Source organism: Xyrauchen texanus, chromosome 25 (genome assembly GCF_025860055.1).
Source record: "Xyrauchen texanus isolate HMW12.3.18 chromosome 25, RBS_HiC_50CHRs, whole genome shotgun sequence".
Lineage (NCBI taxonomy): Eukaryota > Metazoa > Chordata > Actinopteri > Cypriniformes > Catostomidae > Xyrauchen > Xyrauchen texanus.
The window spans coordinates 10,361,199-10,505,377 of NC_068300.1; the positions used below are offsets into that span (position 1 = coordinate 10,361,199).

Consider the following 144,179-nt stretch of genomic DNA (forward strand, 5'->3'; position numbering starts at 1 on the left):
CCAAAAGATCTGTGCTGAATGCAAATTGCACGCTGCAATTCTTCATCTTGTGGTTCAATTCCAGGTGCCAGGTATTAGAGTACTAGTAAAAGTATTACTAGTCTAGTACATCATCTCTCCACCACTATGATCCAGGCACCCAAATTGGCTCTTTACAATGGCGAATGTGCGCTCCACAACACTGGGCCTCTGGATATGTGGCCGGTTAAAATGTTCTTCTCCATTATTTTATCATTGTTTGATAAAGTACTGTTGCCAAGCTTGCTAGAAAATGTGCACAAATGTCTCTATTAAACAAAATTATGTTTACCACCTGCTTTCCATGGGCATCAATAGCACAACGTTAATGTTTGAGGCAAATAGTGCCAACATTTGTGAATAAGTCACAATATATAATCAGCCTAATTAACAAAGAAAGTAGGTATTTTTCCGCTGAAAGAATGATAATAACGTAATAAAAATGGAAAATAAATATGATTTAAAAGATCAACATTTTTTTATTAAATTATAAATTAAATAAAAAGATTAGAAGTGATCTACCAGCTCAGACTGCACCTGGTTAAACTGGATTGTGGGTGGTTTATGAATACAATGCTGTTATTGCACTGAAATACAGTGTACACAATTGGTGCAACTGTTTAGTGTGTTCACCCATCTGTGAAGAAATTACCATATTCACAGACACTTCACTAAAAAAAACACAAAAAGCCAATACACAAACCAAAATGTAACCATAAAGAGTCTGACATTGCATTGAGCTTCCTGGATCTACGAAGAACGACAGCAGCAGAAATAGATGTGATATTGCACTGCAGAAGATGTCCACTCTCCAGATATCACTGTCACAAAAGCATTTCCCCCTTGGTCCTTTGACAACAGTTAATGAACATCTGGAATTATGATTCCATTTAGGTGCCTCCAATAAATGCTGAAGGGCTGGTTATGCGATGATGATAGGTTGTTGGACAGAAAAGGTGGCAGTCTTTGTTTGCTTTACAGAGGGAAAACCAAAAAGCCAGAAAAAGTGGAGTATTGCCATCCGCCTACCAGGTTACCCTTCTCCAGTTTCAGATAAACCTTGTCTTCTTTGTTCAGGTGGAGGAGAACCCCATTGGTGGCTGCCTCACGCGTGACATCTTTGTCGCCGGCAAAAGCAGAGATAACCGGTTTTCCATTTAGCATTAAATTCACCTGGAGCACAGAGAGAAAAACAATACAGACACCTCAGAAACAAAGCGAATGGCAAGACTTATTAAATACCATGAAAAATGATACATTCACTAATTTACTGCTATGATGGCATCAGTTTTTTATTGTTTGTATTATTCCTGCTATGCAGTATGTTTTCATATCCACCAACATGCAGTATATATCTACATTTATGAGATAAATAATAGAAACTTAATACATCACAATATCACAATTAAGTTCATATAGGGATGTATTGCACATAATTTCACTACTTTGGTTTAAGCAGATATTGTCATTTTTGTAATGTCCCCAGGTGCTATGCGTTCATTTAAAAAAATTAAAAACCTGCATTTTATTAAGATGTGTGTTTATTCATTTTTTCCTCTCTTTAATGGAAATGGTTGGAACAAAACCCATTTGTAACCAATTTATACTCTTTTTTATTTATTTATTTATAAGTCCTCAATCAGTGTAGGGTTAGTTACTCAAAAAAGTCAATTTTTATTACTTTATTTAATACTTATTACTTCTCTAAAATTGCATCCAGATAATTTAATGATTACTTAACTGAGAAAGCAATCACATTACTAATTACTTTACTTTTAAGTTACTTTTAAAATGTCTTTTCCGCTCTACAGATTCAAAATAATGTCTTTATATTCTCCTTCGTTGTGAAAGATGTTGCAGAAACGCAAACAGACATACACCTGAACTAATTCATTCATATTTTGAATGTATAATACATAAATCATTTTATTTTAGGAATGTGTGACCCAGGTAATGTACTTAAAAGTAATTACTTAATGAAAGTCAGTAATTGTAATCGGATTACAAAAAATGTTAAAAGTAATGTTTCTCAACCCCCCATTAAAAAAGTAATCATATTACAGTAACTATTTATTTTGTAATCAGATTACAACCAAAGCTAACCTCAACCAACTTTGAATCTTCCAACTTTCTTAAAGGAACAGGTTTTTGTTAATGATATCATCCCCCAGGAAGGTAAAAGAATACCTATTATTGACACCCTAATATCCCCTAACTAACTCTCAAACACTTGTCCTGTAAAGCATCCTATTCATTTAATTTATATTGTTTAAATAATCAAGTTATAATTAATAACATTTTAAGAGTCTGAGTTCGACCAGAGCATATTTTTGAGAGTTTGGTATACCGTTTTATAGAAATATTTTCTTAAATTAGGGTTTAACAAAATGAAGATACCACATAACAGGAATAACCCATTTCTGTTGTTTATTTGTTGTATAATCTTTGGTAACATTTTACTTATGTATTACAGTGTTACTGTAGTGTACTTATGTAGTGTACAGTTGCTTATGTATTACCTATTCATGATTAACCTTTAACACACATTATAACACATGAAGTTGGGTGTTTATCATGTGTTTAAATGCATTACACGATTATACTGCATGTTATAATGTATTATAGCTGGTTACAATAATTAATAAGAACATACAACTAACTATAAGGTTTATAATGAAGCATTATGAATGCATTATTATAAATTATAGATACATTTTAAGTTCATTATTTATACAGGCTTCAAGTAAATTGTTACCCAGTCTTTTAGATTGTCTGTCTGTGTGTTCACTGGGAAGCTCAAATATAACATTAAAATTAAAGGTGATTTAATATTTATTTTAATCTGTTTGTGTGAGAGATACATTTTGCTTACTTGTATAGTCTGGCTCTGGTACACTTTAATAACGTGGAAGTTGAAGCTGTATATTCCTTTCCGTGGGCACAGAAAGACAGATCCCAATATGAAATAGTTTTCTATGTTGACAAGAACCTGCAAAAAGGTATTTGAGAGGCATCAAAGCATAAAAGGGAAAAAGATTTCTGCAAATGTCATTACAATGAAACCCAACCAGACTGTACAATTATTTTTCTGCAAAATCTTTACACTTGTGATGCTACCAACTTGAAAAGGAAGACCTTGAAAAATACTAGTGACAGATTAGAGCAGGCAATTGGAACGAAATGTGCATGCACCCATGCAAACAATTGGGCTTTTCAACAATAGTTCTCTGCAGAAGGCAATAGAGTATTGAGGATTTCCTACCGTTGTCCTGAATATTCATTTACATGGTCATGCTGACCATATTTTCCCATGAAAACCAGGAAGAAAATTCATTCACATAAACATTGGTGAGTGCAGTTTGTATGGTTGCATTTTTGCTCTAAGATTACATTTTTAGATTTAGGGTTTGGGTTTGAGTTAGGGGATATATATGCATTCGTGTTGACTGTATTACATCATTTACAACAAAAAGAGAACACGCTTTTGGCACAACTAACAATGATTGGAATTTTGGTAAGCAAATTTCAACTGAAGAACTTTCAAACAACTGTTCCTAAAGTCTGTTTGTTTTTATGACTGTGTGTGTTCCCTGAGAACTGAACACATAACCTTTATTTTAGAACAAACGACTCGTATCCCTGAAACTCTGCCTGAGCAACCAATCTTCTTGGGCTTAGCAAAAACTAAAGCGGTCAAAACATTTTGTGGTAAGCCTGAACAAATTAAATCCAATGAAAGTTATATCTTTGATAAGTTGTCTTTGAAATATCTACTGTATATATATATATATATATATGTGTGTGTGTGTGTATATCCTCGTGTGACCCTGCATACACATGCGTGGACGATGTGTTTTGGCTTCGCTATACGAAACGCATAATTTAATTTCATTTAAAATGACTGATCTCAGTTCAGGATAATCTGTTCTTTCAGTAACGGGTTAAACTTTCGACGGACGGAGTCATGTAACAAAACAACATGGTGCCAATCACTGCGGTGTTTGTCTGTGGGAAAATTGACAACAAAACTACATCTGGTAAGAAACCTAATTAAGTTTTTACATTGAAACATGTTGGAGTCATAAGATTAGAGTCTCTAGATTCATCTGAATCCTATATTTACTGTGCAGTTTCACAATGAGAAAAAAAAATGCTTTCAGAGGCTTTATATGGAGTTAGGATGAAAATAAGGTGCATTTTGAACTTTTCTGAGACCAGTGCAGATAGACAGCACACTGGAGGTTAAGTAATTCACTAAATAGGGAGCAAGAGAGCATCATGTATCTTTCCTATGAAGCCAAGTGCATTCAATCACAACTTCCAATCAAAAATTCAGTTTCAAGCTGCAGATGATGTTAGAAACAATCGTATGGTATGTATGACAATGGTGACAGTACTTAGATTCAGAATTTATAATGTACAATTTTATTTGAACATTGGACGATGCTGCCCATTTCTTGTTTCAGAATGAATTACACTTGTTTCTTATTGGTGCAATGCTTCAGCACTGGTTAGCACTTGTTCATTTGACAGATCATTACAATTTTGTTGACAAAGTAAAAAAATGCATTGTAACATAAATGTCAAATCAAGTCAAATAGTTTGTATTTGTATCATTTTTTATTTGTGCTTTTCCAAACACAAAGTTTTCCAAAGCAGCTTTACAGAAAATCAGCTGTAGCGTCTCAAAAACATGAATAACTAACACGCCTGGAAACATAATAAACAATTATATATATACATTTTTTTACTTTCTATAGCTTGGTATTATTTAATATTTCACAACTTAGTCCCACTGTCCACATACATTTTTAGGAAATCTATTTGCTCTAGATTTATTTAATTATTTGTGCATTTTTATTAGATGCTACTAGTTACGAATTAAAAATGTTAATGTAAAATGCACACAGCAGTCACACTCTGGTCTCAGGAGGATATATATATGTATACATTCAACGGCCACTTTATTAGGAACACCTGTACATCTACATATTCATGTGATTATCTAATCAGCCAATCGTGTGGCAGCAGTGCATTGCATAAGATCGTGCATATATGGGTCAGGAGCTTCAGTTAATGTTCACATCAACCATTAGAAAAATGTGATCTCAGTGATTTGGACTGTGGTATGATTGATGGCGATAGATGGGCTGGTTTGAGTATTTCTGTAACTGCTGATCTCCTGTGATTTCATGCACAACAGTCTCGAGAGTGTAAAGAGAATGGTGCGAAAAACATCCTGCGAGCGGCAGTTCTGAGGGTGAAAAGGGCTTGTTAATGACAGAGGTCAGAGGAGAATGGCCTGACTGGTCCAAGATGACAGGAAGGAGACAGTAACCCAAATAAACACGTGTTACAACAGTGCTATGCAGAAAAGCATTTCTGAACATACAACATGTCGAACATTGAGGCGGATGGGCTACAGCAGCAGTAGACCCCTCAGGGCACCACTACTGTCAGAACAGGAAACTGAGGCTGCAGTGGGCACAGGCTCACCAAAACTGGACAATAGACGATTGGAAAAACATTGCATGGTCTGACAGCTCTAGATTTCTGATGAGGTACACAAATGGTAGGCCCACAGCAGCCTCAGTTTTCTGTTCTTGGCTGACAGAAGTTGAACCCGACGTGGTCTTCTCCTGTTGTAGCCCATTTGCCTCAAGTTTCAACATGTTGTGCATTCTGAGATGCTATTCTGCTCAACACAATTGTACAGAGTGGTTATCTGAGTTACCGTAGTCTTTCTACCAGTCTGGCCATTCTCTTTTGACCTCTCTCATCAAAAAGTAATTTCCATCCACAGAACTGCAGCACACTGGATGTTTTTTGCTTTTCGCACCATTCAGAGTAAATTCTAGAGACTGTTGTGTGTGAAAATCCCAGGAGATCAGCAGTTACAGAAATACTCAACCCAGCCTATCTGGCACCAACAATCATGCCACAGTTTCACTGTGTGAGTAAATTGCTGAGATCAAATTTCTTTCCCCATTCTGATGGTTGACTGAAGCTCCTGACCCATATCTGCATGATTTTATACATTACACTGCTGCCACACGATACATAAAATATAAATAGATATAAAGTGTAAATCAGTGTCAGAAATTAACCTTTTTATTAAGGGCCCATTTTCCCCCTTGGTATTGATTTTCTAGGGCATTTGTACCTTTCAAATGCACATTGTTCCTAACCACATAGAAACACACAGTATACACTGTATATATACAGTGTGTTTTTATGCGGTTAGGAAAAATATACATTTATACAGTACTGTGTAAAAGTTTTAGGTACTTGCATAGTGAGGATTTCTTCAAAAACAAAGCCATGACTAGTTTTCATTATTTCATCATATTAACATCATACAAAGTCCAGAAAACATAAAAAAGCTAAATCAATATTCTGTGTAACCACCTTTCCCTTTAAAACAGCACCAATTCTCCTAGGTACACCTGGACACAGTTGTTCTTTGATGTTGGCAGATAGGATGGTCCAAGCTTCTTGGAGAATTCACCACAGTTCTTCCATCTATGTCGGCTGTCTCAGTTGCTTCTGTCTTTTCATGTAATCTCACACTGACCCGATGTTCAGGGGGGTTCTGTGGGGGCTCCATGTTGTGCTATCCTATTTGTGAAAGGAATGATTGGCAGTCTAAATATATTTCCTATTGACACAGTGAAGCTGAAGATATAAATAACCATCTTAAGATAAATGTTTTTGTAAAATATCTCGTGTTCCTAAGACGTTTGCGCGGTACTGAATATACTACAGTATACTGTACACAGTTTACCCAGGTCCACTTGCATGCTACATGAAAACTTTTCCATTTTTGGCTAGACTATCCCTTTAAAAGATTTAATAGACAAAGACTAGCTGTGATATTGCACAAGGATTACTCAGCATCCCAAACACCAAGGACTTTGATGATCTACAAAGCTCTCGGTACTTTCACATCAGGGCACAATCTCTCTCTCTCTTGCCGTCCATGAGCTGTGAGTAACCTTTCCCTGTGGCATACCCAGACCGAGAGTCAGGTCAGGCTGGCTGCTTGGATGGTGTTGTGTGTGTCAAGGTATAGCAGAGCTCTGGGCCCGAGAGCAGCTGGCCAGTCTGTACTCTTTTTTTTACCTTATTTTTGACTTTTCCTGCAGCCAAAGCAATGAGAAAGGAATAATAACTCCTCAAGGGCAAACTCTACACAGCTTCCTGTTTACTGTACATCAGCAAGAAATGAGTTTAGCTTAACATATCCGGTAAAATCTCCTGCAATTAAATCACTCAAACATTTTAAATGTTTAATTATTAAACTTTCTATTAAACTGTTAAATTGTAATAATAACAAATAAACTAAATAAGCAGACATTTTCTGAAGAATCACTCCCATGAAGGCACCACAAATATTCAAAGCCTGCATCTAGCCCACATTTGTGTTCATAATTCAAAAATGACTCAAGGTTTACAAGGTTTAGGGTCAATCAGCTAGACACAAGCTTTGAGGGAGATTATCTATGAATAACGGCTTAAATTTAGTGCATGAGTCATATGGACCACGTTTATGGTGCTTTTTTGTACTTTATATACAGTGTATATGTGTGTGTATGTGTGAGAGTGTATATTCTCATGCGACCCCACAGGTACACATGCGTGTATGTTGTGTTTTAGCTTTTTTGTACGCAACACATCATTTAATTTAATTTAAACCAACTGATCTCAGTTCAGGAGACTCTGTGCTATCAGTTAAAGGGTTGATTTGTCATGTGAAAAATAACAACTTTCCTATGAAGCCATTCAGTTGAAGTGCATTCAATCCAAAATTCGTATCAAAAATTCAGTTTCAGGCTGCAGATGATGTTTGGACCACTCAACATGGTTGGCATACATGGGACAATGGTAATCAGCAGTTTGATCAGGTACTGATTACAAATTACATGACAAAAATGTAATCAGAAACTAAATCTCATAGGTTATGTTTTGGGGTAATATAATTGGATTACTTTTGGATTACTTCCAACCTAATTATATTTGATTTGATATCACGTGCATTTGAGTAGGATAACTTGTATCTTTTTCACATAAAAGTACAAAGAGAAAGAAACTGTATTCCATTCTTTGTTACAAACAAAAAGAATCTCATAAATAGTGCTCCTCATGACATTTTTAAAAAGTGCATTAAACATTACATGAATGAACATACAATAAACATTAAATCTAACAGCAATGACAGTGCATGGACAAAGTTTATAATTCAAAGCACTGAGACATCAAGCTCATTTTAAGTGCATGAAACAATAGCAGCATCACGAACATTAATGAACATAAAATGACAATAAAATGAGCTAAAATTAATGACCATAAAATCAACAGCAATGACGTTGCTAGGTATAACAGTGGTATCCTGATTGAGAATGAAAAATGCAAAATATTGAAAAAAAGACAATGATTAGGGTCATCAATAAATTATAAACAAATTACTGCCATTGCCTTCTTAATATGCAATCATGTAATCCATAAAAAGTAACTGTAGTCCAATTATGAACATTTAAAAATGTAGTTTAATCCAATTACAAGTACTTGATTTTGTAATCGGATTACGTAATCCAGATTACATATACTATGTTACTATCCAGCTCTGGTAATCAGTACATAGATTCAGAATTTATAATGTATAATTTTATTTTAACATGGTTGGCAGTGATTGGACGATGCTGGCCATTACTAGTATATGGCTTCAGAAGACTTGAAATATAGTGCATGAGTCATATGGACCACTTTTATGGTGCTTTTTTGTTAATTTTAGAGCATAACAGCTTCTGGTCACCATCTATTTTCATTGAATGGAAAAGAACAGCTCAGACATTCTGCAAAACATCTCATTTGGTGTTCTACAGAAGACATTAAGTCATACAGGTTTGGAACAACATGAGGGCGAGTAAATGATGACAGAATTTTCATTTTAAATTAATATGCATTTAATCATGAAATACAAACGAAAATCAAGTTGGCTTCATCTCCAGCATAATTTGTGACATTATTTCAAGGATCTTACTAACAAAATGTGTCATTTTCCACAGAGACGTACACCATGCGGCTTTATTTGATCTTACCCTCCTCGACAGCGCTTCCTCATTAATTATATCACATCCTTAAACCAAGGAAGCAGACTGAATAAAATCAGGTAGTGAGCTTGAGTGTCGCCAGTTTGTCTCCACATCCATGTGTGTAAAAACACATTCTTCACAGCACAGACTTACCATCTCTTAATCTAGTTCAAAATTCACACTAACTTGTGAACAGATGGAAGCTATTTGCAATACAACATTCCATAAATGTAGCACATGTTTGAATGTTTATTTAAATGCTTCAGAGTCATAAAGCTAAAAGAGCAACATGCACTGGGCTCCTACACAGTGATACATGAGAAAAAGATGGGAAAGAATGCAGCACAGACACACTATTGCATCACAAACCCAGCAAAAAATGAATTAAACAAAATATCTTTGCCCTTTACAGTTCTGACAGCTTGACTTATCACTAATGAATTAACAGTGCTATTTCATACCTGTGTATGTGGGGCTTATAGTGCAAACATTGGAATCATTTGTTTATGTGCTGTCAGCTTCAAGCAAACAGTTGTAAAAAGTTGCTATTTATTATTAATGGACAATTAGACAGTTTCTGTGTTACAGTGGGCCAGCTGAGAATATTTAATGACAAATTGCAAGACACATTTTTGTACTTTTGAACTTTTTTAACAATCAGTGCACACTTTAATCTGCATTATATTTAAAATAAGATGCTTGAATACTCCGATTGACCTATTAAAGGTTATTATTTTGAATGTTCTCCTGGTTCTTAAGCAAAGAGCGTGTTGGTGTGATTTTGAATCCAATAGCCAGCACAGACTTCAGAAATCAGTTTTTTATTATTATGTATTTATTTTACATTATTCTGTGAACTTGTGTTATGCATATGTTATTTGTAAAAGAATAATTGATCTATTCATGCATTACATTTAGATTTAGATTTACAATTTTTTTAAGGGATGCAAATGGATTTTGGCTGCCTTACTAATGCCAAATTAATGTTGCGCTTTATGCATATTGTACTTTGGATATTCCATAATATATTCCATGAGGGTTTCAAATAATTAGATGGTCTAAAAATGCCATATTTACGTTTATGTGGCAGCAAAACTAACTTCACACCATTCACGTTTTCAATAATACATGTAAATACAATAAATTACAAATGCAATAAAAATAGGAATGCTCCACATAATTATGACAGTCATTTTTAAATACACTTTAAGATGAACGTAACGTGAGACACAAACTATTCAACTTGTTCAACTTTTGCATGTAAAAACTATCCAAAATCTTAATAAAGCATGCAATATGCAATAATGTCCATAATATCCATATATCTACTAATTATATGAATTATGCAATTACACTGGAACATTAATATAAATTGTGAAACAAAACTGGTAGTCCAACTTGTATCATAGCCTAAAGGTTTCACAGGATTATGTGCAAGAAAAAAAACGTATAAATCATGAATCCTAATATACTGCTAACTGTACATCATACATACAATTTCCCTTATTTGGGCATGCAAATCAGCCTTACCCGGTCGAAATATATGATCCTCGTTTTGTTGCTCATATCCGAGGGTTCGTGGTTGTTGCTCCGCACCGCAGAGAAAGCCACTTTGGAGTTGGCGGCGCGCACGGAGATGCCGAGCGGCGAAGACGAGCTCTTCCAGTCGGCGGGGTTTGAGTCACACACCACCAGACATTTCCCCTCCAGGACGATGGGTTCCGTGTCATTCTGAGCCAAAGCGAGCTCCCACATGACGGTCACGCAGAGTAAAAGAGCCGCGCACTCGACACGCACATTATTAAAGCGCTTTATCAACACCATGATGAAAGATTTCCAACGTATTCAAAATCCAACCGACTCGTGTCCCGTCACTTCGCTTCTGCGTTCGAGTCGTTTACGCCAAACATCCGTCCGATTTACAAATCACTATAAATATTGCGCGTTGGTGGATGCGCCAATGTCATGTATATAGTCATTTTTTTCTGGGTATTAAACTTATTTTCCCGTGTTTTAGTGGTGCTAGGGTTTTTAAACTCCAGTAGATGTAGAGAGCTTTGGGGAAATGCAGGTTATCCGTAGGTTCCTGGCGACTCCGCGCGCAAAATCCGCTTAGTATGCGCCAGAGCGCACAGAGTTAAACGCAATACCAGCGCAATGACGTGCACCTCTTGTCCATGTTAGTTTTACAGACGCAAACGAAAAATAATAAACTTAATAAAACGACTCCTTTAAAGCAAGTGGAAATTCTTCAAAATAAGAGGGGCACTATGGGGCCGAGACACCCGTTACGATGCGTAACGTCAGAGGATTTTTCAATGTCTTACAGAGACTCAGCATACAAGGTTTTGGCATCAACATTTATTTGATTGTATTATATTGTCTGGTGCATAAGAAACACTAAAGGTTTGTTGGCTACTCATATTACTATTATTAGGACTAGGCTATTCCTTCATTAAATAATATGAATGTCATTTGATTGTCAGATTTGATCATTTATTTTTCACATATTCAGTGTTGGGTGTAATCCAATTTCAAAGTAATTAGTTACTATAATCGAATTACTTTTAGGCAAAAAAGTAGTGTAACACATTACATTTTAAATTATTGTAATCGGATTACAGTTACTAAATTACAATTCATTTAATTCTATTTTTCTCTCCCCTTTTCTCCCCAATTTGGAATGCACAATTCCCAATGCGCTCATGTTGGCTTAGTGACTCGCCTCAATCCGGGTGGCGGAGGACGAATCTCAGTTGTCTCCGCGTCTGAGATGTCAATCCGGGCATCTTATCACGTGACTTGTTGAGCGTGTTACCGCGGAGACATAGCGCATGTTGATGCTCACGCTATTCTTCGCGGCATCCACACACAACTCACCACGCACCCCACCGAGAATCAGAACCACACATTATAATGACCACGAGGAGGTTACTCCATGTGACTCCACCCTCCCTAGCAATCGGGACAATTCTGTTGCTTAGGAGACCTGACTGGAGTCACTCAGCATGCACTGGATTCGAACTTGTGACTCTAGGGTTGGTAGTTAGCTACCCAGGCCCCCAATTTAATTACTTTAAGTATATTATGTTTATTTCTAATATCTTATTTATGTGGATTACATTAACTATTGCCCCTTAATTGTGAAGGAGAAAAGTGAGGTGCTGGGTGAATGACTTGAGTGTAACAATGAACAAGGAAGAAAAATGAACATTATTTGGAATGTTGATGGGAAAAGTGTTTTAGAAAGTAACTTTGTAAGTAAATAAGTAATTATTAAAGTAATTTGACTACAATATTTTAGGGAAATAATTAGTAATTTGTTGTGGATTACTATTTTTAAGTAATTTACTCAACACTGTATATAATAATATGAAACCACGCCCCTAAACATTTGGGATCATAGCATCATCTCAAGACGTCCTATGTGATATACAAATTTACTTAATTAATGGTTTGTGTGATCTCATGTTTATTAACAAAAGTGTAAAGTTCGATGAAATGATGCAAATTTTTTGTCCTGATCTATTAAGTTATCCAAAATCACATAAAAAATGCAATTCACACAAAACAACATACTAAGATTAACATGTTTTAAATGTTTGAGTTCAAAGTCATTTTGATAATTTTTGGGGGGCTTAAAGCTGAAGTGTTAAAATACTTTCTCCTATTCCAGCTTAATATGCAGAGATACCATAAGTAAGCCATTCACAGGTAAATTTTTAAAAAATAGTTATGCAATGACTACTTATAAGCTTTAAAATTCAATTAATATATTGTGGCAAGGCAGAGGGCGGGGCCGGGTCGTGATCCTACACACCCGTCCTGTATTAGGCTAATCAAGCCTTCGAGAGGGATAAAGGTCGTCTGCAGAGGATCGTGCAGGAGAGAGAGAGATCGTTTACGGACATGTCCGTCATGTGTGTGTTTGTCTTTTGTTTCAGTTTATTATTAAAATATTATTTATGTTGAAAAGCCTCAAGCCTTATGTTCTCGCCTCCTCCTTTCCATTGACTACGTTACATATATATTAATATATAATGTATTATACGATACAATATGAAACAATATATTTTTGACCCATATACTATCTACTATATACATATATATAGGCCTATATATATATATATATATATATATATATATATATATATACAGGGCCATAGCTAATGGTGTGAAAGGTGGTAATGATTCTCGGGGCCCCTGGGTCCATTATTATTATTATTATTATTATTATTATTCGGGTGTAAAAAATATTGTATCATATTGTATCATGCAATACGATGCTCACCATACAATACCATATGTATCATATGATAGATAAACAAACACATTAAAGTGTATTTAAAGCAAGCATCACAATATTGAGAGCTGCGGATCAGTCTCCCCCCGGAGAGGAGGTGCAGAGTGCTCACAGGAAAACAGAGCAACATACTTACAGTACACATGCGAGAAGATCAATGGCAAAAGTAGATTGTACTGTAGGGGTATAGCTTGTCGAATTTGCCAAACAACAGTGTCATTTCCTGGTGCTACAGTACATCAAACATGTCGTTTTAGTTACGCCGACATCAGAGTACAAATAGGTGGGGCAGTAACAGCAGCAGTAAGTTCAACAGCCGCCTCTCCCAGCGTGACATGCACAGCAACACACTCACAAGTTATGAGTCATAACTATCAAAAAATAGCTTATTCAAAAAACTACCAACGTAAGAAACCTGTGATTACATAGACTTAGACTTATAATTATCTGCTTTTGTCTTCAAAATGTAAACAGCTTTGAGAGTAACACTTGCACACATGTTATAAGCCAGTAGTAATGCCGGTTACATACAAAGGGAAACTGGGGGAAGAGGGCAAAACAAATCATAAATAAATAAATAAATACTTGTGATGATCGGTTTTTGCTCAAGCCGCTAAATAATATTGCATTATGTACATATATTGTAGAGGTCAGGTTCCTCTCAAGTTTTTTTTAAAGAGTTTTTTCAAAATAAGGAGTTTTTTTCTTTGCTACCATCATTTCAGCTTGTTCACAAGGGGCTTTCAGGCAACTGGGCATGACTTTCTATAAAGCTGCTTTCAAACTCTGTGTATTATGAAAAGTGCTATTCAAATGTAAATGACTAATGTGTAGACAAACTTATTTTCTCAAGAAAAACATGAAAAATCTGACGTCATATGAGTTTTTCTCATTACAATCACCAAAATAAATGTGGTGCTGTTGTTACTTGAGCTCTGCTTTTTGCTGACAATGTCAGACACTTTTGAGGCATTTACTGTATAATTTAAGAGACATTTATGTCATATTTTATCGTTTTGTGTGGATATGCATCATATCGTATCGCAAAATTTGTATATAGTTACATGGCTAATATATATAATTATATATTTTCATATGCATTTTATAATATATTAATATATATTAAATATCATTATATCATTATATATATATATATATATATATATTGTATATTATTATTAAGTATATATTAAATATTATATTGTTAGCTTATAATGTATTCATAAATAAATTATTAATATGATATTATTAATACTAATAAATTTGTTCCCACCAAATAAAAGTTTTTTACATTTATAATTTAATATTTGTATATATGTTATTGTTCAGGTCAAATGGAGTAACCCTAAGATATTCATGATATATGTGCAAAATATATTTTACCTTAAAAATATTTAGAATTTTTTTTATTTTATGAATTATTAAGTTGTGTACACTGATGTGTATTAGAGGTGCAAGGGAAGTATTTTTATACCTTTTTTAAATTTTATACAATTTTAAAGTTAATAGATCATATTTAGTTTTGTAGAAAATGCTTTGAATGTTTGTTTAAATATTATTAAACTAATATGGACACAAAAAGATTACACCTCTATGAATTTGGCACATGTTATAAAATAGCTTTTTAAAAGATTTCGTATTTTTCTCACCAAAGACAACATTATTTGTCAATTAATCATATGTCAAACCCCTATTAGTCATGGGCCAAAATATTTGCAATGACAGCATAACCCAGGCTGTCCTCTTTAAGATACAAATTCATATTTTTTTCTCCCAGTTTGGAATGCCCAATTCTCACTACTTAGTAGGTCCTCGTGGTGGTGCGGTTACTCACCTCAATCCATGTGGTGGAGGACAAGTCTCAGTTGCCTCCGCTTCTGAGACAGTCAATCCGCGCATTTTATCACGTGGCTCATTGTGCATGACACTGTAGAGACTCACAGCATGTGGAGGCTCATGCTACTCTCTGTGATTCACGCACAACTTTCTTCACGCCCCATTGAGAGCAAGAACCACTAATCGCGACCACGAGGAGATTACCATGTGACTCTACCCTCCCTAGCAACTGGGCCAATTTGGTTGCTTAGGAGACCTGACTGGAGTCACTCAGCACGCCCTGGATTCAAACTCACGACTCCAGGGGTGGTAGACAGCGTTGATACTCGCTGAGCTACCCAGGCCCCAGACAAATTAATATTTTTAAGATACACTGGTATACTTATTAAAAACAATATACACGCCCACTGCGGAGGACAAACATGAATTACAGGTTACAGGAGAATACTGCCTACAAGACAAACTGAACGTGCAGCATAAATTAGTCTATCTTGGTTTTAAAAAAAATACAAAATTAAATGCTGAATAAAGTCATAAGAGGGACCAGCAAATCATACATAATATAATGGAGCTGTGAAGCATTTCAATATTTGGCTTAACAGTATGTCTTTGGTGCTCCCTAATGCATCTCAAGTTGGGGCCATGAATGTTATTTGCTCTAAGGTTTGACTTTAAATCATTGCACCTTTGTTGATGTGATAGCATCCTTTGTGTTCAGATGGTGGATATAAAAGATTATACATGAAATAAGTTCATCAGGACACAATAATTAAATGCGATATTATGCAATCAAGCCATTCCCTTTTTGCTATAGATCTTGCTAATAAACAGACCTTTTCAAGAGGACCTCGGAAGGAAGTTCAGAACCCCATGAAAAATGCATAATACATTTTGTACTCACCAAAACTCTTTGTTGATTTCAAGCACTCCAGAGGATGCATTGAATAAACTTCAGCTATGCGAGACTTTTCATTTAGGCAACTTCATAAGGATGGAATATTTGCAAGCACAAATTAACAGTTAACTCACTTGGGGGCATAATGAGTTGCTCAGGGAAACTAATGAATAAATGTGTGCTTTTACTCCTGTTACCTTTTATTATGTTTGCTCTTTTTTCTCTCTATACATCACAAATTCATATTTATTGTCTGAAAAAATTGAAGTACAGGAATGTAACTAATTTAGTTCCCTACAATTCCCAATAAGTGTGGGTCTTGCTTGATAGAACACAACATCTGGTGTGGCCATTCATATTTAAAAATTCATAAATGTTTGAACCTCACAGTCTAGGATCAAAGTCATTCACAATAAGACACTGGAGCATTGGGTAATATTTATCCTTGAAGTAACTCGTAATGAGATTGTAACTTCCTCACTGTTGATTACAGAAACGATAAGGGTGTTATTTGGTTGCATTGTATATTTAAAAACAGAACATGCTCAGTGAAAACTTTATGTTGTCATTGTTCTAATGTTTTTTATTTATCAGCACTTCCGCTTAGGATTTTTACATTTGCATTTACATTTATTCATTTTGCAGACAAAGCAAGTTACGATGCATTGGACCCTTGTGTTGTGTTCGTTTGTTCTAACACATTTTGTGTTCCCAGTCAAAAATGACTGTTCCACTAAGATTGTTAATACATCTCTCATATTGCATATTTTATCCCATATGAGATATTCCATTAGATATTTTTTGTCAAGTTCTTTTTTTTTTAGTCATGATGACAGGTTTTGTACATATTTAATTTTAAATGTATTTTTTTTTATTGATAGGATTAATTAAACTGAGCTTATAATGGGCTAGTAGGGGAAACTCCATGCAGAAAATGTTTGAATAATAATAATGATAAACAAACAAAAAAGGTGTCGTTTTAAAGCTTAGGATGTGAACCTTGCAATGCATAGCTGATCCTACCAAATCTTAAATAAATCTTTTTAATTTGCTGACAAATTAGAACTGTTTTGTTCTCATAATTTGCACATTTATTATCACAGCAATTATAATCAGAGTTGGTAAAACATAAAAAAAGATGATATATCCATGTGTTATATATCGTTGGAAAGTTCTTAATGAGTAAAATGCAAGGAGCAAATTTGTTTCACTCAGAGGCCAAACTGCAGTGAGTATTATGTCCACTGACACACATAAATATAATAAACAGGAGTGTCTTTTTGTCACGTTTTTCCTTATTACATCCTTAAACATACAGATAACATAGACAATGACATATGGTAACTTACAGCAGACTATCCTGATTCAAATGAGCCCAAACACAACATAATATGATGGAAAGGTGCTGCACAAAAGGGCGCTCAACACAGGTGTGTGTGTGTGTGTGTGTGTGTGTGTGTGTGTGTGTGTGTGTGTGTGTGTGTGTGTGTGTGTGTGTGAGCGTGTATTTATCACTTTGTGGGTACCAAATGTCCCCATAAGGATAGTAAAACCCGAAATTTTTGACCTTGTGGGGACATTTTGTCGGTCCCCATGAGGAAAACAGCTTATAAATCATACTAAATTATGTTTTTTGAAAATGTAAAAATGCAGAAAGTTTTCTGTGAGGGTTAGGTTTAGGGGTAGGGTTAGGTTTACGGGATAGAATATAAAGTTTGTACAGTATAAAAACCATTATGTCTATGGAAAGTCCCCATAAAACATGGAAACACAACATGTGTGTGTGTGTGTGTGTGTGTGTGTGTGTGTGTGTGTGTGTGTGTGTGTGTGTGTGTGTGTGTGTGTGTGTGTGTGTGTGTGTGTGTGTGTGTGTGTGTGTGTGTGTGTGTGCGCAAATGTCCAAGAACTTTGTGTGTGCAAACACACATCCACATACAGAATGTGCTCATCTAAAGGATTGGGATGCTCCTGAACACTTAATATTTCTGTATTTTGTAGTCTAATCCATTAATTTCCAATGACAAGTCACTTTAGACTGGGAACACCACAGGTGTAACAAGGTTAAATAAAGCCTATCAAATTTGAGGAAAATTACCTAAATAAAATTGTGTTCAGATGCCCTGTGTGAACAAAGTCATGGAATTTTATTCCAACTGGATACAATAAACTACAGTTTTCAGAAACAAAAAAGATTTAATCCTTCAGTTTTGACCATAACACAATACAAGGGTTAAGATCATAAAAAATACAATAATTCTGTGTTTTACATGGGAATCAAACCTATGACTTTTCCGTTACAAGCAGCATGCTTACCAAGTTGAGCCACAGGAACTGAGAAACCAAAATATTTAAAACAAAGACTTTATCTTCAGGAACTAAGAGTTTAAAGAGATAGTTCAGCCTAAAATTCAAATTATTTGTTGACCCTCATGTTGTTCCAAAACCCTTTAATATTGTTTTTTCCATTAAACACAAAAGGAGAACTTTAGAAGATTTGTAACACAGCTCTTTTCTGAGAGTTTTGACAGGCGGGAAAGATTATCAGTAAATAACGACTGAAATTTCAGTCTGTTATTTACACAAAGCAATCGGAAGCCAACCTGGTCTCATGATAAGTAGTAATAATAGTACAAGATGGCGGAATTGTAAGGAATCGTATACGAGTTGGCTCTTTTAAAAACGTATGACTTTTACTCCCATAGAGAAAAATAAACTAACCAATGAACAATATTATTGCGATTTGTCCTAAGTGTAACCATTAACCTAAACCTCACCATAAAGTGCAACCCTTTACCAAACCCTAAACCTAACCATGACTTTAATAGGAAAATATATTTTTTTGTACCATGGAAGAAAGAAAACATCAGAGTTTGGAATGAGACGAGAGAAGCGCATTATAAGTTATTGGCATTCATCAGTTATTTGTATTGCATAAATACATTTGGAATCAGTAAACAACTTTATTCACAGATGTTTCCTTTCTAAAAATAAAGTGTTGGATAGGAGGCTAGTTCAAATTTGATGCCTGTATTGCACTGATTTGAAATGTCATTTGTTGATTGGTTGATTGGATTGGACTTCATGGGAATAAAAGTCGTACCTTTTCGTACTAGTCAAGTCATACGATATCATACGATTTCAACATCTCGAACAAATTATTTCAAGTTGTCATATGACTACATAACGTTGAATAAAACATATGAGTCCTTTCTGGAGTAAACATAGAAAAGATTTTTCTCCATTTGTGTTCCATGGGGGAAACAAATCCAACAGAGTACGAATTGGGAACAACATGAAGGTGTTTAAATAATGACAACACTTTTCTTTTTGGAGTGAATTTTTCCATTAAATTCCAGAATTTACTTTTTCATCAGTCCGTATGAAGCCAGCAAAAACTAGACTGTAATGTAAACGATGACACAAGGAGTTAATATTTGATTAAGGCTATTGGATTTTGGATGGACCCGTCCTCCGGACAGCAGCCCGAGAGAGAAAGAATTGAGGTTTGAATGTATTTCTGGATGAGAGTAAGATAAATCAGCTGAACTTGAAGCACTGCAAATGAATCAAACCCCTGTGACCTACATGGTACCTGTCTTCTCGGCCAGGTAAGCGTGTCTGAGAGCGTGATGAAAAGGCCAGTTCATCCGACCCCATTGACACTGTTTGTGGAAAAAGAAAGAGAGACTTGAGGGACCGAATCAGAGCGAAGTTATAATACACTGGGTTGTGGAGAGATCAGCGCAAAAGTGCCAAACTCGTAAGCAAAGGACTTTGGAGTGCTGTGAAGAGGTGTTTATGTGAGGGTATAATTGTGTGCATGTGCATCCTTGCAGTTCACACAAAGTTTGGGCCTGCAAGGTTTGGGTGAAAAGGCTTCAAGGTGAACAAACCTCAGTAGAGCTAACATTGACTTTAAAATCCATCAAACAAAGCCCTGCACTCTTCCTGAAGTTCAAACAAACAGGCGTCACGAGGGGCATCCAAACAAACCTGGCAGTTAAGAGGGAAAGGTAAAAAAGGCTTCAGATTGGGCTTATAATGAAAAATGCCTCCCTTGCGCCTCAGGCTGTAGTTAAATAAATCGCTTATTGAATTGGAGTGTTTATTAGAAAGCAGAGATGACTGATTCTAGAACACATCTTTAAAAGGAAAAGTTCACCCAAAAATTAAAACGTTCTGTCATTATTTATGCACCCTCATGTCATTACAATCTTGTATGCTGTTATTATTTCTGTGGAACACACAATGAAAGAATCTTCACATAGCTCTTTTCCAAATAAACATAAATGGAGGTAAAACATGGCATGGAGGTAAATGACCTACTTAAATGTATTAAAATTGTATTGATGACTATTCACTTGTTTACAATTAAAAAAAATAAATGTATATAATATTGTACATAGGCTGTACAGTATATATATAAATCAGTCTACTACTCATTTACTGGTCAGTTATGGGTTGAGAAAATTATTCGGTTACAATGTACGTGTAGTTATATGTACATTCATTCAGCATTTAATTAAATAACTTTAATAAACTGCCCCCAAATAATGTCAAAGTTTACAGGAAGTGGTGTGTTATTTCAAAAATTTACTGTGATTGGCCCCTTGGTCACGTTTCAGAGTCACACGTTTCAATTCATGTTCTTGAAACGTGTGACTCTTCAAAAAAGATCAAGAGCGTTGTATAATACATCTGGGGCTTAAGCCCCGTTGCCTCCCCCTTGCAACACCTCTGAAACTCTTGTTAGTATGGACTACGTTTTGTATGAACTACTTAAATGGTAACATGGACTACTTTTTTGGTACAGTATTGATTAGTATGGACACATTTTATGGTAGTATGGACTACTTCTATTATGGACTACTTTTATAGTGGCATGGACTACATTGTAGTATGGACTACTATTATGGTAGAATGAACTACCTCATAGTAAGGACTACTTTCATGTTAGTATGGAATACTTTTAGTATGGACTACTTTTATGGTATAGTATTGATTAGTATGGACTAGTTTTATGGTAGCATGGACTACTTCTAGTATGGACTAGTTTAATGGTAGTATGGACTACTTATAGTATGGACTACTATTATGGCATAGTATTGATTAGTATGGACTAGGTTTACTTATAGTATGGACTACTTTTTTGGTACAGTATTGATTAGTATGGACTAGTTTTATGGTAGCATGGACTACTTCTAGTATGGACTAGTTTAATGGTAGTATGGACTACTTATAGTATGGACTACTATTATGGTAGTATGAACTACTCATAGTAAGGACTACTTTCATGTTAGTATGGAATACTTTTAGTATGGACTACTTTTATGGTATAGCATTGATTAGTATGGACTAGTTTTATGGTAGCATGGACTACTTCTAGTATGGACTAGTTTAATGGTAGTATGGACTACTTCTAGTATGGACTAGTTTAATGGTAGTATGGACTACTTATAGTATGGACTACTATTATGGTAGTATGAACCACTCATAGTAAGGACTACTTTCATGTTAGTATGGAATACTTTTAGTATGGACTACTTTTATGGTATAGCATTGATTAGTATAGACTAGTTTTATGGTAGCATGGACTACTTCTAGTATGGACTAGTTTAATGGTAGTATGGACTACTTATAGTATGGACTACTATTATGGCAGTATGAACTACTCATAGTAAGGACTAATTTCATGTTAGTATGGAATACTTTTAGTATGGACTACTTTTATGGTATAGTATTGATTAGTATGGACTAGTTTTATGGTAGCATGGACTACTTCTAGTATGGACTAGTTTAATGGTAGTATGGACTACTATTAGGGTAGTATGGACTACTTTCATGTTAGTATGGAATACTTTTAGTATGGACTACGTTTATGGTATAGTATTGATTAGTATGGACTAGTTTTGTGGTAGCATTGACTACTTCTAGTATGGACTAGTTTAATGGTAGTATGGACTACTTATAGTATGGACTACTATTATGGTAGTATGAACTACTCATAGTAAGGACTACTTTCATGTTAGTATGGAATACTTTTAGTATGGACTACTTTTATGGTATAGTATTGATTAGTATGGACTAGTTTTATGGTAGCATGGACTACTTCTAGTATGGACTAGTTTAATGGTAGTATGGACTACTTATAGTATGGACTACTATTAGGGTAGTATGGACTACTTTCATGTTAGTATGGAATACTTTTAGTATGGACTACGTTTATGGTATAGTATTGATTAGTATGGACTAGTTTTATGGTAGCATTGACTACTTCTAGTATGGACTAGTTTAATGGTAGTATGGACTACTAATAGTATGGACTACTATTATGGTAGTATGAACTACGCATAGTAAGGACTACTTTCATGTTAGTATGGAACACATTTAGTATGGACTACTTTTATGGTATAGTATTGATTAGTATGGACTAGTTTTATGGTAGCATGGACTACTTCTAGTACGGACTAGTTTAATGGTAGTATGGACTACTTATAGTATGGACTACTATTATGGCAGTATGAACGACTCATAGTGAGGACTACTTTCATGTTAGTATGGAATAATTTTAGTATGGACTACTTTTATGGTGTAGTATTGATTACTATGGACTACTTTTATGGTATTATGGACTATTTTTAGTATGGACAACTTGTATGGTAGTATGGACTAGTTTAATGGTAGTATGGACTACTTATAGTATGGACTACTATTATGGCAGTATGAACTACTCATAGTAAGGACTACTTTCATGTTAGTAGGGAATAATTTTAGTATGGACTACTTTTATGGTGTAGTATTGATTACTATGGACTACTTTTATGGTATTATGGACTATTTTTAGTATGGACAACTTGTATGGTAGTATGGACTACTTATAGAATGGACTACTTTTATGTTAGTGTGGATTACTTTTAGCATGGATTACTTTAATTGTATTATGGGCTACTTCTAGTATGGACCTCTAATATGGTAGTATGGGCTACTTTTAGTCTGGACTACTTTTATGGATGTATGAATTCTATTATGTACTACTTGTATGGTAGTATGGACTACTTTTAGTATGGACTACTTTTATGGTATATATTGATTAGTATGGACTACTTTTATGATAGTATAGACTGTTTTTAGTATGGACTACATTAATGGTATTATGGACTACTTTTAGTATAGACTATATGTAAGGTAGTATGAAATACTTACAGTATGGACTACTTTTATGTTAGTATGAACTAATTATAGTATGAACTATTTTATGATAGTATGCGCTACTTCCAGTATGGACCACTTTTATAGTAGTATGGACTACTCCTAGTATGGACTAATTTTATGGTATAGTATAAGTATGGACTACTTTTATTGTAGTATGGACTACTTTTAGTATGGACAACTTTTATGGAATAGTATTGATTAGTATGGACTACTTTTATGGTAGTATGGACTACTTTTATTATGATCTATTGTTATGGTAGTATGTATGGCCTACTTTTATGGCAGCATGGACTACTTTTATGGTAGTATGGACTATTAGTATGGACTACTTGTATGATGGTTTGTCCTTTTTGGAGCTTGACAACCATGTTTACCTTGAATAGACAAAAGTGGCATCAAATTATCTCCTTTAGAGTTTCACAAGAAAAAATAATAAGAGCATGCAGGTTTGGAACGACATGAGGGTGAGAAAATAACAGCAGAACTTTCATTTTTGGGTGCACTATTCTTTTAAGCCCAGCATTAGAAGGCAAATTAATTTAACCACCTCTATAAACAAATGTAAAAAAAAATCAATGAAACAAACAAATTAACCTTGCCGGCTCCAACAAAACAACTTGTTACACCCAACATGGGTTAAGCTGAGGGATTTGCGCTATAGATTTGAAATAGCATCAGCTCTTTGACAGCTGTGGTAGGTGCTAATAATCATTGCGATCACCTTATTACCCAGCACACAGCTGTATTTTGTGAGGTGGAGTCACCTTAACCCATCTCTGATGGGGTGATTGAATTACATCTGAAGGTAAAAGTGACTTTTTGGTCCCAATCTTGCCTGACTGTCCAGTCTGACAAGAGATTGGCAGCTTTCTTCTTTCACCCCCAGCAAGCACTCTGCAATGGAGGCCAAGAGAAATTGTTTAATCTGGGGTCTATACAATGGGGTCACGGCCGAGCACTTTGGCTGGAGTGATTTTTCTTCAACAGACTAAATTCATTTGTGCCATGCTGGTCAAGAGGGAAACAAATGCACTGGTGCATCTTCGGCTTTTATGTTTCATACACAGCTATGGAAGAACAGCGGTTTAGAACAAATCAGAGTAAAAGCAAACCTCTAAAGTTTGGAAGTTGCCATGGAAACTTTGGAATGAAGCGTCACCTAAATACTGTCAGGAATACTCTAATTGTATCTTTATTAACATACATTTAATTAATGATATATTGCACAATTGCAGATGGAAATTTCTTTATAGATTATAAATTGAAGTTCTTTGGAATATTAGCTTTACTTTAGCACTTTTTGAATAATATGTATTGCTAAAGTTGCAATGGAAATTATCTTTTTTTTTTAAAGTACTTACGGTAGTGAGATAGTGGACACAAAAATGAAAATTCTCTCATAATTTACTCATCCTCATGCCATCCCAGATGTGTATGACTTTCTTTCTTCTGCTGACCACAAACAAAGATTCTTCTGAAGATATGATTTAACCACTGTAGTCTCATGGATTACTTTTATGGTGTCTTTATGTGATTTTGGAGCTTCAAAAGGTCTAGTCACCATTCACTTGCATGGTATGAACTTAAAGAGCTTAGATATTCTTGGAGGAAAAAAGCCATACCTGGGATGGCATGAGAGTGAGTAAATGATGAAAGAATTTTCATTTTTTCGGTGAACTATCCCTTTAAATTATTTGAATAAATACAAATTTTATAAAATAAAATACTATATAAAAATATCAAATATTTGTATATTAAAACTGTCTTTTTTTATATTTACATAAAATATTACACCTATTTCACATTGAACTGAATAAACTTAAAGACAACAATAGCTAACTAGATTTTTTATTTTTGCATAGAAATATTTTGTTAGCACTAGCCTTTGTAAAACGCACCACCACAATGCATGGTTTGAACAATTTGTAAAGCTAAAGTTCTAATGAAAAACATATTTTTTAAATATACATGTCAAAATAGTCCATCTACAAAATCTTTATGCTATTCTGCTCCCTAGACATTACTCACGTCCCTCATTCAATGCAAATCTATAGTCCAACATATACGACTCTTCGCAACATGCCGCACGATTTGAGACATTCATCTCTGCACCAGTAGCAGTAACCCGTAGACTATGGGTTAGAGGTCTGTTCATATAGAAAGCTATAGTTATTCAAGATGCTTTCCTTACCAAGCAATACAAATCCAAACCCTGAAAATGTTTCACAAACTCTAACAAGATCAACACAAAAAACATGGTTTCATCACCTAAAGAAATATTTCAACAGATACCTTCATACAGCAAAATCTCATTTAAACAGGATTGTGTCTTGTGTGCAGAAATAATGACCAGCAGATCTGGATTCACAAACCACTCTTACTCTCACTCACACCAGCTGTAGAGAGTAAACAAGCCCACTTGGCTGCCCACTCTTAGTATGGCCCGCAGCCAGACATAAACCAGTTACATAAAAAACAAGGTTACATGGCAGCAACTGAGAATCTAGAAGATAAAAAGCTGATTTAAGATTTAGGGATTTAAAATAATGCAGTAAAAGCTCACAGACCCGTGTGTGATGCAGGTGGGGTAATTTAAGCTAACAGGCATAATCCCCTCACTGGAATAAGAATATATATAATTTTTTTCTAATATAAATCCAAACATGGCTTTATACAACAGAGTACAGATTGTTCAGAGCAAGAACGAAAAACAAATGCAGTGCAAAGCAGGACATGCATTTAGCGACAGATTTGTGATACTAGAGCACTCATGTTTTTAAGCATTATTTGGTTTAATTTAAAAAGTGTAAATTATAAATACTTTACATGCAAATGAAGGCATTAGAGGATGGATTAGACTTGTATAACAACAATTTGAATATAGCCTTTTTGGCATTAATAGATTTCTTTAATAAAACATACAATTATTTTTGCCTGTGCAGTCAAGTTCAAATATACAAGGGCACATCATACACTGTAAAAAGATACTTTATGCAGTTATTTCTACCTATTTCTGCCCAACATCATCCTTAAAAATGCAGTTAATTCAATCATTTTAAAGGAATTGCTCACCCAAATGAAAATTCTGCCATAATTCACTCACCCTCATGTCGATCCAAACCCACATGACTTTCTTTTTTATGCGGAACACAAGATGTTTTAAAGAACATCCTGTCTGGTCAATACAACGGCAGTGGATAGTGACTCACTTTAAAGCTTGAAAAAGGATCCAAAAGTGGCATAAAAGTAGCCTACTCCATGAGACTTGTGTGTCAAATTCCTAATATTCCAAGAAGGCATATGAGAAACAACTTTGCAAGCCATTTTTAACCTCCTGAGACCCGGGCGTGACTGCTGTGTGCGTTTTCCATTTCCCTTTTTGATTTTGTACTAGTAGCACCTAATAAACAAGCAATAATATGTAAACATGATAGGAAGCTGTTGTGTGTGACAGAAGCAAGTAATTGTCGTGTATTAGATGGAAATTATGTCCAGCGACGTCATTGGCTGTAGTGAAAGTCGTAGGAATTCAAACGAGTGCAGTTGCATGACATCATACGAATTACCAAATTTAGAAAAGTCGAACGAATCCTGATGATTTTGCCGTGAGAGTGTGTTGAAAAAAGTTATAGAGAAAATAGTTCTTCAAAAAATGCATATCCACATAAGTGGACAGTGGGACTGCGTTTTGAATTTTTAAATAATACCATACTATAAGCTATAGAAAGTTTTTCATCAAATAGTTTATTACATTTCCAGGAGTGTTGAGTATTAACATGCCAACTATGTTAAAATAAAATTATACATTATAAATTGTGAATCTTTGTACTGATTATCATTGTCCCATGTCTGCCAACCATGCTGAGTGGTCCAAATATCATCTGCAGCGAAACTGAACATTTGGTCAGATTTTAGGAGTGAATGCACTTAGCTGCATAGAGAGTTATTGGGGGCTCCCTTGCTAACTATTTAGTGAATGACTTAACCTCCAGTGTACTGTCTGTCTGCACTCATCTCAGAACAGTTCGAAAGTCACCTTACTTTTATCCTAATTTCATATAAAGCCTCTGAAAGCAACATTTTTCAGCTTTTGGATGAACCCATTGATTCTCAAAAGTGAAAATGCACAGTGAATATTGGAATTTATTTACTTATGTTAATTAATAGAACCGTATTGTACAGTGAAAACAAATAGAATATAACAAAATTTATACTAAAATGAATAAAATGACCCACAGATGTGTTAATGTTGAAAGCTAGTCAAAATATAAAACTTTGTAATTTTTTTTTCAAAGGGAATTATATCCCAAAACATCCTGCTTATCAGCGCACAAACTAGAGACACTACTCTTTACACCCAAACAGATTTCAATGGAAAAACTTGAATAGGTTTCTTGCACTTTTGTTGGCTTTGCGCCCGTAGAAGCGCTTCAAGGAAATCGACGCCATGCTATTGTGCCACGTGACTCGATGTGCCATAAGTTTAACCCTTAAATGACAGTCTAAAGTCTCGTGAACACTATTCAGTCAGTTTAATTTAAATTATGTGTTGTGTATAGCGAAGCAAAAATACATCATCCACAAAGGTCGCACAAAGGTAAACTATAAAGTATAAATAACTGAATAATTTGTTTTACGCAAGAGATTGCATTGTTTAGCTCTAAAAAATGCAAGTTCTTGCACGAATACGCATGCCACTGTGAACGAGCAACATACCTCACAAATTTCACTAATAAAGCCATGTGGGTTTGGAACAACATAAGGGTGAGTAAATAATGACAGAATTTCCATTTTTGTGCAAACTATTCCATCAGCGGCAGACAGACTTTGTTCAGTAGGTGTTCATTACAAACAGATTACAAGTCTTGAGCTTGTAAATCCATATTTTGCGAAGACATCCAGACTTCAAAAGAGATTTGTTTCTCCATTTTTTATTTGACTTCATTCTTTCTTTTCTGTGGGGATCCATTTAAAAAAAAGGGGACATTTGGATGTCCTGTGCTGCACCACCACTGTGGATCATTTCTGTATCAACCATTAAACACACGTGTCCTCAAGGCCACAGAGAGAGACATGGACGGCTTTCAGCTGGCTGTCAGAACCAGATCTTCCTCTTTCACACCAGAGAGGTTTGAATTCACACTACAAGATTGAAGCTCACCACCCTTTGCACATTTGAAGACTCTGACATTTGAAGACATCTGCCTTTTCACTGCTTAAAACAAACAACTGATAAATCAGCGCAGAATGCTAAACCAGCAAATTTCCAATGGAGTGTAGCAGCAGGGCATGAATGCAAGATTTTAGGATCCCATTTGAGGATGTGTTGATGTAGTATGCAACTGTCTGACCGGATGTGATGAATTCCAACCAAAACTATGGGCATGAAGAAAGAATAATAATAAAAAAATTGCTAAACTTTACATTGGACTTATGCTACTTTTGCAGACTGGATGGTAGGGCGGGGTATTTTCATACATATTAAATACGTTACCTCCCAGCTAATGCTTTTAATTATACAGGGTACCTTCTAACTAGGTACTGTACATTACAAAAATATTAATAAAAAATAATATATGATTAGTTTTTCATTTTGGTCACATTTTACCTTTTTTTAATGCAGTTATTTGTACTACATACAAGTATTTACATTAAATATGTCGAACTAGTGTTAAAACGGTACTGTCTCTTTAAGAACAGCATCTGTTCAGCGAGCGTCACAGAAATGTTTTGGCTGAGCGCATATTAACGAGAGTGGAATCGAATTGGTTCTATACCCCATTCGTTGTATGTGTGATTACATTTAAACGTTCAACTGACTGTAAAGAACAGAAATGATATTAAGAGTATTCATTGGGTTGTGTGGATCTCGTCTTTGGACACACATAAAATGGATGAGCAGTCTACACGTTGACTCAAAATATAGTGAAAGGATTTTGGTACTGAACTTCTTGTCCACTTTACTACTCAATCATGGTGAGCAAAATCAGAACATTTTCAAGCCAGTTGCTAATCGAAGTCAATTTTAGTGGCATAGTTTGAAATTTGGTCGTACATGCAAGTGATTTAGTTGCATTGTAGAGGGTTGTGCATAGAGTGAAAGATTCAAATGAAGATTGCGATGCATTGGAAAATGTATATTTTCACCCAGTCCTATTGGACGGATTATAAATAAATGAGTCAGGAACAAATATTTAAGTTGTTTATCACTTATATTTGAATATGTTCCCTCCATAATATTGTCTGTCATCGTCTTTTAACGCAGGTTAAATATTCTTGATGTCACGCTTCATGACGCAACTAGAACATCTCGTGTCTGTATGGGTAAAAAAGGCGGCTTTGCGAAGAAACTAAAAGAATATTATGACTGCCACTAGGGGGTCGAATTGCGACAGTGAATCCGAGCTGTTTGTTATGGCACTGGGTCAAATATCCACATGAAGCCAGCTTGCTAAGACTTTTAATCAAAGCAATCACCAGCACTGGGAAAGATCCAGACAAGGTTGATCTTGGTCTGTACAGTAGATGCTATATATATAGACAGTCAAAGTGCATTGAAACTGAAAGTGTACGAAATGCTTGAGAAAGCAGGTCCTGAACTCAGCATTCACACACACAAAAACGCTCTCCATGAGGCTATTATCCTGGGAAACAGGTCTCATTGTGAAAATTCAGCGTAGATTTTCTTGAAGTCATTGATAAATTGGCAAACCCATCCGAAAAGTTCTTGGGAGTCTTGATCCAAAGGCTCTCCGAATTTTATCTGTGAAAGAAAGTAATAAAATGGACATTTAAATGTCTGATTGCTTCAAAATGTTTAAAATTAGTCGCTTTATGAAGTACAGTAAATTGCTTTAATATAATGGCTGTCAATACTGTAAAAAAAAAATAAAAAAAAATAAATAAAGACAGACATCAAAATTAATTTTAATTTTGAAATACAACACAAACTTTCCACAACGTTATTTCAAATTTTAGGAAAAAAAAAATAATTTACATTTGAATCTATTGATTATGAGTAAATTATAGCATTCTGGAAAATGATGGCCCATTAAATGAAAATGTATTCATTAAATATAATGAAATGTATTGTATTTAATCCCTCTTGGAGGCTTAATTAGCCTGATAAGGGACCGTGTGTGCATAATCACGACCCGGCCCCACCCTCCGCCCTGTCACATGCATATTCATTAAATAGAAAATGCAGCAGTTCTATTAATTTTTTGGAATTCCATTTTAAATTCAAGTTCAAACTCTGCATCTCCTTTGCTGCCAGAATTCCATTCTGAATGGTGCACAACCCTGATACTCACAGAGATCCCGGAAAGCAATGTTTTATAAAAACTCAACTCAACTAAGATAAATAACCTATATAATGGACAAAATCCTGCTTTTTCATTTTCAATCACTCTCAAGTTTATCTCTTCCTCTGTCCCTCCATTCTCTCTCTCCTCAGGCAGCCCCAAGTTCCTTTTCTCAGTGTTTTTGCCAAAGGCTGAAAGTTTGTGCTGTAATTGTAAAAGTAAAGCAATTTTCATGGCTGGCAGAAAACTCACTCCTCACCCTGTCAAACTAACAATGAGCCAAACTTTCAAAATGAACCACCACTACTGTTTGAGATTATGGATAGCCCTGGAAAAAAACAGGGACAATTTGGCAATACACATTACAAATTCTAGATTCATCAAGTAAGCAGTGTATTTTTGGTCTCTGAAATGCAACCAGACTAGCCTTTAATCAACAAGGTACAAGGAAGCAATAACACTGGTTAACACTTTAACACTTATTAAACTTTGTTCATCAATTACACAGTTCTCACAGAAATGAGTCAAGTAAAATAGCACATACAACATGATGCAAAATGACATATACCATCAATTTGAGTCTTAAATATCAAATGTTTATACAGTAGTAGCTTTCCTAAATGAGTTTGTACTTTGCAAACTCTGTGATAGAAGTTATCGCATTGATTATCAGGACTGATTATTATCTATCAATAATTTGTATTTTGTATTAAATAGAGAGAAGCCACATTTTCTGCTTGTATTGAAAAAACTGAAATATAAAATAAACGTTATTTTAATAAATATTTATTATCTATAAATTGTTATAATTCATTATTATTATTTAACTGATAATCATAATTACAGCAGATAGGCTACAATTTCATTATATAAATATATAGTCTGCATGTGCTGCGCTCTTCTGAATGAATGTGTGAAGCCATTTATAAGCTAAAAACTCTGAATCATGAGCATCACGCAATCTTTCTGTGTTTCTGTGTGTGACAGATGATGACAGCACTCATTCACTGCACATATAGATCATGTTATTAATTAATTACAGTGCATCACAGCCTTTTTGTGGTTTAATAGCTCTCCACCAACATTCTGGCGCCCTATGGCTGCCATCGCATCATCCAGGTGGATGCTGCACACTGGTGGTGGGTGAGGAGAGTCCCCTGTTCACTGTGTAAAGTACTTTGAGTGTAGTGTCAGAAAAGCACTATATAAAATGTAACATTTATTCACTAATAATCACACTGAGCAATACAATGGACAGCTTATCCGGAGGTGAGTAACTACCATCAAATACAAACAAAAACTGAAAGGGCTTCAACTCCAAAATAAAAGCTTGATTTATCTAAATGTGTGAAATTAAGAAAAAAATGCGGGGAGAAAACAACCCCAGAAAGAAATATATTTGTCTACTACTGTACAGTAAAATGAAATATTCACTGTCATAATAATATATTATAATAATAATCTCACTGTAATGTTTAATATGTGTGTTCATGTATTTAATGTCTTTTATTTTGAAAAGTTGAGTTCCTGTTCATGTCATGTGGTTCCCTTGTCATGTGATTTCATGTTTCCCTTCATTTTCATGTGTCTTGTTTTCACTGGTTTATTGTTTCATTTGGTTGTTATCAGTTCTAGTTTGTAATTGTTTATTTGAAGTTTAATAGTCGTTATCTTGTATATAGTTCTGTCTGTTCATTGGTTAATTTGTTATTGTTTTACCCAATGTCTGTGTATTTTAAGCCCTCATGTTTGCATTGTTTCTTGTCTAGTGTTGTAAATGTAACGTTGTTGTTTTGTTCTAGTCAAGTCAAGTCCAGGCAAGTCTAGTTCAAGTTTATGTTTAGTTCTCGTTCATTGTTAGGGTTTTTGGATTTCACTTTTGTTTAATAAACTGCACTTGGGTTCGTCACTCCATCGTCAAAGTCTTCTTCATTATCTATGCCAACATCGTTACACTCACAAGCAAGAGAGTTTTTGTACTGAATATAATTTTTCATCAATGTTATCATTCATACTGTGATGCTCTGTAGTGCAACACTAGAATTAAAACTGAATTAAACTTTATAACATACAATTTTTCAAAACACTTTGAAATAAAGGCCTGTTTTCCATAGAAATTTGTATATTGTGATATTCTTTAATTTTATGGAAAAATAACGATATATCACAATATTGATTTTTGCTTGTAACGCTCACCCATAGTCAATGGCACAATGGAATTACAACACTATGGAAATAAGCCAAAACACAAAACAATAAAGCCAACACAATTAAAAAAGCCACAAAACAAAAATGTGACACAACACAACAGAAAAAAAAAAAACTGAATGTAAATAAGCAATGGCAAAATGCGAAAATGCACAAAAAGAGGAAAAAGCCACAAAACAACAGAAAAAACACAACACCACAGAATTAAAAATACATAATGCAGCATAAAAATAATCCATAAGACTCCAGTGGTTAAATCCATATTTTCAGAAGTGATATGATAGGTGTGAGTGAGAAACAGATTGATATCCAAGTTCCTTTTTTTACTATAAGTTCTCCTCCCAGCAAAAGACGAATGAGAAAGTAAAAGTGGAGATTGTTAGTAGACTTAAATATTGGTCTGTTTCTCACCCACACCTATCATATAGCTTCTGAAGACATGGATTAAACCACTGGAGTCATATGGATTACTTTTAAGCTGCCTTTATATGCAATTTGGAGCATCAAAACTTGCATTGTGAGGACCAACAGAACTGTAATATTCTTAAAATCTTTGTTTGTGTTCAGCAGACGAAAGAAAGTCATACATCTGGTGATCTATTCCAATAAAAGACAAAACAACGAAAAGACACAACACGACAGAATTAATTGAAACAAACATCCACGCAAACACTGTACCTCTAGTCACTTCATTTATTTGTTTCTCCTCAGTTTGGAATGCCCAATTCCCACTACTTAGTAGATCCTTGTGGTGGCATGGTTACTCTCCTCAATCCAGGTGGCGGAGGACAAGTCTCAGTTGCCTCTGCTTCTGAGACCATCAATCCACGCATCTTATCACATGGCTCGCTGTGCATGACACCGCGGAGACTCACAGCATGTGGAGGCTCATGCTACTCTCTGCGATCCATGCACAACTTATCACGCGCTCCATTGAGAGTGAGAACCCCTAATCGTGACCACGAGGAGGTTACACCATGTGACGCTAGCCTCCCTAGCAACCGGGCCAATTTGGTTGCTTAGGAGACCTGGCTGGAGTCACTCAGCACACCCTGGATTCGAAGGGGTGGTAGTCAGCATCAATACTCGCTGAGCTACCCAGGCCCCACTAGTCGCTTAATTAATCTTATTTTGTTGCCTTCTTGGCCAATGTAGACTTTAGGGGTTGGTACATTTTCTGTTCTCATAACATTTAGTTAACATTTTTCACTATAAACACAACATAAACATCATGAAGATTTGTCGCCATGCTCAATCCCTGATCATGTCCCTCACTGTGTGACAAAAAACAACAACTTTGTAACCTTGAGGAATGCATTCGGCTAAAATATATTCCCCTTCTCCCACAGTCCGCCTGGCACAGATAAGCAGTGAAAGGCCAATCACCACACAGCCGGAGTTTTCACCCCATCTGTCTCCTAGGGCAACACAGCAGAAGATATAGAAATAACAACTCAAAGATTACCAGTATGTCAGTGTAGAGCTTCCTCATCTCCTCACTCCTCTTCATCAGCTGTCTGAGATTGCTCTCATACTTCTCGATGGCCATCTTAAGCCAGAGATAAAGGAAGAGCAGGTGTTATAGGTGAGCTTTTTGTTCCCTGAGAGTTATCATAGGCATTCTTAGTGCTATAAACCTTAGAGGATGTGATCATGATACTTTACTTTGAGAAACAGCTTTTATAAAGTGAATGGGTGAATCTAACAGCAAGTGACAAGTTTCTGTGCTTTAGAGGATATAGACTAATGCCCTTGTGCTTTATGGAGGTGTTCTAAAATTATGTATTGCATAAGCATTATACACCAATAAGCCACAACATTAAAACCACCTACCTAATATTGTGTAGATCCACCTCTGTAGAGTGGAGGAGGGCAGGGCCAGGTTGGAACAACGCACGCCCAGTCCCCAAGTTGTTCCAGCTTGGCCACACCCTCCTCCGCTCTACACCCTCATACCGCCAAAACAGCACCAACCCGCATCTCAGAATAGCATTCAAATTTTTTCCTCATTCTGTGGTTGATGTTAACATTAACTGGAGCACCTGACCCGTATCTGCATGATTTTATGCACTCCACTGCTGCCACATGATTGGGTGATTGGATGATCGCATAGATGATTGTTTGTGCCAGATGGTCTGGTTTGAGTATTTCTGTAACTGCTGATCTCAGAATGCTATTCTGAGATGCGGGTTATTACTATTTTGGCGGCACCTTGGCGGCATATTGTGTAGGGGACCTTCACAATATGAGGCAGGTGGTTTTAATGTTGTGGCTGATCGGTGTACAGTATAGGTGGATAGAAAGCACAATATTATATGGTGAATTCACTAAAACAGTTTTCAGCAAAAACTGACATTTTATTCAAAAACCACCTGGAATACAGCTTAGGGGCCATTCACACTGAACACGTGTTTACATCACCGCTGTTTTTAAATAGTTTTCCAATGTAAACAAGTGCTACACGGACATTTTTGATGCTTTTTCAGCTAATCGTGCAGGAGCGGCAGTTTGTTAGACGGCATATCAAGTTAAAAAGAATTGTTAAAATGGGTCTCGAGTCACCTGAGTTCTGTTCTCCAGCTTGCGTGTCTAGCTTTTTTTTTTAAAGCAATAATGCATTCGGTTTGAACAGCCCCTCATCCAGATGCTAAATGGGGTTGAAATAGCTGTTCTCCATCTTTAAATGAAGTCATTGTCATTCAGTGCAATCATGCCTCCTTTCTATGCAAATTAGGCTTATTATAGAATTCCCCTTATTCACGAAAATCAGCACTATTTGCCTGATGCAATTATGGAAAGCAGGTAGTAAACAGAATTGTATTGAAAAGAGAAGCTCTCTAGAAGAAGCTTTCTTTTGCTGGTCTTTTCTTTATCTAGATTTTGGGACTGTCTGAAGTTTTACTAAGTTTCAAAGACAACTGATCATGGCTGGTTTCTAACTGGCCTTTTCTAACTGTTTGCTTCTTATTTTATTGATGTATTCTCATTTTTATTTTATTTTAGTAAACGGTCTGCACTTATATAGCACCTTTTTAACCTTAGCAGTATTCAAAGCACTTTACACTGTGATGCATTCACCCATTCACACACACACACACACATATTCACACACACCAATGACAGCAGAGCTGCCATGTAAGGCGCTAGCCTGCCATTGGGAGAAACTTGGGGTTCAGTGTCTTGCCCAAGGACACTTCAGCATGAAAGTCGTGTGGGCCGGGAATCAACCCTGCGATTAGTGGACAACCCACTCTACCACCTGAGCCACAGCCACCCTATTATTTGGTCCTATAATTTTTATCCTGTTTTTAATTAACTTGATTTGACATATATTCAAAAGACATATTTTTGTAAGTAATTCAATTAACCGATTTGCAATAAATGGTCAAAATACTAATAAATGGGTAAATAATCTATACATTACCTTCAAGTCTTTGAAGAATTTTGGGTGCTGACCGTTATTCCGTTTGTGTGCTTTCCTGTACTGTATGACCTTCTGAAACTCGTTCTTCACAACTGACAGGTGATAGAGGGAGAATATCTTTATTAGAAATTGCTTAATTTAAAATGGTCCCTCTACACTCTATGAATAATATTGTAAGACCTTTATGCATTAATGCTCAAGCAACAGGTTTGTATCTAACGCTATTAAAAATTAAATTGCATATTAAAAGTTGTGTGAAATGCTAAGAACACACACTAAAAACCCTTCTCAAAGGCCAGGGCTGATCTTCTCTCATCAAAAGTGCACAATCAAGCATCACTTTCTCATCACTGAGGTCTATAAACAGTTTGCTGCAGCATCATCGCAAATTGCATCAGATACAAAACGTACCGTCCACCTCTGCTGTCAGGCCTTTAACTGAGGCTGCAAGAAAAGCACAGAAACACACATTCAAAAGGCACTCAATAAAATCAGTCAGAAAAACATCTATTGAATGCTCTTTCAATAATTTTTTTTATTAGAGTACCCCCTGGAACAGTCTCGAATTCCGCAAGCTCAAGGAAAAAGGTGACCAAATGTGGTTCTTGTAACATGATCTGCTCCACTAGGGCATGCAGCAAGGTGAACTTCCGATTGTACCCACGCAGCTGACAGAGCTGGAGAAAAAAGGGGGATAATATGTGTGTTTAAGGAAAAACGTAAATGCTAAATGTGTCATTTTTTCGATGTTCAAGTACACTGTATTTACTTATCATTTAAGTTTATTTTTATTTTATTAATTTTTTTGCTAATTGCAAAATTTTTAAACAGAAATGTATGTGCAGCATAGTTCTAGCGGGAAGACTAGCAGCTGTACATCATCACACCATTAGTTGGGTAACTCCCAGCCAATCACATGTAAGCCGTTGCTTTATAAGTCTGCTCACATTCTATCACATTACTGTTTCAGTGTGCTAACACGGCAACCTCCACCACCCCACCACCACCAGTTGAGTCCCGTCCTGCATGGGTGTAGGCTCCTCGCCCCTGCCTCCTATCTCCGGCAGGATATGATGGTTCCGAGTACAACTTCTTCGGACCGCCAGACGGGGCCGACGCCAAAGAGACATTACTTTTCTGTTTTATATTCATCAAATAAATGTCATCTTAAATCTCACTCAAGTCTGACATTCTTCCTGATAGAAATAAATGGATTTTGTAAATAGTAATGGTATTATTTGAAATAGTGTTTGATGGCAGTTTCCCATAGAATGGCTGGACATTAATATGTTGAGTCACTAATACTACTTTGATCAAAAATAGCTAAAAGAAAAAAATGGTTAAACTGCTGCCAAAGTTTCTTGTTTCCGACCTCAAGACATGCTATGGTTATCACTGTCAACCATTGTGAATTTGGGAGTGACTCCTATTACGTACACACACCTAACCCTAATCACTCGCATATTTAAAGAAGTATAGGTCTCTGTAAAATAATAATGGCCATTTTCCAATCTGTGGTCGTTTTTAAACCGGGATGGGCATTTTTCAACTATCCAATAAAAGTAGGAATCTCAATGTAGTAATCAGTGGGCATTTCCAAACCAGGATAGGTTTTTCTCAACTATCCAGTGAAAGAAGGGAATCTCATTGTTGTAGGGCAAATCATGTACAGCGTTTGTAAAACGCCCATCCCAATTTGAAAATGTCCACTGATTGGGAAACACATTTTTGTTCTACAGAGAAACAAGTCTATATTTAAATGCGGTTGTTTCTCCCAAAATGCCGACAATATTCGATATGTACGGTACAGTTGGCCAGTCATAAATACAAAATAAAGCCTGACTGTCTATTGGAAACTTTACGACATTGCTGGCAGCAAAATCATTGCAAATTTTTATTCAATGTATCGTCCAGCCCAAGTACATGGCTATACAAATCACTATTGGTCACACATTCCCAATCAAATATCCCATCTAACTGGAGGATACTAAATGCAGAGGAGCAGGTAAACAAATATTTATCTTGTTTGTATGCGTTTGGTTTGCGCGCATTTGTGCAAGTTTATGCATACTCATGCATGCAGCAATCTTTGAATAACATTACCTTGCCCAAGGCCAAATAAAGAGATTGGTCTGAAAATTCAGCACCCATGTGCATATTGCCATCTAAAAATGGAAGCGGATAACGTCCTTTAACCGCAGTGCAGCTCTTTTGTTTACATGAGAAAAAACCGTTAACAATTCTCCACAAGGATCTCCTTGACATCTCTAAAGTGCTGCTCTCTCATTAACTGTACGGACACAATGCAAATGCTGTAGAGTATTGCAGCCTTGCATGAGTGTTTTTAAAGACTGAATTTGTACAGTGGGCTATAGGTGATAATGATACAGGAGTGCTCGTCTTGAGTCAGCCAAGTTCCTGTACATAATAAACATAGCTGCAAATTCAAAAAGGTTTCACACTTTCAAGTAGGTTGTGCATAATCGAAGTACTGTAGATTAATAATGTGCTAAACATAAAGGCTTTACTTAGATAGGCGTCAAAAGTTTCTTTGTTTATAGGCTAAGCAACAAAAACAACAACAACACACAAAAAATGCCATTATTGCAAACCTGAAACATACCACATAGACACAATTAAAATTTTAGGTGAGCTATTTCTTTAAGAATGATCATTTCTACTGCTCTCCAATTGAAGTGGTCTATAGAGAACAAGAGAGGGGAACGGTCAAGCTCTCTAGATGTGTTCTTCATGGTAATGTGGACATGGAGACACCAAGCCACTGCAACAATTTCAGCAGCCTATCATTTAAAACACAGGGGCTAAGAGCTTCCTTGTCTAATGTCTTGTCTATTGATAAGTGGCACCATTTGAAGAGTACCTAAAAAAAAAAGCACCCAACAATGCCATAACAAAACAGAATAGAACACAATGGTGTATTAATAAAAAATGGCTTATACATTTCAGTTATGGACACTTAAACATAAAAATAATCACCATTGCTCATAAATAATTCTTATAACATGCATAGATGAACCCTTGTCAATTAACACAGGTGAGTACAATTACCTCAGATAAATCGATCCAGATATTGTAATCAACTCTACATTTGTATTTAAAGAAACAGCCAGAGAGGAAACAGCATATTTAGAAAAACTGTCCCGTACAGTTTTACTCTACATTTTTGAAACAGCTCACTGTTTTCTTCATTCTCCCATGGAGAATTCCTTCTTCCATGAAGGCAGCACAGGTATAGTGCACTCAGACCCAGTACCACCACTCCCTATAAGCAGACTACGCAGTTTGCGTAGGGCACTAATTCCCTAGGGGGGCACCATATTACCCTAGGAGGGCACAAGAAAGTCCACCGGCTGCCCTTACTCGCACATTATACGTTATTCAAGGACCCGAAAACAGTTGTGGAACACAGATGATCGCTTCTAAAGAAATATGAAGGAAGTCATTGTGCATAGTAGGCAAGTGGTAGGTAAATCTTGCCACTGAGGGACCGAGCTTCCAGCACCCTGGCTACACAAATCAATACATATTACCACTGTCAATAATGACGAGGCAAACTGCTAAAATGCCAAAACAAATGTCTGCACTGTGACACTAATGAAATTGGCCACTGCGGCAAACGCATTTTGCAAACGTATATGGATAGCAATGGAAACTGCGCCAAATGTCTAAGGAAGCATAAATCAATAATTTTTAATCTCTCTATCACGCACAGATTGCTTCTCTTTCGTCCAGTACGGTGCCTCATAGTGACTCTAATCGCACTGAGAAATGCTGGTATCAGAGTTATACTGTGAGTAAAATCATTGCAATATATCAATATATGATTGTTTTTGTACCAGTGTTGGGGAAGCTACTTTGAAAATGTAGCTTCCCAAGCTATAAGCTACAAGCTATTCGAAACTGGTCTGTTTGGATAGAGTCGCAGACAGCAGGGAAAGAACAATGCCATGGTTCTCCATCAATTGATAAATTTCCAGCAGCCACACATGTCAATTTCAGACTGCTGAGGCACATTTAATAATCTCATGTGCAACACTTTAAGCCATACTCTCACTACACGATTGTCAGACTACCTGAAATGCTGTAATGCTCACATTACACAACAAGGTTTCTTATCATATGTCGTTGTCTTGTCTTAGCAACACTCATCCTATCGAACACAGCCGAGGAGCACTAATACAAGATTTTTGACCAAGACGCATCCCCGGCCAACAGCGTTAAAAAAAAAAATGCTCAAACAATTCACACAAGAAATGAGTGACCATGAGATTTTACCAGAAATAAATGGTTAGGATCAGCTCGATGTCCAAAAGTGATAACTGATTTTGTCAGAAAAGTGATAACTGACAATGTTTGAAAAGACACTGTGTCTGTTTTGGAAAAAATAAAAAGTTGGAGGTAAATAAAACAGCACAATGTAAAATAGAGTATGCAAACCATATATGTATGTGTTAAAAAAAAAACTTACTTTTTAGTTCATTACAATAAAACATAATTATGATCAAATAGAAGCTTGCCATTCTTCAACAGTACATAAAGATGCATGATAAGATGTGATTGGCTGGAGCAGTTTACTGTTTTCATTGCATCGTTCAATCTACAAGATTATGTGGAGATAATATCAAGCATGGTATGAAAATATCCCAGCATCTGTCACGGCTCAAGACTGGCTCAGATCACGACGCTGACCTGCTCATAATTGACGAGCATCACCGGCCAAAGTGACCACCGGCTTGACGGCGATCCAACGTTTTATTGCAGATCTCTGAAAACTAAAACAACAAAATCTGACCAATCATGTAGTGAGGGCTTGGCTCTATACACATAAATATGCTTCATAAGTGGTTCTGCGCTAACCATCACAGAACCACTTGTGCTAGTGATCTGTATCTCTGGAGCGTGCGCATCAACCCGGCTTCCCTCAATTTCGCAGCATAGACCACAAAACGTACGCAACCCGTTTGAATTATAGCAAGAATCTTTGAATTTAAAGCACTATTTTCAAATAAATAATGGTTGATATTAGGAAATAAACTGGATAATAAATATAAATAAATAGGCTCATCAAATTTTAAAAGGGGGAGAGAAAACTTCCTTTATCTTTATGAATAATAGAATGTCACTTAAAATGTCACCAATTCCTTAAAGGGTAACTAAACCCCTGCTCAGAGTCTGACGCCACCCACTAGCAATATTTGAAAAATGCTGGAAAAGTGGGCAGACCCCAGCGGGGATAGAGGGGACGAACCGCGCGGGGGGGCGTGCACCCGAGACCCATAGTGACGGATTAATTGACAGCTGCTGTCAGACTCTAAAATGGAGAGTGACTGGAGTGACGCAAGTAGCTTTGCCACGGAGCGGTCTTTTGAAGTCGAGGACTTTTTTCCCCCACCTTCACCTGAAGTGGAGGAGGGTGAATTGTCTGTGGACACAGGGCCGGAGCCATATCAATTCGAGCCGCTGGCTCAAACTGCGGTTTTAACTCCCGCATCGCGATCGGCATCCGACGATGCTAGCGAAGCAGCCGCGCAAGGGAGAATGGGGCCAGTGTCTAGCTCGTACCAAGGGCGTGGTGAGCTGGAACCTGCTTACATCAGCTCTCACCGCTTACGTCACGAAGTACCGCAAACAGCCAATAGGAAAATTCAACTGCAGTAGCCACCGTTCAACCTGAAGAGGGCAGCACTCAGACGTTTTTACACCATATATTGTAGAATTAAAACACTTTATACACAAATGTCAAAAAAATTACTTGAATCAATGACCAGTACTAATAAAGCCCCATGCTTACAGATCATTAACTAAAAAAAGCTGGTTTAGGGTTTAGTTACCCTTTAAAGAGACAGTTCCAGTTTTTAGCACATGTTGAACAAATCAATGTAAATACCTGTAAGTACTCTAGTACAAATTATGCAATTAAGCAATGAACATGTAACAAAATATAATATATGCAATATAATATCCCATTTAATTATTAAATACATTTATTTGTTCATTTTTAAAGAGCTAAAATGTGACCAAATGAAAAACTAATAAAATATTATTAGTAAAATTAATATTTTCATATTGTACCTGGTTAGAAGGTCCCCTGTATACTTAACAGCATTAGCTGGGAGAGAATTGATTTCATATGTAAGCAAAAGAGACATTATAACTTAAATCGAGAGCTTGTGAATCGGAATCGAATCGTGAAATCTGAATTAATACTCAGCCCACACTAGGAAAACTAGGAATCACCATATCTGATATAACTGAATTGAAATATATGGATAAACAGCAGAAATTACCTACATTTGCTTAAAAAAGATGGCAAAGTCCCTTGAAGGCTCTGCGAGGCTCAAGTGAATCAGTGAATCATTTATGTGAACTAGTTCATTTACATGAACCATCCGTAAGAGCCGATGCACTAAAAATTAATTGAAGCTACCAACACTAAATATGGGAATTGTTTATTTTAACTGATTCATTTACAGGATTTGTCCGAAATAACCAATTCACCTAAATGATATGGTTATCCTAGCGCTGCATGAGAAAGGACGGTTTAGGTGAGCTTGTTTGATTACTCCCACGGCTCTGTTGCTGTGAGACAAATGTAGCGTTTTAAGATGCTAATGCACTACTCGTTGGAAAATGGAGCTTGTTCATGGAAAAACTATACTATTGGCTAAATTGCTGAGTTACTTTTACGCTAATGAAACATTTTAAGTTAGTACCGTACTAACATAGCTACTTTTGGTTAACTACTCCCCAATGCTGGTCAGCACAGCTCAACAAAGTTTAGATTGTAGAAGGTTTGTTATGTCGTGTGCTGTGGTAAAGCCACGTTGAAGTATATAAAGTCATGTTATCAAAGGAGGAACAAGCATGACCAGTAGACTGACCAGGGGAGAAATGAAAACATTTGTCCTGCATGCGAATGAGAAGTTTGATTAGCCCTTGCTCTCCTCGCCATCCCCCAAAGGGCATTTGCTGGAAGTGTGGGTCTTACCTTAGTTAAGGAAGAGAGGCGAAATCCCTTGGCCCTCTCCTTGCCTGCATTCTGGTTGAGGTAATTGCCCACAGCGAGAAGGTACTCCAGCACGCTGACAAATGACTCACAACCCCACAGCTGCTGGCACATGTGGATCTTCTGGCTAATCAGCTGCAAGACAAACAGAGAGGCCAGAGAGTGTCATCTCCAACTAATCTAACAGCAAACTTTTCCTACCTCTCACTAAACAGCCATAGGCACTTAAGAGCAGCCGGATTTCTCAATGACTGTTGACATTGACAGCTCTTGTCAAGTGTACATCAGAGCCGACACAGGAAGTGTTGTAATTTATTATTTAAAGTTTGAAAGAGAGAGAAAGTTGAATGAGAACATACAGTTAAGGTTAAATTATTCATGTCAGATTGACATATCACAAGTCAAAAAGACACTTACTGGGGTTAAGATGATGGAAAATTATGCAACATGAAAACACATGGGTGGATGACCTTGTAATATTGTAATATAAGACATGTATATTATATCATTAACTGTTCTAACAGAGTCTTAATTTACATTTCTCATTACATTTACACATTTGTCAGACACTTTTATAAAATCAAAATTAGTATATTCAAGATAAACACTCAACGGTCACGTTATTAAGTGCACATGTACATCTATTTATTCATGCAATTATCTAATCAGCCAATTATATGGCAGTAGTGTAATATATAAAATCATGCAGATATGGATCAGGAGCTTTAGTCATCATCCATCACAATGGGGAAAGATCTCAGTGATTGTGGCATGATTGGAGCAAGACGAGCTGGGTTGAGAATTTCTGTAACTGCTGATTTCCTGGGATTTTCACACACAACAGTCTCTATAGTGTAAATGGTATAATGGTGCAAATAAAAAAAAATTCATTGTTGATGAAAGAGGTCAAAGGAGAATGGCCAGACTGGTTCGAGGAGATAGAAAGGCTACAGTAACTCAGATAATCACTCTGTATAATTGTAGAGAGCAGAATAGCATCTCAGAATGCTCAACATGTCGAAACTTGAGGCAAATGGGCTATAACAGCAGAAGACCAGGTCGGGTTCCACTTCTGTCAGCCAAGAACAGAAAACTGAGCTCTCTGTTTCCTGTTCTGACAGTAGTGGTGCCCTGAGGGGTCTTCTGCTGCTGTAGCCCATCCGCCTCAATGTTCGACATGTTGTATGTTCAGAAATGCTTTTCTGCATAGCACTGTTGTAACACGTGTTACGGGTTACTGTCAACTTCTTGTCAGCTTGGACCAGTATGGCCATTCTCCTCTGACCTCTGTCATTAACAAGCATTTTCGCCCACAGAACTGCCACTCGCTGGATGTTTTTCGCACCATTCTCTTTACACTCGAGACTGTTGTGTGTGAAAATCCCAGGCAGTTACAGAAATACTCAAACCAGCCCATCTGGCACCAACAATCATGCCACTGTCTAAATCACCGAGATCATATAAGTTGTGTTTCTTTCCGAAGTCAGTAAAAATAACAATTATAAATAGTCTCATTAAAAGCGGAAACCCCTTTAGACCCTCATGACTGTGTGGGTGAAGTTTTAAAAAAAAATATCACATATTTTGGCATTTATATGAAAAGGCATATTTTGTTCAGGTGAACTGGATTAAGCCCAAGACAAAGTTTGATATTAATTACTCAATTAAAAATGTTTTTTTAAATAAATATATTTGTGGTAAATTGTATATACACATTATATTTTTTAAATGTGCTTTGTGTTGTACTTGTGTTCAAAACTTTGTGTTGACCAACATGATATTCATTTAGGTTTTCTCATTTACATTTTTATTAATAATAGAAGTAACAAGTTGATGGTTCTCTTGTGGGCAAGCCCAAATGTTTTAGCAGAGATAAACCGGTTAGGTTGAGAGGAATAATCGAAAGGTATTGTAAGCTGTTGGAGTTAATTGCCAGAGCTGTTGCGGTATTATTTATTTTCCACTACTGCACTCAATTCTAGCTGACAGTTTATTGAACCCCCACACACACACACACACACACACACACACCTTGATCTGATGTCTACTATCTACAAGACAAAGCATTATGCAGCCTTCAACTCTTGTCAGAATTATCTTAATTACGAGATGAGTGCACATGAATGCCACCACAATGTTGTAATTTCTTGAAAATGTAGACAAAAAAAAATGAAGCCTTAACTTTCCAAGTTAATGTCAATTCACAAATTATGGTGGAAGCTAATTTGCATTTGTCATAATTATGTTTAAATGCATGTAATTGTTTTAATTTTGACTTCAAGGATGTAACCAAACATTCAAGATTGTAACGAAGGTCAAATGTTAGGAATGAATTCATTAATTCATCACTTTTCTGAATATTGGAGATTCCTCATCGTCTATGGTGGTCACGGCCCTATTTGACTGTACAATTAGTTTGTAGCCATTTTGTGCAATGTTGGTGAAGTGTGATAAAGCCTGCCAAAAAATATTTTTTTGTGGCTGTACGAGAATGATACAATTTTGTTGCATTATGCTTACAAAACTTCCTATCTTTGCCAGTCAGATATAAACAGAAATAAATCTGAAGTTCCCCCAATATGTCCATTAATTTCTAAACAAATCCACTTGAACGTGTTACACATCATAATTACAACTATGGGGCTTGTAAGTAGGAACTTCCAGAAGGACAGGAAGGCAAAGCAGTATTAGAACATATGCTCAGGTGCTTCCAACATAACCTTCACTTCATCCACCTTTGAGATCTCACTTTCATTTACACCTGGTGATTCACACTCTTAAAGCAAATTTAACTAAAGATAGCTGAGGTAATCAGGTCTCGGTAGGCAGCAACTTTGCAGAAACCCTCAGCTAAGCTTCTTTGCAACACTCAAAATTAGTATTCTGCTCAGAATTTTTATTTAGTTTGAGATGCTTTGGTTTATGAAATTAAGCCAATAAAGTTTTTGACTCTAAGACTGTATGACTGACTTTCTTCTATGGAGCACAAAAGGAAACAGTAGGACGAATGTTAGACTCTCAATGGTCAAGTTTGGGACAACATGATGATGTCAATGATGACAGAATCCCTTTAATAGAATTTGCTTAGTTATTCCAAACAAAGGCGAATTTGAAATGAGCTTTTTCGGCTTTCAGCCCAGTTTGTCCAGAATTTTCAGTTTCACCCAAGAATTTTCATTTCGGTACATCACTCACTTTCGCTCCCTGGAATTCCTCAGTTTGGCTGCCCTCATGTGTCCTTTGAATGTGAATGCTCCGTTTACTAAGAGCTCACAATGCCAAGACGAGTTAGCATTCGTCAGACAGCTCTGAGACAAAGCACAACACACCTAGATAGCCCTTGAGCGTACCCCACTTTAAGCCAGATCAATTTTCCACCCTAGCACCCAGCCTGTCAGTATGGTGGGTAAACCCACATTAATGTTACTTGTTTAAAAAGTCAACCATGTCAGACAATCCATTGGATTTAAAAGCAGCAGTGGAAACTGAAGCCTGGGTACTTTTAACTATAGAGGCCCTTTTTGTGGGATAAAACTAAAATCTTTGTCCAGTCACAAAACAGTATATATCTTAATATAAATGCTCCTAACTACAGTTTGACCGATGTTGGATTTGGCAGATTCCGAAAACTAAGGTGGTGGGAAAAGGCATGTAACCGATTAATCGGCCGATAGTTTTTACATTTGATTTAAAACAATTCTTAGACTTTCCTTACTTTGACAGGCACAGACACAGATGCTACAAGAGTAAAAAAATATATATAATTTTGATCAGATAAAAGATTTGGTGCATAATATGTGACTTTTAACTCTAAATAAGACCAAAATACACAAGGGATACTTATTTTGAAATGGAGACTTGGCTCCATTAAAATGCTCTATATTTAAATATTTAGCAAATTAAGTTTTTTATAGCCTATATATATTCACCATATGAAGAGTTTTGTATAAATGTATATATACTGTATTCCACCAGATGAGGTTTAATTAGGAATAAGGTTTATTATTATTCACGAGATATTAAGTTAGAGACACAAGTGCTGCCGGGGCACATTTTCATATACACTCATTTTATTTGCATGCCCTCGCTTCAATTTAGATTACTTGATTATCTATTCAAAATAGCTCCTGCCACAGAGGAACACTAAATAATCAAATAAAACAAGTGTAGATCAGTGTAGATTTTTGCCGATAACAGATCTGAGGAGTTCCAAAAGGCAACTATCAGCACCAATTAATCAGAAAAAACGATATATCGGTCTACCACTACTTGTTACCCTTATTGGGTGATTCTCACTAAACCTGTCTGTCTGTCTGTCTGTCTATCTATCCACACACACACACACGTTGTGTTTCCATGTTTTATGGGGACTTTCCATAGACATAATGGTTTTTATACTGTACAAACTTTATATTCTAACCCCTAAACCTAACCCTACCCCTAAACCTAACCCTCACAGAAAACTTTCTGCATTTTTACATTTTCAAAAAACATAATTTAGTATGATTTATATGCTGTTTTCGTCATGGGGACCGACAAAATGTCCCCACAAGGTCAAACATTTCGGGTTTTACTATCCTTATGGGGACATTTGGTCCCCACAAAGTGATAAATACACGCACGCACGCACACGCACGCACACGCACGCACACGCACGCACACGCACGCACGCACACACACACACATGTTGTGTTTCCATGTTTTATGGGGACTTTCCATAGACATAATGGTTTTTATACTGTACAAACTTTATATTCTATCCCCTAAACCTAACCCTACCCCTAAACCTCACAGAAAACTTTCTGCATTTTTACATTTTCAAAAAACATAATTTAGTATGATTTATAAGCTGTTTTCGTCATGGGGACCGACAAAATGTCCCCACAAGGTCAAAAATTTCGGGTTTTACTTTCCTTATGGGGACATTTGGTCCCCACAAAGTGATAAATACACGCACACACACACACACACACACACACACACACACACACACACACACACACACACACAGTACATTCAGAAATTATTCAGAGCCCTTTTTTCACATTTTGTTATGTTGCAGCCTTATGCTAAAATGCTTTAATTATTATTCACATCAGTCTATTTCACAAAACTGAAATATAATATTGACATAAGTATTCATACCCTTTGCTATGACACTTGAAAGTTTGCTCAGGTGCATCCCATTTCTCTGGATCATCTTTGCAATATTTCTACACTTTGATCCACCTGTGGCCAATACAATAGATTGTACATGATTTGGAAAGGCACACATCTGTCTATATAAGGTCTCACAGCTTAAAATGCATAACAGAGCAAAAACCAAGCCATGAGGTCAAAGGAACTGCCTGCAGAGATCAGAGACAGGATTGTGACTAGGCACAGATCTGGGAAGGCTACTAAACATGGGCTTTATGGTAGAGTGGCCTCTCCTCAATGCAAAAAGCCCACTTGGAAGGACTGTGAGAAACAAGATTCTTTGGTCTGATGAAACAAAGATTGAACTGTTTGGCCTGAATTCCAAGCGTCATGTCTGGAGGAAACCAGCTACCACTCATCACCTCATCAACAACAGGAGAATGACCATAAGCACACAGCCAAGACAATACAAGTGTGGCTTTGGGACAACTCTGTGAATGTCCTTGAGTGGCCCAGCCAGAGCTCGGATTTGAATCCAATCGAACATCTTTAGAGACCTGAAAATGGCTGTCCACCAATGGTTCCCATCCATCCTGACAGAGCTTGAGAGGATCTGCAGAGAAGTATGGAAGAAAATCCCCAAATCCAGGTGTGCAAAGCTTGTCACATCACACCAATAAAAATGTGAGGCTGTATATCTCTGCCAAAGGTGCTTCAAGTATTGAGTTAAGGGTCTGAATACTTATGTTAATGTGATATAAAAAAAAAAAAAATAAAAAAAAAAATCACATTTGAAAATCTATCAAAAAAGTTTTTTGCTTTAGCATTATGGGGTATGGAGTGTAGATTGATATGAAACGAATATTTAAATAATTTTAACATTAGGCTGCAACATAACAAAATGTGAAAGAAATGAAGGGGTCTGAATACTTTATGAATGCACAATATATATTACACATAGTACAGTTTCATTGAAGTCATTGGCAATTGCCTCTCACTCCATGATCGCTCAGATTACTACTCGACTACAGCTGGGAGATACAGGAAAATCATACCTGCTCAAGGTGCTAACCTACTGGTGTTTCTGCTTTGGGAGCACAATTCAGATGTAAACATTCAACATGGTGGCTACCGCGCAATACTCAGGGAAGGCCCTGCTCGGACAGCAATTTTTTACACAGAGAAAATTATCTTTAGCAATCTGACGAACACTTGCTTTTCTGTTCATCTCTGCTTGGGAGGCACGACAGATGCAGGTAATCGCTCAATCGTCTCTACATTTCTCGCTCTCAAACACATACAAGCACACACACATACACATCCTTCTTTCTCCAATAACTTGTTAGAAACAGCACAAGCCACCATTACTAGTTGTAAAGTTACGTTTTAAAATTAGCAATGGAGGATTGGGCGCATCTTTTGAACTAGCAGTGGCAAACCAGACGTAACACGCTAGTTGACTGTTACGCTCTCTCCTATGGTAAAAATGTTTGTTTTTTTTACCATAGGAGGTTTTTATCTCAGTATTGAAGATTTCTGCTCTGATGTTATGACGAGCTTCCCACCCCCGAAAAGCCGGTCGCGCCACTGAAGAAGCCAGTCCCTACGTGACTCAAAGTGATTATTAAATTGCAAAGGCTGCTATTTAATTAAATTAGTATGTACTCTGCTACAAAGTGAATTTGCGCACTGCTCACTGTCATCTGCTTCAAACAGAGTGCTCAATGCTTATGACAGTGATTCCTGAATGAACCAAGGAGGTTAAAAGTTACGTGCAGCTGACTTCGCACAACACTGTCTCCATACATTCACAAGTGCTCACATTTGCATTGCACCACTCATAGGATATAACTTGATTTTAATTTGTGTGCTGAATGCTTACGTAATGACATTTGTTGTCAGATGGTATCAGTTTTTGGTATAGGAGCATTTTTACAAGTATGAGTACCAGTACATGAGCATGGTATCGGACCCGATACCAATACCAGTATAGGTATCGGGACATCCCTAGTTAAAAGGCCTTCTCAAAAGTAGGCACCCACAAATTGACAGCACAGTTGCGTTCAGGTATGGGTCAGTTATTGTAAGGAATTCCTACTTTTTACAATCCATACAATTCCTGATGGATAAAGTTAACCGCCGGCCTACATTTTTTTTCTTGTTTTACTTGGAAATACAACACAATATGGAAGCAAAATGGGTTGCGAATGCTGTTTCATGTTGACATCGTTGAAACTAAATTTTGATTAGCTACATCAGGCTAAATGTAGCAAGCGCTGTCAAACAAAACTCTATTCGCAATAATAGAACTCAGAACTGCAGGTCCATTTCCGACCATATCAGCACACACTTGAGTACCACTTTCAGCGTCTTTATTTCAACTGAGCAGATCAAGGTACGCAAAACAGCGAAATCAGCTAAAATATCAGTCTCAGTCTAAAATATCAAAATCTCCTGAGGCGAAAACATAAGCCCTTTCTGTCACCTAAATGCTGAATCAAGTGTATTTTATATGTTGTAAAACACTGATAACCTCAGACAATTCCCCAACACTTCTTTTGCCTGATCTATAGACCTACAGCCTTAAACTGACATCCCCTCGACCACTAACTTTGGTAGTTCATCTGTTCGCACAGAGATTAATGTCACCTCTTTCGATCCCTTAAGAAGACTGTACATTCGTTCATTAGATAGATGTAAGGGCACCAAGTGAACTTCACATCAGAGAGGAATGCAGGTGGATTGAAAGTACAATAGGGATTTTAAGCTTTTTATTTTTTCTGGCTCACAGGTAGAAAAAGCCATCAGAGTGCTTTTTGGGCTACGTCTCCCCCTGTCCAGCACTACCTCTCTCTAACTAATAAATGACTTGAAGGACTTAAAGGAAATTTTCCATTAGAAACCCTTTCAGCCCACTCTAAGTGCTGATTCTTTGGAAACTGAGCCCCTGTGTATAAATGCATGATCCTTTTTTTTTTTTTTTCTAAAGTCCATTTCATTTATTTTTTCAAGTGCCTTCTGTCTTCCAAGATTATCTTTTGCATTAGTAAATTAGCTTTTTATTCTTTTTGTTTATTTTTTTCCACTCTATGCCTCAGGAGCCACCTTTGAGAAGCGTCAATACAAATTTCCTCGCGGCATACCAAGAGACTTGAGTTCACATGAGATTGTTTTTCCACAAACAAACTTTTCATTTTTCTTTTCTGTCAATCATAATCACTAGTGCAGTTCGGTGCTAACTGCAAAACAAATGCCACACAAATAATCTCTTACGCACACACAGATATGCAAATGAATGTGCACACACATATGCTGTTTATCATAATTTAAAAGACTTAATGGATGCATCTAAACAGCTTCTCTTTCTGGTATGATCTGAAATAAATGCATTCCATTTTAGGGAGCATATTCTAAATGTGGCATATATGTAAGTCATTTTGGAGTTCTGGAGTTAATTTTAGTTTTTTTTTTGACCATGTGTAAATTAGTTATTTTAGCACTCTGATAGTCTAATGCAGCAAACAAAACTATGAAAATAAAAAAAAGTTATTGTGGGCGACCAGAGTTCAAATCTGGCTTAAATATTTGCAATACTGGAAGGCCACTTGTCCACTCAGATTGAGGCAGAAACATACTCTACGCAAGTACATTACAGACGGTTCATACAGGGCGCGGCCAGAAGGGTAGCATGGGTGGCAGCTGGCACCCTAAAAATTAGCTTTGCCACCCCACTTGCCACCCCAACTCAGACCCGCTTGCATTCTGGAAACGGAGCGCAACACGCGTCCATGTCACGCGTGGTCCTTTACAACGCCCCCCCCCCCAGTCAGACGAAATTAATAGATATCACCCCTTACTCGACTCTTGCCACTACTTTGCCACCCCTTGAAAAAATCCTGGACATGCCCCTGAGTTCATAAACACACCATTGAACATAATTGGCCTAAATTCCACAGCAATCCATTTTGCAACTGAATTTGTCATTTTGTCCAAGATAGATTTATTATAAGAACTTTTCTAAGGATGCGTCAATATGTGTCAGATGGACACTTATAGAGCATCTCACTTTGTTTGTGTTGTGTCAGAAACACAGTGTTTTTAGGTCGCTGTCAAGTTAAACACTGTTTGAAACTTAGAAAATCACGTCCGACATCCCTGCACAGTTTTTGAATGCAAGAACGCCTGAGTGCGGTTTGTTCTCTGTGCAGCTGTGCATTGCCTACACAACTGAAGTTTCACTTACTGCCCCCTACTGAAAACAGGTAGTACTTCATTTTTAAATTGCTCCAATTGCAGTAATATTCCTTATTACAGTTAATTCTATAAATTATACAGGGAACCTTGCTACATTATGAAAAAAAATATTTTTATCAACAGAGCCTAATAATCATCCCAAATGTGAAGTTAAATTAAATGTAAAAGATCGATCTTGGGATTTCTAAGAATCTATATTGGGATTTTTCGAATGAAGATCACGATTAATCAGTATATACACGTGCGTGTGCATCAATTATACACACACACACACACACACACACACACACACACACACACAATACATTGGAGTGCAAACATTATCACATTTATCTCATTTATATTTAGTGTAAACAACCTTTGCAGAAAAGTTCAGAGAAAAAGAGAGTGAAAATGCATATAAAACAGAGGGAGGCAGACACAAGCATGAGACAAAGGTGCATATGAAGTGTTTGTAATGCGAGACTGACCGGTGTGAGGTCTTCCATACAAATGGGGAGTTCTCGTAACGTGAGCATTAGGTCCAGACAGCTGCTGAGGTTCGGGATGTTGCACATCTGAGGAACATATATTATAAGACAGTCTGCTTTACACAAGCTTTAAACAAACAGAAGTTGATACAGAAGTATGAATCTCATGACCCATGCATTGTGACATTTCCATGACAATTTAGCCCATTTTACCTTTAAGTTCATTACTTGAATGCACCTGAATATAGCACTTTTTAATGGTCCTAAAATATCCATCATTTTATTTAATAAAAATAGGCCTATAATTTAGTATTTTTGTCTTTTGGGGTGAATTTATGACCTGCTCTTAACTGTCACGAATGTAAGGCAATGAAGGCTGACGAAGGTTGAGGATCCAAATGCAGCTTACTTTATTCTTAACAAAAACACACAGGAAAACCCTCAGTGGGGAAATAAACATAAACATAAACATAAACATAAACATAGAACTCGGGCAGGGAACACAGAACAGACTAACAACATTCACAAACATTCAACAATAGACAAGGACTGAACCAAAAACCGGGGTATAAATACATGAACATGGGACAAAGGGGCCAATGAACAAACAGAACACAAACTAGATGACAGGGTGATTAACAGAAACAAAAGGCAAATTAACAAGGGCAGGTGAAAACAATGAACAGTGAACACGAGGGAAAACAAGACTGTGGAGCTACAAAAAGGGACAAAAGTGAAAACTATGGAATAACAAAGGGACAAAAATGGAAAACAAAGGGGCAACGGTAAAACAAGACAAGAGATTTTGTCAGACACATATTATGAGATTAAGTCAGACACATATTCAACAGGTGCTTAGGTTTTGCTTTAAACACAACAGATGGTGATGGTATTTACATTTCTTGTGTTTTACGTATTATGTATCTTAGATATTTGACGTATTTAAGTGACCACCACTGCTGGAACATATTTCAGTAAGAAATCATTATGCATGCCTCATGATGCAGCCATCTGCTAAATTATATTATAAAATCGTTTAATAATATATATATATATATATACACATTTGTATGCATTATGGTATTATTTGCTGTTCTGCCTTTTAATTTATGCTGATTTTAATAGAAAATACTTTGTAATTTTTACTGTTATACACAAAAATGTACTGTGTTGCAATTTGCATTATATAATGGGACTCACCAAACATATTGAGAAAAATAATTCGGAAAAAATAGGCTTCATTTATGCCTTTGATTTAATTTAATTTAATGCTCCATTATGTCAGTGAATTAAATAACTGTGTAATGCTAGTGGATTTACCTCCATCATGTACTGATCCACCACATGCAGATCAGTCACGTCTCCTTTATATGATTTATACATCTCAATGTCATCTGCCGTGGGCACGTACCTGATGAAGAAAAAAAGATGTCACAGCAGAGCAGTGTAATGCCTGCCCAGGGTCCCAAGGCCAGTGTGAGAGATTTTGGGGCCAGTTGACGGAACTGTTACTTGCCGTACCAGGTAATGCTTAGGTTTGATGATCATGTAAATGTGTACTTATTCCTTGCATGGGTAAAGAATTGATTTTCTATGTTATACCTGTTCATTGAACATTGTTATCATGACATTGTCTGATTTAAATATGTTATCAAACTGGCTAAATTAAAGTTTCCTAGCTGGCTTACCAGACTGATCACACTGTGAATTCAGCGTCAGCAGGTTGAAAGTTACTCAGTCTGTGCTTACTGTAATTCAAACTACTGCACCCAGTGGCCGAAGTGGGAAGTGTGTTGAACATATGGGCATTATTCAATACAGTGAAGAGGAATGCATATTTTATTAACTTAACCCAAACCCCAACCCTAAACCTAAACCTAACCGTCAGAGGTTTTGTGGAAATTGCGAGAATGACTTGTCATATTCTTGAAAGCATCTGTTAGATTTGGTTGAAATGTATAAATTATTTTAGGGATGTCCTGATACCATTTTTTTTTTTTTTGGAACGAATACGTGATACTTCCTTTTTGGTAATCGCTGATACCGAGTCTGATCTTTATAGTTTATAGTCCTAATATGTATTTCAAATAGCATCAAAATGGTATTTAAATACTGTAAATGAATTCACTCAAACGTTAATCATAATAAAATTGTTTCAAGTTCGTTGTCTGAGGAGGAGGAAGCGAGTGACCGGTTCAACAAACCACGTGAGCTTTCTTTGATTTATAACAGAAAGAACTTTTCAGCATAACAAAAAAAAAAAAACACTCTGAACACTCTGCTGCGTTTGTCTGACTTTCTCTCTGGCATCTGGCTCAATCTTAAATCCCTCTCACACCCTCACTGCTATAAGAAACAGGTGTTAGAGGTAATCACTGTCAGGTGATAATTCGTGCTGTTCTCATCTTCCGATCTCACTCTCCATTCACAAACCAGGGCTCAACCACGCCCACGCCACAACACACCCCCATCGCAGTCCCCCCAACCCCCCCATTTCTGGAAAGGACGTCTGTGGCTGCACCCCCGGTCTGTGGACCACCTCAAACTTAAACGGCTGAAGTGCCAGTTACCAACGGGTGATCCACACGTTGGTATCTTTCATGCCATGGAGCCATTGGAGTGGGGTGGGGTCAAAACAGAGGGTGAAAGCCCATCTCAGGTGGTAGTACCAAAGGGTGAAGACCACCCACTTAATGGCCAGACACTCCTGCTCAACGGTGCTGTATCTCGAAGAGAGCACCGGTCGGTCCTTCCCCTCAACCACCTGGGACAACACAGCTTCCAAAACCCTGTCCAACGCATCGGTCTGTGAAACAAAAGGAAGAGAAAAATCTGAATGTAACAATTGCCCAAAAGTGCAGCTCCTGTGCAAAAGCCTGTTGGCACGGCTCAATCCACTGGACCAAAGGTTTGGGTTGAGCAAAGCCAGAAGCCAGTGAACCGGTTTGGGAGGGGGAACTCCCTGTTTCTGGGGAGTGGGAACAGGACGGGAGGAAGGGAAGGGGAGAGAGAGAAAGAGAGAAGAGAGAGAGAGGATGACGAGGGCTCGCCGGCCCCCGGATAAGTCACCATATGATCCTCTGCCAGCTGTACGGTATCCAGCAATGCTGTGCGATGGTACTGGACCCAATCTACAGTTCCCCTTGGCAGATGAGCAGTGAACTGCTACAGTACCATCAGATCGATCACCACCTCGGCGTTGCACTCCTCCCCGGCCAGTACCCACTTTTGGCAGGCATCACATAGCAGCTGGGCATAGAAAAACGGGCGGTCAACCTTGACGAACGTGAGGGAGCGAAAACACTGGCGGTGTTGTTCTGGAGTGCGGCCGACCCATTGTAAGGTTGTAAGTCTTTTTCAGGTCCTCATTCTCCTGTCAGTTGTCAGCATGGAGTTGAAAAGCCATGAGCTGGGCTTCTCCTGACAGCAGCGGTAGCAGCCAAATTGCCCAATGGGCTTTTAGCCATCTGGAGGCAGTAGCAGTGTGTTCAAAGAGCCCCACGAGTGCCTCCAGGTCATCCTGGGGCCCAATTTTGTCCAACATGAGTTGGGATATGGTCATTTCTGCCTTTGGGGTCGCAACTGAGGACCCTTCCTGGATTACCAGGCTCCGCAATCCATTTGGGCCTGGATAAGCTCCTGGAAGCATTGCTCCTGGGCCACGAGGGCCTAATGGTGTTTCTGTTGCATGTCGGCAAGGACTCGGATGACTTTGCCCAGCGGTGAGGACTCCATGGCAGTACATCTTCCTCCAAGTTTCCCAGGTTTCGGGACCAGTAACAAGTCCGTTGTCTGAGAAGGAGGCAGCAGGGACCGGTTCAACATACCACGTGGGCTTAATATGATTTATAACAGAAATGGCTTTTCAGCACAAAAACACTCTGAACACTCTGCTGCGTGTGTCCGACTCTCTCTCCCCTCTCTTGCATCTGGCTTGCTCTTAAATCCTTCTAATACCCTCACTGCAATAAGAAACAGGTGTTAGAGGTAATCAATGAAATGTGATAATTTGTGCCATTCTCATTTCCTGATCTCATTCTCCATTCACAAACTGACACTCGACCACATAGTAGTAGTAGTATTACAGTGTATAATACATAACTATAAAGTAGTGATCTATTTCTGTCATACTTTTTCAATTGTGATTTTATTTTGGTGGAGATTTTATTTTGAAGTTTTTGTGTTGCTATGACATGTTGTGTTGCTAGAAGCTTCTCAATCTGTAAAAGCCGGTTGCTACATGACTGAAAGCGATTATTAAACCGCAAAAGGCTGCTATTTAATTAAATAAATATGTACTCTGGATGTGCCTTGCACTACAGAGTGAATTAGTTCTCTGCTCGCTATCATCTGTCACAAACAAAGCATGCAATGCTCATGATGGAGTTTTCCGTGTATGAGTCAAGGATCTCTGAAAGGAATGAGCACTTTGTGTCTTTTTATCTGCACACCGGCTCCGCACATTCACAAGCACTCACGATTGAAGCATGCAGCACATGCAAACTATACATTTGTCTTATTAATTCGCATAAATAATCTAACTAGGACATAACTTGATTGTAATTTGTGCTCTGGATGTTTACGTAATGACATTCATACGTCTGATGGTATCAGTTTTTGGTATAGGAGCATTTTTACGTGCGCATGTACAAGTACCAGTATTGGTAGCAGAACATCGCTAAACAATTTAGTAAAGTTTTGCATCATTTGGCAATGTAAAATGTGTGACGAGAAGGAGGGTGTGGTCGAGGCGTAACGATGGACGCCCGGCACTGAATCAGCCGGGAGAAGGATAAAAGAGGAGCCGGGATGCCAGTTCGAGAGAGAGCGAGAGAAGCACAAAGTTGTGTGTGTGCATCTGTTTTATGTTGTGTTTTGTTCATTTGTGTCATTAAACGCTTTGTGTTGACTGCTCAGCCAGTTCCCACCTCCTCCTTGCCCATGGTGTGAACCCATTACATTGTGCCGAAACATTTGAGGGTGGAGGGATGCGCTGTCAGAGAGCCCTCACCACTGATGGAGGTTTGTGATGCCGAGGAAGTATGGTCCAGTGGTACTGGAGTGGTTCAGCCAGAAGGCGGAGGAGCCTGCTGCCGTCCGCCAGGAGACGAAGGAGCTGCTGCAACCTGCTAGGAAGTGGAGGAGAAGCTGCTGGCCACCAGGGGGCTGAGGATCCACTGACATCTGCCAGAAGGTGGAGGAGCCTGCAGCCGTCCACCAGGAGGCAAGGTCCAGTGCCATCGCCCGGCGTCGCGGAGGACCGCTGCACAGCTGGCTGAGGACAAGTCGACAGCGTGTTCGAGGACCGGCGAGCCAGTTTTTTTTCCTCTCTCTCTTTCTCTCCTCTCTCTCCCTCTGTCTCTCCCATTCAGTCTTTCCCTCTCCCTCCTCTCATCCTTCTCAGATTCCCAGGAGGCGGGGAAGACCGGCCAGTGGAAGGTCTGAAAGGGCAACACCTCCCTCTCTGGAATGGTGGGTGGGGGGAGTAAGTCAGGCCGGAGGTTTCCCCGGCCTGAATCAGGTGTTGAGGGTATGTGACAAGGAGGGCGTGGCCAGGCTGTAATGATGGATTCAGCCCAATCAGCCAGGAGAGGGATAAAGGGGATCTGGAGACGCCAGTTTGAGAGAGAGAGAGAAAAGCATGAAACTGTGTGTGTGTGTGTGTGTGTGTGTGCGTGCGTGCGTGCGTGTGTGTGTTCGTCAGTTTTATGTTGTGTTTTGTTCATTTACACTGACTGCTCAGCCGGTTCCCACCTCCACCTAGTGTGAACCCGTTACAAATGTTTTATATCTAAAAGTGTATAGCTGTCACAGAGTTTGCTTTTTATGAGAAAGATCAAATAATATAATATAATATAATAAAAACATTTCTGACACAATATAGAAACAATGTTGGTGAAAATGTTGGCAGGGCAAATAGCAAAAAAAGCAATCAGAAAAAAGAACAGCTTCTTGTGTCCTGCTGTCCTAATTTATTTCTACATTGGTCCAAGCTCTTTCCTTTATAAAAGCTTTATAGATCCCCATTTTAAACATGCATGATTCTAAAAGGATGACACAGTTCCTTGTTTTTTTACATGTTGATTTCTCACCGAGCCAGTTTTCTCCTCTGCAATAGCCTCTTTTACTCCTTCTATCTCTCCACCTATTCCTCTGAGAGATGGGGATGCTACTCTGAATTCTAGTGGCCCTGGAACAGTGGTTGAATTAAAGCCAAGTTGCAGTCAACTTGTATAAAGTGGCCAGGTAGTAGATGCTTTAGTTGCATCCAGGTTAAATCTGGCTCACCTCCAAAATGGACCTGTGTTAAGGTCGTTTTAGTGTGTTTCAAATCCATACCACACTGACTATTTCATGAGTGCAAAGATGTTCCAATGGAGCACATACAGCCACCGTCCATTAATATTGCAGCTTCTTCTGGTAGCGTCTCAATTAAGATTGTATTCCAAAGCCCATGTGGTTACACTCATATTCGTGGTAGTTGGCTAAATAAATATAAATCTCTCAGTAGGTACATTGGAATATGTCTCCCACATGCAGGTCAGCCACTCGCAGTCATCTAAAGATGTTTCTTGCAGACAAATGTAGAGGAGAAAGCATTTTTCCGGCTTTCAAAGCAACATCCCTCTAGGCAACTCAATAGTTTCCTTTTCCTCAAAAAACAACTGATAAATGTTTCATAGACAGACTGTTCTTTTAAGGTGGCCTGGCATACTGTATGTTCTTTTACATTAGCATTGAAGAAAGGCTACGGCATGTTCCACGACATGAACTGCACTTCTGGTCTCAACGGTCTTCATTAGATCCGGCACTGGATTAATGCACAACACACAGACCCAACTTAGATCTTTCACATGTAATGTGGTACGTTGATCTGAAACACTCTATCTACATTTATATTTTATAAAGGGGTTGTTGACAAATAACATGGACTTTTTAACATCAAGAGGTATGTGAATGTAAAGGGGGAATTGTATATGTTTAGATACTGAACTGTCAGCATTTGTTTTAAAGGTTTTTATTATTTTTAATCACCTTTTTGCAGTTTACTTTGATCCTGACCAAACCCATCATTTATGGATGGGATGGGTGGGACATGACTCCACATTTAGCCATCGCCACATTTTTCATCACAATTTTATAATAGCTTTGCATCTAATACAGAAGAAACAGCTCTAGTTCTTGAGCAGAATATCCATTTCTGAATATCCACCTCAGTTGGTAGAGCGGGTCGGCCACAAATTGCAGGGTTGGTGGTTCAAATCCCGGCCCACATGACTCCACATGCCGAAGTGTCCTTGGGCAAGACACTAAACCCCAAGTTGCTCCCAATGGCAGGCTAGCACCTTGCATGGTAGCTCTGCTGTCATTGGTGTATGAATGTGTGTGTGAATGGGTGAATGAGTCACAGTGTGAAGCGCTTTGAATACCGTTAAGGTTAAAAAGGCGCCATATAAGTGCAGACCATTTACCATTTCATTCATGTGTCTTATAGCGGATGATAATTCAGTGCTTGAATGTGTTATTTTGAATAGTGAGGCATCGAAAAGTAAATTTTTTTGTCCGAAACAAAACTGAAAATTCTGGATACACTGGGTCAAAAACAGAAAAAAATTATTTGATTTAATTAAAGAAATTCTAAATGTTATATTACATTACAATATCATAAAATAATGTAATGAACTGGGTTTCTCTGTGACGGTGTAAATCATAGATCCTGTTTCCGCTGAGAAGTGCAAATTTGTTTCTCTTTTGGCCGAAAATTTAAAATGTCATAAAATGAGGGAGGCCGAAATTTCGGTGCATCCCTAATTTTTAATGTTATGATGAGTGCTCATTGCCGCTGTTATCAGTGATGTTTAGCGACAGCGGCAATGTTCTCTCATGCACACAACAAAAATTTTTATTATAGTGCGACATGGCAAAATCGTAAGAAATCATACGAGTTGGCTGGTTTGATTAATTCTGTAACTGCTGATCTCCTGGGATTTTCACACACAACAGTCTCTAGAATTTACTCTGAATGGTGCCAAAAATAAACAACATCCAGTGAGCAGCAGTTCTTTGGAAAGAAACGCCTTGTTGATGAGAGAGATAAACAGAGAATGGCCAGACTGGTTTGAACTGGTTGACAAAGTCTACCGTAAATCAGATAACTGCTCTGTACAATTGTGGTGAGAAGAATATCATGTCAGAATGCTGTTTTGAGATGTGGGTTGGTGCTTTTTTGGTGGCATGAGGGGGACCTACACCATATTAGGCAGATTAATGTTGTGGCTGATCGGTGTATGTTTGCATGCACTGTAAAAGCGGCTTTCTCTTCATTCCCATTTAAATGCGGCCCTGGTATTTTCCACAGCAACGTAATTTCCCTGTGACGCTTGTGTGAATAACAAACATGGCATCCTTGGAAGACTTTGCTATTTTATTCTCAGTTGCTTCACTTCATTTCCAGATATTCCAGAGTTGTTGCTGTGTTTTTTTCTTCTTAACTTTCTATATTTCTTCATTAGTTTCTCCAGGAGTAACTAAGTGATTCCTTGAGTGGTGTAAGGAAATCAGCATTCTTGTTACATGATGAGAGTCAAGTTTAACTCTGAACCCAAAACCCCTAATCTAAACCTAACCATAAAGTCTAACCACTTAAAGGAATATTTCACCCAAAAATGAAAATTCTCGCATTATTGACTCACCCTGATGCCATCCCTTTCTTTGACAGAACACAAATTGTGATTTTTAGAAGATAGAGCTCTGTCACATCTTTATAATGTAAGTACATGGTTCAAAACTCACATTAAAGGAATCCTTGCGACTCCAGTTGATCAATGAATGTCTTCTGAAGTGAATCAATATGTTTATGTAAGAGACAAATAGATAATTAAAATGTTTGTAACTTTAAATTGCTGCTTCCATCCAGGGATCTGATGCTGCTTGAAATGGCCGAAGTCTCGTGTAATGTTCATTCTTCTGTTGTAAATAAGTGCCGCTACTGAATTCTTGCATGTCACTCGACAGCTATGTGATGCATCAATTACTGGCAGGAAGCACTTCTTTTTAGGTTAATAACATTTTAATTATAGATTTATTTTTCATAAAAACATATCAGTTTGTTTCAGAATACATTCATTGATCGACTAGAGTCGTGTGGATTACTTTTATGCTGCCTAAATATGACATTTGGACCTTCAAAGTGCTCTCTTCCTTCTAAAAATCTTCATTTGTGTTCTGCTGAAGAAATACACTCTTACACATCTGGGATGGCATCAGGGTAAGTGAATGATGAGAGAATTTTCATTTCTGGGTGAACTATTCCTTTAACCAAACCCTAAACCTATCCATGTGCTTAATAGGAAAATAACTTTTGTCTACAAAGGAAGAAAGAAAGCATCGGGTTTGGAACCAGATGAGGGAAGCATGTTCCTGGTTGGAAATGTTGGATGTGAGGCTAGCTAAAAAATTATACCTGCATTGTATCGACTTGAAATTCTTTTTGTTTGTTTGTTGATTGATTGATTGATTGGTTGGTCTCTTTAAGAAGAGAAGTCGTACCTTTTCGATCATGTGAGTCGTAGGCAAGATTGTTTTAATTAAATATCAGCAAGCTGGGCATTTCTGGTCGACTAAAGACACTGGCCCAGACAAATCAACTTAAAACACATATACACTCCCACTTGTGATAATTCACCACTTAAGAAGAGAACATTTGGAAGGCTGCTTTGTCTTCCATGTAACTCCTTGTCTTACCTCCTGAGAGAGGCGATGTGCTCATCGGAGAGACCCCCCTCCTCTTCATTTATTATCAACAATTTGTCCTTCAGCTCTTTTGGATGCACAGGGAAACTTTTGAGGAAAATATCTGCAGGGACAATAAAGTCAGTCGATCACACAAACACACACTCACACACAAGTTCAGTCTTACTGAAAAGCTCTTAAAACCACCTCTCCTGACAGCAGGTCGTCTCCACCACTTGCTATGCAAAATTCCAATCGCATTTTGAAGACAAAATAGTCCTGTGCTTAATTACCTCTCTCCACACGAAGCTTGGAGGGCTTGATGCATGCTGATTTGCATTGTACAAAACCTGAATTTATGAAAATGTCATTTTGCCTAATAAACATGTGCTGTGCTAAAGTTGCCGGCAGAAATAAATGGCCAAAATAATGTAAGCGGTGCAACTGTGTGGGTGAATGGGATGACATGCTTACAACATCAACAGATTCATGTTTTGATTGAGTGGCACCAGGTTCAAGGGTACAATTACACTGTTCAAACATGCTAAAAATTGAACAAATTAGCTTAAACATATATGAGAGTGTCTCTTATGACTAATGCTATTCAATTTCAGTATTGAACCAAGTCAGAAAAGCATCTGCTTAAGAAAGCTTTTTGATTTCACCCATTCTTGTATAAAGCAATAGCAGTGCCATATCCTCACAATTATTGTAATACTGAGAAAACTGACATGCATGATCTTACACCAATTACGCTTAATAGGCCAACAACGTATAAGGCCATGTAAATGCCTCATACGGTTTTCCTTTATCAAGAGAAGGTCATAAATATTTTAAGTATAAAGCAATCAGCACAGGTCGATTTTTGCCCATTACACTGATGTCACACTTCACGGAAACACCTTTACTCAGATTAAAACTGACCAAAATGAATGAATATGATATGACGAAATACTGACTATTGTCAAAAGCCTAAAACTATGACTAAAATAAAAAACAGTGTAAACATTTACTGGATGCACAATATGGAATTTCTTGGCCGATCCAACAACCGACAATTCACAGCTCATTGTGGCCAATACCAATAACTAAAATTTTGACTTTTTGCATTTCAACTCTTTAAACTGGATCTGCTAGCTAATAATATTGAGATTTTCCCAGTTATCGGACAGTCATGTATCAGCCATCAATATATGGTGCATCCCTAGTTATTAGGATATTGGGGTGCATGTAATAATAACCGTAAGTCTTTAACTTTGGTGCATAATTTGTCCTGTGCCGTTTTATATGGACATTAATAATCCCTTATTTATTTATTTTTTGAGTAATCCCATAAATGTACATTTAAGGAGGGACAAGAGCATTATCTTGGGACCAGAATATCATAGAGACTTGGGGGTGGACTCTTTTGACTTGGACCGGTACATAACTACTACCCAATAACCACGGCATTAATTACTGTGTTAAGGTTGTTTCAAATTTAAAGGTAACTTAAAATGTTGCTTCATTAGAAGACAATGACATTTTCCAAAATCAGAGAAGTTAAACTGAAATCTTAAAAATGTGCTTTTGGGCAAAGATCTACACATCTGCAAAACACTGACCCTCAAAATAAGCAATGAGTGAGAGTAATGTTGTAGAATTATCTTAATGTTGAGGTAATATTATTCAGTCATCGTAAAGTAGTTGTTCTATTCAAGCAGCTTTAAATTCTATACAAAAGCACAAACATATAATTCCCATTTATGTGGGACTGCATTTAAAGCAGTGTCCTGTAGGGACTAGTGTTCTTCAGATTTCCACTCCACTGCCATGACTTCAGTACCCAACCACAAGCTCAACAACCAAACCCTAATAAAAACTCCACAAGCCATTATTGCAGCTGCAATCATGGGTTTTCAATTAGTGATTTATTTTCTTTAAGGGTGGTATATGCAATGGGTGCATAATAGTTTAAATGTATTAAAAAATCAAGAGCTATGAGTCAGACTCCTGCATTCAATCATGGGCAGAACTTTTTGCTTTATTAATAATTATTGTGATTCTATAATTGAGTCTTGATTAAAGTGTTGCTGTTTGCTTTCTTTATGGACACCAGCTATAGTGGATTTAATGCCCAGGCAGTGCTTGAATTGAAGGGATATATAAGGCATATATAGACTTGGGGGGTCCCCGAATATTTGTATTTTAGTAAAGATAACAATGACAAATACTATTTAATTTACACAGTAAGGATTCTGTAAAATTTGCAAATTATTTACAATTATCAGAGGAGCGTTGAATGCAGAACATTTTTTGGGTGCACAGGCCCAAGTAACAGCTGATCTAACTCCCAAAGTTATGAACTCATTATTGCAGCCTACCATCAGAATTAAAACTCCCTAATGTATGTCCTCTGTGACAAGGAGGAGGGCATGTGTAGACACAGCCTGGCCCCCAATCAGGCTAATAAGTCAAGGAGAGGGATAAGTGAAATGAGATGCAGCAGTTTCGGAGAGAGAGAGCTATAGGCAGCTGCCCTGTATGCGTTTGTGTTGAATTTCTTTTGTTTTAAGTTGATCATTAAAATATTATTCATATAGTGAAACCAGTTCTCCCCTCCTCCTTTCCCTTTTACCCCATTACATTGGTGCTGAAACACGAGAAGGAGGAGGGATGCGTTGTCAAAGGAGCAGCCGTGGCCATCTACCGAGGGCGGAGGAGTTGCTACCGGCTGCCTGGACACGGCCGCCATCCACGAGGGAAGGAGGAGCTCACTGCCGGCCGCCTGGAGCGGTGGGACCCCAGCCAGGGGCGGAGGAGTTCCCTACCGGCAGCCAAAACACGGTGGGGTTGGAAGAACGGCCACCATCCACAAGGGGAGGAGGGGCTTGCTGCCGACTGCCTGGAGCGGTAGAGCCGCTGACAGGGGCGGAGGAGTTCCCTACCGGCCACCGAAATGAGGAGTGGCGTTCCGTCCACCAGGGATCGGAGGACTGGATCCAGTCCACCCGGGAAGGAGCAGCTGTTGTCCACCAGAGGGTGGAGAAGTGATCGAGGGCCAGGCGACGACCTGTCTGGGTGCCGGCGAGTACGTTTTTCCTCTCTCTACTCTCTCTCACTGTCGATCTGTGTCTCGGAAATGCATGAATAGGTTTTCTTTGCCTAGCACAAAGCTGAATTTTAAAAAATATATATATTTTTTTCATATAAATTTTATTAACCCTACAAATCCATTAAACAGTTTAACCATTTCATATTATGACATCATAACAATTTTGAAATGTTCTTAAAAATATTCCTTTCATGACACAAGGCTCTGTTTGTGGAATTTACATTCTATATGTTTTCAAATAAATATAGTAATGTAAATGTTTGTAATATTCTAATTTCATTATACTCAATGACCATTTGACCTTGAGACATGAAACCAACTGTAAAACACTCTTGACTGCACATGACTTGTTTTCAGGAGTAAATGTTCAGTACTTTGTATCTCTTACATATCTCAAATGTTTCTCCAAGAGAGCAATGACATTAAATTGAGTGGAAATTTAGACTTTTAATTAAAATATTTCTCATATTTCTCTCCTGAGATAAATCTCACCTCTCAAACATACTGTAGATATGCCAACTGTTATGCTTGAGTAACGAGGAGATGCGGATCCAAACGCAGTTTGAACTTTATTACGTGAACCAAACAGGAAAACACAAAGGAACAACCCACGATGAGGAAATGAAACACAAAATAGCGAATTAAACACGAGGTAAGCAACAGGGGGCGACGGACACGCACACACACACACACACACACACACACACACACACACACACACACACACACACACACACACACACACACACACACACACACACACACACACACACACACACACACACACACACACACACACACACACACACACACACACACACACACACACACACACACACACACACACACACACACACACACACACACACACACACACACACACACACACAGGTTGACGTCAAACGACGATCGACAAAGACTGAACAAAGACACGGGGTATAAATACACAAACAAGGGAAAAAGGGGCCAATGAACGAACAGAACTCAAACAATATAATAAGGTGATTAACAGAAGCAAACGGCAAACTAATGAGGGCAGGTGAAAACAATGACAGGGAACACGAACGCTAACAGAGGACTATGGAGTTACATAAGGGACTAAAGTGAAAACTAAGAAGTGCAAAAGTGACAAGATGGAAAACAAGAGGGCAACAGTGAAACAAGACAGGGTAACCATAACACCAACATACCAAATTCCACAATCAAAATCAGGAATTTAAAAATGAACTCAAACAGAGGTTCAAGATCCATCTTTTTCTTGAAGACGAGATGATCAGAGAACCATTCTGAATGGATTAAAATTATTCTCCAATCAACCACAGGGTGCTTTAAATTGTGTCTCTGTGAAATAAAGCTACTCAGTAATGAACATACTGCAATGTGGGTAAGGCATCAGATTCCTATCCACTTTTAGGCTAAATTGTGTAATACCACAAAAATGGTCATCTAAAAAAGTAGAAATGAAGTACACTTTCAAATTTTCTGAATAAATCTCCATGCAATGAAGTTATGCAGGGCTCCAGATTAACATCAAAATATCTTTCAAGGCATGTCTGTCCACTTGGCGGCTATCTTGGGAACGCTCCCGGGCAGCTGTATTCTATGGATACAAGCGCCATTAAAATACAGATCCGATCTACTTGAATGAGAAAAAACCAAAAATCCCCCAAAAGGGTTGGTCAAGACTACACTCAAATAACATATTTTAAATCTGCCATAAAATCGGACAACAATGGTTTAATGAATTGTGCTTCTTTATCTCAGATCACTCTAAAAAACTTTATTTTCCATTCTGGTCTAGCTAAAGCGCATGCACGTTCTCAGGTTGATTGACAGGCGATGTCTGTATCTAAAAAGGGATTGCTCTTTTACCTGTAAGTTGGGACTTCCGTTTCTACATTTGCCGTTTTGGGTGTTCCAAGCACTCTGTCTAGGGCTAAATAGTCTCAGCTAACATATGACATGCAATACTGCCACCATGTTCTACAAATGGTGTCACCAGGCTGATTTGGAAGCACCTGTACAATGACCAGTAATATTGCATATTTTGTGCATATTCAAAATTTACATTTGACAGCAAAGCATTGATTTTGAGGTTGAAATGCATTTCTCCTTCACAATTTCTCATTACGGGGCCATAATTCTTGTATTCTACATAATACACAAAATAATATATTAGAAATAAGCATAACCCTATAATGTACTTAAAAGTAAATAAATTGAAAGTCAGTAGGCCTAACTGTAATCTGATTACAGTTGAAATGAAATGATATACTACTTTTTTTTAAAAGTAATTCGATTACAGGTTACTTTGTAATTGGATTACACCCAACACTGATTAGAAGAGAATAGATTTTTACGCAGAAGGACCATTAATAGCTAGGTCCATAATAATTATGAAAATGTAGCATAGTTCGTCCATTGTAGTCTATCCATATTTTTAACATTTATATTTGTAAATGGACCATGGTCATGGTAATGACAGGAAACACCACACGTGCATGGCTCTTCACTACCATGGCAAGTAACTATGGGTTATATATAAACAATATGGTATTTCTGTGATGAAAAACTATAGTCTAATATACATTTATAAACTATAAATCTAAAATATCAACTACTAGAAACTGCCATAGTTTCTTCATTCCCTTAATACTTTAAATTGAACTATATTAATAACATAATACTATTTAGTATGCATATACCACATTTAGGGTTTTCATATAAGGGTTTGAAACTGTGTATTCCATCCAAGAACCCATTCATGTTCAATCATTCTGCACATCTCTTTCTCGTTTCATGCAGTAGGGGGACTTTTTAGGAGTTATTACTGATCAACATGCAATATTCATCTGAAGAGGTATTATCATTTTGTTAAGCTCCATAGCACATTGCCCCTTACATGTTTGGCTGGCTGAGATATAGATTGCCTGGAGGGTGCTCCAGGCCCTGATTGCCAAGCACCTCAGCTTGTCAGAAATACAAGGAAAGGACAATTGGAAGGGAAGAGCTGACACACGCTAGTATGGATGCCATGCATTTTTCCTACTGCTCCTCTAATTGAGGTACATGCGTGGGAAACACATGCAGCTTTTTGGTTGTTGCAGTTGTGTTGTTGTTCAGATTCAAAGCAATTCACAGAGAGTCTACTGTAAACATTTTGAAACCAAAACTCTATTCTTTCTGTCTAGATGCGGCCTTGATCAAAAAGAGTACCTATTGGGGACTTTAGTGAAAATCATCAAATGTAGAGGACAGTGAGGTAAGTTGTGTCAGTGGCATAATTTTTGTCATGTTACAATATATTTTGAAAGGCCCGTTATATACAGGTGCCTACGACTGGTAGGTGCACATGAGAAAAGCATTTTATTTTTTTATGCATTTTTTCATGACCATGTAACAGTTGGAAACATATAGCTCGATTCCTGATCGAATAACTCTTATGAGCCGGTTCATTTGAATCTAGGATGCAAAACATTCAGTGATTCCCAGATAAAGTACTCTTATGAGCAGGCTCTTTGAATCTACGGCATGACCAGTGTAGTGCGTTTCCGAAAGAATGACTCGTAATAGCCGGTTCTTTTGAATCTAGAGCGTGTAACCACGGATGTACTGATCTAATACATGGTCATTAAGGTCAAGCTCTTAAAATGACATAAAAGCACAAAAAAGAACAATTAAAGTAGTCTATATGACTTTTATTAAAAGTCTTTTTAAGATAAACAATAGCTTTGTGAATCTCAAAATGCTGTGTAAAATAAATGATTAATTTCATGACTTGTCTCGGACTTGAACACTAATGACTTGGACTTGGACTCGAGCATTAAATGCATTCAGATTTGGAGGAGAGGACATGTTATAACTGTTTTTATTTGTTATTTTAAAACATAGACAAAAACACATAACACAGACTTGCTCATGGTTAATGGGAACTTGACTTGGACACAACTCGGTCACAATATTGGTGACTTGGACTTGGACTTCAGCAGTGAAGAATTGAGAATCGACTCGGACTTGAGATCTAGTTTCTTGACTACAACACTGGTAAACACTGTTTGCAAGAATCTGTTCTGTCAAAATATGAATATCTCATAATATGGTAACAGGCTACTGAGGGGAGTAAATCCAAAAGAATTACATTTCTTATTTCCAAATGTTTCTTCCTTCAACTACTGAAAGAATTATCAATGGAACAGTCAAGGAAGCAGAATCGTTAAGAGTAATCGAAATCGCCAAAGTCCTTACGATTCCAATCCTTACATTTGATTTTAAATTAAATACTTTACACAGCAGGTAAAATTAGTTTTATGTAAAAGCTAATTTATCCAGGTCTAAAAATACATAAATTAACATATTGGTGAATTGACAATGTATGACCATGCACATAAAACTTGGCTAAAGATTAGCCACAAATTATTAAATGAAGCATTTTTTTCACAAATGGTTGCAGTGGGGTAAAGTTTACCAAATAACATCCAAAATGTGTACTGTTTGGGGGCCTCCAGGACTGACTTGGGACCCATTGGCCTAGAGGCCAATTTCATTAGTAGCACAGCTTACCCTACTCTCCCACTACACTGTCTTGTTTTAGTGCAGACTCGCCTAAACTTCACTGCTTTTGCAGGTACAAGGTAATGAGAGCACTCTCCAACTTTCACTTCAGGCTGAATTGCTCTTGGGTCATTCAATTTAAAGAGCAGACTTCTGCAAAAAGCATTTAGACCCAAATAAACAAGATGCTCCAAAATAATAAACCCTCAACACTACCAATGTCACGCTTGTGAGAGCATCAACATGCTGCTCATTCATAATGGATCTTGCCTATTGGGAAATATAACTCACCATACAAGTAAAATAGTAATACTAAAAATTATTTTAGAAAAAAACAACTTATCCCAATATGACATATTCTGTAATATCAGTCCAAGGGTCACACAAGTATCTGCCCTTTTTTCTCAACAAGTACCGGCAAAGTCTGATGCAACACTACCACCTAGTTGTTGCTTTAAAAGCTGTGTACTCCTTTTGATTGCAAAAATGTATTTCTGAGTGTTTAGATCTTTAATGTTGTCCACTGTGTAGAGCACTTAAGTGTAATTGTGTTTCAGGCTTAAGTTTATTTAAAAAAAATTAAAAAAAGACAACATATGCATTTATATAGCAATGAGATAATGATTAAAATATGTTGAAAACAGAAAACATTTATGAATGTAACTATATTTTTACATTTTTAAATGACAAGTTATGTGCCGAAGTTTGATGCTTAGGGTTTGCGTAAATCTTGTTTTGCATCTCACAATGTTTTGCTAAACTCAGAAATCCTATTGAAGACTCAACTATGTGAGAGTAAACGTCAATCCATCAGATGCTTATAATGGCCCTCTCTGTTACTGCTATAATCCTTCCTGTTAGATCAATAATCTACCCACTGTGACTGATTCCACAAGTTCTACATCAAACACACCGTTTATAACGAACCACAACCTGACATATCCATCAAGAACAAAATAAGGCTATAAAACATGTGCAAAAGGATAGATGTAGATCTTCATAATGATCAAGCAAGTGTCAAAATATCATTACAGGCAAACAAGTATGAGTCTTTTGGATGAGCTCTTGCAAAACTTGGAAAAAAGGCTAAAACTGCAGCTGAGTCATGCATCTCAAAGTTATACTGAACTGATAAATGGTAGCTGTATGGTTTAATTTATGAGGAACACACATGATGGTAAAATGGATGTCTCAAACGCACTGTAAGAAGCATCTGCCAAGTCAATAAATGTATATGTAGACAAAAACCTCTGAAATACTCACTGAAGTTGTGAGCGATCTTTGCGTTCAACATGATTTCCACATTACTGCTGGAGTCTGATGTGCCACAGCTGCTTGATTCTTTCACTCCAAAAAGCTCATACAAGCGTGACGTGTCGATTTCGATCTTCTTTGGGTTTTTGCGAGCCCATATTGACTTGTCAATCTGCAAAAATAGGGAACAGTCGATACCTACATTATTTTGTGTGTCATGTTATTTCACAATGGCTTAACTGCAATTGATCTTCAGTGGGCATAAAAATAATCACATACTAGTAGTAATCAATTAAAGGCTGTTGGTGATAAATTCAATTTATTAGGAAACAACTATGGTTTCTTTCGGAATGAACCACTAGCTTACTATGTACAAAATACTGCACTGCAAATGAACTTTTTCACTCTGTTGGTCCATACAATGCAAGTGAATGGTGATCAAGCCTTTGAAGCTCCAAAAGGAGATAAAGTCAGCATAAACATAATCCATCAGACTCCAGTGGTTTAATCAAAGTCTTCTGAAGTGATCCAGTTGGTATGCTGCCTTCATGTACAATCAGAATTATCCTACTTCCCACTTCTGAAGTGGTAATTATGAGTCTGTCGTGTTCACGTCCTTTGTTGTCGGGAAGAACCGGAAACATAGACGACACCTGGTTCATTCATAAATATTTCTTGAGGAACTTCTATTTTGACACCATAATACATATCACTCAGTTAGCTTGCTGAGGATAATGGAATTTTGGTCAAATACAAGCTATTTTCATGGTATATAAATATACAACATACATAGAATGGTTGTTGATATGCATAAATGAATATGACCAAAACAATGAATTGGCTGTATTTAGAAAAATGAACACGATAGAAACTGTGCTCTCCTTTGCCATGTTGAAAGTTTAGGACTCCTCCCTTTTCGGAAACTCAGGTATCAAAATGATCTCAGAGTTTCCCAGTCATAATTACAACTTGAGGGGTCATTCATGTGCAACTTCCGCATGGGAAACTAGGATTTACGGTAATTCCGATAGCACACGAAGGCAGCATTAGATGAGAACAGACCTAAATGTAACTCCTTACTCACTGTACATCTTGACAGCAGTCTCTTTGGTGATCAAGATTGAAAGATCAATGACACTTCCTATAGCGCCATCTAGCGCTCGGTACATGTGTCAAGCACTAGGAAGTGTAATCGAGTGAAATAATGATCTGTGAAATGGAGTGAAATTATTCGACTGCAATTGCAAGATGTACAGTGAAAAATGAGCTATATTTTGTTCTGTTGTCACCCAAAACCAACTGGATCACTATAGAAGACGTTGCTTAAACCACTGAAGGCTTATGGATTACTTTTAAGCTGACTCTATCTCCTTTTTGGAGATTCAAATGTCTGATCACCATTCACTTGGTGGTTTAAGCAAGGACCTTTGGGCCAAATGTGGAAGTTAGCTGTCACATCTGGCCTAGATTCAGGGCTCAATTTGAGAGGGGCTGCAGGGGGGTGGCATCCCACTTGTTGCAAGAAATATGAGCATCCCTCTTGTAAAAACACCATCCCCCCTTACCATCCCCTTTAGATAATTGTATCATGAATAACTTAGTATAACTAATCATGCAAGTAAAATATAAATTTTTCTACATTTGATAAATGACAGACTTTAAATAACTGCGATTTGTCAGAATTAGATTTCGACATGTGTCTTGACACTTGTTCAGTTTGGAAATATTCTGCCAGGGTGACAGTTTAGTAACGCAATCTGGCAACCTTGAGCGTGCGAGTTCTCTCTCCACTGTGAAAAATCACCAGTATTATGCCTCGTCCACACTAAAACGTTTTTGTTTGAAAACGCCTCTTTTTCTCTCTATTTTGGCCTTCTGTCCACACTGAGATGATGTTTTTGTCTGCGAAAACTGAGCTTTTTGAAAGCGCACTCCAAAGTGGATACATTTGCAAACAAGTTTTCGCGTTGTAGTAATGGAATGTGAACACGGATATATCTAAAAATGATAATGTATTTGTTGTCATGTGACGCAGTCAAGTGATCTATCCAACCAAAACAATGAAGATGGTGGCCCGTGTTATAGCGGAACTGTTGTACTTGATACTCACATTGATAGCATTGTTAAAAAATAAATGTTACTTTGTACAACCTTCACAAGGCGAAGGGAAGTTTACTCAGAATTGGTGTCCGGCGATGGAACACGAGCACAATTGCGTTTCAGACCGTACATGCAGCTGGGATTTTCCGCATGCACAGTAACACGATTTCAGCATTTTCATACGTTTCAGTGTGGATGCTCGACTTTTGGAAAACACTTGAATACGCTAGTGTGGACGGAGAGCGTTTTGAAACGAAAACGCAGTTTTCAAATGTATCCGGATTACATAGCTTTGTCTATCAGCCGCATATGGGCCACATAAGGGCCACCAGGCCTTAACAGAATTACATATAAGGCCCATGTATGGACCACACAAGCTTTGCTAATTTGGCTTTCTGCTGTTGGAGTTATGGTGCAGTTCTGGCAAAATAAATATCTGTACCAGATTTGGGCCATTATTCACTTTCTGACTGGGCCATATTTCAGCTCTTTATTTGGGACAAAGCTGTGCCAAAGGAAATTTGCTGAATGGATTCTAGTTTGAAAATGTCTTTACCTGTAGTAAAGAGTCTTTCATAAGCTGCACATACAATCATTTTGACAGTTGAGCTGCTTCTGAGAGCACATACAGTATCAAACTCTGGCTAAATATAGACACAGCTTGTTGTAAATCATCATCCATTTTCAATAAACATGATCATATTTGTTTTTGATCTATAGAAAACAGCTTCACACTGTTTGGCTGGTCATTGTTAGTGACCAGCCAAACAGTGTGGCTGCCTGAAAAAGTCAACTGGCTTCTTGGTGTTTGGTTTTGTCTTACTAGTTTCACAAGTTTATAAATGCTATTTGCAAGAACATCAGAACATATTCCACACTGTGGACCTGGTTTGTTATAGCATGATGCACGTCAATCCATATTTTATGTAGCAAAGGCTGTTCGTCTTATCATCGGGGGTTTTTTTCGCCAGTCTTTTTCACTTCACGTTGTGAACTAATTTTTGAATGGATCTTTTAATTTCATAAATCAACTCATTCGGTCGAGACTAATGAATTTGTTGATTTAATGGTTCAGCTTTTCATAAAATCCTTCATAAAAGAGTTCCAAGCTATGAAGCAAACCACCCAGCTCCGAGATGAAATGCAACATTATAAACTTTGATTCAATTCAAACAAGTATTTGAAAATTGGACAAAAGACAAAGGTACTTAACGCCTTTCACCATAAATAATGCAGACTTATGGCTTCAACAAAGGCAAATACCATCGATGAACAACATTGGAGCTCACGGTTGGTCAAAAATCAATGAATGGGATGGCAATGGGATTTTAACATCCGGAACCACCATACCTGCTCTCCATTCCCATTTGGCCATTAGATACCAAAATAAAAGTCCGAAAAAAAGTAAGATTCTTTTGTGCTTCATGCATGTCAAGAAAAGCAAAATATTATAAATAACTTGTATATAATTAATAATCATAATCTCAGAATTACTACAAAAATTGCTCCAACAAGCTAAAAACTCAAAAACCTGCCACATTTCAACCTTTCCCCACAGATTATATAAAACACAACACAAGATACCTTATCCTGAGTCACCAGGTCCCAATGAAAAGCTTTAGTCCTCTGTGAATACAGCTTTGATGACCTTTTCTTGGGCAATGGAGGGGGCAAAGGAGCAGGTAATACAGACTGGTTTGCAACAGAACCTGACAATGTTGGTGGCAAAGGCACTGGTGATGGCAAAGAGTACAACAACGTTGGACTTGGCAATGTTGGTGGCACTGGTGATAGCAACGAGTACACCAAAGGTGGAGAAGGTGATGAGCTTATTGCCACTGATGAGATCACTGCTAAGGGCATCTCCACTGGTTTGTGTACAGATCCGCTTTGTGCTGTTGGGACTGGCTTCAGTTCTGGTTCTGTTGCTTCCAAAGAATCAAGTCCCGGCTCTGGTGCTGTTGGTGTATCAGAAGGGGAGCCAGCTTGGGGAGCTTTTGATAAGCGTGGCCTCAGTGAAGGTGGTATTGGTGGAGGTTTGATAGTCACTTGGTTATTGTGAGTCTCACATTCTAACTCTTTAATGGTTTCTGTAATGTCATCGATGTCCCTTTGTTTTTGAGGGTCTTCATAGAAATTTTCCTGTCGTGACATTCGTTTCCAGTCATTACACAGATCTTTAATTGCCTTCACCCAGGTATCTCGCTCATTTCTTATGGCCTCTGGGGACATGTGGTCATTCTTTGGTATTCTGAACCTGGTAAAGGGAAGAAGATTATCGCTGAGATAACTTTCGGTCAAATATTGATTCATACTTTAATAGCTGGCAACAGGGACGGATTATGACTTGCAAAGGATCTGCCAATTATCTCCAAGGGCCCCACTACACTCAAAAGTTTTTGAGTGGGTTGGGGTTCGTTGTTCATGCCCAAAGTGGGGGGATCACCAAACTAGATTGCGCAGCCTTAAAACCCAGGGCACCCTCAGGCAGTCAAGGGCCCCCTGTTAGTCAAGGGCCTCTGGGCACTGGCCCCATTGGCCCAGTCGGTAATCCGTCCCTGGTGGGCAAGAGCAATAAGAAATATACCAAAACAATAGTTTGTGGAAAAATAATGCCACTATTTTCTAAATTTTCACCATTCTATGTAAAAAAAATATATATATTTTTATTGACGATTTAATGGCGGAAGACCATTTGCAATTACATATTTACATTTAAAGAAAACATAGCTACCAATTTACTTTCACAAAGGGATATTTTGTCCAAAAATGTAAATTCTCTCATTATTTACTCAACTGCATGCCATCCCATATGTGTATGACTAACTTTCTTCAGCAGAACACAAACAGAGATTTTTAGGAGAATATTTCAGCTCTGTTGGTCTATACAATGCAAGTGAATGGTGACCAGAATTTTTAATCTACAAAAATCACATAAATCATCATAAAATAATCTATAAAACTACAATGGTTAAATTCCTATCTTCAGAAGCAATATGATAGTTGTGGGTGAGAAACAGCTCAACATTTAAGTCATTTTCTATCTCCACTTTCACATTTTCACAAGGGACTTAATGTTGATCTGTTTCTCACTCACACCTGTCATTCAGAATATATGGATTTAACCACTGTAGTCTTATGGACAGAGGCATAGTTTCTGGGGGGGATTACTTTTATTCAGCCTTTATGTGATTTTTGAATATTCAAAGTTCTGACCACCATTCACTTGCATTGTATGGACCTACAGAGCAGAGATGTTCTTCAAAAAAAAATTTATTTTTTATGTTCTACCGAATTAGAAAGTCATACCCCTCTGGGATGGCAAGAGGATGAGTAAACAGTGAGACAATTGAAATTTTTGGGTGATCTATCCTTTTTTTAAATGTCCCAGATCTTACTAAGCATGATTCATCCGTATGTGTTTTAAAAAATAATAATAATCATAATAATAGTCTTTCAACAAAAAGTCTTGCAAATCATTTCTGTTGCCGTAACCCAAAACGTGGACAGAGAAAATACTATTAAACTGATATTCAGTTATATTACAAATTATATTATATTATGCCATATTTTATATATAATATTTTATAATTAACTTAATTAATATCCAATATATTACATATGAAATTAGAATTATATTTATAATTTATAATATAATTTATAAATATTATAGTATTAATTTTATATTATAGGCTATTATGTTAATATAAAATTATATTAACTATATTAAATATTTTCTGACATTTAACAGTCCATTCAAAGCCTTGTTGATAAATGTCCTGCACTACATTTATTCCTGTTTTGTATTTGTATTTTGCTTGGAAAACATCACGTTATGGATGTTAAATGAGTTGCAAAGCCATTTCCTGTTGCCATTAATGTCAATCACTTGCCACTTGACTCACAGGAACTCATTCTTGTCATTGAGCAGCGTGAAAGTTTCACCGGTGCATGAGGTCTCCACCCTGACATGACCGTCTGAGAGATGGATGATAACAGCTGTCCCATCCCCTCCAGCACAACTGTTATCAGGCACATTGGTGTACATGTCTGACAGTTGCCAGACAGACGAGCTGGAGGACCTGCACACATCTGAATCAGCTGCAACAGGCTGCTGAACAACAGGCCACAGGGTCAGCTGACCGGATTGAAGATGAGCTTCATATCTAAGAATGCAGAACATGGCATAACTGTTAGTAATCACGAATAATTGACATGGTGTTTGCTAAGGCATGTTTGTGCTACAGACATGAATGATACCTCAAATCATATGGCTTATTAAGGAGAGGTGTGCTATTCTATGTAAAGCGTTTATATAAGTGTACAATTCCATTCATTCATTCTTTACTTTTCTAAGCGATCAGATTTACCATTTTCAGTGAAAGAATGGCTTAGATTTACATTGCAGGAGGAACCAATGGCAGGAGTCATTTGGACCAGAATATCATATAGACTCCCTAGCAACCACCCATAACACCATAATAACCATCTAAAAATGCCCCCGCAACTTTGAATACTGGGTGATTCTTTAAATCATTAATTACGTCATTCAGCATTGACAACTAAAGTAATTGTCACTGTAATTCTATTTCATTTTTTATTAATATTACAGTGCACATTTATAACACCAGATTAGTCTAGACATGCGTGGTCTTACACTTATTATTATTAAAGTAATAAGCCAACAACACATATGTCATGTTAATGCATTGAATGGTTTTCTTTATAAGGACATAAAGGACTTATAAATAAACCGATCGGTAGAGTTTTGCTCATCACCCCAGTATCAGGTTGTATGTTGCATTTAGCGGTGTTCTAACCGGCTTGTCCAAAGTGTGTAAGTGTTGTGCGCATGACTGTTTACATTTTGACGTCAACAACAGAGAATATTCAGATGATTCAAATCTCATGTAAACGCAGTTTACTCACAATGTCAGATTTTTTGAATAATCTGATTTTGGTAGTCATCAGCGTATTGGTGTGCATGCAAACGCACTAATTAATGAAAATATTGTTTCACTGCTAATTTCCATTTCATTATAGATTTTGTTAACAATAATAACCTTGATGCTTGCTTTAGATAGAGCTAAAGTTGATCACATTGTAGTGATATGATGTTTGTGAGAAAATAACCAGTATAATAATGACTTCTGAGAGTTGGGTTGCAAGAAACAGACAAAACATGGAATGTTTAATAAAGATTTCATACTTTTTCCATTTAAATGATGCCAGTCCTCCTCTTTGGAGTAGAAGGCGGCCCTCTTTGATGCTCTCTAGAGCTAAATGTGGGGTTTCCATTTCCATAGATCTGTCCACAGCTGGGATGTATATGTTTCTGTAGATTATCTGGTTTACAAGCTGCATGATCTGAGTGTGATAGCCATTAGATACTCACAAAGATGGGTTTTGTTTAAAGATGATTTATGTAAAGGGATAGTTTACCCAAATATGAAAATTATGTCACCATTTACTCACATTCACACCTTTTAACATTAATGCACAAAATGAGATATTTATAGTATGTCCAAGCTGCTCTTTTGCATACAAAGTGAATGGTAACAACGGTTTTCAAGTTTTCAAGCAACTTTTCTCTACATAAAAGTTTTATATGACTTCAGAAAACATGGAATATAGCACAAATGTCATATTGACTACTTGTATGGTCCATTTATGGTGCCTTTTTTTTTTTTGGTCCTTCTGGTAGCTTGACAGGCTCTGCTCCCTTTCACTTAAAGGAATATTCTGGGTTCTACACAAGTTAAATTCAATCGACAGCAATTTTGCCATAATGTTGATTACCACGAAAGATTGATTTAGACTCATCCCTCCTTTTCTAAAGTTACAGTGAGGCACTTACAATGGAAGTAAATGGGGCTAAATTTGGGAAAATTTAAAGGCAGAAAGGTGAAGTGTATAATTTTATAAAAGCACTTACTTTAATTCCTCTGTTAAACTTAGTATATTATTTGAGCTATAAAGTTCATTAAATCGTAATTTTTACAGTCGTTTTAAGGTTTTGGGGTTTGATGACATTACATCGCCATGGCAACGAAGTTGTTATATATAACTTTACACAGAAAAGGTTAGTAAATGATTTCATCACTCTAAAATCATGTTAACATGCATATTGTTTACGTCTTGTGTCTATACTTTTGAAACAGTGAGTATTTTACGTTTACGGATTGGCCCCATTTACATCTATTGTAAGGGCCTCAATATAACCCAGAATTTTGCTTTTATTGAAGGATAGGCATGTCAAAATAAATGTTGTGGTAATCAATGATATGCCACAAATGCTGTGAATTGAGCTTAACATGTATTGAACCCAGAATATACCTTTAATGGAAGAGAACATTTTCTTTGGTTTTCCACCAAAGAAAGAACAATAGATATGAATTTAATGATCTGGCACGGATCAATAGAAACACAGTCCATCTGTTGCACATAATATTCTCACCTTCTGTTTGTCTTCTAAAGATGCTGCTTCCAGCTCATAATCAGGTCGACCTCTGAATGAAATTGTGAATCTGGTGCCTGCAGTATCATGGCAGTTTTTCACATCAGAGAAGAGGAGTTGCCTTTTTACAATGCCTTTCTCGATGCTGCACAATAGATTTGTGCTGAAATCAATCTGCAAGATGACAAATGTGCATTCAAATGCATTCGTGATGCATTTCTTTCATAGCATATTTTTTTGCCATGCAATGAAAGTGAATTGTAACACATACAGTCTGCTTTAAATCTCATCTTGTGCACTGAAATAAGTAAGTCATACTGATTTGGTATGAGGGTGAGTACATTAAACTAAGTAGGTGTCCAAATACTTTTGGCCATGTATTATGTTTTCTTTCTACCAATTTGTAGAAATTGTTTTCATATATTGCCACAGTGTTGTAGATACACACCTGTAGCACCCGTTTCTGCCATATGTAGCGGTTGAACTTACGGACACTGAAGTTGTATTGTGAATGTTGTCCCTATGATAGAGACATTAAAAACACATTTCAACAAAAAGCTCAAGGAACAACTAACAATACTTCCTCATTACAAAAGTACAACTTGCAGGATTCTTCTTGGGTTGATTAGAATTGCCATGGTGACCTGTCTTCTAATTTTAAAAGGGACTATCCCATGAAGACTGGTTAGTCAACAAAACATTTCCTTAAGAACAAGTTCCACTGATTATTTTTATGATAAAATAACAGATTACGTAATCAAATGGAAAAACAATGGAAATATATTATACTAATGATTTTAGGTTGATGATTATAAGTAAAGTAACAGCAAAAAAAATCCAATATATATATAAATGTATATGAAGTTTGAGGGTGTAGAGAGACTGACTTGATTGTGTCATTCACAGTTTGTCATGGATTTAACTAACTTGGTGGTCTTGTTTGGCAGGCTTTGTTGGCCACTGTTCTCGGATTAATGGAGCGTGTTTAATATAGGTGTTCACCAGAAATTCCGATATAAAACAGGATTTTTCAACAATGAAGTTGAAATAATGCAGACTTATGGCTTCAACAAAGGCAAATACCATCGATGAACAACACTGGAGCTCACAGTTGGTCAAAAATAAATGAATGGGATGGGAATGGGATTTTAAGATACGGAACCACCATACCTGCTCTCCATTCCCATTTGGCCATGACATATCAAAATAAAAGTTAGATTAAAAAAGTATGATTATTTTATGCTTCATGCATATCAAGAAAAGAAAAAAATGATAAATAACGTATAGAATTCATAATCATAATCTCCGAATTACTACAAAAATTGGCTCAAACAAGCCAAAAAACTCAACCTTTCCCCACAGATTATATAAAACACAACACAAGATACCTTATCCTGAGTCACAAGGTCCCAATGAAAAGCTCTAGTCCTCTGTGAATACAGCTTTGATGACCTTTTCTTGGGCAATGGAGGGGGCAAAGGAGCAGGTAATACAGACTGGTTTGCAACAGAACCTGCCAATGTTGGTGGCAAAGGCACTGGTGATGGCAAAGAGTACAACAACGTTGGACTTGGCAATGTTGGTGGCACTGGTGATAGCAACGAGTACACCAAAGGTGGAGAAGGTGATGAGCTCATTCCCACTGATGAGATCACTGCTAAGGGCATCTCCACTGGTTTGCAACAGAACCTGCCAATGAAGGTGGCAAAGGCACCAGTGGCAAAGGCACCGGTGATGGCAAAGAGTACAACAACGTTGGACTTGGTAATGTTGGTGGCACTATTGATAGCAACGAGTACACCAAAGGTGGAGAAGCTGATGAGCTCATTGCCACTGATGAGATCACTGCTAAGGGCATCTCCACTGGTTTGCAACAGAACCTGCCAATGTAGGTGGCAAAGGCACCGGTGATGGCAAAGAGTACAACAACGTTGGACTTGGCAATGTTGGTGGCACTGTTGATAGCAACGTACCAGTTTGGTCTGAGTTTACTTTGTATTAGCTACACACCCATTTTTGCACAGCAATGAATAAGGTGTCAGTGTCGAATATAAATTCCCAAATGGACGTGCTGGCATCAAACTGTCCGAAGACAAGATCTGTCTTTCACTCAACAACAAAGGTCATTTAACGTCAGTGTTCCTGTCGTAAGCACAAGACGACCATTACTATATAAGCTATATATTTTTATATCAATTAAGTCCAGAATCAACATTATGCTGCTTTAATACCCAATACTAATTCAAATTAAAAGGGAGCACATGGAATTTACTTATTTAATTTACCAGAAAGCTTTAGATTTCATAGAGCCTACACTGTAAACAGGGAATGTTTACATTAGGGATGTATATTTCCACCTGATCTAACCTTAAAAATATAATTTTGTTTGTAAAACTTAATGTAATCAGGTTGATTCAAACATATTTAATGATTTTTCATTTAAAAAAGCAATTAGTTGAACCTAACACAATATCTGACAAAACATTTTTACATATGCAGTATATAAAAATTGGTAATAATACAACACATTTGCCCAGTGAAAAACTGTGGGGGATGAACTTTGTGTTTCAGAGGAAGCAAGAAAATCTGTCCTTTTATACAGAGTTTACATGGTCAATGAGACAAACATGCTTTTTTGATTAGTGACATGGAAGTACTGCCGAATTTGAAATATTTCATGTTTATTTTACGTTATAATTTTTCTTTGTTTTCACATTTTATAATCCAGGTTTAAATTCGATTTTGAATCTCAGATTTTCAATGTGGACTCAGGATCCCACTTTGTGGTCCGTTGTGGTTGTTTATTTAATATTGAGGGGCTTTTTCATTTCCCATACTGCACCTCAAGGACAAAATTCTTTTGCAGCTCCTTCAGTTTCCCACTTTTAGCCTGAATTAAAGCTTCATCAACACTCATCTTCCCTGATTTCACCATGTTCATGAGGTTCAGTTGCATTTCATTGCTGAGCTGCAAAAACAACAGAAGTAAAAGAAAAGATTATGCGTGTTCAGAGAACAATAGCATATTAGACAACATTGTATGACAATAATAAACTCATTTGAATAGACTGTTGAAATGAGGAAGTTTTGATGAATATTTCACACACATACACACATTCAGTCATCACCTGTCATTTTCAAGTTCATATGAGAATAATTTGTAAACACATTTTAAACGTGTTGCCCTTCTTGGAAAATTGAAAGTTTTTATATACTTCATGGAGAGTGACAATGCCCTTTTACTGTGATTTTCTATGCCAACTATGTCAACTTTTCTATGTCAATCAGTGTGTTCCATGATATGATATATGCTAAGTGGCATTTATTTACATTTTATGAATGACTAACTGAAATTTAGTTTCTTTACTTACATAAATGTCACATACATAAATATCCTGTAAGTTTTGATACCTTTAATATTTTTAAATAAACATTTAATGTGAACAGTTCTCTTATAATACATTATTGTTGTTGCTAAACAGACTTAAACATAGTTTGCTTAAAATGGGCCCTTACCTGAGGCACATCCACTGTCTTTCTGTGATCCATGTTGTTGGAGTTCATTTAAAACTGAGACCAAAAGAAATGTCAGATCACCCGTCAAGTGTTTACAAATGAAAACCTAATTTAAACTGAGGTTTGCAGCCATTTGAAAAGAGGTTTGTTTGTTTGTGTGTGTGTGAGTGAAAAGAATGAAAGGAGAGCTTTTCTATGGTATGCTTAAATAACTAGGCAACTTCCTTAAATGTTACGTGAAGGTAAAAAAAAAGAAAAAGCTGAAACAAAACACCTGTGCCCTCCCCCACCCTCTTTCTGACTTCTCATCCTCATTTGGGCCATAACAAACACACTCACTTGTAAAAGTATTTAAAGAACATGCTGAACCCTCCTATTGTCTTTGGGTCATTTTTGACCCGGGACAGCTACAGCATAGTTTTTGGTACCGGAACCAAATGTTGTGACTTTGACAAGACCATCAAAACAAACTAAATGAATAAAACGTTTTTTATAAAAATTCTATATATATATATATATATATATATATATATATATATATATATATATATATATATATAATTAAGAGAAATTACTATTTTAAAACAAATAGTTCCGTCCATTGCCTTAACGGGTCAGTTTTGGCCCGTATGGGAAGAACCAGTTGTGACCTTCAGACTTTCCAAATCTAGGAATCAAACTTATTCATAAAAATATTCCAAATTTTCTCAAATTTCGCTCCTAGTCCCATACTATTCTCTAGAAGAAGGAATGGATTTGTTGCAATGAATGTGCAATGTGTGCCCATTTTGAGTGCTGGAAGAGACAATATTTGTTTGTGAAATAGGCATGAATTACAATATTACTCTAAAATGTTACTTTTCTACAATCAGAAATTGTTGTTATATAGTTAAGAAGATATTATAAAATTCCATCAATCATTGAAATAAATATGAATTGAGACATCCTTAGTCAATGTTTGCCAAGTTTTTAAACTTTTTAATTTATTATTATTATTATTTAAAAAATAATGTTACTTTCAGAATATAGAATGTCCCCCTACCGTTATACACTTTGGAGCCACAATAAATCCGATTTTTGTTAAAGGGGTTTTTTGGTGCCGGTGTAGACTGGTTTTCAATGCGGGTCAAAAATGACCTGAAGGATAAAAAAGGAATGTTCAGTTTCTTAAGATAATAGGAGAGTTAAAGTTGAAAGTTTAATCTCCACTTAGCATAAATCAAATCAGATTGTTCATATCTTATTTTTACATCTTCAACTGTAAGATGGCAGCAACCGCAAATACCACGAAATATAAATAGACAAAAAGCATACTCTAAACTTAAATTAAACTTAAATTTACAGTCTTGTTTAAGTATTTTACTGTAATGACATTTTATATTATTTCCTGTAGCAACCCGAATGTCTGCTAAAATACCAGAGTTAGCCAACAGTAAATAGGCTAAGTAAGTAAACAAAATGTGACAACTTATCAAAAAATAATAAATAAATAAATATATTTCATTAGTGAAGTTGTAGTGGTAAACATAACTGTAGTTTATGGTATTTGGCAGCAACTATCCTACAGTTTAGCTGGTTAAACAGGTTAAACATTGTGTCCTTTAGCAATACCCCAACCAGTGGCGTAGATTTGGTTTGAACATTGGAGGGTTGCAGCGTGAGGCATAATTATGTGCCATTCAACACCAGTTTCATGTACAACAGTAAAGAGAAGACTCAGGGGTGCAGGTCTTATGTGAAAAATTGCAAAGAAAAAGCCACTTTTGAAACAGAAAAACAAAAAGAAAAGGTTAGAGTGGGCAAAGAAACACAGAAATTGGACAAAAGATAATTGGAAAAGAGTGTTGTGGATCTTAACCCCATTGAGCTTTTGTGGGATCAGCTAGACTGTGAGGTGCTGTGAGAAGTGCCCGACAAGACAGTCACATCTGAAGTGCTACGGGAAGTGTGGGGTGAAATGTCACCTGAGTATCTGGACCAACTGACTGCTAGAAAGATCTGCAAACCTGTCATTGCTGCACATGGAGGATTTTTTGATGGGAACTTTTTAAAGTACTTTATTATAATTTTTCAAATTGTAATAGTAATTTTTCACATCATTAATGTCCTGACTATACATTGTGATCAGTTGAATGCCACTTTGGTGAATAAAAAACATAATTTGTGTGAAACAAAATTACAGAAGTTTGTTAATGTTATAATTTGATCATGGTGGCTCAGTGGGTAGCACTGTCACCTCACAGCAAGAAGGTCCCTAGTTTGAGTCCAGGCTCATCCAGGGCCTTTCTGTGTGGAGTTTGAACATTCTCCCCATGATTGTGTGGGTTTCGTCTGGGTGCTCCATTTTCCCCCAAAGTCCTTGCCTTAGCAAATTCCTATTCAGATACAGTTTTCAAAAAATGTTAGTATGACAACTTAAAACTGGATGATATTAATTACACTTATGCAACAAAAAATAACAATAAATTATGAATATATATATACAAATTAACAATAAATGGCTATAAATAACAACAAAAATCTACACACACAAAAAAAAAAAATAATAACCTTGCTTTGTGGGGCCCCCTGGTGACACAGGGGCCCTAAGCAGCAGCTTATACATTTACCTTTATATTTATGCATTTGGCAGACGTTGTTATAAAAAAATAATTACACCACCACCACTCCTGGCTTGGTGGGCTACATACTGCTTATAGCTAGAAAAGACCCCACATTTGTGGTTAAAGGCTCCCAAAAAGGGTTATAGTGATACTGTGTGAATATAGGGACAATAGTTATAGGGCAGAATTTGTCGACTTGTTTTTTGAGACAGAAAGACACTTTTTTTGAGCAACAAGTTAAGTGGTAGTAATTGTCAAATTAACCACTTTAGACAAGTGTTAACTATTTTCTGTTCATTTCAGTCACATTTGGCATTTTTTTACATCTCGTCTGTGTGTAGTGGCTTGAAAGATACAAACATGAAAAAACTCAAAACTGGCTTAATACTTACAAAAATGTTGCTTATATTCTCTGAACTGCTCCCCCGGGACTGGATGGGTTTTCACTAGGACGCTTACAGTATTTAATGCCTCAGATATTTCCCAGCTTGTCTGTGAGGAAGCGAGACTGTGAGTTTTTTAGATCTTCCAGGCAATATTTTCAGATCTGTTTGAAGTTCCTTATAGCCAGATTTCTGATGTCATTTTACTGGGATCAGGTTGATTATTTAGAAAGCATATCTCCTCATGGTATGTCCCCAAAACTACTCGGAATTCCCTGTTGAACAGCTTCCTTAACATGGGGGATTTTCTGCTGTCTGTTGATTCTTGAAAGTTGATCCAAATATGGACATGTTTTACTCTAAGGGTGAGTCCTTAAGTGTGCGCGTGATTCACCTGTTTGTGTGGCTGTTGTTCATAAAGCTCTCAACCAATGTTGAGTATCGCTGCAGTTTTGTTAATCTGCTCTCACTTAGAGCTAAAGTGGACATGTATCATCTATGTCCCATCACAAATTATACTGGCACATTATCATAACTTTCCTGTTTCTAGAATTGTTAAGTACACTGGCGGCCAAACTTTTCGAATAATGTAGAGATTTTGCTGATTTGGAAGGAAATTGGTACAGCTGATCACAAAGTATATTCAGGACATTACTGATGTAAAAAACTGCAACATCACTATTTGAAAAAAGTCATTTTTGATCAAATCTAGACAGACCCCATTTCCAGCAGCCATCTCTCAAACACCTTATCCTTGAGTAGTCATGCTAAAATGCTAATTTGGTACTAGAAAATCACTTGCCATTATATCAAACACAGATGAAAGATATTTGGTTTGTTAAATTAAGCTTAACATTGTCTTTGTGTTTGAGTTGCCACAGTATGCAATAGACTGGCATGTCTTATGGTCAGTTTTAGCTTTCTCTGGAAACTCGTCAGTCAATCATTGTTTTGAGGACAGAAGGCTATACAATGCTTGAAGAAAAAAAACTGAAGATTTCATACAAAGGTGTACACTGCAGTCTTCAAAGACAACGGACAACTGTCTCTAACAAGGACAGAAAGAGATGTGGAAGTCCAGATGTACAACTAAACAAGAGGATAAGTACATCAGAGTCTCTAGTTTGAGAAATAGATGCCTCACATGTCCTCCGCTGACAGCTTCATTGAATTCTACCCGCTCAACACCAGTTTCATGAACAACAGTAAAGAGAAGACTCAGTTGTGCAGGACTTATGAGAAGAACTACAAAGAAAAAGCCACTTTTGAAACAGAAAAACAAAAAGAAACGGAGAAGTGTCCGACAAGACAGTCACATCTATGGCAAGTGCTACAGGAAGTGTGGGGTGAAATATCACCTCGGTATCTGTAAAATCTGACAGCTAGAATGCCAAAGATCAGCAAAGCTGTCATTGCTGCACATGGGGGATTTTTTTGATGGGAACTTTTTAAAAGTGCTTTATTATTATTTTTCAAATTGTAATAGTAATCTTTCACATCATTAATGTCCTGACTATACATTGTGATCAGTTGAATGCTACTTTGGTGAATAAAAGCACCAATTTCTTTCCATAAGAGCAAAATACATGTATATATGTAATGTTCTGTCTAAGTGAAAAGAAAAAAGGAAACATGTAAATTAACAGAAAAATACAACAGAAATTTCAAGAGAATGATGTATGTGTACTGTATACTCGTGTTATAAAATACTGATTACTTTCATCATGATTATTTTTTTATTTTATTTAAAATTCACTTCAGAATAAAGATTTTATCTTAACATTTTAAGTGTCATTCACACAATATTTGCTCTCATTGTAAGTCACTTCCCATAACAACAAAAGTTCAAAGATTATTTACAATTTCTGTATGTTCACATAAAACTTGCCACACAATAGCCTATTAGGAAGTCAGCTAGCCCAGACTTCTTTGTAATGCCATATAGCCTGATTACATAGCCAATTTACATTTATTTTGTGTACATTTGAGAGTAACAATTTTAGGACATGCCTATTTAAAAATATATCTCTAATTTCTTTTCCAGCACACAAAATGGTCCCATTTTGCACATCCATTAAAACAAATCCATTCCTTCCCACAAATGTCAACAGCCAATGCCAGTGGATTTTTTTCACGAATTAAGTTATCATTCCTGCAACAGTCAGCCAAAATAAATACATTAAAAAAAGTCCATATAAGTCACATCCACATTCTGTCATGGGTCACTTCATAATAGTTTTTGTTGCCAAGAGGAAGTGAAAATTAACTGTCGTGGTGACAGGAACTGGGAAGTTCTTGCTGTCATGGAGTGAGACTGACAGATAAACCATTTTAAACTTTGGCGATGTTCCTGATACCTGCAAAATTCTAGTGAGTGTTTAATGTTGGCTAATTCATAAAATATTATTTAGTTCTCCAATTTCCACAAATGGGGTGGTCACAAAACTGTAAAAACACCTTTCTGTCAATTTGTATATTATTACTTTACCAATATTATCATTAGCCTACTTTTTCTATCAAGAACCTTCCCTGATAGCACACGTAAATTAGCCAGATAGCACGTGTACATCTCCAGAATGTCTGTTTTAGATCTGAACATCACAATCTAATTAACATCTTCAAAAGATCATATTTACAAACATTCAAAAAGGTCTCAATGACACACACTATCTGTCCAAAGTTTTGAAACACTTACTCATTCTTTATTATTATTATTATTATTATTATTATTATTATTATTATTATTCACATTTTAGAATAATACTAAAGTCATGAAAACTATGGAATAACAAATGGAAATATGGGAATTATGTTGTGACTAAACTAAATCCAAAATAAATAAAAACTCTGTTATATTTTAGCATCTTCAAAGCCTAGAATTTGCAGACATGAACTCTTGACATTTTCTGAACCAACTTCTTGGGGAATCACCCTGGGACGCTTTTTAAACAGTATTGAAGGAGTTCCCATCTACTATATGTTGGGCTCTTTTTGGCTGCTTTTCTTTATTATTTGGTCCAATTCATCCATTTAAAAAAACTTTTTACATTTTTGTTTTATAATGAAATAAATGAATATGGTGGCACAATTATATTTTTGTCTACAAAAATAATTTCAAACATTTAAGCAAACGCCTTCAGATCAAAAGATTTTTAAGATCATGAGAAACATTTCAGTCAACTTTTGACCAGTGGTGTATGCTGAATGGACCCTTTCACACTTCCGCGTTTGTAAAGTGGTCATAGTTGGGAAAACTATGTCGGCGATCGGGAAGAACAGTAATTACCAGTGCCACTACAGTGTTCCTATTTGTGCACATTCTAAAAGAAAATGTTCAGATTTACAGCAAGTTTCCTTGAAAGATAACTTCATTATTAAATGAAACAGCACTTTTATCTGAGGACAGTATTTTCAAGATGAGGACTTATAGCAGTCGCTCACATGTGGAATTGTGAAATGCTTTGACAGCTGAGCTGTACCATCACAGTTTCAATGAAATGATTAAACATCACAACAGACACAAGATGTAAGATTTGGAATGTTTGTAATCTGAACTTTTTAAGATGTTTACCAGATGTTAATAAGATTGTGATGCTTGAAAATCTATTGAATCCTCATAGATGTACAGTGGATGTCCTATCTGGGTTTCAACATGTTTCCCAAACATTCCCACCGTTTTCCTTTATCCGAACAAACAAGCAGTCCTATTGTTGATACTCTCGTGCCATTGGTTGGTTAAAAAGCGCGGGCCGAGGTCAAAGAGATAAGGGGTCGTTCACACAGAATGCCTCACTCCGCGCTAGTTTTCTATTTGTTTACCGTGTAAACATGCGCTAGACGGCTGACTTTCAGCTTTGGCACGTGTCTTTCTGATTTTTCAACGTCTCGAGCTGGAGCACCGCGTTTTTAGACGCCATGTCAAGTTAAAGAAGTTCAACTTTTTATAAAACGCGTCTCGAGAAACCTGCTTTCTCTTCTTTCTTTTTTTTTTTTTGCGCTTCGTCTAACAAGGACGCGTTTGGTGTGAACAGCCCCTTATTTCTATGTAAACTTCAGTCATATCTATGAAGTAGTAGGGTTATTTTATGCGTGGTATGACAGGACTGCAGTGGTTTTAATAGACATACATCTCAATATATTTTTACTCTCGCTTCTTGGATTTGCAGGGCAAATGGGAAATGGTCACATGTCAGTGTGGGCGTGCCTGGAGGAAGAAATTTGTCTTTGTATTCAGTTTAAGAGGTGCAACAGCATGTTAAGTGTCTAATCTGTTTGTAAGGAATTTAAGATCCGTTTCGACAGATATTCATAATGAGGAGAGTTTTCACCCTTTGCCTTGTGGTAAGTGATTGTTGTCCTCGCTTGTGTTATTTTAATGCGCGCGACTGCTCATTAATGGAATGTTCATGGAATTTTGTCCGTTACATGGTAACGTTGTGAATAAACATTGGAAAATATTTTGATATATTGTTTATATCAGTTGTGCAGGCAATTATAACGGTTTTGTTTTTATAGGGTATTGAAAGAATGACTCGCATATATTTGAGCTGGCTTTACTTTCACTTTCGATTTGGTTACACGAATGGGATTCTGGAAATATGATTTTGTGTAGGCTATTTCTATGAATTTTCCTGGTCATGAGACCTGATGATGTCACACCCCCTGTTACATATTTACAAAAACATATAACACATCATACGTGACTTAGATTTGGAAATATTATTTTGCGTATTTTTTATGATTTTTTTACATTTCAAAATCCATATAAATTCATGGTCATGTCAGACCACCTGTAATACATTCACACTAGAGGTCTTAACGGGTCCACCCTGGTCCGAGACCCTATCCGGGAACGTACGTGTTCACATCCACGTTTTATATGTGTCAGCCCGGTCTGGGTCGGGTACCAGCATTATATTGCTGCGGGTCCTGGGTCTGTTTAACATTATGTGTAATACTCAAGTCGATCCGAGTAGACTTGGCCATGATCAGAAAGCGCTGATGATGATAGTGCTGTATGTGAGTGTTATAACTTGTAAAATTAGGATGAGAAATTGCGGGAAATTAATAAGGTGCGGAGCCACAATGAGCTGAGTGACGTCTGAGGCAGAGCGGAGTTAATGGTGCGTTCAATTTACCTTGGATGTCGGAGCAGGGAATTACGTCACACCTGAGTTGACCGCGTTCCAGTACACAAGTCGTAAAACCAAGATGGACAGGGTGGGGGAAGTAGCCATTGTTAGCAATCCCAGTCGATAAAAAAAAACTAATAAATAAGAGGTATATTGCACAGATAATGCCAAAGTATTATGTACACAGATAGAGGTTGGATAGTACTGTGAGCACCACTGAGTTTATTTAGACACAGACAAACAGAAGTGCTAATAAACAATATATTACTACTCTTTCACTTACTGTTGATGCTCTGAGCAGCCATTTTGGATTTTAAGTCAGGGTTGTTGCGGTTCCTCTGAGTTTCTGAGTCAGAACTCCGACTTGAGGGGGGCGTTCCAGTTAAAAGTTCCTACAGGAAACTCAGATTTTCCCCGATTACTTCCGATTACAAATGGAACGCACCATAAGGCAGTCGCGGCAATGAACAAGTAATCATTAATATAGTTCAAAAGGGCAAACAGTCAAAGTTATCTAATGCGATATACAAAAAAAACTGTGTTTGTCATCCGTTACCGTGACAGCAAGTGAACTTTTGAAGCTGAAATAGACACTATGGGAAAAGCATCCACACACAACGCACTACTGATGTGACGTCACACCCCACCGTGGGGTCTCACCTGAGGCATAGACACTTGAGGAAGGATATGTATAGGATGTCATAGGCTGCATAGGATAGTGAAAATATGCCTCAAAGTGAATATAGTAATGATCAATCTCCCTACATAGTGAAAACCCAGGAGGGAATATTTATCTAGATTGGGAATTTATATGAATCTTATAAATACACAGAGTATAAGTAGTTCACAACCATGGGTGGGAAGGAAGAAACAAGAAGAAGTGCTCTCAATTTTGACAGCGGCCTACATACCGGCTGCTGTATCAAAATTATAGCAGATAGGCTGCTTGTATAAATGAGCCTGGGCTCATCTGCTGAGTGCTGGTAAAATTAGCTTTCTTAGACAGTGTGGGCCTGTGAAGAGAGAGAGGCAACATCTAGGTAACAAAACCTGGAAAATAGGCTTTGCGAAGAAGCACAACCTGCTGCTAAACAAATGTCCTGTAAGGACAGTTTACCCATGCCCATGAAGAGGCCATGCCTCTGGTCGAATGCGCTTTCTCAATCCAATGAGAGAACCTTTTTTTTGGAGGCAGACATGCCTTTTGTGCATCCTCCAGAGCAAACAAAGAGCTGATCCAAAAGTCTGAACTGATGGGTACGATCCACATAAATATGTAATGCCTGCACCGGGCATAAGAATTGCAGCATCTGCTACTCATCTGAATTAAACAACAAGGTGGAAGAAAGCTTGTAGGTGGACGACCTGGGCCCTGAAGAGCGAGGATAAAACCTTAGGCATGTAGCCTTGTCTGGGTTTGAGAGTGGCCTTCGAAAGACCTGGCCCGAACTCCAGACATGAGCTGCCTACCGACAGCGCTTACATATTACCCACACGTTTAACTTAGCCAACAGCCTTTGAGTGCGGCCTTTAGAGAGAGCACACATAACTTAGATTCCAAAGGCTCGAATGGGGAGCTTGTGAGCACCTTCAGCACCAGGTTCAGGTCCCAGGTTGGAACTGTAGCAGGGTCAGGGAAGAGCCACGTGAAGAGCACCAGTTTGTAAACACACGCCATTTTGTGCCCAGTGCTTGAGATAGATCTCTCCTCAGCAGTATTTCCCAAAGGGGGCCGACCAGTAGCTCTGCCATTTCCTGAAACCATGACTGATTGGTGCATCCCATGGCTCACAAATGGCGTGCAAAACGCAGGGCTTGTGAAATGAAGTACCAGAGGGCACAGTGGGTTGCCTCCACAGAGGCAAACAGATCCACTTCCGCTTTGCAGTGTATTTCCAAATTCTCAGAACTGTCTGAGAATGAAGCCTCCTTTTGCCAGGTATAGCTCCCTGGTGGGACATCAGATCCATGCCGCAATTCAGGTGGCCTTGGGACATTTGTTGCATGTAAGGAAAGGAGGAGGTGTTCACTACAAAGGAGAAGGCACCGTATCAGGCTCAACTTTGGCAGTGATCGGTTTCTGCCCTGAAGATTAATATGAGCACTACTGTTATTTTATCCAATAAAACAACATAAAAGAAGCAGCCCCTCCAACCTGAGCGTGCAGAGTAGGGCGTGCTCCACGTCTTTGTGAGCTCTGCGTGTACCTTTTTGGGTCTCTTGGGTCTTTTCACAGTGGTGGGACTGTATGAACCATTCATCCAGGTGAGATCGTTCCAGCTTGGCTGGAGGGGACCACTGTAAGCTGAGTTTCTTGACCGGCTGTGAGAGGATGCAAAGCAGCTCAGTTTTAGTGGTGTGTGTACACTCTTCATCCTCACCAGGTGTCCTGTAGCTCAATGGGTAGAACAGAGTGTAGGCAACATTTAGAGGATGGGTTTGAATCCCATGTCAAGCATCATTCAAACTACATGGTCACTTATTAAAATTGTTTTATGCTGCATATTAAATAGCAGCTGAGATGTTGCCTAGTGGGTAGTGCAATTGCTTTGACATGATTCATAAAGGTAGGCATGCTGGTAACATAAGTTCAAATCTGGCCTGTGTCAAAGGAGATTGATTGTTTTTAAATATTTCAGAAATTAAAATTATTAAAAATACACTTTTTAAACCAAAATCCAAGTCATGTAAGATGTGACATAGGTGTTTGTGAGAATAGTGTTTGTGAATTGATTACATGTGGTCTGACATCACTAGGTCACATGACCAAGAATTATATACAGGAGATTTGAACATTTCAGAAATTCATAGAAAATACATAAAATAATATTTCTAAAATCATAGTCATGTAAGATGTGTGTCAGATGTGTGTGAATGCATTGCAGACGATGTGAGATCTTTAGGTAAAAAAGCCAGAAAGTTAAATCGATTTATTTCATTAAAGCATTCAGTTTACATTAAATATAAATCATAAGAAAATTAAAAATGATCTAAATTTAACTTAATTTGTTTACCAACTTAAACATAACATGTAAAAAGAACCACTTTTTAGTGTAGTCTGATTATTAAAAAAATAATTATCTTGTTAACATCTTTCAAATGTCCCATATGAAAATGTTGAGGTCTAATACAGGCATGTTTTAATTGAGTCTGAGAATAAAATACAATATTGAAGAAAAGATAGAAATTAAAATGATTATTATTTTTATATGTATAGGGTACATACTCTCAACAGAACATGAGAGTTAGTGTGTCCAGTCATTGAGTTGAGTCTGAAAAAACAGAATATCTATCAGCTTTTATTGAAGCTCCTTATTACATTCCTTTTGCATTTATAACTGACAGATCATGCTGTTTTACCCTGTGTTATCCTGTGAAGACGAAACACATTATATGAAGGGAGATAAATGCTGCAAGATGTGTGGGCCAGGTATGTGTGGTTTAGTCATACTGATCTTATCATTATTTCCATGCCAATTTTTCAGCTCCAACCCATATAAACTTGAATGCTTACTGGATTCAATCATTTTCAGGTGGGATGTATTTGTGCAGTGAGTGAAGGTGTGGCAAAATTGACCAACACCTTATATCAAGGTGTGCATAATTATTTGGCAGCTTCATTACCTTGGCAAAAAAGAGATTTAACTGACACTTAAAAGTCAAAAATTGTAAAATGCAACACTCTTGAAATAGCTAAACTATTAAGGTGTGACCACCGGACAATCAAAGGTTTTGTTTCGAATTGTCAACTGGGGCGCAAAAAAAACGCATGGAGAAGAAAAGGCACAAATTAACTGCAAAAGACTTGAGAAGAATTAAACGTGAAGATATCAGAAACGCATTATCCTCCAATGCTACCATATTCCAGAACTGTAACCTTCCTGGAGTGTCCAGAAGTACAAGGCGTCAAGTGCTCAGAGACATGGCTAAGGACAAGAAGACTGAAACACGACCACCACTGAATAAGATACACAAGTTGAAGCATCAAGATTGGGCAAAGTTCCTGAAGACAGATTTTTAGATGGTTTTATGGACAGATGAAATGAGAGTGACTCTTGATGGACCAGATGGACGGCCCCGTGGCTGGATCACTAATGGACACAGAGCACCACTTCAAGTCTGGTGCCAGCAAGGTGGAGGAGGGGTACTGGTATGGGCTGCTTTCATTAAGGATGAGGTAGTTGGACCTTTTCGAGTTGAAGATGGACTGAAACTCAACTCTCAAACCTACTGCCAGTTTCTGGAATGTACTTTCTTCAAGCAGTGGTACAGGTACAAGAAGTCCTCAGCATTCAAGAAGGTCATGATCTTTATGCAGGACAATGCTCCATCACATGCATCCAAGTACTCCACTGTTAGCCAGCAAGGGCCTCAAATATGCCCAAATAATGACATGGGTCCCTTCCTCACCTGACTTAAATCCTACTGAGAACATGTGGGACCTTCTCAAACGTGAGATTTACATTGAGGGAAGACAATACACCTCTTTGAACAGCATTTGGGAGGCTTTGGTTGCTAATTCAGCCAAAGGTGATCGTGAACAGATCAAGAAACTGACAGACTCAGTGGATGGAAGGTTCATGGCAATTACTGAAAAGAAGGGTATATTGGTCACTGAATATTTTTGAAAGGCCACATTGTTTTGGTCATTTTTATGTTTTATATGTTGCACTTACTCAAAAAAAATTGTAATTTAGTTGCCTAATAATTGTGCACTTATATATTCCCCTGAGAAAGACAAAACTCACTTTTCCTTTGTTAAACATTCAGGTTTGAGGTTCAGTAATATTTTGGATTGACTGAGAGCATTGTGTTTGTTCAACAATAAAATTAATCCTGAGGAATACAGTTTGCCTAACAATTGAGAACACAATGTCATTTTGTAATTCAGTATTATGACTATATTTGCATTGCCTATCCCTAGGGGAAGTATCACCATATAGCCTACTTGTTTTCTAAGGAGCAGAATAATATTCAAAAGAATAGTCTGCTTAGTTACTTCAATCATATTTTAAATTTGAGCGCTGCAATTGCCTGAACCTTACTTTGGCAAGTGAATATTCTGCTTCACATTTTACTTTTACATGACCTTATTTGTGCTACCATATTAAGTTACATCTTTGTCACTTAAAAAAAATTATACATTCTTAGTATATTGTGAGCGAATAGTTACAGTGAGTCTGCTATAGGTAAGAGGATGATGCTGGATGATAATTGTCAAGACCCCCGCTGTCAAGATTGTCAAATCGGCGAGTATCAGAGCGGCTATACACGCGAGACCAAATGTGATCGTCAACCAAGCTGTGACCCCAGTAAGTGTACAAATGTTAAACTAAACTTTTACTAAGAAAACACCTTTTACTATATAAAAGTTAGACTGTGGTCTCTGGACATTTTTAGGTAATTGGACAAATACATATATTTTTAATTTAAAGGAACAGTTAACCCAAAAATGTATGATCATTTATTCACCCTAATGCCATCCCAGATGTGTATGACTTTCTTTCTTCTGCAGAGCATAAACAAAGATTTTTTGAAGAATTTCTAGAAGTGTATGGTGACCAAAACGTTTAAGCTCCAAAAAGCACATAAAGTCAGCATAAAAGTAATACATACATCTCCAGTGGTGTAATTCATGTCTTTTGAAGTGATCCAATTCGTTTTGGGTGAGAACAGACCAAAATACAACTTCTTTTTTACAATAAATCTGGACATCAACAGTCTCCTTGGCAATCTTGATTTCAAGCTTGATTACACTTCCTAGCTCCATCTAGCGCTCTGCGCATGTGTCAAGCTCTAGGGAGAGTAATCAAGCATGAAATCATAATTGTGCCTAAAAACTGCAATGGCAAGATGTACAATGAAAATTAGTTACACTTTGTTCTGTTTTCACCCAAAACCGTTAAGATTGCTTCAGAAGACATGGATTAAACCACTGGAGTCTTATGGAATACTTTTATACTGCCTTTATATGCTTTTTGGAGCTTCAAAGTTTTGGTCACCATTCACTTACAGAGTTGAGATACTCTTCTAAAAAAGTCTTTGTGTTCTGCGGAAGAAAGAAAGTCATACACATCTGGGATGGCATTAGGGTGAGTAATTGATCCTTCATTTTTGGGTGAACTATTCCTTTACGATTTTTGGACATTTATACATAGCTTTAAAGGTGACGTGTGTAATTTCAACACCACTAGTGACACACAATGAAATTGCAATAAAGTGGTTTAATCCATGTCTTTTGAAGCGATCCAGTATGTTTTGGGTAAGAACAGACCAAAATACAACTTCTTTTTCACAATATATCTGGACATCAACAGTCTCATTGGCATTCTTGCCCTAAAATCACACCATTGGTTGAGCCAAAAAACTAAGCAATATTTTGATTGCGCTACAGTGTTTACACTATTCGATGGGATCAATCTATGAACTGCATACTTAAAGTTGTCTATGAATATTAATTTGGGATACAAGAAAGTATTTTAACACTGAAAGAAAAATACACACATCAATTCAATTATTTTTAAAAGTATTTGAAGGGTTTTTCAGGTCATGCTAATGCATTCTACATGTCAATTTGTTACTGTTGCTCTTCTTTTTAATACAGATTTACACTTTCTGCAACAAACCTTTCCCAGTAAGACCGAACTAAGCAAGTGCCAGTGCAAACGTGGGTACTACTGCTCAGCAGAGGATGAGTGCAGCACTTGTAGGAAACATGCAGTTTGCCGTCCAGGACAGAGAATTGTACAAAATGGTTTGTATACATGCTGTCTAGTGTAAAAGTAAGCTTTTTATGTATATATTCATAAATGCTGTCTGGTGTAAAAGTAAGCTTTTTATGTATATATTCATAAATGCTGTCTGGTGTAAAAGTAAGCTTTTTATGTATATATTCATAAATGCTGTCTGGTGTAAAAGTAAGCTTTTTATGTATATATTCAACTGCTGATTTGTGTTAATTTTGTGCAAAACTTTTCATTAAGTTTGCACTCTTGACAGACAGTCAGATATTATGTCACATCCCTTAGACTATAATTTGAAATGTTATTTAGCAATTTATAAACATTAAAATATTGTAGGCTCAAACCCCACAAATGCAAAGAAGTCTTGAAGGCATGGTAGCAAAAAACAATCAGTTTAATTCTAAGGTTCAGAAGTAGCGGAAAAAGCTCGTGAAGAACTAAATTATTTGGCAGGTAAAACTCTTAACTTTATAAGTGGACCACAGGAAAAAAAAAAATATAATTATGAGATGCTTTTCTGTTTTGTTCTGATGATTGTAACGATAAAGATACCAATTTGATTAAATTTTATAAAGAGTATTAACTCTGTAATGCATACCTCGGGTCTTTAGTGACCAGGGACCTCATTCCACCCCCTGTACCTCATCCATTTTTTGGAGATATGCCCTTTAGTATTCCTCAATCTATCTCTTATAAATAGGGTGACCAAATGTTTTTATAAATATATATATATATATAGTATAACTGCTTCATTACCAAAAGTGTATGGGGTCATTAAAGACCATAGGTAGTGTAATTTTTCTTTTTTGTGCTTCCATAAATCATATGTTTATGATTATTTCATATCTATATTTTAAGTTTACTATCACAGGATATACTGTATATTTCTTGGTCATTACAAGACAAATGAGTACTATATTCATACAATTGACGACAATAACATGTTGATTTTCTGTGCAACAATGGTGCATTATCAGTATTCCATATGCGTGTAAATATACATATTTTGCATGCTATTTCTTACTCAAAGTGGCGCTGATGTCTCAGTGATTGACTTGATTTACATTTGACATTGCTATTAGACGAAGAAGCAATGTGGATGTAAACTATAGCAAGTGTAACACATGAACAGTGTGATGTGACTATTGTCATTTGGGTGTACTACTGAAATGATGTAAGTTGTGCATCTGTTTGTTGCATCATCTCTTTGATATATGAAAAACATAAAAATATATTCTATTCTATTATTTTAAATTGTCTTGGAAATTTTTTTAAAACTTGATACTATCTGGGCATTTTGTAGATCCATCTGTGATAGATGTATGTGCTGGGTCTCTAAAGACCCAAGAATGTAATAACGTTTGTCGAAGTGATTGATTCAATTTGCGATCTACATTTGTGGATTATTTATTGTGAAGTCATTTACATTGAACAAAATGTAATCTTTGCTCCTTGTATCCTTGTATCTTCTCAGGTACATCAATAAGTGATACTTTGTGTACAGCATGTAAAATTGGAACATTTTCCCCCCATCATTCAGCGGACAACTGCTATGAATGGAAAACGTATGTGACAGCTTCTGATTCACTTACGTTTTGTGTAAATTATTATTACTGTCATGCATTGTTAAAGCGGTATGCTTCTATCATCCGTTTACATTTTAAAGGTAAATAGTGTAATCTGTGCCATTAGCATCACCAAACAAAATTGTAAAAATAATGACATTTCAAACATGTCTGGTTTTTGTACGATGTTTTGATCAGCATGATACATTTTTTTTTTACTATTTATTAAAATTCCTCTTTGTTCCTGCCTCTAGATGTGACCCTGGATATGTTGAAGGCACTCCTGGCAGTTTAACATCAGACAGGACCTGTGGTGAGTTGATTGTTCATTTACATTTAGTCATTGAGCAAATGCTTTTATCCAAAGCAACTTAGAAATGAGGAATAGAACAAGCAATTGGTCATACAATATTTGCAGTATCGCACTGCTGAGTCTGAATAGAGTTCTTCATTATTTCGATTAGTGTGGAAAGTTTAGCAATTAGTGTCTACAACAATGACATTTCTTAAAGATATAGGTCACCCAAAAACGAAACTCTCATGCAATCCCAGATGTGTATCATTTTCTTCTTTCTGCAGAACACAAACAAATATTTTTAGATGAATCTCTGTTCTACGGTCAATGCAATGCAAGTCAATGGTGACCAAAACTTTGAAGGTCCAAAAATCAGATAAAGGAAACATAAAAGTAATCCATAAAGCTCCAGTGGTTAAATCCATATTTTCAGAAGCAAAATGGTAAGTGTGCATGAGAAACAGATCAATATGTAAGTCGTTTTTTACTCTTAATCTTTACTTTCTCTTTCAGATGTAACAGTAAAACTAAACAGGCTATTCTTTTTTTTAGATGTAAAAGTGAAAGTGGAGATTTAGAGTAAAAAAGGACTTAAATATTGATTTGTTTCTCACCCACACCTATCATATCGCTTCTAAATATATGGATTTAACCACTGGAGTCTTATGGATTACTTTTATGTTTCAAAATGCAAGTTTTATAGCTACAAAGGTCTGGTCACCATTCACTTGCATTGCATGGACCTAAAGAGCTGAGATATTCTTCTAAAAATCTTTGTGTTCTGCAGAAGAAAGAAAGTCATACACATATTAGATGGCATAATGGTGAGTAATGAACAGCCCTTTTATATCTTGCAAAAATATGCTCAAAACTATTTTCAGAAACAGTGTTGCCTCTTCTGCTTATTATATAAATTTTAGGCTTGTTGTTTCAAAAAGTCACTCGCATATATCTGACATACAGTGTTGTATTTGACTCTGATAGAAGCTGTTAAATATCAGCATGCACATGTGTTGACCACACACTTGGCAAAAATAACTAAACGTCTTGAGCAGAAATTGTCTTCTGCATAGTTTTGTTAGCACGTAATAGACTTATTGTGGGTGTTAAGAGTACCGGAGTGAAACTTGAGAGTTGTGTGTGTGAATTCTAGTTCCTTTATTGCTAAATTTGTGTTCAGCCTTTAGTATCTCAACACCATGAATTATTCAAAACAAAGCACATAAAAGTAATCCACAATACTCCAGTGGATTTATGCATGTCTTCTGAAGCAATCTAATCATTTTCGTGTGACAACAGAACAAAATGTAACTTCTTTTTCACTGTACATCTTGCCATTGAATTCTCTAGGCACAATCATGATTTCAAGCATGGTTACACTTACTATTGCTTGACGCATGAGCAGAGTGCTAGATGGTGCTAGAAAGTGTTATCGAGCTTGAAATTATGATCTCCAAGGAGAATGCAGATATCAAAAATATGTTATATTTTGGCCTGTTCTCATCCAAAACCAGTTAGATTGCCTCAAAAGACATATATTAAACCACTGGAGTCTTATGGATTACTTTTATGCTGCCTTTATGTGCTTTTGGAGCTTCAAAGTTCTTGCATTGTATGGACCTACAGAGCTGAGATATTCTTCTAAAAATCTTCTTTTGTGTTCTGAAGAAGAAAGAAAGTCATTAACATCTGGGAAGGCATGAGGAAGAGTAAATTATGAAAATTGTTTTTATTTTATTTGAACTATTCCATTAATGGCCCTAAAATCATTGTTCATTTTCTGAATGCAAAATATTATTTCTTATATGTTTATTTGATTTTGGAGTATAAAACGGTCAGGACACTTTCTTGACATGTTTTGTGAGAATCTCTCACTACTGTTAATAATAATGTTTTTGCTTATCAGTACATGACATTGGAAACGTCAAAATATCTTCTCAATTTGTTGCATGTTTGTTTTTTTTACATTTCAGAGATGGCTACACGCTCTAACAGAACTGCCATTTTGGTGGTAATGTTATTATGCCTGGTGTTAATCGTCGCAGCTGCATTAATGTTTTGCATTAGAAAACGTAAGTGTTGTAATGTTGCTGTGTGTCCTACTTGTCACAATAGGCTCTACTATGATATTCTAAAATTAAAGTATTTTCAAGAAGCATTTATCAGCAATTGTTGTTTGTTTCTACCTTCAAGGTAAAATGAGAAGCAATACGGTAAGTTCACCATCCAGTCACTTGCAACATAACACAAAAATCCTTAAAAATGTATTATATTAAAACTAGAAGTACAATAGGCATTCCCAAATGTGGAAATTAATAAAAGTTGTTATTTTCATTTTATACCCCCAAACAGGGCACACATGGTAAAGAAATAATGAAGTATGTGGATAATCAAGATGTTACGGAGAGACAGGACCGGCCAATTATTCAACAACCTCAGGAGGACACAGACATCAGTGAACCTGTGAGCCCCTCGCCCAGTAACATGACTGAAAATGGAAATGTTGTAGTACAAGAAGATGGCAAACATTCTATCAGTCCAAGTTCTGAAACCTATCCATCTGTAGGGAACGCATTCTTTTAAGCACAGAAATCTGTTCTCCCAGCATGACACAATCCTCAACACATAAAGCATTATGCTATAAATGACTGCAATTCTCTACTGTTCCTAAGTACCGTAGAACAAACTATCATTTCACAATTTTCACATTACTAATAATTTGTTTTGGAGTATTAAAGGTTTTATGTTGGGGGCTGAAACTGTAGCACCTTTGCATGAGCTTTGTTTTTGCAAACATGAACTGTATGTGAATGACACTATGGCTGAAAGCGTTTGCCGTTGCAGTTCCACTAGCATCCCGTAATTGTTACGAAATGCTGCTGCGACCTAGAAACACAATAAATACAAGTAGAAATAAAAAGCAATCAAAACAATTCTGAAACAACAACAAAAATGGAAAAAGTGATGCATTGTAATGCCATTTAAGGGGTTGTTCAGCTAGCATAGCCTCCATGCTCACATTAACTGAAATTAGCTGTCAGCCTCAAAGTAGGTGGAGCACCTACCGATGAGGTGGACTAATAGCAGTACAAAGGTGATTAGCAGTTTTCCTGAAAATTCATGCTGGCGAGCGGTTACGAACTACCAAAGCGAACTCAAAAGTGCGTTCTTTTGAGAAAGCTAGCTGCAGGCATAGCTCCAAAACTCAAGTGGGGGGGGAGCGCGGTGCACAAACTAACGCAGGGCTAGTTGTAACACACGTGGTCTAAATGTTTCCACACACGCTAGTCAGACGAAACTTGGTTTGTTTAATTGTTGACATATTAACACTGTGTAGTTAAAAAATATTGCGGAAAAATGTAAAACACTTTGTAAGATATCGCCAATTGTTCATTTTAAAGTAACAAAATTAAAATCAATTTTCATCTCTGTTTTTATTGTTTAGGCAAACTTTGTATCATTTTAATCTCCAGTCTTTTAGCTAGCATCTTACATAGTCTTGTATTTCTCAGATAGCCAGCAGACATGACAAGCCAGGTTTAAATCCCTGTTGTGCCGACAAGGCACGTTGTAACACTTTCAGATATATAATTTACAGAATTTCCTTTAATGCGTGTGTGTGTGTGTGTGTGTTTTTTGTCGTCAGTCCATGCATTATTTCGGTCAGTGCTGTGGCTTTTTTGTGTATTTATTGTCAAGTGTCACAATTAATTTGTTATATTATACATGACAAAGTTAATAAATGGCTTTTATTGACATGAAAATTGTGTTTATCTTCTAGGCTTTTAATTAGATCAGATACAGTTGTTAGAGGGGTTTTTTAAGCCATTATATGGTGTTGTTAAAACATGCCCCATAGGTGGGGCTCACTTTCTTTTTTTGAATACATGGAACCCCAGGGACATTTACAGAAACTTAAGAAAACCAAAAAGTGTTAGCTTGTGCCCGTCTCCCCTGCTTGCTCGTGTTTAAAACAGTACATTGAATTTAGGATTGAACACTTTAAATAATAAAAATTGATGAATGTCGTAAAAAAATGTTTGTTTGTTTGCACAAATGAGTGTTTGTGTGTATTTTATACTTGTTATGTGCTCAAGCTGCTGTTATGTAAAGTAAACATTTCCGTTGTACATTACATTAAATATTACGTTAACGAGAGCACTCGTATTTTCTAGCGATATATTACAGACTTCTGTAAAGCTAACTTTTTGCTGATTAAATTAGTTGTGTATAAATTTTCCCGTGCATCTGTCTGTAAATATTCACCTCTAAATAATTCACTTATGATGTGTGAAAGATCCAGATCCAATATCTTTCTGAGAAACAACAGACAATTGTGATGGTGTGAAACTGGATTTTTTTCCTCATTAAAAAAGTTGAACTCTAAAGACATGAATTGTTCTTTTGCAATATATGCTGGAAATCATGACCACTCACATTATAATGAAGACTAGTCATATCAGTAACAGGGTCCGCGCATGGGGGCTGCCATGTTAGAATCATATGACCAGCCGAATACTGCTCATTTAATCTCAGTAACTGTCCTGTTGTTTGACACTTTCACTCGTGATAAAGTAATCAATCCTGACTGAATACATTTCTACAATGGCATCTGAAACTGAAAACTATTGATTTTAAATTATGCTGCTTCCAAGCTGCTAGGTGTCAGTGTAAGTCATAGATGACACAAAGACAAAAGTTACTGAGTGCACATTTAATATTAATCACTCTTGCCTATAGAAGAGGAGGAATTGTGAAATATTATTTGCTGCGATCTGCTATTGTCACTCAACGTATGCCATGCTATCGTTCAGGTAGAACTATTCTTTTGACTATTCTATTCTTTAGCTTAACTAAAATATTCCAGAAATGTCTCACTTTCTTAGTAAGCCAAAAATTCTAGAAGAACTTGATGTTATTACCGAAAATATAAATATATCCTTCTCCAGCACTCTTGATAGTGTGCCCCCTCTCAGAATCTCAGAAACTCATCTTAATATTATGAAAGCTTTCTATCCTTGTCCTAAGAAACATTAAAATGGCAGTTATTAAACTGTTATTTAGGCCTCATCATAGTACAGAGACTGCCCTTATTAGAGTTACAAATGGCTTGCTCTTATCATCTGATCACGGCTGCATTTCACTTCTAGAGCTTTTTGATCGTAGTGCTGCATTCGACATCATAGATCATGACAATCTCTTGAATAGGCTGGAGAGTTATGTTGGCATCTGTGGACTTGCATTAGCATGGTTTAGGTCCTATTTAGCAGACCGCTACCACTTTGTCTGTGTAAATGAGGAATTGTCAATTTAAACAAAAGTTAAGTATGGAGTGCCACAGGGATCAGTTTTAGGGCCTCTGCTTTTCTCCTGATATATCCTTCGCCTTGAAGATATTATCAGGAATCTGGAATAAGTTTCCACTGTTATGTCGATGATATCCAACTTTATATTTCTTCTAAACCCAATGAAATTTTAAAGTTCTCAAAATTAGCAGAGCGTATCAATTAAATTAAAAATGGGATGGCCAGAGATTTCCTTTTACTCAATTCCGACAAAACAGATGTACTAATTATTGGACCAAAACCTCTAAAATTAAGCCACTGAAATATAAATTGATTCTCGATGGATGTACTACATAGACTTCTTCTGCTGTTCGAGATGCAGACACACTCCCTCAGTTTAAGTCTAGACTAAAGACTTGTCTATTTATAAAGGCATATACCAAATGTATCCATCATCTCACAATTAGGCAGCTTTAGTTAGGTCTACTGGGACCAGAAAAATTTCTTATAATCTACAAATCTCCAATAAATTGAATGGCATCTACACTAATATTATTCTATTTGTTTCCCTGTCTCAACCTCGGGATTCATATCCTGAGGTTACCAGAACCAGCCAGATCCAGCTCTGTTCCTACTTTGCGAGAGTAAGACAAAGGGACCCAAAAGCAGAAGAACAGTTCAAAGGATTTGTTAACAACAGAAAATGTCAGTAAACTGTACTGGAGATGGCTGGCGATCCCAGCAGCGGCTGCAGTAGCTGGAGGTTAAGAACGAGTCATAGTGCACATAGCGGCCACGCAGTGGGCAAAGAAGGAATGTGTTCTTAGACACGTGTATGCATTGTGGAAGTCAGGAGCAGATCCGTTGGAAGTGTCAGTTGAAGCGTTGTGTGGTGCAGAGAACAAAGCCTTGGTGAAGGAGTGCAGTCGTATTCCCAACACACAGGAAGAGACAAGGAATCCTCCACTGGCGATCCGTGGGCAGTGAGGACAGGTGTACAGCAAACTGGAAGGTAACCACACTTCCCAACACACGGGTAGAGACAGGCAACCAATAGATACACAAGACCGCACTAACTAGACAAAGAGAGCAAGGTTAGCCGCTTGACAGCACAAACAATAATCTAGCGAAGGATTAAGTAGGGAGTGCAGTAGGGAGTGGAACAGGTGTAGCAAGCACTTTAACCAGTGGCATGATCAGCGCCTCCCGGGAACAATTTTCCCATGGAAACACTGATCATGTGTGCCGGCTCCATCAGCGAGACATGAGGGAGAGAGAAAAACAAAACAACAGAATAAACTGTCAAACTCTCCGGAGCCGTAACATGCTCGGTTTCCGACTCCACTGCTAAGTGTCGCTGAGTGATGACGACAAACTACAGCTGGTACTAGGCAGACATCACTTTAGTCTTCACTCATACACAAAGTGTGATGGACTTTAGAGGATGAACTGATGCCAACTCCTGCTGTAAGATATCGGATACTTCATATGCCACTGCCCAAACCTTGGATATAGGATGGATCCCACCAAACCTCACCGAAATGACGTGCAATTTGAACTGCGATGCACCTCATTGATATCTACCTGCATCACCTTTGTCTATTGATGGATGGCACTCTTGAAATGGAATACATGGATGTGGAGTGGAGGGGGGCGGGGCTGGTCGGAATATCGTGCGCCCGGTCCCCAATCGGCCTGATGAAGCGCGCGAGGGATAAAGGCGGCCGGTTCGAGAGAGAGAAAATTACGGGCATGTCCGTCATGTGTGTGTTTGTTTATGCTTTTGTTTTAAGATTTCATTAAATATCATTTATATTGACAAGCCGGTTCTCGCCTCCTCCTTGCCCATCCTTTAACTATTTTACAATGGACTATCAATTAATTACCAACAAAAGCCTTCATTGGCCAATTAACAAAGGACAATGCATCTCTGTGAATTTCTGCTGTTAATCCAGGATGGACTTCAAAGACTTACGTCATTAATCTTAAAGTTCATACAACATCTTTGTTTAAACACTGGCCCTTAACATTTACTTAGTCTACAAATGTTAAACCATGACTTTTATCTCACAAATAACTAATATTTGCATCATATTCATGCTGTTTAACCAGAGGGGAACTGGCTCCCACCGTGAGCCTGGTTTCTCCCAAGGTTGTTTTTCTCCATTAACAAACATTGTATGGAGTGTGTTCCTTGCCACAGTCACCTTTGGCTTGCACGCTGGGGTTCTAAATACAATTATTATTTAATTAGGTATTTTTATTCACAATTTACAATCATATTCATTCAGATTCATTTTCTACTAAAGCATGATGTTCTGTAAAGCTGCTTTGAAACAATGTGTGTTATACAAAAACAAAACAAAAATGACTTGACTTGATACTCCAACTGTCCACAGGAGGTTGCTGTTGCTATTTTTAAAATAGACGTTTATGGACCAATCTATGGGAGAGGACCAAATGGAGGCAGATAGAGGGTTTACCTGAATACGTTAATTCAATATTCAATCTCACATTTGCTCACAATAAGCATTATATGGTACAGTTTTTTTCGTAGTTTAACTCCACTAATATTTTTTTTTTTTACAAAATGTGTTTTGATGCATGCATTTTTGAGTAGTCAAGCAATTCTGCCCATGTATATTGCTGTATTTAAACAAAATACAAAAGTAGCTTGTTGAACTATAAATAAATCTACACTGACCATATGCTTGGAGCTGGAGATTGTTTTGGGACTCATTGACGGCCGATATAGGCTTTGTATCTCATACTATTGTTCAACACCTCAATCCTTATCTCACTATCACAGTTTTTGGCCTGTCATGTTTAGACTAGAATTACATATCATTTGGGCTCTGAAAAGGGGGCATGGTGCAGATTGTTGTGCCCAGTGTGTGTTAGATGTGAATATGTGCTTGGGGGTGGGTGGGAGGGATCCTTTTTTGTACCTAGGGGTTTTCTCATTATCCTTGGATTAACAGGCCACAGGCCTTTGAATTTACATGAAGACCTCAGTGATTGGCAAGGAAGAGTTTTCCTTTTATCATTCTTTCTGCAGAGGGGAGGCCACAAAAACAGAATATTGTCATTAGGGCCTAATCCAATTGCTGTTTGTGTCAGAGAGATTTAAAAAGAAACCAAAGGATGCCAGATTTATGTTACCCCACAACAGGGTAGGTCGCTATATTTGGTATTTTATTTGATAGTTTGGTTTAATCCATCATATTTTGCACTATTTTTTTAGATGCAAAACTATAATAATAATAATTAAAATAAATAAATGTTGGTGAAATATTTCCTACATTATAATATACATAATTTTTTACATGTAATTAAACTTTTTGGACTTGAAACCTGTTCCGTTAAAATAAATATAGTAGCAACTATTTAAATCTAATATTTGCACATTCAAAACAACATGATAGGTTGATTGATTGAATTGATCTGATTTTAACAGGATGCAAATTTTGAATTTTCAAGTTTTATTACTTTCATTTTTTTTATGTTTTGCACCCTACTCATTTTTGTCATAACTCATTTATATTCACAAAAGTCACTTTGTTCATGTTTGATCATGTCACCTATTTTTGAGTAATAGATGAGGATAAAGGTAGAACCCCCCCCCGTGGCACTTTTTAGTCAGCCAATTTGTGACTAAACAGGACAATAATCTTAATTATCACCCTTTAAAACAAAACAATGCATGTTCTTAATCCGCGCTGCTTTGATTGTTTTTAACAGATCAGAGCTAGATGAAGCCTAAACCCAGCCTTGAAGTAAAATGCCTTGAACGCGCCTTGATCTGCCTCCAAAATCTGAGAATTCATCTTGAACGACAATTAGCCAATCATAGAATTCAATTGTTTACGATTTTTTCTAAAGGGTTTGCGGTCATCGTGGATACATCTTCGATTTTAAATCGGACAGTTCCAAATTTAAGTTCTGATCGGATGAATAGAGTTCGATTTTTTTTTTTTTTTTTTTTTATTAAAACTACAACTTTATTTTGATTACAAATACATCCTCAGTGCCATCATCATCAGACATCAAGAACTTGAACAAAACTTCCCCAAAAACAAACAGGTGTCTCTTTGAAATAATTCAGTCTCCCACTCCATCTAGTGACCAACAAACACAGTTATTAGTACAATCAATAAAACATACCATAATCTATTTCTTGATTCATCCCCATTGGAAACAATGTATCCAAGTAGAATATCCAAAAGGTTTTGGAGAGATGTGATGTCAATGTACAATGATAGGATTAAAGTACTTTGATATAACATGATACTGAAGTATGATCATATTCATATTCTATGGGATTTTAATATACTTTAAATAGTACAATGGTACTAACACAGTGTATGCCCCAATACAATTCAGTGAGAGTATTATTATAAATATAGTTTAATATAGTTTATTGTGTCACATCATTACAATGTTAAATAATTGGTTGTGAAATAGCCGATACCTGTGACGTCACATCTTTAATTGAGTTCTGCATTAACACGCCAATTCGCTACGTTTTCTAGCAACCGGTTAAGCTAAAGAACTCATTTTATTACTTGGCAGATACTTATTTAGTCTGTTTCTGGTATTATTTAAAACAATATTTAACAGTAGGTCTCTATAAAATACTATTGTGTTTTATCGCATTCATTTCTGGAAATCCGATTGGACTAGCCGCATTTGAAAAAGTTTTCGCGCCATTGTGACGTGTTGCTTGGACAACCGACATAAATAAATAAAGTACGGCTTGGCTAAGGTGTTCTGTTACTCGGCAGAATAAGCGTTTTTCGGTTGTTGATAATTAATGTCACTATTACTATTGGTTACTTTTCATATTGCTTTTGCCGCCATTTTACAAAAGCTTTGCTTTCACTCAGCCTTTCTTAACTTATTAAGATGTTTGGACCTTCTGCAACAATATCGTTTTATTTGCCCATGGAACAGTATAGCTATGTTCAAAGTCTCTTTAAATCGTTATACAGAGAATGTGAATCTTTTGCATTTTAGCGTCTTAGACATTTCTAAATCATTGACATTGACCATGCCCAAAACAAGTTAAGTTTTTAAACGTTTTATTTTAGCAAAAATAGGTCAGCACATCAAGTAAATGCATTTATAATTTAAACAAAATTAATGAACAATATTTACACAATACTCCTTAGGTTCTTAAACCAGGCATTGGATTCAGTCTTGAATGCAACTTCCACAACAAGTTCCAAATGATTCCAAGGTTTCAAAGTGCAAAATTGACTCTATAATGTCTTGGATTAACAGTTTCATTGACTTTGCTTGAAATGGTCATGTGTGGAGAGGTTTATAGGTGAGTAAGTGTCCCTTGAAGGCCATCCAGCCCACCATTTCCCAAAGTCTGGAGTCTGGCTTTGAAGATGTTTAAACTCGTTGGGTTTCTTGTCTGAGGTCGCGGTTTCCGCAAGTGACCAGATTTTGGGTTTTTGCACATCGGCGTTTTGCTTACACACCTCTCTTTTAGTTTCACACGGTGAATCGGACTTTTCCGACTTTTCAAGTCCTTCTGCTAAACGCTCCTCCACGGACGTTGAGACCTCTATATCCTCCTCATCAATTGTTTGAGGATCAATCTCATCTTCATCCTCCGTGCAGCCTTTCCTCAAGGATTCTTCCTCTTCGCTCTCACCATCTTCTTCATCATCCTCCTCCTCCTCCTCATCAGACTTTCCTTTGGAGGCCCAGCTGACTCGGTTCTCCTTCTTAAGGCGGCGCCGGGCGTTGGCGAACCACGTCGAGACCTGCGTGAGGCTCATCTTGGTGACGATGGCAAGCATGATCTTCTCGCCTTTGGTTGGATATGGGTTTTTGAGGTGCTCGCTGAGCCAGGCCTTCAAAGCGCTGGTGCTCTCTCTGGTGGCCACCTTGGAAACCCGGCTGAGGTCATCAGCAGGTATGGGGCGATAGGGTGTGTAATAGGGTCCTCCGCGACCGAGAAGAGCTGCATGATAAGGTGATGCAGCCTTGAGGTCATAGGAGTTGCTCTGAAAATAAGCAAGAGATTCGAGTTGAGAATATGAACAACATTGCATGTATCTAGTTTTTGTCACCATACACCTATGTCACAATATAGGCCTATGTACTATATTAAATAGGCTTTAATGATTAAAATAATAGATAGATAACACACTCAAGGCTATCTCACTGTAATGCATAGGCCTACTGTTTATTTAACACGAGATATTATAGGCTTTATAATGCTGAATACTTACAATGTGTGCAATGTGTCCCGGATGAGGATAAGGGATGAAGCTGTACCCTGGTATTCCTGAGAAAGGTAAGGGCACCCCAGCCATGCCCAGCAGATGTGGAGGAGGCTGGTGCATTCCTGGGCAACCCAATAATTGATATCCAGAGGGCATGTTGATGCTTCTGTCCATGAAGTTTCCAAACCCTGTTGGTGATGCAGGCATCCTTAGTCCCTGAGCTCTAGTACTTGAATGTCAATCCCTCGGGTTCACTGGCTGTCTATATAGGCGGATCCCCACCAGAAGGCGGTGTCAAGTACCGTTGATTGACAGCTGAGCTCCAAAGCTCTTGGCCTTCACTGGGACTAAACCCTTCAAAGGAGAATTTCTGTTGTTCCTCTTAACGGCCCCTAAAAGTCTTTAAATTCATGATGCTTATCTCACTCTTATCCGTTCTGAAGAGTGGAAAATAGTAGGGCTCCATTTGAAATTCACGCTTTCTGGAGATGCTCTTAAATGGAATTAATGTTTTGATGTTGGTACATCAAAACAATATTCTTTAATGATTTAAAAAAAAAAAACATTTTAAAAATATGTGCTGATTAACTACTATTTAATAGGGTAATTTAAATATTCCAGTTGTATTATACTGTTTTATATTAATGTATTACATTGTTTACATAGCCTATATTAATTAATTGTAATTGTATTTATTTGTATTTGATTAATGAAGGCTATTTTACTTACATTTTTTAGAGGAAACGTTTTATAATGAATTGATAAAAGCTCAACCTGGAAAACTCTGATAGACTACTTCTAAAAGCCATCAAGACACCTACAAATGTCGCACATTTGCGTCTTAGAATAAACTTCTTTCCATCTTGCTGAGACTGTTTCATCTTTTTGTCTGAGCAAACCGGTACAAGACGGGACATGACGAGCGATTATCAGAATTTGATTAGCAACATGGTGTAATGTGTGTGTCTGAGGGGTTTGAAAAGCTTAAAAAAACGCCTTATTGTGGTTTTATCTAATTAACACTAGTTTTAAAATTTAAGCGGGGTTTAAATCAATTTCGCAATAGATTTGATTTAATGCAAGCAAAAAAATAAAAAATAATCTTCTAATCTAATAAAAATGGCTGGCAAATTTGATTTATTGGTGACACTGAATTTCTTAACACTAAACATTAGCAAATTTTTTTTGTTTGTTTGTTTTGCATTATGTCATTTTTAGATTATATTAAATAAAAAACAAAACAGTTTTTGAACATACCAGTTGAAGTAGCCTAATTATTAAAGGTATTTTAAAGTGTTACCGATTTACTAAAATGGATATTTGAGAATTTGGCCCATTTTTGCATCAAATAAATATTAAATATTACACTTTCTCTTTATGTTGAAGTAACATATTTAACCCGCTGTCTAATCAGTCCGTAATTAGGCTATACATCGCCTTTTTTTAATCTAAAAACAGGTCTTTTAAATGATGTAGGTCTATTTTTGTTTTAATAACAAGAACTGGGCATATTCTATGTGCGATCATCTATTTCGGAATATTTAAAGTTTTCCTCTTTTTTCAGGTCAAACTGAACTATGTATTGTTTGGCTTTAATCAAACCTCTTTGAAAAGGGGATGACTTTGTTTTTGCCCTCAACAAACCAGTACAATTGGTGTAATTAAATAGGTTTAAGTGAGACAGGTGTCGACTAATGTATATGGTAATTGCAGCATAACAGATGGTAATGTAGGGAGATACTCAGATAAGATTATAATTCCTAAACATACATACCAATGCCATGGAAAGAAAAGCACAGCAAACCACCCAATAGCAGGGGGTGTAGGGTCTCTGACATTGGATATATATATATATATTTACTTGCTCAAGTATATAACATCCTAAGTTGAATTTAACCATGTGGTGGCATGCATTATTCCCTAAAACTTTCAATAAGTTAATTTAAAATTTTAATAAATCAATATTTAAATCGGATTTAACATATTGTCAAATATTTACATTTTTGAAAGTATTGAAGTATTCTTTATCTTTCTCAAAAGTGAATCACCTTTCATTTGGACATTTATATTAAGATTGTGTGTCCTCTAGTGTGATGTTGTGTGGACATGTGAGACAGAGCAAGGGCTGACAGACAGACAGACAGGTACAGAGAGACAACAGAGATTTTGGAAGCAGGGTGGGGCTCAGATCCCCTTGGGCCACGAGCAAATTTACTCATAGCACAATGGTCAAAACGGAGAGCAAAGAGCAAATCTTCTGCTGCATTTCTGGAGATAAGCAGCTCAGGTCTGTGATAATACTGTTCCTCTCAAACTCTGCTTTCTCCTCTCCTTCCTCTTTGCTTGCACACAATACAGGTGTACTTGCGTTCTGACAGGTCTGGTCAAGACTGTTTGCTCAGGGGATGTGTCATTTGCAGAGGAGAAACAAGTGAGATAGTAGTCCAGTATACTTAAGATAAGACAGATGAGCTTTTCCAGATCTTGTAACCGTGAATCCAGATCAACATGTGTAGAGATTTCTCTAGAGAGCAAATTGGTTTCACTTCATTTCAAAATCCTTGTGGTTTGTACTGGTTAATCATTACAGATCAACCAGATTAATAAATACAAATCAACAAAGACATGATCAGAGGAAGGGCTTAGTGTTACAAGACTCTTCTCAGGTATAGAGGCCATCTTTCAAGGCCAGTTTTAATCCTCCATAGCAAAGACACGAATACAGGCAGTTGTTACATTAAGGAGGGAATTCTGCCTGATCTGAACCATAAAACCTAATGCCGTCAGATTGATTCAGTCATATTAAATCATGTTTTTGACTTTAGATGTAACCACATATAGCACAATTAAGCATTTTCTATGGTTAAATGTCACAGAAAATGTTCACAGGTCACCTTTTGCAGATAAAAGTAAATCATTTTTAGATGGAACCACTGTTTTGGTGATGGTGCACATACAGATGTCAATATTACTTTCCTTTTATAGAAAAAAAAAACAAACATTAAAAGTATGCACATAACAATGGTCTTGGATACAACTTGGATTAAAGTACTGCAAAAGTGTCTGGAAAGATATAGAAAATATAAAAATAAAATTCCATTTAGTGAGATTTATTTTTTTGAAAAAGTAACAAAACACCCTATCAATCCGATATTAAAGGGTTTCTGTGGAAAAATGGTAAAATAAAATGCCATAGAAATTCAAAAAATGACCTCATAATTAATTCTTCTGTCCTTTATTTGTAACAATCATTCTAAACATTCTATTATAGTCCAAGTTATACACATACTATTAATTAATGTTGGGTTAATTCAAAGGGTAAGATGTAATTTGTATTAATTAATAGATAAAATTGAAGTATTTGAAATATGTGTCCTCAAAAGGTAAAAAAAAAAAAATCCAGGGAGCAAATACTGCCCCATAAATGTAATCAAGATACATTTTATAATACAGTATTTAATGGCAAGTTTTCAGATTAAGGTTAACTATATAAATGTCTGATCAACAACTCATGTTGAAGTCAAACTATTATTTAATATGACTACATTAGTTTATACCACACCTAACTTTGAAAAGTTAGATCAGGTACATTTAAATCATTAAGGTAACAATTGCACATATCCACTTTTCTCAGAATGCTTTTTGAAAGTCATAGAAGATCTATAGTAATTAAGCAACTTGTCTTGGTGTGGATTAAACTATTAAGTATATATGACTTTCAGGACAAAAGACAAACAAAAATAACATCAGTTTTATGGGGGGAATTATTATATTAAGCATGTCTAGACATAGCCACATTGGTCTGATTACAGAAAACAAAAATATCAGCTTTCTTTTACCCAAAATGGAAATGGTATGTTTGACAAAGTGGAGGATCATCCATTGACTGCTGTATGTGTGTCCTAATGAGTTGATAATGACAATGGGCAGAGGTGTGACTTAATTTAGTGCTCATCACATACCGCTGTGTGGACAAAAGGCTGGTCATGTCATTAGAATGACCAATAGTCAGGTGTGAATAAGATCTGCTGACAAAAGCTTGAAGGGAATCAACAGAGCGCGTTTCACACCTTCTACATGTTAGTTTTTCTTTCTGGAAGTAGACTAGTTCTTGTTTTTAACTCTTTAGGTAAAGAGAGATACATGTCAAGAAGCTGGTTTGGTAAAAGTCAATTAAATGAAACCGTGTTATTAAGCGTAATGTTTGCATGCGTTAAATTTGATTGTACAAATGTACATTGAAAAAACTTTAACTTAAATGTTCTTCATGTGGTAACATCTAAAATAACAGGTTTAATTTAAGTCAAAAATATTATTAAAGATCACTGAATCAACCTGAATACATCAGGTTACGTCTACAAAACTAATTTCAAGGGTAAGATTAGGTAGAAATACAGCTCCTTGACATAACAATTGCACTTTTTAAAGTGCACTTGAAACATTAATATGGCTGAATGAACAATGTTAGGTTACAACAACAAAAGTATTTTTTCAGGTCAGGTAGAAATAGCTTTTTAATATATGTAGCACATGTTCACATTCACAACCGAATGAGAAATACATACATTTAAAAATCAAAATTGAGGTCTAAACTGCTCTTAAACCATTTAAAAGCACATAAAACAATACAAATTAAGCAGACTTGTATATAGGCCATTTATAATGACAATATACACAGTTTGTCCCTTTTAAAAAAGCATGATAGGAACCTTGCCCTCCCAAAACAATGCTGTTGTTTTTGTCTTCAAAACACTCATTTTGTGGGCTAATGAGCTATGCCAAGGCCACAACCCCGAAACAGAGGGAAGTTAGCTGAACGTGAATGATATCAGTCTTTCTCACCTCCCCTCTATCAATCCCCCCTCTGTTACCCATCTATCTTTTGTCAGATGTGTTATCAGTCCCACTCTATCACTCCTCTTTACAGAGAGCTGGCATTGCAAGTACTCACCAATGGGATGATGCTTTTGTTAGGGTCTGGCCCGGTCCCGCCTCCTCCTCTTTCTCTCTTGGGTGTGATGTGATTGACAGCCCCTGCATGGGGTGAGTGACAGGTGGCGTTCGTTAGCCTGTGACAGGCAGCGTGGTGGTTAGAATTTGTTGTGTAGCTTGGGGCCCATCTACATGGTGTTTTAGTGGGGGTTTAAATGTATGGTTGAAGATACAGTGTAATGTGTACTCAGGGGAGCCAGATTCCTGATGTTTGACTATTCGTATGATAGAGAGGAATGTTGAAAAGAATAAAAGAGCAATGGAAGTCCATGGTTCTTAATATCTTCCCTATTCTCAAGAACAGGCGGGCAAACTGGCAGCCAGACAGACAGACAGACAGACAGACAGACAGACAGATAGATAGATAGATTGATAGATAGATAGATTTAACATGACACACACAAATTCATGAAAGCAAGACTTGCATTGAGCTGGTTAACAAACGTACTCTTTATGTGGCTATTTTCTCCTAACAGGGCCTCACAATCAATACCTGGTGAGATTGTAAGGCATCTGTGACATGACATCTACATTTCGGGCCATTTGTAAAACAAAGACTACAAGGAAGCAGGAGGCCTTGAGCTGCTGGTTTCAGTTTCCCCTCCCCAGCACAATGGCAGCCCTGAACGGCAGGGGGATCGGCCCTCAGATGGAAATGAGCAACCAAACCAACAATGTAGTGCCTAATCTCTTCAGAGAGCCAGGAATCAGTTACACAGCAGTAGAGGCCTTTCCATGCTTTTCACCACACACACCCTCCGACCCCCCTCCCGTGTAGCCACAGGCTCCCCTTACACATGGGCCAAAAACAAGGTATCCCCCTGCAACAGAAAGGGGCGAGAATAAGTGGGGCGTGGGGTGGGGCAGAGCCCTCAAAGCATGGGATTAGAGCTAATGTGCCTTCCCTGGGTCCTAATCTCTTCAGAGAAGGACCGTTTGAGGGCTGCGGGTCAAGTCAGATAAGTATCTATTACGGCAAGCTACTCTTATCCTTCAAACACCCCCATGCCCTTCAGAAACGAGGGACAAAACCACTTGCCTGTCTTGCTTCTGACTCCTGTGATACCCCAAACCCCAAAGTAAGTGCTGCCCTTTTGCCACTAAAACGGAATTAAGGGCTCAGGACCTTGCGGAGGGCAGCTAGGGCCAATATTTACTCCATCTGGAGAACTCAAAGCCAAGAGGCTGATTGGAATCAAAGAAAGACAGGAGAAAAGAACTTTTCTCGGGTGTAGCTGGAAGGTGAGCCAGCGGATAGTGACTGGTGGAAGATCTGATAGGGTGTAATCTTGTTAAACTGATCCACGAGGTTGATGAAAGAAGCGGCACGGTAGATTATTGAAAGTGCCCAGAGGAAAGGTGGGGGTCTAGAGCTTTAGGTTTGCACAAGACTTCAAATATTTGAACTTTATGGAGAAAAAAAGAAGAAGCTCTGAGCAATTAGAGGAAAATCAGCTAACAATCCATATTGAAAAGAGCCAACATGCATCATTTTGAAAGGAATAGTTCACATTACAGCTCACCATCATGTCGTCTCAAACCATTATGATTTCCTTTAATCTGTTAAATATAAATATATGTTAAAGAATATCCATGCTGCTCTTTTCCATACAATGAAAGTAAATAGGGACTGGGGCAGTTGATCTCTAAAATGACAAAGAAATAAGCACCAAAGTGTGAAAACAATGGATCCATACATCTAAATATATGGCTTTAGAAGACCTGGAAGATTTTATGGCACTTTTATGTTATTTTTGGTCCCCATTCACTTTTATTGTATGGAAAAAAGCAGCCTAGATATTCTGCAAAAGTCTTCCACCCATGAGGGTGACAAAGTGATGACTGAATTTTAATTTTGGGTGAACAATTCCCAAAAATAAATTAAATGAGAAGATAAAAAAGCAAACTTTATCGAAAGTACAGTTTATTTTTATGTATTATATAATTATATAGTAAACATAATTTACATGAAAATAAACATGCACGAAGAAAGACACATTAACACTCCTGCAAACCACCAGACTTCCAGTATAAGGCACAAACTAGCAGATTTATGCAACATCATCCTTTGGAATGCAAAAAAACATCTTTGTCTTCATATACAAATGGATTGAAAACTAAAATGTTAAAATAATAATGGTGCAAACTAAAAAATGGCTTTCACGACATACAGTATTTGACTTCCGTAATGTGATGCATTTTCATATTTCAATGGGAAATCATGTAAGGGGGAACTTGAGTCTATATAGAGATTTGATTGGATTATAAAATGTTAAGCTGTAACATTACTGGTTAATATTATGTTCCCCCACCCACACAGCCTTGGTGTGGAATGTGGTGAAACCTATTATATTTTGATGAAAGATTATAAAAATAAACTATTTTTTCTTTAGAATAACACACACTGCTAAAAAAAAAAATCCATAATAAGACAAGCAATATTTATTAAGAAGGTACCTATTGTCCATTTTTAATGTATGTTTTCTTTCAGTCACCTTCGTATTAACCGTAAACCATTCAGACTTTCGTTAAGGTTTTGTAAGGCAAACCAAAGCTGGTTTTAGTTTCAAAAAGTTTGGTCTCTCTTCAAAAACTCTCCTGAGTTTGGTCTCTCTTAAAGATGAGTCTCTGGCTTCTAATCAAGTGTAAAACTGAATTCTGTCTACTTGCTAAAACACGAGAATCTTGGGATATTTGAAATGCTTGGTTTCATTTTTCAATGAAATATGTAAAACTTTAAACTCCATAGTCGAGGAAAACGTACGGAAATAATATATAAGCAGTACACTTCTCACATGTAATACTTGATAACATACTGCATAACATACTAAATACAGTGGGATCCAAAAGTCTAAGACTACATTGAACATCTGTAATTCAAAATGTAATTTTAACCTGGAAATAAACAGCAACTCTTAGGATTGTGAAATATATATTTATATACCCTCAGCGGCCACTTCATTAGGAACACCTGTACATGCATTTCAATAACTGTCTGGTTTGGTGCTGCTAAGAAATCGGACATCAGTACGAGTACAAAGGACAGTTCGGAATGCTGAGAGGATTATTGGTTGCCCCCTGCCCTCCCTTTAAGAACTATACACTTCCAGAGTGAGGAAAACGGCTGGAAAAATGGATCCCACTCAACCTGCCCAATACATTTTTGAACTGCCTACGCTTCAGAGCTCTGAGCACCAGAACCGTCAGGCACAGGAACAGTATTTTCCCTCAGGCTATCCATCTCATGAACAGTTAAAACTGCCCCATTGTGCAATAATTATGTGCAATACACAGTTAAGTCTATTTATATTATCCAACATATCCACTTCTGCCATTATTACATTGCACTGTACATAACATACTGTATTTTTGTTCTTTATATAATAGATTTTGTATTAGATTTGCACTACGTGTGTGTGTATGTGGGTATGTATGAAGGTGTGTGGCTGAGTGTATGTACGTATATGTACAATTATTTATTTTTATTATTTATATTATTTATTATCTATGTCTTGCTGCTGTTTTTGTATTGTTTTTGTTGTGCAATGGAAGCTCCTATCACCAAGACAAATTCCTTGTATATGTAAGCATACTTGGCAATAAAGCTGAATCTGATTCTGACATCTACTTATTCATGAGATTATCTAATCAGCCAATTGAGTGGCAGCAGTGTGATGTATAGAATCATGCTGATACAGCTCAGGAGCTTCAGTTAATGTTCACATCAACCATCAGAATTGGGGAAAAATGTGATCTCAGTGATTTAGACAGTGGCATGATTGATGGCGATGGACGGGCTGGTTTGAGTATTTCTGTAACTGCTGATCTCCTGGAATAAGTGGTAACAGTACAGGCCAAGACGGTGCAGCCATCACCTCAGGACTACAGGGCAAATAATGTCAGGTTAATGAAGAATACATTTAAAACATGTTTGTGTTGTTGATAAATAAATAAATAATATTTTGACCATCAGACAGTTGTATCAGAGCACACGCTATTGCTTTCTTTCTCACTGATATACACAGTGCCAGCAGGGAGAGAGAGAGAGAGAGACAGAGAGAGTGTGCGTGCTCTAATGCAAATGCTTGGTTTAACCTGCAGACTTTTTTTCTTTGCTTTTTCATTATTTGTCAAATGACGGACAACATGTGAAAATAACTGTCAATGTTTTTAAAGAAACCCTCTGTACAATTGTAATGAGCAGAATAGCATCTCAAAATGCACAACATGTCAAACCTTGAGGCGGATGCAGAAGACCACGTTGGGTTCAACTTCTGTCAGCCAAGAACAGAAAACTGAGGCTGCTGTGGGCCTACCATTTGTGTACCTCATCAGAAATCCAGATTTGTCAGATCAGGCAATGTTTTTCCAATCGTCTATTGTCCAGTTTTGGTGAGCCTGTGCCCACTGCAGCCTCAGTTTCCTGTTCTGACAGTAGTGGTGCCCTGAGGGGTCTTCTGCTGCTGTAGCCCATCTGCCTCAATGTTCAACATGTTGTATGTTCAGAAATGCTTTTCTGCATAGCACTGTTGTAACACGTGTTTATTTGAGTTACGGTCTCCTTCCTGTCATCTTGGGACCAGTCAGGCCATTCTCCTCTGACCTCTGTCATTAACAAGCCCTTTTCACCCTCAGAACTGCTGCACGCTGGATGTGTTTTTTTTTGTTTTCGCACCATACTCTTTACACTCTCGAGACTGTTGTGCATGAAAATTCCAGGAGATCAGCAGTTACAGAAATACTCAAACCAGCCTACCTGACACCAACAATCATGCCACAGTCCAAATCACAGAGATAACATTTTTCCCCATTTTGATGGTGGATGTGAACATTAACTGAAGCTCCTGACCATATCTGCATGATCTTATTCACTGCACTGCTGCCACATGAATAAGTAGATGTACAGGTGTACATAATAAAGTGGCCAGTGAATATACATCTCATACTTTTTCTTGCCACTTTTTCTAACCCTAACCCACTGTATATACAGTGGCAAGAAAAGTATGAGAACCCTTTGGAATTATCTGCAATAATGTCTAAATTTGTCTTAAAATCTGTAATGTTATATTAATGAACAAACACAATCTGTTTTAACTAACAACACACAAATTATTGTATTGTTCTTGAACATACTGAATACATAATTCAAACAGTCAAAGTGTAGGTTGGAAAAGGTAAGTGAACCCCTAGGCTAATGTAAACAAAAGCTATTTAGAGTTAGGGGTTGGCAAACCTAACATCCAATTAATGAAACGAGATTTGAGGCGTGTTAGAGCTACTTTGACATTTAAAAAGCACTCAGACATTTTGAATTTGCTATTCACAAGGAGCATCTGCTAATGTATACCATGCATTGCAAAAATAGATCTCAGAAGACTTACGATCAAGAATTGTTGTTTTATATAAAGCTGGACAGGATTGCAAATTAATCTCGAAGAGCTTAGATATTCATCTGTCCACAGTTAGACAAATTGTCTATAAATGGAGATGATTTAGTACTGTGGCTACTCTCCCTAGAAGTGGCCGTCCAGCCAAGATGACTCAAAAGACACAACGCAGAATGCTCAATGAGGTAAAGAAAGAACCCTAGAGTGACAGCTTAAGACTTGAAGGAATCACTGGAACTGGTCAACATCTCAGTTCATGAGTCTACAATATGGAAAACATTAAACAGGTATGGTGGCCATGGCAGGACAGCATGAAGGAAGCCGCTGCTTTTTTCTTCAAACAAAAACATTGCTGCATGAAGTTTGCCAAAGACCACCTTGACACTCCACAATGCAAAAAAGTTTTGTGGACTGAAGAAACCACGGTTTAAACATTTAGGAAGAACATGCAGCACTACGTATCGTGTTAAAAGGCCACCGCCGGAGGGGGTATCGTGATTTGGGTCTACATTGCTTGTTCAAGGCCTGGACCGCTTGCCATCATTGATAGAAAAATGTAATTCCCAAGTTTATCAAGAAATCCTAAAGGATAATATCAGGATGGCTGAAGCTCAGTAGAAGCTGAGTTATGCAGCAGGACAATGACCCTAAACATTTAAGTAAATCCACTACAGAATGGCTTCAAAAAAGAAAATCCACCTTTTTGAGTGGCCCAGTCAGAGCACAGACCTTAACCCAACAGAAATGCTGTGGAATGACCTCAAGAGAGCCGTTCACACCAGACATCCTACAAATATGGCTGAGCTGAAGCAGTTCTGTAAGGAACAATAGTCCAAAATTCCTTCTGAACGTTGTGCAGGTCTAATCTGCAGCTACCGGAAACACTTGGTTGAGTTTACTGCTGCCATAGGAGGATTGACCAGTTATTAAATCCAAGGGTTCAGTAACATTTTCCACAGCACTGTGAATGTTTAAAGGGATGTGTTCAATAAAGATATGAAAGATTATAATTGTTTGTGTGTTGTTAGCTTAAGCACCATCGTGTTTGCCTATACTTTGTGACTTTGATGAAGATGAGATCACATTTTATGACCAATTAATGCAGAAAACCAGCTTAACCCTAAGGGCTCACCAACATTTCCTTGCCACTATATATATATATATATATATATATATAATTCTGGATAACATGATCGTCAGGTTTTGCGCAAACGTATGGAGTACATGCTGTCATTAAAGGGGCACATTCCAAAAACTAGGATAATCTGGAATTCATGTCAAATTTTCAATTCAACTTTTTACTATACGTGTTACGCTGATAATATATGATGTAATCAAATGTATTAAATAAGACAAATGCAAAATGGCAGCATTTTAGCTAGAAGTCTCAGACTTTTGGTCCTAACTGAAAATGGTACAAAAGTACAAACAAGTTCAGTTTTATATATAAAGAAACTAAGAGACATTAAAGCAGAACTGAATGCTTTTGGAGATCACCTAGTCTACCGTGAGAACTTTCTGGGCCTAAATGCAGGTAGCATGAGTTGGTGAGCAACTGTCCTCTCCTCTGGTACTGGCGCAAGCTCTTCTGCAGATCCCCATTTCTTCATGGACTGAAATAGGGACGTAATCTTTCTGTTTCTGCGCTCGCTGGCCTGGACAAGACTGTGGCATTCGTTGGCATCAGCTTAGAGAACAAACATCAAAGCAGTGTTAAAGGAATAGTTCACCCAATAATTAATATTCTGCCATCATTCACTCACCCTCATATTATTCCAAACCCATATGACTTTCTTTATTCCATGGACCACACAGAATTATACACTAGAAACTAGAAACAGGAGTTCAGTTTGACTCACAAAATTCATTGGCTTGATTGTTTGATTGCGTATCTCGTATATTGAGGTAATAATATGCAAAACGACCGCTGTAGTCCCTCAGATTCTCCTTTGCTCCTGTGAAAAAAACAAATTGCAGCAATATTAAATATGAAAATTTTTATGCAGCCTGGTCTCATGAAAATTAAATGACCGCACCAACATTTTGTAAAAAAAAAATGGTGTGCTTTATAACACTTTTGGCTGCAGTTTCCCACTGAAATGTCCAGCGGGGGGCGCCAAAAGCAAGTAAAAGGGTACCGTAAAGGTTTTTAAGTTGAATATTACATGAAGGTTTTAATAAGTAAAATGTACCTCCCTCACCTAAAACTTTAACCTAAACCATAAAACAATTTCAACCAAAGTCTATCGTTGTGAGAAAAGAAAGCTTACCATACGTATTAACAAGAAGGTCAACTATATGCCGATGGCCGTGAAGTGCTGCAATGTGTAAAGCTGTGTATCCCTGTAAGAATAAAGGTAGGGAATTTTATGAGGTATGTCGAGATCACTTTCACACCTTAAAGAAATTGTACATTGTATAACAAAAATGAAGTCTGTTTTCTGGACCATTGAAACTACCACTGCAATTAAGTACATTTCCCCCACATTCTCATTAATCTATTAATGTGAAAAATATTTAATATTTAAAGCTAAATTGTATTTATACATAATGGTAGTATTTGTTTTAACTATAAAGTCTATAAAGTTAACTATAAACTATCAAATGTTTTAAAATAAGTTATAATAAAATAATTATTACAATAATAAAAATGTAATAACCGTGATTGAGGAAAAAGGTCATTACAAAAAAAAAAGTACAAATAATAATAATAGAGAGATGCATTGCAGCAATGGGACTTCATTTTCATTATGCAAAATATCTCATTGTTCTCTTTTGATTTTGGAAGGTTAAATGACCTGAACATGTGAACAATTTAAAAAGTTAAATTAAAATTAATTAATAAATTATTAACTATAAATCTAATCACAAAACAGAAAAAAAAGGACAGGGAGAAGGAAAGTCAAAACACTCACCCCCTAGTATGCCCCATGTCACAAATCCCAACCCGAAAAACCCAAACACAAAAGAACGAGAGTTGGAGCAAAAGACAGAGAGAAAGAGGAGAGAGGGGGAGACAGAAAGACAGGGGACACAAATTAACTGAGGTTACAGCAACAAAATCTAATGACAGAATCATAATTGGCTGGTAATTCAGTGAAATTGCTTTACTCTGAAACTGCTGTTGGAATATATGAAGACATTGTTTAAGGGAAGCTGTTAACATGACACGAGTTTGATTTATGAACATACATTCTTAAACAGCGCCTGGATTCATTTGCACAGCTGGGCACCCACATACCCTTTGCGAGGAGTTATGTCAGAAGTGAAGGTTTTAAAACCGAGACTTTCTGGCAACTTGGCACGCACGTGAGATACATTAACCCAAGCAAGCCTTCATACCCAGGGTGAATGGAAGGTGGAGTGTACTTACATGCTGGAAGAGATACCAAAATACAAAATTAAATATTTGATTACTTCATGCATTTTTCAATATTGAGTTTAGATGTATATGTATATGTATTCATATTTGTTAACGTTAAAGGAAGTGCTTACTGCTTTTGTATTGATGTCAGCTCCTGCATCAGCTAAGAACGTGGTCATGTCCGCTTTACCATGTTTTGCAGCCCAGTGCAAGGCGGTCTAAAAATATAAAACATAGGTACAGGTTAAATATAAATGAACACGTTTAACACTTTATAAGAACTTTCATTAACAACATTACCACTTACACTGTATAATAGTGCTGTCAGTCAATACTTTTTTTAATCGCGATTAATAGCATAATTTTTCGCAGTTAAACGTGATTAACTGCAGATTTTGAAAATGCTGAAATTGTGCTATAAATACACCTTTTCCTGTCAAAACGCATGAATTTCCTTTTTTAGGAAAGAAAACAAAACAATATGTAACAATTAGGACAATCGCAATGCCCCGGACCGTAATAAGGAAGATCCCTGCGAAATGCAAGCGTGCAGTACCACCTGTTTACTCCAGAGGGCAGTAAGTGAATCTTAAGCTGTATGCCAACATGCAGTGTATACAGTGAAGAAAACACTTCAGTAGGCAGAACAACACAAAGATGCGTTATGTTCTTGCATTCAAAACACTTGATGGAGCGCAAATTCTCATGATGAGAAAAGAGATCTCATGATGTGTTCTAAGTATTAAACTATATTTTACTTGACCTAAAAATGTATGTTTATGATGCAACGCACCCGAGATGCTAAACAAGCATGTCTGATGCAGGTGTACATCGACGGGTCCTTAAACAAGCCCTCATAATAAACCTCGAACTGATTTACAAATTCACTTGTGAAATGGATTGCTGTGAACTGTATACCAATGATTGACAATGATTGATCAATAATATGGTAGTAATCAATACATTGTATAGTCTTATCAATGATTAACTCTTCTGCTACAAGAATGTAATGCATTTAATTATCTGGAAATTTTGTATTTTATATTATCCAGGTGGACACATCGCAAAGGTTCTGCCCTTCCAACCAGTGGTTATGCAGTTAAGTTATGCTTTATTAACAGTAAATGCATTAATCGTGATTTAGAAATATTAACGTGTTGGACTTTAATTAATCATATGCATTAAAAGGTTAATTTTGACAGCTCTACTATATAATGTTTATAAGACCATTATGATGAATTAATATTCCAATACAAGTTAAGTTTAGTCATCAGAATGTGTGCCATAATGTTTCTCTTAATTCTGCCCTCCTTTTTTGTTGATTGAGCTTAACATGTTTTGAACCTAGAATATTCCTTTAATTCCTTAATATTCACTGTTTATTGATGCCTTATCAATGAACATAATGGAAACACATTGTGATAAGCATTTGGCATGTTTCCATGCTTTAACTTCAAGTGCCATAGATAAATTATGGTAAGTCAAGTAGAGCAAAGCTATTAATGCTCTAATTGACATTATAAGCATTAACACGGCATTAAGCAGATTAAGGTTTCTTACAAAAAGTGGTTTAGATTTTATATGTAAATTGAAACGTAAATATTTTAAAAACAAAGCATTTTTTTTTGAAGATGGTTAGAATCATTCAAAAGCTTTTAAGTCGATGTAGCACTCAACATTATTGATCCCTAAAAAAGTTGCCATCTGGATTTAAATAGGCACATACTTACTGTAAGAGGCCATGATTGGATCATTATTGCAGTGATTAATGTTTCAACTGGCAACAATTCCTTTAACCCAAACTGATGCGGTGCGTAGCTTCTCATTTCGTAATCAACCATGTCGGAAGACGGATCCCGTGGTCACGGAAAAGATGGTACTTTGTTTCTGGAGGGGCAAATTATTGGTCTGCATCAAGCAAAGAAAAATCTAAGGAGATTGCTGAAATCACTGGAATTGGGTTAAGAACTGTCCAACGCATTATGAAAACCTGGAAGGATAGTGGTGAACTCTTCCTCTTCAGGGAAGAAACTTGAATGATTGTGATCAGAGATCACTATAATGCTTGAAGTCACATCGTAAAAATCGACAGTAGACTTCACGGCTATGTTTAATAGTGAAAGTAAGAGCATTTCCACAAGCACAATGTGACGAGATCTTACAGGATTGGGACTAAACAGCTGTGTGGCCACAAGAAATACACTTGTTAACGATGCATCCGTCATGCATAGTGCCCACTGTACAAGCCTCTGGAGGCAGTGTTATGATCTGGGGTTGCTTCAATTGGTCAGGTATAGGCTCAGAAATATTATGCTTAAGCTGATTAACTGAATGTACTGAATGACCAGGTTATCCCATCAACATTAATAATAAACATCTGCCGAAATTGATGAAATTACAATACAATAGCAATCGATATACAGTTATACATTTGTCTGACTGGGCAGCATGATCAATGCAAATCCTCATACTGGTCGTTTGACCAGCTTGTCTGAACCAGTCAACTTCTTGTACGCAATCGTCAACCCATCTGATTACATGATGTAAATACATCATTTACACTCTGCATGGTCATTCTCTCACACAAGGCAGATCCCCACCCCCCTAATGCCACGTGGTGGAGCAGGCCGTGGCTCCCATAGGCTGTCCGAGGGCCCCAGCTGTGCACAGAGGGGACGGTTTCCTGCCATCTAATGGCGGTCTAATTGCAAAACAACAAACCAGTGTGCCCACTGCGGGGGGAGCACAGGCCTGTCACAGACCTAAAGATTGATGATGTTGGTATGACCCTCTGATGGGGGACCCACCCAGGCATCAGCCCGCTGACAAGCCCTGTCAAGAAGAGAAGGGGCCACCACACCACACACAAGCCTAGATACACATACAGCCACGAATGATGAAGCCTCTAAATGTCCAATGCTCTCTAGTATAAAGAATGGAGGAGTTTGAGGGAGGACAATGCAATGTGCATAAAAACATCAACACAAACTCTCACATACATTAGACACCCAATGCACAACCTCTTTCAAAGTGACAATCAAAATGACCCTATGGAAACAAAAATGTCCCGATTAACTCAACGCTAAAAAAGCAAGATGCAACACCACGAACAGAACAAAATGCAGGTGTCTAACAGTTGAAGTTAATTTAAACTTGACACAGATTCTAAAAAAATGCTGTGCTTCTGTGCAAGGTGGTAAAAAAACGGTCTAAGATGTCAAACTAGCGTATGTTTACATAGGAAAACAACTAAAGAAAAACAGCGCGGACAGATGCAAAAATGCATTGGGTGTGAACTTGACACTCTTGCGCGAGACACAGAAAAAGCAGAGACACGGCACAACGGTCAAAGGCATCTGTCTAGCAAGCGTTTACACTGAAAAACAATTAAAAATTATTGGCGGACCCAAAAGCATGTTTGGTGTTAATTCTGCGTTATTGTGCACAATTCATCATCGAACGTCATTCTAAATGATTTTAAAAGCGTTTGTTTTCATAATCTTCTCTGTAACTGGCTGTGGAAAATTAACCAGCACTATTACAGCTAAATTTTAATGATCCAATCAAATTCTGACGGATAAAATCTAGCCTACACTATTTCCTATTGAATATTTCACAAATGATAAATACATGGCAAATTCCATTTCTGAACACAGAAAATAAATGGTCACATTCCAAATGGCAAAAGTACAATCTGTGTATTTCCATCCTTTACATGTTGAAAAAAGTGAAATAACTGTATAAAATAAAATGCTACATAAATGTATATCAGGCCTTTTGCTACATTATCACCACAAATGTGACTGGCTCCATTTAGAATAGCACACTACCAAACTATTATTCTGTATTCTGTTTTTTATACTAAATGCAGTATGTAAATTTTCTGAATGCATGAAATATCAAGATTAACTACTATATTTGTAACACGGAGAGCACACCGTGCTGGGCACTGTATATATGGTATGACTTGATGTGACAAATGATCCTGAACTAATATTTGCAGACATTTTTATTTATTTTATTTTTATATTCAATTTATATATGTCCTGACTCATTTTGGATTACCAATATTTAAGACATTTCTAAATAAAATTAAATAAAAAATGTAAAAACTGTTAATTTCCAAGCTGATTAGAGGAAGTTCACTCACAATTATTAGGGGCCATTCACAACAAATGCATTTTGTGATCATCTGCACTCTTTTTCAATTGTTTTCTTTGTAAACTTGCGCTAGACGAACGTCTTTGACAGTTGCGGCATGTCTCGCTGTCTTCCCGCATCTTGCTCAGGAACGCCACGTTTTATAGACACTGTGTCAACTTAAAAATAACAACTTTTAAAAACACGCATCAAGGCACCTGTTTTATTCGTTGCACTCCATCTAGCTTTTTTTAGCACAAGAACGTGTTAGGTCTAAATGGCCCATTATGTAACATAATGTGGTCATGCGATTTTTATTGTACTTCAATTTACTTTGTCTTATTTGATCATTTGATTGAACTATCAAGAGTGAAGACATTCTTACACAAATTTAAAAATAGTTTTTTCTACCCACAATTATTAGGGGTTGTTCACACTGAACGTGTTTTTGCCTCCATCTACACTGTTCTTCAATTGTTTTTATATGTTACCAGGCATCTTTGTCCGTTGCACCGTGTCTCAACATCTTGCAAAAGAGGGCCACACGATGCTGTGTCTTGAGACACCTGTGTTCTGCTCTATTCGTTGAGCTGTGTCTGCTTTTTCAGCACAAGAATGCATTTGGTCTGAACGACCCCATATGCAACATATGAGTTCATGTTATATTTATTTAACTTAAACTTATTTTAATATTCAAACTCATCATTTGATTGGACTACCAAGTGTTAAGACATTTTTACATGAAATTGGATTAAAATGCTTTTTAGTGCAAGAATGCGTTAGGTCTGAATGGCCCCTTATGCGACTGAAGAGTGGAGGAGTGTGGGGCCGGGCTGGAACGACGCACACCTGGTTCCCAATCAGCCTGATGGGGCGCGTGAGGGATAAAGGCGGCCAGTGACGAGAGAAAGAGAGAAAGAGAGTTACAGGCAGCTGGTCTGTGTGTGGTTATGTTTGTGTTTTTTTGGTTATGTTGATCATTAAAATATTATTTATATTGTTAAGCTGGTTCTCGCCTCCTCATTTCTCTTTAACCCCCTTACACTGGTGCCGGGAAAAACCCGGGAAGGAGGAGGGATGCCCGTCGCAGATCCTCAACACTGCCATCCAACCAGGGGAGCGCTGCTGCCATCCGCAGGGGGATGGAGTAGTCCGACCGTCTGGATGCAGGGAACGGCGAGTGGGGACTGGACTCCCTGACCGCCTGGTGCCGCTGCCAGGGACGGAGGAGTGCCCTGCCATCCCCCAGAAACACGGAGGGGTCGAGAGCAGACCGCCGTCCGTGAGGGGAGAAGGGAAGCGTTTCCCCGTCCGCCTGGAACGGTAGGGCTGCTGCCAGGGTTGGAGTGTCCCCACGGGTCGCTGGGAACATGGAGGGGCGTTCTGTCCGCTGGGGGTCAGAGGTCTGACTCCGGTCTGCCCGGGGAGGAGCGGCTGCTATCTGCCTGAGAGGGTGGAGGAGTGATCGAAGACCACATGACGGCACATCAGAGAACCGGTGAGTTTCATTTTCTCGCTCTCCTATCTGTCGCTCCGTGTTGGCCTTTCAATCACCTATTTTGTTTTTAATTTTTTCCCTCCTGTCTCCTCCCAGGTCGAGGAAGGCAGGGATGACCAGCCGGCAGAAGGGGCGCAAGGGGGGGGCTCCCCATCCTGAGGCAACGCCAGGAGGAGTGTAGAGCGGAGCAGGGCAGGGCCGGGCTGGAACGATGCACGCCCGGTTCCCAATCAGCCCGATGGGGCATGCAAGGGATAAAGGTGGCCAGTGACGATAGTTCAAGAGAGAGAGAATTACAGGCAGCTGCCCTGTGTGTGGTTATGTTTGTGTGTTTTTGGTTAAGTTGATCATTAAAATATTATTTATATTGTTTCTCGCCTCCTTCTTTCCCTTTTACCCCCTTACAGTGATGTAATGAGGTCATGTGACAACAATGTAGCTGTGTACTGTGTGAATGTTTATCATTGCATACTGCATACCGTTTCACATACCATTTAAAAAAATTATAATAGACAGTACGAGTATGCAGTAAACAGTACGCTAGTATTTCGAACACAGGGCAGTTTACATATCATACCTTTCGGCCTTTACTAGTTCATTTAGAAATGGTTCTGTGGTGTGACAAATGGATTTATAAAAGTTCAAATATTCCATTTAGTTTTGTTAGCAAGCTGTATTTTTAATAAATGTAAAAAAAATATATATATATAGCATGTCCCACTGCAAGGACACTGATTAATCTGCTTCAAATTTCATGTCAACTACCCATATACACATTGCTATTGAGCATTCTTCAGTTTGTTATCTGTTCTGTAATAAAGGGAGGTCTTGTCTCCTGTAGGTGTTTCTAGTCCTGCCCATTGGACAGATTGTGATAGATGAAGTCTGGTTCCTCTATCAGCCTCTTTATTGTTTTGCCTGTCACACTTTGAGATGGATTGGCTGGCACACACTTTTGACTGACAGCCTGACAGGTCTCATGGAGGTTTGGTGTGATGGACGATAGTCAACAGGATGTGACGTCTCTTACCCTTGTTCCTCAGGTTCCTGTCTCAGCCTGGTGGGGAACCCTTCACTCTCACTAACCAAATACCACCTTTGTGACCACTTGTATGGGACACAAAGAGAGGTATGGTGCACATAATCACTGCATCTTTTAAAGAAGAGGTATGGGTAAATTATGTACTTACAAACTAGGTGAAGGAGGAGGTCCAGGACATCGAGAGAGGATCCCATGGAAGATAAAGAGCAGAGAATAAGAGAAGATATATACAAAGCATTTTTAAAGAAGTTGTTCAGTACAGCAAATTATTTCAATATATACACTAGTTTTGTACAACAATATAAGGGACATTTTATTAAAAAATGAAAATTATGTCATCATTTACTCACCTTGATGTTGTTCCAAACCATATGGCTTTCTTCAGGGAACCCCAACAGAAATAAGAAAGTATTAGGGGTTCAGAACAACATGACGGTGAGTAAATGATGACAAGTTAAAATATTAGGTGAATTAACTCTTTCAGTTAAGCTCAATCGGCAGCATTTGTGACATTATTTTGATTACCATGAACATTTATTTCAACTCATCCATCACAAATTTGGCTTACAGTAAGGCACCTACAATGGAAGTGAATGGGGGGAATTATAAAATTATAAGCATCACATTCCTGTTTTAAACCCTCAGAAAATTGGCCAAATTCACCATTGTAAGTGCCTCACTGTAAGCTAAATTTCAATGAACATCATGCTACAAATGCAGTGTCAATGGAGATAACTTGTGATGAACCCAGAATATTTCTTTAGGAGCAAATAAATAGAAAAACAATAAATATAAACTTGTGAAAATAGAACATAGTGACTTGACTAGACAGTATTAGGAGGACGAGAAAGACCACTAGCTGCCGAAAGTAAATGTAGTAAAAGTCCTGCCTTTCAGTTAAAAGAGCCAATAAACTTTTAGACAGAGTTTGTTTACTATAAAACACATACACTTTCTAAGGGACTGCTCAGGCAGCATGTGTTTTAGTGCTAAAAAAATCTAGATGTTGTGCCAAAGACAATAAGTCAGTCCACTGGCGGCCATCTTTGGAATGCTCCCAGGAAGCTATTTCCAGTCATGAAAATCCAGCTCTTATCTTCTTGTTTGGAGAGAGACCAAATTCTCAAAAACGGTTGGTCAAGATTATGATCATAGAACTTATTTCCAATCGGCAGTAAAATCTGACACCACTGGAATCATAAATTGTGCTTCTTTACCTCAGATTATGTTAAAAAACAAATTTTCCACGCTTGTCTAGCTACATGCACATGCACGCTCTTGAGTTGATTGGCAGGCGATGTCTGTATCTAAAAGGTGATTGGCTCTTTTACCTGTTAGGCGGGAATTCCTTTCAACATCCATTGTCTGTTCCAATTTCTCTCATTCATTTTAGTAGAAGCAGCCCATCACTGCTAAATAATCTCTGACAGAATGCAGGTGTCTTGAAATGTTTTTCTAAAAATGTTACTTATTTTAAATTGACACACCATTTAAAAACGCAGTACCCTTGATGCTGGAAAAATAATGAGGTGCAGAGCAAGGGTCAAAGATGTTCATCTAGCAAATTTTACATTGATAAACAATCGGAAAACAATGCAGATTTATTTACGTTAAAAGAAAACCTGATTGATGTTAACGGCCCCTGAAATATATTTTATAACATTCTTTTTTTTGTTCGCGTGATTTGCGCAAAAGAAGTAACATTTACGACAAAACTGATTTGGAAATGTAGATCTTTCTCCATTCAAATAGATAGTAGCCCTGTGCAGAAATATGCATACTTCCCTAATGCACAGTTTGCAAAAAGCAATATTTTAAATGAGTAGGAAGTCTGAAAACTCAGTATTCATGATATAGTTGGCGAACGACACCTGGATTACCAACTGTGTCTACTTAGATTCTGAAGGATGCAACCAGTGGACACTTTGCTCTCCCATATGACTTCCTACACAGTCGAGAAGTTCTTCATCGAGCTATACTTGTATACCTATTGAATATACTACACAAGGGCATTACCAAGTGAACTAACTTGTCTTAAAAGGACATTGCTTGAATTGAACAGGTGGCTTTCTATTGACACTTATCTGTCTTCCTCTCGTTGGCGGACAGAAACCAAGCAGTCTTACTCGAGTGGCTCAAAGGAAAGAATGTTTATGTTGCATCTAGATTGTGACTGTTTATTTATGGGCTTTACCACAAGAACCTCAATTGGAATTTTCCCCAAAGGAGCTTCCAACGTGTGAAAGCAAAACAGAGATAATGCACGTTGTGTCGGGTTACGGGCTCAGGGTGATGTGTAACTTTAGTTACTGAGGGACTAAAGGCAAAGCTTAACTACTTAAACTTAAGACTTAGACAATGGACAAACCAGAAAAGATCTAGACACATCCAAGAGAGCAAAAAATGAGCATCCACAAGAGCTCAAAGGCAAAAAGCCTGGGAACGAAGACTGAGAACAAGGCTTGTCAATTGATCAAACAAATTAATTGAATTAATTATGAGATATGCAGAATAATGAATCAAATAAATCTATTTTTGCTGAGAAAAGCCCCAAAATAAAGATAATTCATAGACATTTTTTGTGGCATATTAGTTACATGTATAAAATGTAAATAATATGCCACAAAATAACATACGTTTGTTTTAATTCCACTTCATTGACCATAAGCGTTTCAATGGCCTACAATCCACAGCAATACAAATTGTGGGGGCCGTTCACACAGAAGGCATTCTTGCGTTTCCGTGTGCACTATTTTTTAATTGTTGATCTATGTGTATTTACATCCCAAAATGTAGCCTTTAGTCTTTGCGAAGCATTTTGCACCATAAAACTGAAGCCACCATAAAAGCTCAAGACCCCTGTATTTTGTTCCATTCTGTTGCATTCTGTCCAGCTGTTTTTGAACGCAATAACGAATTCTCTGGTTTCGTTACATGCGTTGCCTGTAGGTCAGTGGGCATGCACTACTTCTGTTATTTTTTTAACACCCCCCCCCCGCTTAAAAGAGCAGCTTATCCATTCATTTCCATGCTGGCCTAGGTTGGCTTGAGCGCAGTCACTTATACCTTTGCACGGACGAAATTCCACGAGCAATGAAGGGTGGGCAGATGTTGAGTGCAAATTGCCAAGCAGCCTCTTTTTAATGCTGCACTTTATACTCTGGGAGAGTGAAGTTAAAAAGAAACGTCACTAAAATGATTTCCTTTTCTATTGTGTATATTTAGTTTAGCTGTTTAAGAAGCACCAACCACACAGAGGTCACTGCTAAACCAAGCAACTTCCCATTGGTCAACGCGGCAAATTCGCCTGTTGAAGTTCACCAAACTTGAACTCCACGCGAACGGGGAAAATCTTCGCCACCCGAACAATTGCATGGGTCCCATCTAGATGACTGTATTTCGCCCAACAGAATTTTGTATGCAAAGGTAAATGTGACTGCATTGGTCATCGTTCACCAAACTTGAACTCTATGTGAAATCCGTGAGGAGAAATTTATCAGAAGATCCATCGTGCAAAACGAATGATTGTGCAGATTCCCATTGAGATGACTGTATTTTGCTGACAAAATTTTGCCGTGCAAAGGTAAATGTGACCGCGCCTTTAGAGATGTGTGCTGGTTTTGGTTTGGTAAAGTTGATCAATCAGTTAGGTTTTTCTGGCAATGCTATTAAACCTTTGTAGTCTTTGTTAAGCAATAAAAAGCCTTGTTGGAACCAACTATGCTGGGAGTTTTTAAGCAGTGATGCATTTGTTTTTATAATAAATTGTTCTAAAATAAGAGGTTTAATTAACAGCTCTACTGATAATCCCTTGAAATCTTGGGCTGCCAAACGCAAGCACTGTCACCTTGAACCAACCCAGGAAAGGTGTCGGAGACTTCACTTGGCATGTTGTCCTGGGTCAAGAAGGGGGGCATCAAAGCCACCTGGGGATCCGACTTACCACCTTCCTGGGGACACGACCGTGATTGTTCTCCAATTAATCCCAGCCGGCTCTATTACTTTTAGATTATCTTTAAGTGGTTGAAGTCTTTGAGGTGAGCCCTAATCTCTCTTGCACTTCAATGTATCTTGTCTGCGTGGGGAAGGCAAAGGGCTTAGGGGTTCTTAGAAGGTGGTCCAACACAGGACAGTGTGAGAACTCTGGCCCAGGCAGGGACCACAAACACTGGCTCAAAGCTCTTAAGCGCACAGGGGGGACAAATAAAAGGATTTGAGCTTGTTTTGGGGGGCAGAAGAGCTAAAAAGCTATCTTTCATAATCCTTCTGAAAATAATCCTTTGAAATGCATGATTAGGGTAGAGCTTTACTCATTGCTCTCTGTTGCACCGGAGTACGAGAGTGGGAGCTGTGGAAAGTGAGCAACTTTGTGAGAATCAGCGATGTGGATCTCTAATGCTTTTCAATGTGCAGTGTCATGTACGATGCTAACAAGCTTTTCTCCAGACTGGCGAAGATTCACATTTTCCATGACGGGTTCACTGAACATGACTACTGATCTGAAACATCATGATGGAAAAGGAAACAGACAAAATTCAACTTACCCCCTTTTAGAAGCCACAGTCAAAGTCAGGAGAATTTTTTTTATATACATAAAAAAAAAAAAGGAAAAGTGAAAAGTTTCATTAATTAACAAGAAAAACAAAAAACACAGTTAAAGTTAGGCCATCTTTCACAAACTAAAATGTATATTTGTTCGTTGCCTTGATCCTGCCACAGAATTAAAAAAATCAAAAAAGTTAATTCTGACTTTAAATCTCACAATTACGACTTTATTTCTTGCAATTGCAAGATATAAAGTCATACTTGCTGGATATAAAGTTGCAATTGTGTAATATAAATCCCAATTGTGAGATATAAAGTCACACTTGCTGGATATAAAGTTGCAATTGTGTAATATAAATCCCAATTGTGAGATATAAAGTCACAAAAGCGAAGATTTAAAGTTACAATTGTGAGATATGAAATATTAGTTGCATGATAAAGTCACATTGCATGACATGATCTGGAGTGGTGGTGGCGTAGTGGGCTAAAGCACATAACTGTTAATCATAAGGTTGCTGGTTCGAGCAACCACCATTGAGTCATTAAGCAAGGCACTGAACTCCAGGTTGCCCCGGGGGAATGTCCCTGTAATAAGTGCACTGTAAGTCTGCCAAATGCATAAATGTAAATGTAAATATGAACTTGCAACTGCAAGATAAAGTCATAATCGCAAGATATAAAGTTGCACTTGCGAGATATGAAATATCAATCCCCTGATAAAAACTCATAAATTCACTTCCAGCACCTGTACAATCAGCACTGTGCCCCCCAGGGATGTGTGCTCTACCCACTACTCTTCTCCCTGTACACAAATGAATGCACCGCCAAGGATCCCACTTTCAAGCTGCTGAAGTTTGCAGATGACACTACAGTCATAAGCCTCATCCAAGATGACAATGAGTCTGTATACAAAAGGGAGGTTGAACAGCTGGCTATCTGGTGCAGTAAAAACAACCTGGAGCTGAACACCCCAATATTAACCCTGCTCACCATTCTTAACAGCACTGTGACAGCAGTGGAGTCATTGAGGTTCCTGGGCACTGCCACCTCACAGGAACTGAAGTGGGAGACCCACATTGACCACAGCAGAGTTTGTACTTCCTTCGCCAGTTAAGGAAGTTCAACCTGCCACAGGCACTGCTGATACAGTTCTACACAGCAGTTATTGAGTCTGTCCTCTGCACTTCAGTAACTGTCTGGTTTGGTGCAGCTACGAAATCAGACATCAGAAGACTACAAAGGACAGTTCAGACTGCTGAGAAGATTATTACCACTGCCATAATAAAGTCAGAATTACCTCTTTTATATTTTAATGATAATGAAACCTATTTTAGGACATCATTAGGTTGTAATAGGACACTATTGTAATATATGCACATACAAAAATAAACAAATATGCACATTTTCCTTGCACAAATTCATTACTGTAATGTGTCAGTATTGCTTACTGCTTTAATGCAATGGTATAATTATAATATTTACAAAATTACTAAATAGGCGATTGTATACAGTAAAAGTATATATCATAGTATATCACAGTTTTCTCTTCTGATTTTTAGGGTGAAATGTGACTTGGAAATGTGCTTGCCAGGTTTGCTGAGGTTCACTCATTTAGTTGCTTTTGAATAAATGTAAGTGCAGTGTTGTGTGAACGGATGTAGACTTACTGAGGTAAAATCCTGTTTTGTCCCAAACATGTGAAGAAAAACATACACACACATTATTTAATCTGCACCCATTATTTGAGAGAAGCACCTCCTAATCTCTACTTTGGTGCATTGAGAAGAGAGAGACATTTCCTTACACAGGAGAGCACTCATGATGTAACGTTCTCCTCACCTTTTTATTGGCCAGAGAAGAGTCCTGTTTCAACAGCAGAGTGAGGTGAGACAGTTTGCCATCTGCTGCTGAGAAAATCCATTCTTTCTCAATAGGGTCCAGCTATGGCGAAATAATCATGTAACAAATACCAAGATACCACAGTTAACGTAGCAACAATAACTGCAGTAACTATGTATTTAGGCATTTGTTTAGGAAGGGGTTTGTTTTGAACATTTCATAGGCAATTGGTTAAGCCAGAAAGACCATATTACACCCTGAATGAGGGTTTTCTGTCTGCATGAATTATGATATCCATCAAGTCAGATTCCTTGTCAAATCAATTGACATGGTCAATAAACGTGAATTCAGATTCGGATTATTGATACTCACAGCCACTGCAGTGGGTCCCAAACTGCATTCACATTCCTCATCCTGCTCTGATTCACTCTGGAAAAGAAACAGAATTTGAATGTTATGATTCACAAACCAGCTGTTAGTGTCACCTGCAACTTTGTGGGTAGTTTGTAAAGAGTCAGTGTGAAACTGTAGTTACAGTAGTAACAAAAATAATCTGATATGCCTGTGTAGGCATTTGGGTTTGGCTGTGATGCATTTCCTCTGCCTGATTTGTAGTAGAGGTATGAGTAAAGAGAAATCCAGTACTGTCAAGAATGAAAGAACCTCGGTTGAAAGTAAACAAAGTACTTGGTAAACAAAGTAAAATGGAACCCTGGTGTCCCACAGGGTTCCATTTTAGGGCCTTTACTTTTTAGTATTTATATTTTTCCTCTTGGTCAGCTTTTAAGATCACTGGGTCTTAGTTATATTTTCTATGCAGACGACACACAGATATATATTAATTCTAAACCTGGTGAAAATCTGGCAGATGCCTTTTTTTTTCCCAAACTGCATTTCTGAGATAAAAATTTGGATGGCACAAAATGTTCTTTGTCTTAACAGTAATAAGACAGAAGTTATGCTTATTGGATCCCCTCACCAGCTTTGGAAGGCTGGCTCCTTAACTCTATCCATTGAGGGCTCAGTTTTGGAGCTTCAAACTAAAATGAAAAATCTGGATGTTATATTTGATGCAAATTTGTCATTTGATCCACATGTCAAAAATACTGTTAAAACATCATTTTATCATCTTAGAAACATTGCAAGACTGCGCCCTATGTTATCATTCTCTGTGGCTGAAAAGCCGATCAACACTTTCGTTTTCTCTCGGATTGACTACTGCAATGCTCTCCTTGCCAGAGTCTCAATATCAACATGAAATAATTAGCAAACAAAACTCGGCTGCCAGAATCCTGACAGGGGCCAGAGCAAGTGACCACATCACTCCTATCTTGGAATCCTTGCACTGGCTCCCTGTCAGGATCCGTGTTGATTTTAAAATTCTTATCCTTACCTACAAGGCTTTGCATGGTTTGGTTCCCCAACATTTGTCTGAGCTTTTAACCCCGCACGCACCAAACTGTTCCTCAGACTTGTTTACGCTCTATGGGTGATGGGGAATTCTCTTCTTACGCTCCGAATCTATAGAACTCTACCCTCAGAACTTAGAGATGTTCAGTCTTTTAAAGTGTTTAAATCATGTGTTAAAACTTATTTTTTCAAAGAGGCTTTGAATTGATACTATTGTATTTAATTAATGTAAAACTACCTCTTTATTTACTGTGCTTTATCATTAGTTGTTTTGAGATGCATGTTTTATCCATGTGTACAGATGATACAGATTTGTACAGATGTGTACAAATACAGCTCTGTATTTGTATTTTTATATTTTTCCTTTCTATGTAAAGTGCTGTTAGAGGTTTCTTTAAAGGTGCTACATAAAAATAAAGTTAATTATTATTATTATTATTAAAACACAGATGTCAAGTTTGTAGAAATGTATTCTTTATGTCTATTAAAAAAAATTATAATAGCCATTTTTGAATTACTTTTGATTTGAATTATTAGTGTATTAGGTATTAAAATACTTACCTTGCTCTATGAATACATGTAAAAGTAAACAACTTAATCATTAATTAAAAAACAAACATTTTTAAACATATTTTTTAATTTTATATTATTTTATTTATTCAATAAATTGAGTCACCAAGACATTGTTTTTAGTGTTACTCCATTTGTCCAGAATAAAATGCGCCTTTTCTGAAAAAGTTCAAAATATAGAATAACATTTTTTAACTTCGCACAGTCATGATGGTCTGAAGGGTTCCTCTGTTTTGTTTTTCTTGTCACATGACAACAAAATGACTACTGCACCTGACTGGTGGACAAAACATTTTTAATTTAAGCTTTAAATTAGCCTTTTTTTTTTTTTAAGTCTCTGAACGGTTGACCACTTTCCATTTTTTTATTTAAGCCCCAGAAAAAATATCAAAATGACTTTAAACTATTAAATTGAAAACATGTTCATCTAGTAAACATTTACATTACATTTATGCATTTGGACGACGCTTTTATCCAAAGCGACTTACAGTGCACTTATTACAGGGACAATCCCCCGGAGCAACCTGGAGTTAAGTGCCTTGCTCAAGGACACAATGGTGGTGGCTGTGGGGATCGAACCAGTGACCTTCTGATTACCAGTTATGTGCTTTAGCCACTACGCCACCACCACTAAAGGTGCATTCACGTAATTGTTTCCTGTAAAACAATTCCTCCAAGGACCTCCAAGATTTTGTAAGATCTAGCTACCTTCTGAGGACATTTTTGTCTGCAAAGTATAGCTAAACCCACACACAAATATCCACAGTAGGCCCAACAAACATGTACAGAATTCAACAAACACAGGAAACTGACAAAATACCTCTGTTTATTAATACACAGACCTAAAACCTAACATAAAACTTCCACTCAGATAATCGCTTTAAGAGCGATGTTTACCCCCAAAACAAGACAAAAAGCTCTTGAAATCGCTCAACAAAATGGGAGAACAGTAAACTCTGAGGATAATTTCACCAATTTGCCCTCTTTACGAGTCATTCAAGCAGCAAATTGTTTAAAACCTCTCAGAGGTGAATGATTAGCTCCAACGAGCACCAAATTGCTCTAACTATGTCTTTTGTTTTTATTTCATACACCGTTTTACAAGAAGCAACCAGTTTTGTGAGCCAAAGTGATGGCCAATTTCTCTTTATACACCAAAGTGTCAGTCACTTTGATTAATGTGAGAGGAAAATGCAGCCGTTTGGTCATTTTTGCAAAACATGTGATGCCTAATTGTTCTCGAGACAACGAGACACAGTGAAATCACAAATTCTCTGTCATATAGATTACACTTGCAGTGTGAGCAATATATATTTACCTGTGCTTAAACAGGAACCTAGCCAGGCATTATTCCTCTTGAAACCAGAATTTAAAAAGTCTGAATGTAACCGAGCAGGAGAGTGACTGAATAATTACAAGCTAAATGGTTATGCTTTTCTTCCAATCAATAAAAGAACACTATGGCAAAGGAAATCTGACTGGCAGGAAGACAATAATGACACAGTCACCAATAGAGGGTAACAATGGGTCACAATGAAAAAAGACTGCATTGTAAAATATTTAAAAGACACCATTTTATGGAGATGAATTCAGCTTCAATGCACCATATGAATTATTCTTATGAATGACTAGTCAGTTTTGCCTGGGTTCATGGAAAGAACTTTGAGGTGTGAATCTCTTCCACTTAAACAGTTTGCAAGTGGTGACGTTTGATGCAAATGTCAACATATAACAACTATAATTAGTATATATATACATAGTTCAATAATTTATATAGTTAACTTTCTCTCGCTCGCTCTCTCTCTCTCTCTCTCTCTCTCTCTCTCTCACTCGTATAACTTACATAATACATATTGTTTCAAAGCACTTTTGGGAAAAAAGAAACATAATATAATGTCCAACATTTTGGCTGGTCCTTAACTAGCTGCATCTCAGGTTGATCTGCATACAAATGTTCAGAGGGCACAGATGATCATTTTCTCTATAATGAGATGGAGCATGTTGCTGTTTTGCACAACAAAAGAGGCCCCTTTTCAAATGTAAATGAAGGTTTCTTTCATGATGTTACCACTGACTAAAATATTTTCTCTCAAATCCAGCTAGTTATTTTGGCGCCACCTTTTGGCCACAACTGGTATTACTGGCCAAAACTAGCCAGAATATTTTTCTTTCTTTCTTTCTTTCTTTCTTTCTTTCTTTCTTTCTTTCTTTCTTTCTTTCTAACAACAATTAATAATTATAATAATAATAATAACAACAACAATAATAATAATTATTATTAATTTGTTGACGTGTGCAAGCTTTTAGACTTCTAACTAAAAGACACTTGTTCTAAATCATTCTAGTGTGATCAATTAAAAAAAAAAAAACATAGTAAAAAAAAAAAAAAAATGTACTGAAGGTACTTGACTCTAACCTTTGACCCAGAGTCTTTATCGAGGTCATGTTCTCTGTCTGATGCTGACAGTTCCTCAGTTAGAGCCTCTAGTTTCTCCGTCACAGCCTCCAGTTTCTCCACAGCTGTCGGAAGTAAAGGGGTGCAGTCTGCCTCCTAACAGTAGAAAGCAGAAGTCACACTTAGCCAAGATCACTTAGTAAGGAACACTTCACTGCACTGGAGTCAGCAGTCTCTGACTAATTAAATGTATAGTTCTCTGCAAAAATACAAATTCTGTCATTATTTAAACTTATGTTGTTCCAAACACATTTGCTGTTGTGTTATTGTTTTACTTCGAACACATGCTACGGTAAACACTATTAAGGATCATAAAAGTGGTACATATGACTTGTGCACTACATTCAAAGTCTCCTGAAACCATATTGTAGCTTTGTTTGAGGATCCAAAGGAAACTGAATTTGCCTTTTGATTAGTAGTGACAGATATGATGTCATTGATGCCAAGTTTGAACTAAACATAGTGTGCCAGTTTGCATATGTGGAATGGAGAATCTGATTTGTTAACTCAGGTGGATGGGGAACATTATCAGTGAATAATAATTAACATTTTGGTGTGATCTTTACACAGTTTTCATGGAGCCTGACAGCCACTGGTCACTATGAACTGTTTTTACTTTATGTTGAGCAGCATAAAGATTCTTAAATTGATTTCTATGGAAATACATGGAGTGGTGGTGGTGTAGTGGGCTAAAGCACATAACTGTTAATCAGAAGGTTGCTGGTTTGATCCCCACGGCCACCACCATTGTGTCCTTGAGCAAGGCACTTAACTCCAGGTTGCTCTGGGGATTTGTCCCTGTA

General features: G+C 37.3%; 5 protein-coding genes and 1 long non-coding RNA gene across 6 annotated transcripts in view; 1 reads left to right on the top strand and 5 right to left on the bottom strand.

The window, feature by feature from the left end:
• Positions 1-544: 544 nt before the first annotated feature.
• LOC127619018 (cerebellin-4-like) lies at positions 545-10,934 on the bottom strand. Its single transcript, XM_052091743.1, has 3 exons — positions 10,641-10,934; positions 2,891-3,007; positions 545-1,191 (listed from the first exon to the last, which is right to left on the bottom strand). The coding sequence occupies exons 1-3, from the start codon at positions 10,932-10,934 to the stop codon at positions 994-996; spliced, it is 609 nt and encodes a 202-aa protein (XP_051947703.1). The 3' UTR covers positions 545-993.
• Positions 10,935-25,774: 14,840 nt separating this feature from the next.
• LOC127618383 (uncharacterized) lies at positions 25,775-84,075 on the bottom strand. Its single transcript, XM_052090783.1, has 17 exons — positions 83,887-84,075; positions 83,213-83,338; positions 80,819-80,890; positions 80,371-80,544; positions 79,123-79,280; positions 77,819-78,079; positions 75,498-76,170; positions 71,823-71,985; positions 62,927-63,038; positions 54,503-54,593; positions 53,183-53,269; positions 43,302-43,454; positions 36,840-36,969; positions 36,704-36,736; positions 36,293-36,384; positions 34,334-34,417; positions 25,775-30,119 (listed from the first exon to the last, which is right to left on the bottom strand). The coding sequence occupies exons 1-17, from the start codon at positions 83,932-83,934 to the stop codon at positions 30,015-30,017; spliced, it is 2,562 nt and encodes an 853-aa protein (XP_051946743.1). The 5' UTR covers positions 83,935-84,075; the 3' UTR covers positions 25,775-30,014.
• Positions 84,076-91,076: 7,001 nt separating this feature from the next.
• On the top strand, positions 91,077-106,283 carry cd40 (CD40 molecule, TNF receptor superfamily member 5). Its single transcript, XM_052091448.1, has 9 exons — positions 91,077-91,213; positions 95,350-95,434; positions 97,194-97,316; positions 98,609-98,758; positions 100,222-100,312; positions 100,567-100,625; positions 102,581-102,679; positions 102,801-102,820; positions 102,960-106,283. The coding sequence occupies exons 1-9, from the start codon at positions 91,184-91,186 to the stop codon at positions 103,188-103,190; spliced, it is 888 nt and encodes a 295-aa protein (XP_051947408.1). The 5' UTR covers positions 91,077-91,183; the 3' UTR covers positions 103,191-106,283.
• Positions 106,284-111,177: 4,894 nt separating this feature from the next.
• LOC127619349 (iroquois-class homeodomain protein IRX-1-like) lies at positions 111,178-112,341 on the bottom strand. The gene is made up of 2 exons (XM_052092243.1): positions 112,141-112,341; positions 111,178-111,912 (listed from the first exon to the last, which is right to left on the bottom strand). Exons 1-2 carry the CDS (start codon positions 112,339-112,341, stop codon positions 111,178-111,180), a joined length of 936 nt encoding a protein of 311 aa, XP_051948203.1.
• Positions 112,342-122,015: 9,674 nt separating this feature from the next.
• LOC127619143 (uncharacterized) lies at positions 122,016-124,946 on the bottom strand. The gene is made up of 3 exons (XR_007967532.1): positions 124,784-124,946; positions 124,373-124,468; positions 122,016-124,200 (listed from the first exon to the last, which is right to left on the bottom strand). It is a non-coding gene; the product is annotated as an uncharacterized LOC127619143 (long non-coding RNA).
• An 11,708-nt stretch (positions 124,947-136,654) lies between these two features.
• LOC127619019 (uncharacterized) overlaps positions 136,655-144,179 on the bottom strand; it is an 18,394-nt gene continuing 10,869 nt past the window's right edge. The window contains exons 4-8 of the mRNA XM_052091745.1: positions 143,338-143,472; positions 139,314-139,370; positions 138,907-139,043; positions 138,093-138,159; positions 136,655-136,738 (exon numbers count right to left, since the gene is read on the bottom strand). Coding sequence (XP_051947705.1) covers positions 136,655-136,738; positions 138,093-138,159; positions 138,907-139,043; positions 139,314-139,370; positions 143,338-143,472 — 480 coding nt within the window. The remainder of the gene's footprint in view (positions 136,739-138,092; positions 138,160-138,906; positions 139,044-139,313; positions 139,371-143,337; positions 143,473-144,179) is intronic.

Coding starts and splice junctions, on each gene's coding strand:
- LOC127619349 (XM_052092243.1), bottom strand. CDS start 112,341: ATGCCTGCATCACCAACAGGGTTTGGAAACTTCATGGACAGAAGCATC. Junction 111,913..112,140: donor CGGGACACATTGCACACATT/GTAAGTATTCAG, acceptor GCTTATTTTCAG/AGCAACTCCTATGACCTCAA.
- cd40 (XM_052091448.1), top strand. CDS start 91,184: ATGAGGAGAGTTTTCACCCTTTGCCTTGTG. Junction 100,626..102,580: donor AACATCAGACAGGACCTGTG/GTGAGTTGATTG, acceptor TTTACATTTCAG/AGATGGCTACACGCTCTAAC. Junction 102,680..102,800: donor AATGTTTTGCATTAGAAAAC/GTAAGTGTTGTA, acceptor TCTACCTTCAAG/GTAAAATGAGAAGCAATACG.
- LOC127618383 (XM_052090783.1), bottom strand. CDS start 83,934: ATGAACTCCAACAACATGGATCACAGAAAGACAGTGGATGTGCCTCAG. Junction 80,891..83,212: donor AAAAGAATTTTGTCCTTGAG/GTGCAGTATGGG, acceptor TCTCTATCATAG/GGACAACATTCACAATACAA. Junction 54,594..62,926: donor CACATCGCCTCTCTCAGGAG/GTAAGACAAGGA, acceptor TTTCTTCATCAG/GTACGTGCCCACGGCAGATG.
- LOC127619018 (XM_052091743.1), bottom strand. CDS start 10,934: ATGGTGTTGATAAAGCGCTTTAATAATGTGCGTGTCGAGTGCGCGGCT. Junction 3,008..10,640: donor GGATCATATATTTCGACCGG/GTAAGGCTGATT, acceptor ACCTTTTTGCAG/GTTCTTGTCAACATAGAAAA. Junction 1,192..2,890: donor ACCAGAGCCAGACTATACAA/GTAAGCAAAATG, acceptor TCTGTGCTCCAG/GTGAATTTAATGCTAAATGG.